Source organism: Hydractinia symbiolongicarpus, chromosome 7 (genome assembly GCF_029227915.1).
Source record: "Hydractinia symbiolongicarpus strain clone_291-10 chromosome 7, HSymV2.1, whole genome shotgun sequence".
Classification (NCBI taxonomy): domain Eukaryota; kingdom Metazoa; phylum Cnidaria; class Hydrozoa; order Anthoathecata; family Hydractiniidae; genus Hydractinia; species Hydractinia symbiolongicarpus.
The window spans coordinates 12,575,307-12,690,371 of NC_079881.1; the positions used below are offsets into that span (position 1 = coordinate 12,575,307).

At 35.4% G+C, this 115,065-nt stretch overlaps 4 protein-coding genes across 8 annotated transcripts; 2 read left to right on the forward strand and 2 right to left on the reverse strand.

Moving 5' to 3' along the window:
• Positions 1-2,153: 2,153 nt before the first annotated feature.
• Positions 2,154-50,563, reverse strand: LOC130649214 (N-acetylglucosamine-1-phosphotransferase subunit gamma-like). 3 transcript variants are annotated; one of them, XM_057455462.1, is made up of 11 exons: positions 50,194-50,563; positions 40,052-40,145; positions 39,192-39,222; positions 38,772-38,808; positions 33,388-33,445; positions 32,566-32,649; positions 20,124-20,220; positions 17,493-17,607; positions 14,226-14,396; positions 14,023-14,150; positions 2,154-2,682 (listed from the first exon to the last, which is right to left on the reverse strand). In XM_057455462.1, exons 1-11 carry the CDS (start codon positions 50,216-50,218, stop codon positions 2,563-2,565), a joined length of 960 nt encoding a protein of 319 aa, XP_057311445.1. In that variant the 5' UTR covers positions 50,219-50,563; the 3' UTR covers positions 2,154-2,562. The 3 variants fall into 3 exon arrangements, with proteins under 3 accessions (XP_057311445.1, XP_057311446.1, XP_057311447.1); XM_057455463.1 differs by having other exon boundaries at positions 14,023-14,135; positions 50,194-50,534; XM_057455464.1 differs by lacking the exon at positions 50,194-50,563 and adding an exon at positions 40,223-40,787.
• LOC130649213 (uncharacterized) lies at positions 42,178-43,943 on the forward strand. Its single transcript, XM_057455461.1, has 3 exons — positions 42,178-42,525; positions 42,617-42,795; positions 42,880-43,943. Exons 1-3 carry the CDS (start codon positions 42,219-42,221, stop codon positions 43,843-43,845), a joined length of 1,452 nt encoding a protein of 483 aa, XP_057311444.1. The 5' UTR covers positions 42,178-42,218; the 3' UTR covers positions 43,846-43,943.
• Positions 50,564-52,437: 1,874 nt separating the features above from the next.
• Positions 52,438-80,743, forward strand: LOC130648372 (uncharacterized). 2 transcript variants are annotated; one of them, XM_057454407.1, is made up of 16 exons: positions 52,438-52,550; positions 59,911-59,957; positions 60,542-60,884; positions 62,595-62,759; positions 63,045-63,118; positions 63,198-63,345; positions 68,962-71,124; positions 71,288-71,471; positions 71,708-71,861; positions 72,182-72,412; positions 72,705-72,801; positions 73,204-73,826; positions 73,962-74,040; positions 74,531-74,804; positions 75,151-75,318; positions 80,498-80,743. In XM_057454407.1, exons 2-16 carry the CDS (start codon positions 59,931-59,933, stop codon positions 80,580-80,582), a joined length of 4,815 nt encoding a protein of 1,604 aa, XP_057310390.1. In that variant the 5' UTR covers positions 52,438-52,550; positions 59,911-59,930; the 3' UTR covers positions 80,583-80,743. The 2 variants fall into 2 exon arrangements, with proteins under 2 accessions (XP_057310390.1, XP_057310391.1); XM_057454408.1 differs by having other exon boundaries at positions 60,542-60,845.
• Positions 80,666-114,831, reverse strand: LOC130648375 (paramyosin-like). 2 transcript variants are annotated; one of them, XM_057454415.1, is made up of 7 exons: positions 114,565-114,831; positions 94,529-94,595; positions 90,821-91,073; positions 82,484-83,667; positions 81,500-81,621; positions 81,213-81,305; positions 80,666-80,846 (listed from the first exon to the last, which is right to left on the reverse strand). In XM_057454415.1, the coding sequence occupies exons 2-7, from the start codon at positions 94,569-94,571 to the stop codon at positions 80,820-80,822; spliced, it is 1,722 nt and encodes a 573-aa protein (XP_057310398.1). In that variant the 5' UTR covers positions 94,572-94,595; positions 114,565-114,831; the 3' UTR covers positions 80,666-80,819. The 2 variants fall into 2 exon arrangements, with proteins under 2 accessions (XP_057310398.1, XP_057310397.1); XM_057454414.1 differs by lacking the exons at positions 94,529-94,595; positions 114,565-114,831 and adding an exon at positions 85,531-89,721 and having other exon boundaries at positions 90,821-90,961.
• Positions 114,832-115,065: the final 234 nt, after the last annotated feature.

Consider the following 115,065-nt stretch of genomic DNA (forward strand, 5'->3'; position numbering starts at 1 on the left):
TTCCTTTGATCTAGCCGAAAATAATCTAATATGGTAAATTTGCTGACGTTACGGCGCGAAGTCAATAACACTACTTTAACGTCAATATCCTATATTTTTTTTTTTTTGGAAATATAACACCTTTTTTGGGAATAATATGAAATAATAATTGTAGTAAAATGTTAAAATCCATTATTAAACTGAAGAAAAACAACGCAAACTGCTGCAGAACAGTTATCCTGTATTAATTTAATGAAGCCATTACAATGCACCTAAAATTTTGAGGGCAAAAAACTTGGAAACGAGGTGGTGACGTCAATGATTTTTCACCGCGTGATAACTAGGGACCACCTAGGACTAATTTGGGTAATTTTTTCAATCCTGGGTCCCCAAATCCGGTTCGGAATGGACGCGTTAATGACGTCATCAAAAACCTTCAAATCCTAATATCTCTGCAACCGTTTATCAAAAGTACACGATCCTATACATTTTCTTGATCAGCATTTCAAGATCTATAAGATGAAGGTAACAGGTATACAAATTTTTGAAAAATTTTTTCGAGGTTTTGACGACCATTGCCGACGTCAACAAAATTTTTAAACCCTCATATCTCATTAACCGCTCATCAAAAGCACATGATCGCCGAAAAACTTATGTCTAATATGTTAAATTTTCTGACGTTACGGCGCGACGTCAATAGCACTACTTTAACGTCAATATCCTATATTAAATTAATGAAGCCATTACAGTGCACCTAAAACTTAGAGGGCAAATAACTTGGAAACGAGGTGGTGACGTCAATGATTTTTCACCGCGTGGGTAACTAGGGACCACCTAGGACCAATTTGGGTGATTTTCCCAAACCTATGTCCCAGAATCCGTTTCGGAATGCACAGGTTGATGACGTCATCAAAAAACCTTCAAACCCTAATATCTCTGCAACCGTTTGTCAAAAGTACATGATCCTATACATTTTCTTGATCAGCGTTTCAAGATCTATACAATGAAGGCAACAGGTATACAAATTTCTAAAAAAAAATTTTAACCGCTCATCAAAAGCACATGATCATAAAAATTTTCTTGATCAGCAGTTTAAGCTCTACGCAATAGAGGCAACGTGAAAACAAGTTTCGGCTGCTGACGTCATCAAAAATGAAATGACGCTTCTTTTTTATTTTTATCCTGCATAAGTGGATTTTTCCACGGGCTTTATCGACTAGTTATCAATAATTCAGCACAGCAATATGTAAACAAAACCGGTATTTTTAACAGACTGTTTTATATTTTGAGTCTATTGCTTGTCGTTCTGCAACATATATGCGGAAAACATTAACTTATATCACTACGAATACGAACTCTATGAATATTTTCAATATCAAAACATTCTTAGTCTTTGTTTTAGGAATTTTTTGTTATGGTGTAACTGCAGAACAATTAATTTTGAAGCAGCAGACTAAGCCAGTCGGTCTGGTCTTTAAAATCAACACTGTCATCATGAACTTTTGTTCAGCAGCCGTGCCGTGCGCAGTTCGCCTCTTCTTTTATCAATAAATATTCATAATTTTTGAAACACTACTACTACTACTACTAACACCCTCCGTATACTTTTATCCACTACGATTCTTCTGATATGGCAATCGAAAATTATAAAAGCAACATTTGTTGATAGCTAACTAAGGTCAGAACAGCAAGTAAGCAACTTGGCGTCCTGAACTTTATCTAAACGAAACTCGTTTTCATGCAATGTTTTGATTTTTCACCCCCACGTTGATCATGAAAGGGCGATATTAAAAAAGGCTTATTGACAAATAAACATTGATAATTTCGGAGTGCGTGTTACTCAGATGGAAACGAAGTTCTCAACTGTATGTGGCTGCGATTTTTGCAAGTTAGTTTTCTTTCCCCAAAAAATATTTCCGAGGTTAAATGTTTCCGACACTTGTGATAATAGTCGGTAATTTTCATATGAGGACACGTACTTTTAAGCCGACGATAGATTACCATTGACGTGCTAACCTCCCTGAGCAAACACGTGACTATACAACAGTCGAGCACGTGAAATACGAAATTTAAGTAACATTGAGTCTCTCACATCTAAAAAAGCGTGTACTTGGCGAAAATTTATTTTGGCGCATGGTTAGAAATTGGCGGATTTAATTTGGTGGACAGTTGAATAAAATTAAGAAATGAACTACCTTATTACAGAAAATTAACAACTCAGAAAACTAACGTAATTAATATTAACAATGATCGAGCCAGCAAAAGCAAGGAGACAGTTAAATTTCAATTTAAAATATTAGAGATTAACCTGATTTAGGCGTGCATGCTAAATAAATTCGTGATCTTGTACTTCAAGCTATGCTTTATATGAATTAGCATTTAGCTATTAATTGTTCGTCAGAATCAAATAATTACTTCATAAATTGGTGAACAAAAAACTGCTTGCCGTGTAATTTATCGGAAACACAACACTCTTGAGACAGTTGCAGTAAACGTGCGACACTTGCAGGAAACGTGCGACAGTTGCAGGAAACGTGCGACTAAACCTCCTTGCGAGAGTTTTTTTAGTCACACGTATCACGGTTACGACCATCCCGTCAGATTTTGATTAGAATCGAGTTGCACGTCTGTATGTTGAATGGTGGTACAGTTAGCAATTTTTGCACGAATCAGTTCTACCTCTGCTAACAATTTTCGATACTCCTAAAATACAATTCATTCTCAGTTACAAAAAGTAAAATAAGTACCGTAATTACAAACGGATAAATATGGATGACTCGATGTTAAAAACTTTCACCGGAAGAAACATTTTTGCATTTTCGCGGTTGACAAGTTCAGTGTGACCACGATCAATGCTACCAAGCTCATTAGCAAAAATTCCTGATATTTTGCGAAAAACCCCGCGAAACCGGAAAATCTACTCCCCACGCAATTGCCCCCTCCCAATTAACCCCCAGACTATTCCCACCTAGGATAACTACCCGTGGATAATTGCCTTCTGAATAACTCCCACCTAGGAAATTCCCCTGTGCGTGTCGTTAAGTGGGAATATGTCCTGTGTCCTATGTAATGTATGTATATCTATGTCCTATGTAAATAACGGAAGAAAAAAACTGTAATTAATTATGCATGTATGATCGCAGCATTGCTTTCAGTGTGAACATAAAGACTTATGAATTAGGTTAGAGGTTATAGAAATTGTGACTGTGTGAACAAAATAATAAACCTAACAAAAACAAAATGGTGATATCAGTCGTCTTTAAATGTCTCTGGCTTTAAGACCACACATTCTGATTGTTATGTTCTTGAAAAAGCTTCTGATAACTCCAGGTAGAAAAGGATTCTCCCGACTGTCGTCATCGTTCAAAAACATATAGCATATCTTCAAGGAAACTCAATGCACGTCCAGCTTTTCGAAACATATAATGCGATGGTTTCCCTCTGTAAAATACGCAGGCAAAGTTTTTTTGCTCACGGCAAGAATTAATTTACGTGATGCTCCAGGTTGGCTAGGTATTTTTTTCCATCATTGTATTTATGTTCATTGCTTCGATCAAACTCAATGTACTTCAAAAGCACGGATAATCGGACCAAGTGTACATTACACGTACACGTTGTGACAAATTTGATATAACATCTACCTCTCGTTTGCTTCCTAAGTAAATAAGAATAGTTTAAAAATAAATTTAAGAAACCATAAAAAGAATTTATCTGCTATGTTGCTTTTTTCTTTTCTGAGCACTATTAGTTTTCTCATCCAAAGTCAGTTTTTCAGTGGTTTTTGTCGATTTTTATCACTTCATCAGAAAATGTGTGGTTTCTATTAAGCAATTCTTTTCTGCAAAAATTAAAATCCATTATACTGCACGCAGTTTATACACGGGCTTCTTGTTATCAGCTCTCGAAACGTTCTTAATCCATCATAATCAACCCAATGAGGCATTGAATCGAAATATACATTATAATAATATTTCGCCTTGTGATAAGTTGCCACCAGCAAAAATACAAACGAGACATCAGAAAGTGTGACAATACTGGAAATTTTGTCGCTCATTGATAAATAGTCTCTCGGAATGAAAAGGCGAGGTGGAAATTCTAATATGGATGTGATGACACCGAAACCCGCACAATTCAAACAATCTCAGGATCGGATCCAGCCATAGGCGAGACAGGCTTAAGCCTATATTGAGAAGTGGCTGTTAAAATCCTGCATATTATAATTCCATGGAGCAGCAGCTCGTGAGAGAATCGACAAGAAATATTTATAATAGCCCTCGGAACACGCGGCTGTCGTATACGTGAGAATGGTATTGCCAGAGGATCTTTGAAACTCGTCTGTTTATGTTTTCTCGATAATCTAACAATTTTTCTCTTACCGATCGAGACACGCAATCTGCCTTAGAAAATCGCTTGTCCTAAAAAAAATGCAAGTAGGCGAAAGTCTGGACAGATGTTCTTAGTAACCAGTTATTTCAACAGGAATTTTAAATTCGCAACACAGTCTAGTTGCTTACTACTTTTCACTCGCAAGTAGGCAAGTTCTACTCGCGAGTAGGCTCAGAGCACTGGTGACAAAACTCGACTTCTGGTCAAAGTTCAGTAAGCCAGAACAGATGATATGCTCGAATCATTGTTTCAAGATGTTGCTTAGATTTGTGTATGGTGTGGTCTGTGTTTTAGGTGAGTTTCATGTTATTGGTTTCAGAGATCTTATTATTTTTAGTAATCAACAAAATCTTGAAGAAACATGGATTTTAAACTTATTTTACAAAAAGAAAAAGAAATCAGAACTTGTTTTGAAGGCAACTGAAGAACTAAAAAAGTTATTTTCACCGTCACCACCATCTATTTCGAAGACAGATGAACTCGCACAGACTATATTCATCTCTACTGTTGAAAAATTCCAAAAAAATGTCAATTCTGCTCTCAAGCCAGTTAGGTAAAGTTCTTTTCAGAATCACGTAGAAAAGCATATACAATTTTTTGTTTATTTTCACATTCTCGAGGATAATAAGCACTTTTAAAGTCCAGCATAGATTCTGTATGGTTTTAAAATAGAAGAAAACATACAAAAAATTAAAAATGTAGCTATACAGCAAAAAGTTTTGTTTTTGTTTCTGTTAAGTGTTTTTCTACTTGTCAGTTGGCACAGTATATTTATGTGAAAACCACAAGTACTTATAATCGAAATATATTGGCAAGATATTCTTAGTGAATGGATACATGTTCTTCTAGAATATTTGGTGGTAATTGTTTGTTGTTGGTAACCAGTCGTTAGCGTATGATTTGAGAGTCTTGACGTCAATTGAGTTATTCGAAAATGCTGAACTTTATGCTAATTACCACACTTTGAAATTATTGCAAATAAGTTGCAGTAAAAAAAATTAAAAAAACTGTTTACACAGGCTTTCTTAGATCATGGTTGTAAGGTTTATACTGAAACGAAGTATCGTACCACTGCTTTAAAAGAGAAAGCTTCATATATACCCCAAAATTATAGTTGGTCAGCATTTATCTGTGTTATGGCATTGTGTAATGTTATTAAGGTAACTAACTTCCTTTACACAGGGTAGACAAAAAGTAACTCTGGAAAATATTTATACTTGGTAGGGAATAGTCATAGTCCTAATGTGTTTCATATTTCCTTAACTTTTTGAAACACACCTGAAATAGTAGAAATAGTTGCTAGTTTTCATAGCCTATGTCAATGAATTAGTTCATCGATACAATATTTTTGTTAATGTTAGTGCCCTATTCTGCTTGTATATCAGAGACCGGGAAATTCAAAGTTGGATTCACTTTTCAATAATGTGTTTTCACCAAAAAAAGATGTTAAAAGTAAATCCCCATTGGTGTTATTATGGTACCATTCATGTGTTGATCGTCCGAAGACAGTAATGCGACCAATTTTGTTGTATAGAGAGACCTATATTACCAAGGATGTGATAGAGTACTGCAAATTGGCTGTTGCTATTCCCTTCCTCGATCATATGTTGTAAGAGCTGGACACTAAATCTGCTATTAACAATCTCGTGTCTACTCTAGCTTTAGCATCATGTCAACTACCATTCTTTCAGATAAGGGTCGTGCTATTGTAGGTGATCAACCAACATTGAAAGGTTAAATTTTCAAAATTTATTCAGAGATAATGTGATGATGAGTAACTTGTACGGACAGTTAGATATATGGAAAGTTAAATTGGGAACAGTCACTGGAGCGTTACCTACAACATTGCAAGGTCTTTTAAAACAAACTGCCAAACTTTTATTTCCATCGATATGTGAAGCTATACAAATTCTTGCTAATATACCTGTCATTACTTGCACCTGTGAGAGGAGTATTGGGTGAGAAATACCATGACGGAGGAAAGATTGAACAGTCTCTGTGCTAAAATGTTCAATCAAGATGTGACTGTTGATTTAGATGAAGTACTAGATAATATGGCATCTGCTAAAAAACGTAGAAAATATTTTCTACTTCTTTGATTTCTTCTTTCGACGAAACTCTTGTATTTCTGGGTTCAAATGCCAGCAGGAGTAATTATTGATTACTGTTTTATTTTAGAAATGTTAGAAGGAAAAAAATGAAAAAATAAATACAAAAAAAGGAAGAAAGTTAGTTAAAACAGTTGTGTATCGAAATAGACAGTTTGCTTTTTTGTTATTCGGAAGACTCACAGGTGTGAAACAATGTTTCTGTCATTAAAAACAATGGTATTGTAGTTATTTTTTGACAAATTTGGAGCCACTTAAGGCATTTAGAAGGCTCTAAAACCGTTAACTTCCCAAACCCCCAGTTGTTCCGTATTGCGCCCTGCAGGACGCAATGCAACATCCCGTTGGGGCGTTGTAAATTTACTTATTAAGAATTTTTTTACTTATGTCTTTTTATAAAAAAACTCTGGATCCGACCCCGACTCTGTTGCGAATACTTTCCCTGCTGACTCTATTCTTTGTTTTCACGTTTGTTGGGATTTTGATGCAGAAAGTGCACTAGATCAACTTGCAGTCTTTTTATTGGTGTTTCTGCATCGACAGGGATCAAGTCGTCTTTGCACGTAAAATTTTGGCTTAAGTTTGAAGTGTTTCTCTTTGTTATTGATCCATGCTTGAATGCGATAACATGATGTTCTAGCATATAGAGAGCGTAACCTTTCAAAAAATTTCACTCTACTTTCACCTTTGAACTTGCTGTGAAAATGTTCAATGATTGAAGAAACCCATGATTGTGCAGGTATGATAACGAGAGAAGAAAACAATTCTAAATAGCGATTTGGAATTTTTAAGTAAGAACACTTTTAAGGAAAAAAGGCATTGAACTTGGCAAGATAAAAAATATTTACAATGTGATAACACTCACAAATTTGGTATCTTCTTGTCCTGAGTTCGGATGTTTCATAGTTTGCAGTTGATATCGGTTGGATTTAAGTAGGCGATAAACACGCTTACTTTTGGTAGAGGTCTAGGTAGTCGTTTCTCGCAACATAGGGGTATACTCGCAACAACTCCAGGAGATGTTAACAAATACCAATATCAAAAATATCAAACTTTCATATTCCATATGCGTTTAATTCTTTCGTGAGACTAGTCTATATTGACGTTTGACTTTAATATCATCATGCTCTTGTTTCTCTCGTTCATTTTCAAAATTGCCATGTTTTAACAAATAAGCATAACTTTATACGCCTGTTTTCTGCCTTGTCTATTTTAATTAAATTAAATCCAGCAAAAGTTCCACACAGCAAGTGAGTTCACGTTAAACGCCGAGTTTAATGTTTTTAAAAGCATGTCTAATGCAATTCTTCAATCTTTCGCTTTTAACATTCCCGTCGTAATGAACGAAAATTTGAGAACCAAATGTGGTAAAATTTTGTTTCTACAGTATTTTAAGCGTAAAAGAGAAGTCATAAATTGCGACTACAAGTCTTACGATATCTGGAAGTACAGTTGAGAAACCAACAGCATCAAATTATGATTTTTCAGGCTCTCATCAAACATTGCATAAATAGTTATCATGAACTGATAAATAGCGAAACAAGAACACGTATACGTTCTTGCAGGAAATATATACGGAATTAAGGTAAATATTTACGGTACATATTTCATATAACGATGAAAGGTTCAAACAAACATTCAGAGTTTCCAGAAAAACATTTAACTATATACTGGACTTATATACTCCGGCCGGCAGTAACCAAGCAAGACACTGGCACGGGCTCGATTTCAGCTGAAGAACGGTTGGCTATCACATTGTATAAACTCGGAAGAGGCGACTAGAACTATACCGTAGGGGAAATGACTGGATATGCAGAATCGACCATCATTTGCATAACTAAAGAAGTATGCCAGGAAATCGTTGAAGTTTTGTGGCAAGATAATGTCACAGCCATGTTTCTGAAAAACGAAGGGGAATTTCGGCAAGCATTAATTGACATGGAAGCGGAAAGATGGGTCACATTTACCCATAAAATGCCGTCCGGGTGGTCTAGAAGCCATGAAACAGTATCATAATTTCAAGAACTTTTACTCAGTTATCTTAATGGCATTGGTTGATGCCAAATATCGTTTTATATGGGCTGCATTAGGCGCACCAGGAAACACCCATGACTCCTCTTATTTCCAATCAACCCGTTTGTGGGAAGACATAACTGGAGGAAAAGTGTTACCAGACAAATTTCAAATTGCATAAGATGTTCATGTCCCTCCGATGATACTTGGGGATGGGGCATTTCCATTGAAATCTTGGATGTGCAAGCCAAATGGTGACGCTGGGTTAACAGAGAAAAAGCGCTATTTTAATAACCGTCTTAGCCGAGCACGAATGGTGTCTGAGGGTGCCTTTGGTAAGTTGAAAAATAGATTCAGAATTTTACACAAAAAATGCGGAAGTTCGAAGGAGTCCGTAAAGGCCATTGGATTAGCTGCAGTCGTATTAAACAATATCTGCATTAACAGAGGAGATATTCTCCCGCGTGGCATGGATTTAACAGTAGACCCAGCAACAAACAAAAAAAGAGGTAGGGATGAAATCGCCTCAATACTAGATCTAACGGACCGACATCAAAAGAACTACATATTAAATAGTTCTGCTAAAAGTATAAGGCAAGCGCTGACAGAGTTATTTTGGGAGGAAAAAGAGAACTGCTTTCAGTAGAAAATGTTTTATTCAACCAAAAGTTACATGACTAAACATTACTTTTATTTTGTTTGTTGTAAGAAATTATCAAGAATATCACCAGAGGTACCCACCAGTGTTATTTGTCCCATTCCCATACACTGAAAAATTGTGATGATAACTTCTTGGGTCAACATAACTATTTCCAACACTGAAAGAGTTTCCAGCATTAGAAGATTGTGGCATTTGTGACGGGTGCAGTTGTTGCATCTGTGGCGGAGGCATAAGGCATCGTTCCATCATTTTCATGAACATTTCATCTCTTTTTTCTTGCCTGGAAGCGTCCTCTTTCAGAAAATCAACCAGTTGTTGCGTACAATTTTCTTTTACAGATTCAGTAAATTCTTCCACCAATTTTGACAGATTGTTTTAGGATTCTTCTAGTACCTGCCTTTTAACATTATTTTTGTTTACCGGAACAAACACTTTTGAACTGCGTCTCCTTTTCTTACTGGTAGAATCTTTTGATGTGGCTTGCTCTGAGTCAGCGTATGTTGTTTGCTCAGAAGAAATTGAAGGAGTCGTCAAATAGGAGTCAGTTTCAGCATCACTATAATGATCTCCATCATTGGTTGCGTCCGCCATTTCATGTGCTGGCTCAATTCTTTGCTCTGGTTGGCAATGATCCATCGTACAGACCGCTGGAAACAGTTTTTCAAACCACGGCCCAAACTCTTTCTCCTCCTGGAACCTTTTGATCCCAGAAGCTGTTTTAATCGTCAATGCAGCTTTTCGACATGCTTACACATCTTTTGAACTTAGATCTAGTTTGTGCCATATCATAGACAAAATCATCATTACGCTCTTTACACCTTTCTTTTAATTCGAGAATAACGTCGTTGTAGTAAATGCTATTTTTTACGTTTTTGATGTTGGTCAAAATAAAGTTTCTTCTTCAGCTTCTCATTTTCTAGCATAATGTCTACCAATTCTGTCACTACATCTTATGGCCACAAACACTTCCGCCCTCTTTTTCTAGCCTTTTTGCTTTTCTTTGTAAATATTCAAGGACTACCGTCTTCCTCGCCACTGCTCTCTTCATGTGGAAAGTAATCCACGCTCACAGTTTCCTAAAAGTGAAATTGAGAAAAGGAATTAAAATATTACACCAAACGGCCTGGTGCTTTCTTATATTTTATATACTTGTCTGTTTGCGTTTGCTTTTAATCACTAAATTTTATTCATGTTAAATTTCATACCTGTGATTCGCTCCCGTGTTCCATTACGATCACAACAATTTTTCTTCTTATAACCTTTCTCTCCCTTTCTATATGCGAAAGCGCATGGAATATAACTCGTTACTATGGTAAAACATTCCGAATTATCAATAATTCGGCACAAATTGGTGTTTTTATTACATGAAAACAACCATGATTTAAATTAATCAAGACAGAAAACAGGTGTTTAAAGTAGCGCCAAATTTGTGTGAATTAAATTAGACAAGATTTCTTGATCTTAATTCAAGTTGCAGCAAATAAAATTTATTCGCAATAAACACCGAATTTTCGCCTTGTCTAATTTAATTCAACGATGAAAAATTAAATTAGCAGAAAACAGGCGTGTAAAGTTACGCTAAGTGCGCATATAGAAAGCGGTTTCAAGTTAGTTACTTAATAATTTATTAAAAGGAAGATATTTCCACTTAAGGACAATTTCGCATTAACGACACTCAGGGCATAAAACTCGTGCCGGCATGAGTTCATATCGGCAATTAAGAGATAAGGGACGGTTTAAATCGTCGACCCAACTTTGTGTTTGGACATGCTGGCACTGGTTGGTTAGAAACTGAAAAAATTATGCTTTAATCTTTAGTTTAAACAATAGCTAATTAATCATTCCGTTAATTTCAATAGAAAACACTTAGCAAAAGTTGAACATGTCCAACTTTTAAAAACACTTATAAAACCGAAAAAAGTTGTACATCTTTCCTGTTTACACGGTAAGTTTTTTTTATCTTACATTTAAACGGTCCGTTTAAACTTACCGTGTATTTATATCTAAGATTGCTAGCAAATAATGTTTTTTGTCAAAATAATAAAAACATCACAATAATATTTCATGATCATCATCTGTAGGGTTTTTAATATTTTTTGCATTTCCGTACAGAAAAAAACATGCTTTCTCTAAATAAAATAATTTTGATCATCACAAAAATGAAAGGGTCAGCGCTTGGTTACCCGGGCTGGTGTGTTCATATAGAAAAATTCCATCCCGCCTTGCCAAGATCTCGGTAGAAACAACTGGGATCTCGGCAAGGCCGGTTTGCTCGCTTCTCATATAAACACGTGCATTTTTTATAAGGTTTTCTGGAACATGGCTAGATCTCACCTAAATAAGGCAGCCTGGTCAACCGGACCAGCTCAGCCCATATGAACAGTGCCCTTAATTTGGCCACTTAAATATATGCAATTTTATCATCTTGTAGTTGTACGAAAGCAAAAGCACCTATCATATGAAGGTGTAAGGCAGACGCATGTCGGTAACGTTTGTTTTTGCAAGCCAGCTCTTTTTGATAGGATCACTGAAAAACATTTGTAATACCTATTTCCATATCCATTTGGTTCCGCAAAATATGCAAGCTAAAATGCAGAATAGCAAGAAAACGAGATTAGTTATTAGCAAATTTCGGGATGCTGGTTGTTTACATGCAAGTTTGAAGAATGTATCAACAAAATGTTGACTTTTACAGCTTTTAACTGCCATTTTCACATAATCGTAGTTAACACAGTTATAAAGAGGGTATTGGTAGTGGTAGTGTAACAAAAAAGTTAAAATTTTGCAAATTTTAAGGGCGTATCTTTTTGTATATGTTAGCTAGCTAAACCTAAAAGCTAGCCACGTTTTTAGAATGATGTTAATACATTTTTATTTTACTGTTTCTAAATAAATTTAGAACTAAAACACACATATTTTACTAACGCTCAGTGACACTTTATAATAACTTGATCAGTTCAAAAAATTAAATTAGCTTGCTGGTAGCTAAGAAAGTAGCCAACACTAAGCTACAACCTTGATAAAACATATTCTGAATTTAATTTTGAGTTCTTCATTCTCCCAAAAGCAATGTTAAATAATAAATATGCTTGGCTGATGCTAACAGAAGTACAACAAAAACCTGAAGTACTAGAGAAAAGTAACATTGACTTTGGGGGAAGTGGATGGGACAATAAAGATATTTCAACATCAAGAATAATGAAACAGCTAGATTTTCTTATAGCTTTTTCACAATTTATTTTTCAGGGTTGTACCTATAGCTTAGTTGCATGAGTAATCAACAAATCATTTTTCAACATTTGTTGTGATATTTAAATGATATTTAAAATTAGTATTTTCAAACTATTGGCTGTTGTGATTATGTAACTGTCGCACTCCCTCTGTCACTACTCCCTCTCTTACTGACTATCAATAGTCATCATTTGTATTAAGCATTGTGATGGTTAACCTTAATACTTGCAGTTTGTAAGTTTACAGTTTGAAGTAATATGAATTGATAGAGCATAGAGCTAATCATAAATCTCCATATGTAGGAAAAGGTCTTTCTTTTTAAAAAATAGAGGTTTTTATCCCAAAAAAGGAAAATAAAATAATACACATACTTTTTCTTATAAGAATGTCTGGATTTCAGCTGTAAACGTGCTAAATTTTTGGCAAAATCTTAGTCTCCATTTAGTTTTCTTACTTACATGAAATCTTGAAAATTAATCTTTGCAGAATTGTTCAAATTGTTTATTAACAGAAAATAATCTTGCAAAGTGTCGATTTGTGAAAATATAAAACCAAAAATTTTGTTTTTAACCCCACAAAAAAAATTTCACATTGTTTTCGCTTATTAAAGTAAAGTTCAACATGACAAGCATTTGGTGGACAAAATTTTACAGAAATTCCTTTTTTTAGGCGCTACGTCAGTAACCATTTTGTGTTTTTTTCCAAACAATTTTTAAATTGTTTTGTGAAGTGCTCCTCTCAAGGAAAAATTTGTTTTTGACCAAGCAAAATCACTGGACAATTTCATTTGCCTGAAAAAATACCAGATTGTAAAACTGAATACAAAATTTAAGAATTAGGATATCATCCCTTTTGTCAACCTTATTTTTTGGAATTTTAAATATTATTTTTTTACCAAATACAATCTATGATAGAGGCTTAAAATGTGACACAAATAAGCAAGAATATTCCAAGGAAAGTTTAAGTTCAACTTTCCTCACCAAGTCAAATTAGTATCAAATGTGTAAAATGTGAGTTATAATTACTTCCAAAACTACCCTCACTTAGAAAAAAAATAAACAAGGTAGGGCACCCATAAGATCAACTCAACTACTATTTTAAAACCACAGCGTCATCAGTAAGCCTTGCTGATGTTATTTTCACAGATGTTGTTTAAAAAATAAGGTATATACACTAAATAACTGAAGACACAGGATATTAGCAACATCACCAATTGTGGTAAACAGCTTGAAATTTCACGTTTGTTTAGAACAAGTCAGCCAGCCAACTAGCTAGTTAGCTAGCTGGCAAGCTACTCATATTATATTCAAAGCTAGCTAATACCTAGCTCATTTAACACAAAGAAAATTTAAGAAAAACATTAAAACGGCCCAATGATACATGCTATTATCCCATATTATCCCCAAATGTTAATAGCAATCTGTGAGACAAATTAATTTTGCAAATATTGCAATTAAACAAACCATATTTGCACTACGTAGCTTTCCAAGGTGGGAAGGAGGAATTATCCAGGGGGTAGCAGAAAGCAATTATCAAGGGGCAACCTTCCAGGGGAGAATTGTCCTGTCACCTTAGATCCCAATATTACAATTATATTGAAGTTTCTTTTTGTAAATAAATTGAAGTTTCAAACACAACCGCTACCTCGACACATTGAGATTTGGTTGCAAACTGATACATCAAATCATGGTAAGACAGGATTCCCGATTTTGAACTACCAGAATATTTAGCTTCAGACTTCGAAATAATAGGGTTTTCTAAAGAAAAATATTCTTATAAAAAAAGATTCAACAATTCGTACAAAAGAAATTCGGGACAAAAACGATGGCTGTTAACTAAAAAAACACCTTTTCTAAAACGATTCTTTCTTTTAGGATTGTCATTTACGTTTAATCCTTCGTCAATGAATACTTTTTTTCGCCGCTTTTGATAACCTTTCTCGGTTATTTCATTCATAACATACGATTCTTCAATCTCCCTCCATCTTTTCTTTCCCTCGTGTGACAGCATTGGGTACACTAAACAAAAAATGAGCACTCGATATTTCGTTTCCATTACTTTCGTGGCGCAGAAATGAAAGCGAAATAAAACTACATGAAAGCAGCAATGGTGACCAACGTAACTATACTTTGCCTTAAATCCGGCCTTCTCGCAGCTACCACCTTTGCAGACAAAAAATCGTTTAATATAGACTAGCTGAGTAAACCGGCAGCTTAAAGGAGCGGCAAACTGCGCACGGCACGGCTGCTGAATAAAAGTTCATGATGACGGTGTTGATTTTAAAAACCAGACTGGCTTAGTCTGCTTAGCCAAAACTTTGCAGAATAACAACACACTAGACCCAAAATATAAAACAGTCTTCTAAAAATTTTGTTTACATCTTCGTGAGTGCTGAATTATTTCTAATTGAGTATTTTTACACATTTGCTAATGGAACACATTTCTCCTTATTGTGATGGTCACAGGTCAATACGCCGAAAATAATGAATCAACAAAAGTTAAAGTTCAAAATAACAAAAAATGTTGAACAACATGTGACAAACATATTTTTATTACTTTATACTAGCTACTGAACGTACTCAAGAAATTGATATTTACTCTGTGAGTGAAAATAAAGAAGGTAAAAAAAGATTCGTAAACTAAGATAACGCCACCATATTGCGCGTTCGATTTGTTGTTAAATGTTTCCGGTATGTATATTTTTTCAAATTCTCATCATAAGAAACTTTATCGCTGTGAAAAGAGACTCAAAACATGAAAAAAAATATTATTGTTGTTCATTACAGATATTTCTAAGGTTAAAAAAAGTTTAAACGAAGGTTATAAAATGCTATTACTACTAGTACGTAAAATATTCTTAGTTATCTCAAGTTGAAGACCTTTTTTAAAAGTTTACGGGTAGGTACATCTAAAACCTACTTATTTTCACCCCATACAGCTATAAAAATACTGTAAAAATGTTCTTAGAAAGATATATAGATGCTTAGTTGTGAATTATAGTTAGTTATTTGTTATCAGAGTAGTTACCATAGAAGATTTTAGGATTTAGAAATCTAAAAAAAATTTTCTCTAGGTTAATATTTGTTTTCTGACTGCCACAAAATAATTTTTCGTTCGCCCCTCCTTTAAATGCCTGTATATTGCGACGCGAATTCGGGTGGAGCGATTAGTACGCTGAATATCAGCAGAATTATAATTACTGAACTTTGTCGCAACCAGAGTTTGGATAATGAGTTAAAATTTCCTGATCACTTCAAATATTTTATAGGTAGCAGCTAGATTAAGATCTTTAGCTATAGCTAAATACGAAACAAACTTCTTTTTTCTGAAACAGCCATTTTAACTCATTGGGACAAATGAAATCATCCTGTAGCTTAATGGAATATATTTTAGCAGAAACACAGTTTCGGGAGAATTAATTATTACGAGAGTTTAATTTTGCGATTTCGCGAAATTTTTTTAGATTTTGCGAGAATTTTAATTCTGCGAATGGATGGTTTCAATAAATTTCGCGAGAACTTTTTTTCGTGAATGATGGAATTAACAAAAAATCACGAGAACATTCTTGTGAATAGAGACAATGGCAATTAAAGCATTTTGCGAAGAGCACAACAGAGCAGCTTTCTCACTTTCATTAGCGATATATCTGTTTTTTCTGTTCAGATTTTTTAGCATTTGGAACATGTTTATTTCTCCTCAGCATTGAAATCACTCCTGGCTTAACATTATTTACTTAATCAAATATACGCGTGATATTTAAAAGGGAAAGTTGAACAGGCGGAGCCGAAATAATTTGATGCTGACGGTGCAGAATTGCCAGCCAACCCCTATTAAACTTGTTCATCGGAGCGCAGTTATATGTAAAAACGTACCAACTTACACCTACATTTAACAGACTGTTTTGTTAAAGCTGCAGACATATTTTGTTTTTAAAGTTGATAAAGATGGAAAACAATTTTCTTTATTCAACTCGGGTAATTTTCTTTTCCTTAGAAAAATTCGAGTTCCACTGCAAAATCTACCGATGGGGAGTAGGGAAGTGATTTTTGTAAAAAACTTAAAAAAGTATGAGTTGTGCTGGATTTTGTCAGAACAAGGAGGTTTAAAAAGAGAACCCAACCGTTGCCGATTTGCAGGTTGCTGTATTGTTTTCAAATTCAGTTTTGTAAACAAATTTTTAGAAATATCGCGCATAAATTATAAAAGTAACCGTTGCTCATTGTTATTTCTCCATTATTATAAATTATTTTTTCTAGCAATAAAAACTCGTTTGCTTTGTATTTTGATCGTTTAAAATCAGTTTTTAAACATTTCTGGTGGTATATACAGAAAATAGGTAAAATCAGTCGAATATGAGGGAAATTATGGTAACATAAAGATAAAAAAACAATATTAGAAAATAAAAACGCGAATTGTCCAACGAAAAACGCATAATTAGAGATAGTAACGAATGATTAATATTTTCTTTTGTTCTATGAAAGAAAGAATAGTCACCGAACACCGATTCTATACCGAAAATTCAATAACCTTGAAGAAAAAAACATGTACTAATATGCAACCCCTCCTGCAGTAATATTTTTTAAAAGTTCTTTCAATCTTTTAACTGACGCTGTGCTAGGAGGGAACATACAGAAACATCTACAAGATATAAAATTACACCATATCTCAGGGCAACAGTTTACACAATATAAGCTCCAAATATCAGCTCAATTGTTTCCAAGTGGGGATAATAAACTTCACCAGCATTAATTCTTATAGCTTAACAGAGCCATGTGTTTTATTTATGCTTGGTATAGTTCTTAATATGTTTTTTGAAAGTTCTGCTTTGTCGTTAAAACACTCGTCTCACTCTCGGCATATAAAAATACAGCAAAAGCGGCGCAACGGATGGATTCAAAGGAGAGTGTAAACAAAAGAAATTTGAATGGAATTTAAATGGACGTTGCTGAGATGTATCTCCTTCTCTCTTTAAACCTCCTTGTTCAGAGACAAATACAGAAGCAACAATTATTGGTTAAAGATTTTTAGTTTTTCTCTCCCGTAACACGTTAATATCTTCAGTTTGATGCTGCCTGACTAACCCTTAGTTATAAACACATCTATTAAAAAAATACCTAGTAACACATCTTGCGGACATGCATACGGAGTCTTGAATAACATGTTATATCGACACATTGTTGGCTCTTCCACGGATACAATTTCGTTTCTCTTGCCACATCTTAGAGTCACCTCCAAAAAAAGTAAACATTCACTTCGCCTATTCACTACATACACTGATTTCAAGATTAGATGTCATTTTGCCAAAAAATTATGTTAATCAATTCACCTTTATGATATCTATGCATTAATAAAGTTTGAATGTACGTCCCTTGACAGGTGTAAAATTACCGATGTTAGAAAATGTCAAAATTTGCTATTACTTAAATACCATAATTTATGCAGCATAATTAAATCTGACAATGTTGAAAATGACTCACAAAAACAAGACCATGAGCTTAACAAGAGAATTAAATGTAAAGAAATTTATGATTTTGTTCACATCTGTTGGGTTTGCTGTAAAGAACAATCGCCTTGAGCTCTACCGAGAGAGTATCATGATCTTCTTTTAAAATGCCTGAAAGATATCAACAAATCGATGAAGTGCGGCTATGATGCGAGAAGAAAGCGTGTTTATCATTACTCATATCCATACGATATCAGCTGCAAAAGATGAAAAAAAATCCCAGGACAATAAGAAACCAAAATTGCGAGTGTTATTACATATGTAAATTTCTTTCTTTTCTCAAAAGTGTACTTAAGGCGGGTTTCCATACGACCGAAAGCATTTTTTTAGAACCTGCGCAATGAAGTAAAATGACTACTAGCTTGACGTAAAAACCTGATTCCGAGTTTCTTTCAAAAAGTAAAATATCAGGAAAAACAATATTTTTTCTTTACTTTTTTATTAACAAGATAACACCTTAACCTGTTTACATTGAGTTAACGAACGTGAATTTGTAAATTCTTTTCAACCACAAAACAACTACTTGTTTGAAACATTGGTAGTTAAATTCATAAACTAACAATAATAGCTATCCCCTCTTTCTTGAAAAAATTGCTCATCAATTTTAGTTGTAGTTCCCTGTTACAAGAAAACTGCTGCAATAAAACAAATTTGTTATTATTTTTAAATATCGTAACAATACGTATTTCCTGTTTGCGGCAGCCATTTTATTTAAACGTCTTTTCTCTAAGAGAAAAATCCTACCGAACTTTGTTTGATTCATTTTAAAGATGTGTTTTAACTTAATAATGCAAGAACCCGACCATCATTTAGATTTTTCATTTAGGTAAGTTTAACGATTCGCAGTAAAGCAAGAATTTCTTCCAAGAAAGCACAAGAAAACATGGTTCTTAGCAACAAAGGCGAGTTTCCAGCCGCTCTTTACATATACTTGCGGGAAAATAAGCAGTGTTTATGCAGGTGTTGTTAAACAAGTAAAAGGTGCTCACTATAAACTGTATGATAACACAATAAAAAGGGTAAGACTAAGATGGTTTTTCTTTATCCAGGTAACATCTAAAACTAAACCTATCGAGAATGACAATCAGCAAAAAAATCCAAAACACACAGTTTTTAAAACTAATTTTAATATGTGGTAAAATATGGAAGTCGAAAACACACAAAAAGACAATGTCTTTGTAAACACAGCGGCAACAAAGGATAATACCATCAAACCTTGTAATGTTGTTAATAATCGTACAATGATCAGTGAGTACGACACATTAGATTCGATCAAAGCAAATACAAAAAGCTGGAAAAGGACATAAAAGAAAAAAAATTGATTTTTGCTGTGAGCAAGAAACTGTGTGCGTATCTCACAGAGAAGAAAACCATCGCATTATATGTTTGGAAAAGCTCAACGTGCATTGAGTTTCCTTGAAGATAGGCTATATGTTTTTGAACGATGACGACAGTCGTGAGAATCCTTTTCTACCTTAAGTTATCAGAAGCTTTTCCAAGAACATAACAACCAGAATGTGTGGTCTTAAAGCCAGAGACATTTAAAGACGACTGATATCACCATTTTGTTTTTGTTAGGTTTATTATTTTGTTCACACAGTCACAATTTCTATAACCTCTAACCTAATTCATAAGTCTTTATGTTCAACTGGAAGCTCGTATGTTAATATTGCAACACATAAAATCAACAGATTTTTAAAATATCATGCAAGGATTGCATTTGTAAGAAAAGAGTGAAAATCTTGTCTACAAATTATTTATACTGTTCTGAAGCAGCCTTATGGAAAAATGATTGTGGTGAGGAAACCCTAGAAATTAGGAAAGAATGAATAACAAGACTTTGACACAACAAAAAATTGAATAATTTAAATGACGCAAAAACTGAGAACTTGATTAATAAGAAGCTCCGTTTTTTAATCTAGAATGCGCGATACAAATGGCTGTAATGGTGACGATGTTTCCAAAAAACTTTTGCCAGACGGTTTTGTGGACTTCTCTAAATTCTCAGGAAGATGTAGTAGCTGTATTCATTTTTTGTCTTATAGTATGTTATGTGAAATAACTATTAGTTTTTCATCTTTTATTAGTTTAATTTATAGTTTTTTTCTTTTCGTTTAAATGAATTTCTAACGAACGGCACTTTTTACGATAGGGGGGGGGGGGGGGGGGGAGGTTAATTCTAAAACGCTTTGTCAAATAAAAGAGCAGACATTTGTATCCCATACTCATTGTATAAGCCAACCTGTATTTCTCGGTCCAGCACTCCTGAGCAAACTTCTCCTTTTACCATGTGCATAGTGGAAAACGTCCCGTTCATTATCTTCCATTCCTTCCAAATGCTGAAAAATGAACAGTGTGTATTAATGAAAACGTGTACATAGCTATGACGGTATACACCACAAATATGCACGTTGGTAATTGTTGTTGAAATTTTAGCGCCATTTTTTCCATACATTTATTCTCAATCTAAATTTTTTATGTGTATATTTTTGGTTAACTTGATTTTTAAAGATCTGATTTGTGTTGTTTAATGTATAATAAATAGTTAGTTGATTCTAAGGTTAGAAATTTATTCTTTTTTCTCTAACAAAATTTATTTTGTTCGCTCTTATTTAAGAAATAAACTTGAAGTCACCCCGCTCTATTTTATAAAAATTGCATAAAAGCAAACTGAATGAAGGATAATCTCAACTTTCATTCTATCATTGATAAGATAAGTAAGTATTGATCAATTAATTCACTTTAAAGCTCTCAAAACGTCCAAGTAATATTGTTCTAAGAATGGGCACTATCCGTACCATCTCCAATCTTGTGATTGTGAAGGGCTGACGTTTGCATCTTCTGGTTAACGAGAGAAAATTAAACAAAACATTTTCTAATTTACAGCGGTTGCCGCACATTATGAACAAGTACAGTTTTTTAAGTTTTTTAAACAAATACATATGAATTTACATAAAAACAAGTGGAACTTATATGACCACACAACATCCTTTCTCTACATACGATACTTTGAATCCTCCATGAAGAGTAGGGACACCCAAACTTACACCAGCATACGAACTTCCTTCAAACCTAATGACTATATGGAATGACATATTACATAACGCATCCACACAACTGAGAGATACTATGCTGAAGTATCACAAAACGCAAACAAACAAATTTAGACAGAAAATAGACACATTGACAAACAGACCTCACCTGACATGACAAAAAAGGTTAAACTGACTGAGCAACAAAATACTAACAATAACTATCCACATACTACACATTATAGCCGCGAGAGATTACATATGCCACACCACAGACCTCTCTCAAGCACCAGACAACAACAGAGCCTTTTCAACAATAGACATAATTCCACTCCAACCCGTCCACCAACACATAACAATATACAACCACAGAACTACAAAAAGACAAAAACCACAACCACTCCTTGACATCCAATTTGACCAAAAAGAACTCAGAAATACTCAGCCATGTGACTAATCACAAATAGAAACAGTAAGAAAAAATCAAAAATTAAAATTAATCAAAATAATTTCCTAAAACGACTAACTACAAATTTATCCTATTACAAATTATCACATTTGGAGAAAAATATCCTTATCAAAGGATTAAAATTTATACCCACTACATCCACTTTTTTAATTGACTATTCAAAACCCTTAAATACATTTATAAGGTCTATGAGCCTGGGATATCACTTTCGCTCATGCAACTCAAGCCTAACAAGGCTTAAAAAACCCTCCAACTGGAGTCCGCCTCCTACCTAACATCCTAATCTTCAGGAATATTTCCGTAGGATAATAAATGAAATTGAAGATACTTTTAATTATTCCCCCAATCGACAACCATTTATGTCCCACAATTTGTCATATAAAGAGAGTACACTGTTACAAAATTTGAAAAACAACTCTGACCTTATATTTAAACCAGCAGACAAAGGTGGCAGTCTTGTTTTTATGAATAAAACTGATCATATTTTTAAAGTCAACAGTCAAGTTGAGAACACAAAATACTACAAAAAGTTACCTTTTGACCCTACTCTTCAGATTGCGAATGATATATCAGCATTTATTCGCTTTTTATATTCCAGAGTTTTTTAGAACCAACCACTCCTCCACGCACATCACGTTTTTATGGATTGCCCAAAATACACAAACCTAATGTACCCCTTAGACCTATAGTATCAGCTAACGACTCTCCAACAGAAAACATGTCAGCATTTTTAGATCATATATGCCAACCTGTCATGAAGCCATTACCTTCTTACATAAAGGATACTAAACATTTTCTCAGAAATATTTTAGAACTTCCTCCCCTTCCTCCAAATGCTATTTTAGTTACTGCTGATGTAGTACCACTCTACACTAACAATCTCATGATGAAGGCATCGAAGTTTTACTAGAAACTCTATCAAAGAATAAAGATATCCTTTTCCCAGAAACTCCTCCTTTAAACATTATTAAAATAATGATGGAATTTGTCCCAAAACATAACTGTTTTAACTTCATGGTTGATTATTACCAAAAAATCCATGGCACAGCCATGGGCTCTAAATGTGGACCCCCTTACTATTTACATGGGCCACCATGAAAGTACTAAAATAGTTCCCCTTACTATAGCTATTATGCTTTATCGATGACGTCTTTCATATACACTGACAAAGAAGAATGTCTACGAAAACTTTTCGAAAAAATTAATTCACTTCACCCCCATATCAAATTTACTTTTACCTATTCTAGGAATGAAATTAATTTTTTGTACACCTACATACATGTAGGAAAAGATCGAAAGCTTTATTCTAGTTTATACACCAAACCCACAGATACCTTTAGCCTCCTCCACTACAACTCCTTCCATCCAACATTTACGAAATCCTCCATTATATACTCCCAATCCCTAAGATACAGAATGCTTATTATCAAGGATGATATGCTCAAAAAAGCATTAAAAAATTTGGAATGGGTCCTTAAAAATCGAGGATACCCCAAAAAACTAATACAAGAAAACATGAAAAAAATAAGACTTATCACAAAAGGATGTACTCTATCACGATACACCTAAAACAGAAAATACTCAAAGATATCTAGTATTCCTCACACACTATTCCAAGGACAATGCTACCATTATTGCAACTATGCGACATAAAAATATCAAGGATTTACTTGTCAAGGCAAGGTTTGTATAAGCTCCCGACTGTAAGATTATCTGGGTCTCACTAGCAATCACAAACTCAAAATTTTCAAGATTATTATTTCCTATAACACGAACCACCTACCAATCCCTCTGTATTTACATAATTAGTTATCATGCTAGAGCAGATGGGTTACCATATCTTCTGTAAGCAACATCCCTCTCTCTTTTTAGACCTCATCCCAACAGGTTGCTTGCCTCGGAGATATGGATCCCTCGACACTGGAACATACATCTTCGTTATCAATCGAATTAAAAATTGTGATGCTAAAAACCTACTATCATGTTGGTAAAAATAAACAATACCGTAACAATAATGGTGAAATAAACAATGACGTAACAATAATGGCGGAATATTGTAAATCCAATCACATACTGTTCGAAATTGTAAGTTAATATGATGCTGGGTTAAACAATAATACGAAACACCCATTACGAAACACCCAGGAAACAGCGATATTGCGATTTTTTGTACTAAAACGACATGGGAACGCAGCTAAGCTAACCGCAACCACTGTTGAAATTTTACCGACGTAACCCACCGCAATACGAAAAAAAAGTTTTAAAACTCCTGGGGAACAGCGATACTGCGATTTTTATACTAAAAGGACATAAGAACGTAGCCTAGCTAACCGCAAGCACTGTGGATGTTTTAACGAAGTAACCTACTGCGATACCGGCTGGTATACTTATTATATAGAATATATCACAAACAATCACCACTACCACGTAGTCTGGATCAAATAAAATGGATATTATTCTATTTGTAACGAAATAACATGTTATGCGTAATACATATTATATCTTGTATTATATAACAAGACTGTCTATACAACTTTTGTTATTTCATCAATTTTTGTTATCAACTCCTTGTGTTTTCAGTCGTATTTACGTCATAAAAGGAACAAAATGGCAGCAATAAATTTTTGCTTGCGTCAGCACATTTTCTGTGACGTCATCAGAAGCTTGAAATTTGTTAAAAATGCCACTATCTGCTTAAAATTTAATTATTGTGTTGCATGTTTAAAGTTTTAAAGATAATCCTAACAGGAGTTATTAAATTTCCCCCATTATAAGGATTTCATAGAGATTTTTAGGGGTACTTTCGAGTAATGGCCATATCAGGGCCTGTAAAAGGTAGGATGCCTAAAAATTTCACATGCAGGTGTCTAATAGATAAATATTGAAACTCAGTAAGTTTCATAGCCATATAGCATAGCAATAAGGAGTTATTAAAAAAACCGTCAAGGGGGGGGGGGGGGGGCGGATTCCCCCGGACGGAATAGGGTTAAAAACCGTAAATTTTAAACATATAGTTTTTATACATTTTTCTTCTGATTGAAATTATCTATTGATTGTTATCAGAAATTTTTTTAATTTGCAGACTGTAAAACCGCTGACATCATCAATTTCCACTTGCGTGGCCAAAAATGCCACCATTCTTTTTTTGCATATTCACCACCTATTCACTCCAAAGTATGCTTTTAACAAGTCTGTGCACACGGGACTATTTTTTTTTGACAAGTTGACCTGCACTACTTGCAATACTAGCCATATTTAATTGTTATACACACAGCAAAAATGGCTAGTATTGGAAGTAGTGCAGGTCAACTTGTCAAAAAAAAATAGTTCCGTGTGCACAGAAATCAAAATGTTTATTTCCTATTAGCAGCCCTCTGAATTAGCGAAAATGTTCGACGGCAAAAATTTGCCGCCGTTAAGTCAGCTTCGACGGCAAAACAAAAATCATGACAGCAAAATTTTGCCATCGTGAAAGATTTCAACGACGGCAAAACTAACTAATAAAATTTATCAGGGAGACTGGACATGTCCGTAGCTCGTTTCGAACTTTCGTCGGACAAAACGTCCGATGGATTTCCGTCTTGGTCGAACACCCCCCCCCCCCCACTTTCAGATTTCAGAAATATTGAATAGTCCTGGTCTTTTAATCCACGAGCAAGCCTATCCATAGCCTACCTGATCATCCTAGCTAATTCACCGACTCCTGACTTAGTTTAAAGAACTACGTAGACATGAATCTCTTTTGCCTGGCCCCTTCGTCGTTGGTAACCAGGTTTTACACAAGAAATCCAGCCATGCGGTTCTTAACTAATGCGGAGGTGAGCGCTGACGGAGCACGGATGAAGCAAGTCCGCAAAACTGCACTTACAGGCGGAACAGACATTTTACATGGATTTAATTGTACATAATTTCTTCATTTGACAAAATTGAAAACCATAGCGGGTGCGGATTTAATGTATTTTTTTCTTTATGTCACAAGTGATATTTAAACAATTTTTAAAAACGAAACCCACGTGCGGTATATTTTTTTTTCTGTATAGATTTTGTTAAAATGTAGCTGAACATTTCGAATGAATTTTGAAGTTTTATTTAAGCCACATGGATAAATTTTTTTTTTAATTTGAAAAGGATATTTTTGCCTATTTGCTTGTGATGGCCTGAAAAATAAACAATAAATTTATGAAAATGACAGTATAATCATGCATACTATTTCGGACATGTAGAAAAGAAAGTTAAGATTGAGAGAGTCGCTATACGTAGACGCTCGATCATCGTGTTTGGGGTTCAGGATTCAAAATGTCCCCCACTTTTCTACCGCAAAATGAATGCGCTACATCGCACGCGCTATTTGGTTCAAATATTTCTGAAAAAGACTGATGCGTGGTATGATCTATCAAAGACTTGTTTGACGAAATAAATAAGTAACTAGCAAGATTAGTAAGTTGGAAAAAGTACTTTTATTTTTGTGCAGTCTATAAACCACTACGGCAAAATTTTGCCGACATGGAGGTCGAACACGACGGCATTTACGACGGCAAAAGCTGAATGCCGTCGTGGATTCAGAGGGCTGTATTAGTCAATATATTTTTATTATGATCACTTTATAACAACTATCAAACCTTTTTCCTCCGTATAAGCTACAAAATATAACTATATAATAAAAAATAAGTATAATTAGTATATCTCTATAATAACGTTGAGTCTACATGGATGACAAAATGACTTAAGGGCTTTTAGAATAAAACAAAATGCATTTCTCTCTTTAAAATGCTCACATAGACGTTAAACGTTGAGACGTTAAAACTTTAATTAATAAAACGTTAATTAATATTGGTTTTGAGTGACAAAACGTTTTAGTACTAAGCCCTTAAAACATTTTTGTCGCCCATGTGAACCTAGCTTAATTTTGTCTGTCCAATCGAAATGGATGCCCCATAGCTTTATTTCGAAGCCCCGTCTGAGTAAATTTTTCGGTTCATGATTATAGGCGAACAAATGCACGAAATACTGATGCGGAAAATATGTACAACAGACAATCTGAGTACTGGCGAACTCGTAGATTTTTCCACGAGCTAAAAACTAGAATAATATACTAATACTAGTTATTAAAACCCGTGGAAGAATCCACTTAAATTAGTGTGCTTCTTATCACAATAAGGTTTGTTGATAATTTCATCAAAACGCTGAAAAAAACGTTTTAAGCGAAATCCCGTTCAGGAATCCACTCAAAAGCATTTAAAATATTTTGTATGCTTCTTATCACATAATGATTTGTTGTCGATTTCATTTAAAAGACACAAAAAATCAATTAAAACTTTTGAACGAAATAACAACAATAATAACAAGGTAAATTGCCTGTGACTTTGTCTGTACAATAAATAAACAAAGCACGGTAAATTTAATTTAGCATGTAATAAAATTCCCAACTAATGAAATTACTTTATTTTAACACATGAGTTGTTCAGCCATTTAAAATCTCAAACAAAATGTTTATAAAATACAGAATATTTTTAGCTGGGTGGTCCCTAGTTACCCACGCGGTGAAAAATCATTGACGTCACCACCTTGTTTCCAAATTATTTAGCCTCAAAATTTGAGGTGCACTGTAATGGCTTCATTAATTTAATATAGGATATTGACGTTAATATTATTTTAACGTTAAAGGTTGGTAAATTAAAGAACAATTTTATGGGCGATGGTGTACAGACTTTATCAAAGAAATTAGTGAAGAATATAATCCACTTTGCAAAAATCAGACAGACAGCACTGGCGTATTATTATAGAGACTAGTCGATAAGGCCCGTGGAGAAATCCACTTAGGCAAAAGGACAATGAAAAAATAGGTTGCTTTAGATGTTTTGCTGACGCCAGCAGTGCATATACAAAAAAAAATGTTCTGAAAATTTTACACCAAATACCAAATGTCAAATCGCATTAAATCCTCCACACAAATCTTACACAAAATAATAAAGAACAGCATGCAAGGTGCAAAATCTAGTTGATAAAAAGTTACAACAACGACACTCACAACATCGACACTCACAACACCAATACTCACAAAACCGACAGTAAGAACACCGACAGTTACAACACTGACAGTCACAACACGGATAATAACAATGTCAGAAAAAACGCGTCTCAAATATGTACATCTTATAAGTGATTATGTTGAAAACCCTCAGTATTTTATTCTGAAATGTCAAAAAGTTGGCCTGCAAGAGTTACACTGGTAAATTTAGAAGAGTCAAATGAAACCTTAAATGCAATCATTTTACAAAGACTCCCTTAGGGAGTCAAAAAGGAGTCAAATTGAGACGCAAGAAGGAGCCAACCCACAATGACTCCCTTTTGAGGTGCTCATTTGACTCCTTTAGGATTTCATTCTTTGCTTGAGTCCTTGAAAGGAGTCATTATTGCGTTCAATGATTGTTGTGCGTTCAATGATTGTTGTGCGTTCAATGATTGTTGTGTAGTGTGCTCACATGATTCCTCAAAAGGTTTCATCGGGAATATCGCATTTAATAATTTCTGCTGTGTTTGAATTTTTTATAAGAAAATACACTCAGATACAATCACTTTGGGTGGAGATTATAGAAATGCACCTTTTAATACTTGGGAAACTGTTTTACGAGAAGTCTGTAATTCCTTCTCGAGTCTGATATGAAGGAAGGTATACATGCCTTGTATATTAAAGATTTTTTAGGGTCAAATAAAGAAAAATTTAAGAAATATTTTGTTATATTATGTTTTTTATTGAGATAGACTGACTAGCTATCTATAAGCCCTGCCTACAGCTGCTAAGCTAGGATTGTTTATCCACCTGTACATAGCTTTATAACCCTATATATTGATTAAACCTGTACATAGTTTTTACTCTTGTTATTGTTATCAAAGATGGCTGACTCAAGCTGAAAAGCTTTACTTGTTCACTCTCTTTACATCCACTCATATCTGCACATAAAATGGTGTCAGGATATTGAATTTGCTACACAATTCAGTCGCAATATTTCACAATACTCATAGTATTTTAATAATAATGGATTGTCTTAAGGCTCCAAAGGCACTAAACTTGGACATTCAAAAAACCTTGCCGAACTCACTCTAAAAATCATGGAAGCAGGCATTTCAAATCTTCAAAGCCACCGAATCTGCTGATAAGCCAGATATTGTCAAATCATCAATCCTTCTTCACTGCAAAGGTAAGCAATGCAAAAAATTTACGACACCTTTGAATTCCATGAAGGAGATGAAATGAAATTGAACATTATTCTCCAGAAATTGATGATCACTTTAAACCGAGAAAAAAATTGACTTTTATGAGATTTACATTCTTCACTGTTCATGAGGAAGACTTTAAGAAATTTGACGAATACTACACTAGATTATGTAAATTGAGCAAAGACTGTGAACTCAATCAACTTCGGAAAAATACTATCCAACTGGCAGAGCTAGTGAGGTATCAAAGTTGCAAACTAAGTCTATTCTCACAACAAACCTGACTTAACTCCATCGTCATCAATCAGATGATCCATCATCAAAAAAGCAAATAAATCATAAAATGCAAATTCTGTGAAGGAAGTCATCCTCATAGTTCATGCCCAGAATACGGCAAAATATGCAATACCTGTGAAAGTAAAGGAAACTTTTCTAAATAATGTCGAAAATCTAATCACAACGCCCATTAAAACCTGTTGACTCAGTTGAACAAGAACATCAATTTAATTCAGACTCAGATAGTTCAGACAATGAATTCTTCCTGAGATCCATCGAACTTGAACCAACCTCCGAAAGCGAACAACATCAACGAAATATCCGATTCAACTGCATCAGACCATCCAGGCTGCCTAATTGATCTCTCAACTAATGATACAATGGTTACGTATAAAATAGACATTGGTGCTCGTGTAAACGTTCTATCGATCTCTTTCTTTCAACGCCTCAGCAAAAAAGCAATGAGTGTGACATCCTACTTGTATATTTTATATACATACCACACAAAAACCTGCTTGAAAAGTTTCACTCTGAAATTACTCTTGAATTAATGGATACAAAAAAGTTGCGTAGTCCTATTTTTATCTTTAATATATTATAAAAAAATATTTACACCTGTAAAAAACATGTCAATTTTCTATGTGCTCATGCAAGTTTTTGAAATTTAATATCTTAAGAACTGCCCTAGATTTTTTAGGAGATTCCTCTATGCTGCTTTTAAAAAAAATTCACAGGAAAAAAGAAAAAAAAATATTTATGTAGCATATTTTTAAGATTGTAGTAACTATTTTACTTATGTGTTTAGTATTTTTACTTGTATATGTATATTATAAATTCCCGAAAAACATTTCTAAAAATGGTCACCCAAAAACGTCCTTCCTCAAATCTTTAGAGTGTTGGCTTTGTAATTGAAATTTGCTTGTGCGAATTTAGGTTCTCTGAGTTAGTATTTGTCCACGCACGACCATAGGTGTAATACAATTTGAATATTTTTCGGTCCTAGTATTTATTTTTCGTTATTGATAATAATTAATATTTTTTGTTCCCAATATATTAATAAATATATGTACATTTTTAAGCCTAAATTAACAAGGCAATAAAATCTCCAATGATATATCTGATGTTTTTTCTGCACAATGGACACGTAACGGTAACTATATTACTCATTGAAACCCTTTAGGGACTCATTGATGGGGCCTGTGGGGAGTACATAAAAGAGTCATAGAAAAATTGAAATTTAAAGGAGTCGTTTTGAATATAGGTCGAAATGAGTAACAAGAAGGAGACATTAATCATGACAACTTAAAAGGACTCATTTGAGCACTTATTTTGACTCCTTTAATGTGCTCTTAATGACTCCCTAAAGGAGGTCCCCATAGGCACTGTAAAAAAAACTTTTTTAAGTTTCATTTGACTCTTCTAAATTTATCAGTGTACACATTTTAAATATTGTCTTTCCCTTAAAAGCTCATACAAAAATATGAAAAAGCCATAGTTTGGAAAACATCAAATTTAAATCTACAAAAATCAGTCATTTCAGTTGCATACCATCCTCTCCCACGAAAAATTTACACAAAATGTAAAAATCAACCAGTTAAGAAGATAAAAAATTTTCTTTTTTAGTATGATGATCCGTACTGCCCTTTACCAACAATTTTGAACCTAAATGTCAAAAAATCAATAAGCAAAGAATAAACTTGAATAACAAAAGCTCATTATTTTGGAAACATTGTATACGGTCCGTAAACAAAAGTTTACACAAAATGTAAAACAGATTGGTTTTTGAGAAACACATCTAAATCAACAAAAATAATTTCATTCAGCATATTGTATATTGCCAATACCCATTAATCTACCACAAAAAGGTTATAAAACACACACAAAACACACATCAAAATTTAGAAAAATCAGTCATTTCAGTGTATACAGTCCTCGCCCGTTAGATTACAAAATATAAAAAACAAAAACAGTGTCAGTCAGAACATTAAGCATTTTTTATCATCAGAAAACATTTATATATCCCTACAAAATTTTGTAAAATTCTCAAGAAAAACAAATTTTCTTCCACCAAAAATGACATCACATAAAGTTAGTTCTCCCTAACAATAGTTTTACGAAATATAAAGACATCAGCTTATACAACAGCTTACAGTGCAGTCTGATTCTACAAAAATTTGTTCTTTCAGTTTATATTGCATGTGGTTTATTTCCACAAAAATTTACACAAAATTTTAAAAAACAGCATTTTGCAACACAAACAATTATAAACTGACTAATCATACCATCCTCTCATAATTTTTTTTAACCCAAAGTCATCATAAACACACGTAAATTTCCAATCAAATGTAAAAAAACCCTGTAAAAAACCCTGGCATATTACATGTAGGCTGACAAAAGTTTAACGGGATGTCAGAAACAAAACAATAAAAATAACTTAACACACACACTTTAAATTCTATAAAATTCGTTCCACTTGTCACATTGTGGTCCCCTTTGTAAAGTTCACAGGTAATGTGATAAATATTATTCTCTATGGGCATAACAATGAGTCACATCATCCTAAAAGTTCAAGAAAGATTTTGTAGCTAGCTTGTTTCATCATAATTCGTGTTCGAAGAAGACAAGATAGGTTAGAGCTAGCTAAGCTTGGGATGGGAGCCTTAAAGCTAACATTAGCTATCAGATAACAGTAGCTAAGACACCCAGTTAAATATACTTAAACTGGGGAGACTTAACTGAGTCTATAGCTAGCTATTCATGCTTAGTGAAAGACATTATAAAGAGAAACAATAGTAATGTAAAAACAAACCAAAGTTTTCTGTTTGTCCAGCAAATTAGTTTGTTAGCCAGCTAACAGCTTTATCTAGCATTTTGAATTTTAGTTCAAATACATTAGTTACGCACCAGGGGACACATTAATTATGCAAAAAAAATGTAAACAAATATGGCTAGCTTTTTTATTCTTAAAAAAACGTGGTAAAAACTTTAAGAATTTGGAGCTTTAATAAATTTTTTTTGAGAATGCAATTTTGCTTGATAATTTTAAGTGTATTACATAAAAAAAGTAACACGCAGCTTCAGCGACATAAAAATGGAACGTCTAAATATATCAAAGTTCTTACTTTTTCTGAATTTCAATCCACTTGAAACTCTAGCATGCATTTTCTACTTCTAACTTTACTTTACTACTTCCTAGCTCCACTCTTCACTTCCGAAGTAACTTCTTGTGGCTTTCAACTTTATTTTTCTACTTCTACTTCTTTACTTAAGGTTTTCATTCTCTGAATCACTTTTTGCACTTTCTTCAAGACGAAGGGACCTTTCTTTTGTGTTTCTTTCGGTGTCGAGGGACACCATTTTTGGAAAGTTAGCCGTTAAATTTATTTCAGCTAATCAAATTGAGTCGTTTTCATCACGTGACGTAAACAAAGTAAACCCGCTAACAAAATAGACATATTTTTTTTCGGTAACATAAGATTTTTATGGCAACATCAAAGGAAAATAACGATATCAACTTTGCCTGTCACAGACACACGGAACTGGCTATTATTATATAGATAAAATATATATAGACTATATATAGATATAAAAATATTTTTAAACAAGTAATTTACGGGCATCAGGACGGGCGTAAAATACTTGCGTACCATGAAAATACAGCTACAGACGGGCGTAAAATATAACGTCCTTACCCTAATACTCCATGAAAAGCATTCCATCGGTACGTTTGTTCCCGCTGAGTAACATTGTGATAAGGACAGAATTCATACTTGTAACTAAAATAAATAGTTCTTAATTTAAGATTTATAGCTTCTATCACTTTGGAATTTCGTAAACGAATCCAGTAACTTTAAATCCAGTACACTACATTTTAAGCGACATAAAATTAACATTAAACTGATAATTATCAGTGTCGACTTGCGTAAATCAAGATTGATGCAAGTTTTAATCAGTCATGCAAAACAATTCAATTGAGGTGTACAGCCCATAAAGATAGAGCGAATATTAAATGTATGCTAAACCCAACACCTCCGTTTAATTACGGTACCTTTTTCGTCACTCTTTTAATTTCGGTACCTTTGTCTGTTCCTTCTTCTTGAAACATTTATTACGGTTCCTTCTTCTGGAAATATTTATCACATTTCCTTCTTCTTGAAACAAATATTATTGTACCTTTTTCTTGAATAATTTAATTATGGTACCTTCTTTTTAAATCACTTAATATATGTAGGATTTCATACAACTTATCTACGACTTCTTATTACTTCCAGGAAAGAAAATAATAGTTTTTTAGGAACTTGTCTAAGATATGCTATGTTTTTCTCAGACCTACTTGAGCTCTAACAAACAATGAGCACAGAAGTATTTAAATATGAAGGGACTTCACTGTTTATTAATAACAGTATTGGACTTAAATGTTGGGGCTTTCTTTGACTTTGCGGACTGTGTGAATCCTGAATAAAATTGCAAAAAATACAACTTTAATTTTACCAATGGCTAAAAAATATACTCACGTATTGAGCAATTGCGTAAAACATTTGCCATGTAAGTTACTGATTAAAAACTGTGGGCCTAAAAGTAAAGAAAACTTGATTATGTATTTATATCTTGCTGTATGTTAACAGGGGACATAAACACAATAAATTCTACTTGCCACTTATGAATAATAATACAATTTATAAAAAACATCAAACAAAACGTTTTTGCTGTTTCGCAAGCTGTATATAAGACAAACATTCATAGAATGTTGTCTTGCTTGTTTAATTAGCTATAAACTTTATGCATCAGCCATATTGCACTATCGAAATCGGGAGAGAAAACAAATCAAGTTAGCAATTAGTATAGCTTAGAACAGTTTATCTAATAGCTAATTAATTCGTATTTAGTGATACTTTTTTTTAATTATTATCGCTAAATAGCTATCGATAATTATAGTTTCTTAAACTCCCCAGAATCTTCACATATATATTTATATGTTTTAGTATCAAATTTATTACTTGTAATTCTGCTATTGCTAGAAAGATTACGAATAACATTGAAACTACAAGCGTATTTAGAATCTATTAATTAAGTTTTTTCCTCCAGCAAAAATCTCTACAGTTTTACATTCACTGCTGTTATAGGCAGGGCGGAATTACGCATGGGCGCACTCTGCACTGGCCTGAGGAGAAACTTGGACGCCAAACGCTCTCTTAAATCTTCTCAATACAAGAAATAAATTTCCACTCCGCTATTAAAGTTTTGTTGTGGTCTCTCCTTCTAAAAGTTTTAATGATTTTGCATGATTTGCAAATTGTTACGGAACAAATAACGTTTAGCCGGTTTGAAATTTAGTCCTGCATGTAACAGCTTCCATCTAGTTCAGTATAATTTAGAAACTGAAAAGTACATATCGCTCAATTTCACTCCATTTGGCAATTTTCTATGATTCCAATATCAATCAAATGTATAGAACGACCATTGTTTATTACAACAGAACTAACTATAGCTAACTATTGTACTTAAATTTTTAAGTCAATATTTTTTAGAAGTTATAAAATAATTGTTTATCTATTACTGTTTCGGAATTAATTTCGCCCCATTTTAAAATGCCTAAATTCTGAAACCTGAAAAGTATAGTTAATGCAACAATTGCTTGTTATGCTGATTCCATATCTTTCTGTTTACCAGAGTTATTTCACTTTAATGGGCCTGAGCAAGTACATTTATGGCAAAATTGCTACTATAGTTAAAGCAACTCACTGTTTTTTTTTTCATTGTTTAATATGTCAACTGTAAATGAGATATTAAAAGTCATTAAACATAGGATAATAGCATTCAAAGTACAAAATATGGCAATTCGCCTGTCAATTCAATCACACAACACTTTCGGTTACCACTGAATTGTTTCTTTTGCTCTGTGTAATAAAGTAATTATGTATAGTTTCCAAGATCCAGCGTTGCACGCCAAATTTAGCACTAAAGTTTGGTTTGTTATTTCCTTTTTTATGATACTATTTCTCACAGACATAAGTCAAGCAGTTGACACATATAAACCGTAGTGAGCATCTTTGGGCCCATTTGGTGAATATTAAAAATGCAATAATTTCAATACAAAGAGGACTATTGGCTTGAAAGTTTTTATGGGTTGCTTTTAGACCAATTTAAATAGCTATTCTTCCCGAGTTCAAGAATTTGACATTTTAGGGGTGTAATAAAGAACATATTGGATTTTGACGAAATAACATTTTGGACATTTTTATTTATTATTTCATCATCATCATCATTCTCGGCTTAACGTCCGTTTTCCATGCTAGCATGGGTTGGACGGGGTATATTAATGACCCTCTTCCAATCTGATCTAGACTGTGTTAGATCTAAACTCAACTTTCTCTGTATCAAGTCCGTCCTTATAACCTCCTGCCAATTCTTTCTCGGTCTGCCTCTGGGCTTTGCCCCAGGAACTATCAAGTCTCTACACTTTCTTACCCAATTATCCTCCTCCATTCTTTCCAAGTGCCCCAGCCAATTCAGTCTTCTTATCTGGATAACATCTTTAATTCTACAGAGACTTAGCCTGCTTCTTAGCTCATCTGAACTCGTTCTTTCTCTCAGACTGCGTTACACATCCACCTAACCATTCTCATATCATTCCTTTCTAAACGATCAAGATCTTCCTGCTTCACTGCCCATGTCTCACTACCGTACAACATAACACTTCTTACACAGGCCTCATACAACCTACCTTTTACCTCAATTAACAGGACTCCGCTAGTCAACAAAGGAAGTAACTCTCTGAACTTTTTCCAAGCAGAACCTATCCTCCAAGTAACACTTCTTCCAACACCCCCTTCACTGCCCAACATATCACCTAAGTAACAGAAGTTCTCAACTATCTCTAACGAGCCACTGTTGTACATCATTAAAGCTGGAAATACTTCATTCTCTATAATCTCACCTTTGCAACACTTGCATACAAACTGAATGTCAGCTCTTAACCTTCCACTTATACTACTACACTTCTTATGTACCAAATGCTTGCAAGTCTGACAAAAAATTGAGTTACTACCAAACCCTTTCCTGCAAACTCCACAAGGCCACTTTCCAACTACAAGGTCACACTTGGCTGCAATGCTACTAATCATGACTTAAGACTTTGCTGTGTTTACCTTTAGCCCTTTCTCTTCTAGTCCTTTCTTCCACTTCTCAAACTTTTCAACTAATTCTTCCATCGACTCTGAATGAACTCTGCTATGAGAACCAAATCATCTGCATACAATAACTCCCATGGACAACCTGTTCTGAACTCCATCGACAGCGCTTCTAAGACTAGAATAAACAACAAAGGACTAAGTACAGAACCCTGATGTACACCAACATTTACACTAAATTCATCACTAAGTGAATTGATAATCCTGACACGACTTCTAGCATTGCTGTACATAGTTACTAGCCACTCATCCACACCTAATTTTCTCATAGCCCACCAAATAACTTTACGTGGCACTCTATCAAAAGCTTTCTCTAAATGTACAAAGGCAAAATAGAGATTCTTTCTCTTTCCTAAATACTTTTCCTGAAGCTGTCTGAGTAAAAATATTGCATCTGTAGTGCCACGCCCTGGAACAAAACCAAATTGCATCTTATCTATATCAATTCTTTCTCTAAGTAACTTATCAATCACTCTTTCAATAACTTTCATTAATCAACCAACTTCAAACCTCTATAGTTACCCCTTTCTAATGCATCACCCTTGCCCTTGAAACAATTCACTAACTCGACTGCCACTCACTCGGAATAGCACCATCCTTTATAATCTGGTTAGCAAGACTTGTAATAAGCTCAACTCCGATATATCCAGATGCTTTTACCATCTCTGCAACAATACCTGATACTCCTGCAGCCTTGCCAATCTTCAATTTCCTAATAGCCTCCACTACCCATTCTGTCTTGATCTACATAGCTGGCCTTTCTACAACATCATCATCAGACTTATCCTCGTCACAATCAAACTCAGTGTTAAGCAACCTCTGATAATGATTCTTCCAAGCTACCCTTTTCTCCTCCTCTGTGCTAACCAAAACACCTTCATCATTACGTATACACTTCTCACCTACAACATCTTGATTAGTCTTTTTCATTTGCTTTGCTATCTTGAATACCTCATTGCGTTGGTCTTCCCTTCTTAACACATCTGCAAATTTGTTTCTCTCTGCTTCTGATTCTGCCTTATACACTGCTGTACGAGCGCGACGCTTAGCTTCTAAGTAAATATTTTTACTACCACCTGACTTCCACTCTTTCCAAAGTTTCCTCTTTTCCTTTATACACTGGTCAACCTCATTATTCCACCACCAGGTCTGTCTATGTCTAGCTGGTTCTTTCGTCCACCCACAGGTATCATCAGAAGCTTCTAGAAGACAATTCTTCAAAGTAGTCCAAGTACTTTCAACATTGTCACTATCACATTGACCATTGTGGGCTAACTGCTGAACTTTTGCACTAAATTGTCTTGCTACAATCTCTTCCTTCAGCTTCCAGACTTTTCGACGGAGCCTGTACTTTCCCTTGGCTTCTTTAACACTCTTCAAGATAATCTCACAAACCAGCAACCTATGCTGGGAAACACACTCTTCCCCCGATATAACTATCACGTCCTTCACCACTTTCCTGTCTGACTTTCTAACCAGGAAGTAATCTATCTGTGTCTTACAACCACCTGACTCATATGTTATCAGCCTACTCTGTCTCTTGCTGAATGATGTGTTGCAAACCACCATGTCCGTTGCCATTCCAAACTCAAGCAATCTCTCCCCTTCCTTATTTCTGCTCCCAAATCCATAGTCTCCATGCACACCTCTATAACCTTCAGATGACTTCCCAACATGACCATTAAAGTCGCCGCCCACCATGACAAGTTCAGTGTCTTCAAACTTTGATGTGACTGCTATTAACTCATCATAAAACTTATCTTTATCTTCCTCACTGAGTCCACACTGTGGAGCATAAACTGACAGAAAAGTGACAATCCTATTACCTATCAAAAACTTTATCACTATGATACGACTATTAACATGCATAACATCTATTACTTTTTCTACCCACTTCTCTGCAACGAATATGCCAACTCCTCCATATCCATCACTATTACCAATCCAAAAAAGCTTATACCTTGCCCTCCTTATTATTTGAATTGTGGATAGAATTTGCATCAATTTACAAGACAAAATTCGTATCAAGGAATTCAGAATGCTAATGTAAATGTGTAATTTAGCTATTGTTTAAAAATACAGGTTATTAATAATAATTGTAAATTTAATTTTGAAATTCAGGACATTTAAAAATTTGCTCATGTTTTTTGACTTTAAGACCCATACTTTAAATAGTGGACTGAAATTGATTTTATAAATAGCTGTCTGTTTTGATTATTCATTTTTTATTATAATTGATTAGCTTTGACAATTTGACCAAATTGGCCTCGAGGTTCAATTTATCCGTAAGTGCCTATAAGATAGATCATTTAAAAAATATAACGAGAAAGAAAAATTCGTCTCGATTTAAGAAAAATATATATACTTTTTTGGTATAATTCTGGATGTTGATTTCAACCTGATTTGACAAAAAAAGACATGTTTACACTGATGTTTTCACTGAATAACTTGCAAAAAACAGACCTGCAAAAGGTCCGTGCTAAAACATTTTACAGTGCTGAAATACGTAAATTAGCGAATGCTTCTGGGACTCCAATCGTATGTCAAGCTTCGTTCACCTATTTATCCAAGGAGGTAAATATTCTGTATGGCAACTAATAAGAATGCTTTGCAGAGAGTTTTTGTGAAATAAACTTTTATTTGACCTACAAGATTGTGCTAGGATAACAACACATGCTTGTTCACATTCGTGTTTGCCAATAATTTACCTGAAGGCTTCTGAGCAGATATCCGAGCAATTAGAGGCTATAATGAAAAAAAGATAAATTTAGATGTAAAGTACATATACAGCTTAATGTTTTAAAGGTAGGAAGCTTTACAGAAGATTCTTAAGTTATTAACTTAATGATAACTTAATAATAAGTTTATTGTGTTAAATAATAATATATATTTCTTGTTCAGAAAAATTTAATGCATCTCAGTTGTGTAAGACTGGGCAGAAAAAGCATGAACTTTATCAATGTGCATAAATGGTTTTGTTCTTGACTTGACTGTTTTTTGTTAGTACATTTGGTGAAACACGACGTGTGATTACAAACCAACTGGTGTTACTTGTGATTGTTTGCAAATGTTGTCTTTTCTTAATACAGGTAAGTTTATAATTGAAAAGTAAAAGGATGAATACGCACAATCTCGCCACTATCACCGTGTCTTGTACCACTGAAACAAAAATGCGAACATTTAAAATACATATTGCAAATGTTTACGTAAAGTATCAAAAATTTAATAACAACATTATGGAGATTTAGAATCATTAGGGTTAAATTCCCAGGCTACTTGTCCAAACACTCATTCATATTTGAAATAAAAAAGATAAGTCCAGATTAAATAAGGAAGAAATACAAAGTTCACACTGAAAATATGTAACACATTAATAAGGAAATTTAAGGGAACTTAAAACTGTGTCTGTCCCTTCCATAATTAACTGGCAGGCATAAAAATAAGGAGTCCCAAAAACATTCAGAGTTTACCAGTAATAGTCTTATATACCTTGGACATAAATTGAGTAGCTTGATAAACTACCTGACCGTATAATATGCACTCATTCCCTGCCGTTTTTAGGCCATAAACAACTTAAAAGAAAAGGATAAATCACAGAAACTGAAACAAATATTCTTGCCTTCAATTTCTGTAAGTAGAAAAAGTTATTACCCATAACAAGAAGAAGACTTGCTCAAGCATTTTTAAATGTCACTCAGGTTTTTAAATGATACAGGAAGCAAAGAAATTTGACTAATTTTTAACATCTGCAATTGAGATTGAATCTATTTTATAAATACCCATATACGTCTGTCTGTCTGTATGTCAGTCACGCAAAATGGTAATGACAGTACAGAAACACACAAAATGCTGTAAAATTTATCCACAAACCACCGACTAGTTCTGAAATATTATACTTTAAAAAACTTAACATATTGCAAGTTTTGCAAATTACTTTCTAGAATAATGCACAAAATGGCCATCTTAATAAAATATAAATATTTTTTACCTTGCAGCATTATTAAATGAAAATGGGGCTTCTACCATTTTAATCTTTCCAGTGTCTGCCTCACTAACCATTGGAAGTAGCATGTAAAAGAGCACTAAAATATAACTAGTGAGGTTTTATCTTACTTAAAGTTAATTGAATAAAGATGTAAAAAAGGGTATTTAAACCTACATTTTTAAAACAAAAATTTATTTCAGATCATATTACAGTGCCGATCGCGAGTAAAGCTACACATTTTCGAGAGTAAGAGTACAAAAATAAAACAGTGAGAGTGCGAGTAATTCACTCCCGAGTACAACGCGAGTACAACTAAAATGATATTACTCGCATTTTTGTTAATCATACTCTCAATGATTAATTATATTTTTACTCGCAAGTGTACTCACATAAGTACAGTTTTTAAAGTCAAAGTAATACGCGCGTGAACACATTTAATTTTTTTGCGAGAGATATTAAATTGTAAACGTTAAAAAAATCAAGTTAAAAAAATTAAACTTTTTTTGCGAGAGATAATAAATTGTAAACTTTAAAAAAATTAGGTTAAAAAAATTAAACTTTTTTTGCGAGAGATATTAAATTGTAAACTTTAAAAAAAATTAAGTTAAAAAAATTAAACTTTTCTTGCGAGAGATATTATATTGTAAACTTTAAAAAAATTAAGTTAAAAAAATTAAACTTTAATTTTAAATAGTGAAAAAGACTGTGTTGTTTAGAAAGTAAAACAAATTTATTGTGGCATAAAAAAACTGAGAGTAAGAGATTACATGTTTTTTTTTAATTTTTTTTTTGCCTATTAATAAAAAGTCTGTGCCCAGAACTACGTTTCAATATCATCAAAAACATTGAGGATAAAAAGAGAAAAAACAAACAACAACAAAAGTATAGTAAAAAATGTATTAGTTGTTAAAATGAAAGTATATATACAAATAACTTTTACCGTTCAGTTTGAATGTTCAGTTTTATTACATAAAGTAGTTTTTTAAAAACCAGATGCCTTTCCGTTTCTTTCAATGACTTTCGGAATTACCTTGCGTAAGTGTGAAATATACTTTCGGCATTTTTCTGGCGTCACAGCCGACCATATTTCCGAAATTGCATTTACCAATTCTTCTTTCGTGTGCGGTTTATAATCATTTCGAATTTTTTCCTTCATTTCATGCCAAAAGTTTTCTATAGGGTTCATGTCTGGTGATTCAGGCGGGGTTTTCCACCAGTTTATTTGATTTTCCTGCATCACTTGCGACGCTTTCAAACTGCTGTGTTTGGGGTCGTTATCTTGCATAAACCTATGCCCATCTGGAAATACATCGGAAATAAACGGTTTCAACGTATTTTTTAAAATTTCTTCAGAGTAGAACTCTTTGTCCATTATGCCGTGAAAAATTAAAATTGGAGATGCGCCACGTTTTGATATGCATCCCCAAACGTTAAGTTTAAAAGGATGTTTTGGTTTTCCTTTTAATTTTGCTGGCTCCCACCAGCGATGAAAAGATACCTTTCCGTTCCAGTCCATTTGAATGCAACTCTCGTCTGTCCATAAAACATTGCCGAAATCATCTTCCATTGCTTGTACTTTTTTAGCGAAGATAAGCCTTTTTTGACGATTTACTTCCCTTACAAGTTGACAGTACTTTGTCCCAGTGGAGTACCAACCGAGACCACGTCTTAATCTTTTGATTTTACTTGTAGAAAAGCTAACATTAAATTGCTGAAGCAAAAGTTGTCCAAGCTTGTTAGCAGTGAGTTCGTCGTTTTTCTCCATGCAGGTGTCGATAAAATCGAGAATGGGGTTTGTAACATTTATTGGTGACTTCGGTTTCCTTGGAAGATTTGCGATAGAATGATGCTTGGCCCACTTTTGAAAAAGACGATATATCGCTGACCTTCCAACATTATAACATTTCATTCATCATTTAATAACCTTTGTTTTTGTACTCCCGAGTATAGTAAGAGTATAAAACAAAGCAGGTAATTAAATTTCTATTATAATGACTTGTTTTTGCACTCCCGAGTACAATGAGAGTAGGAAATAAAAAAAAGCCGAACATTTCATTCATCATTTAATAACCTTTGTTTTTGTACTCCCGAGTATAGTTAGAGTGAGAAATAAAAAAGCTGAAAATCAAATTCCTTATTTAATGACTCTGTTTTTGCACTCCCGAGTACAATGAGAGTAAGAAATGAAAAAAGCCGAAAACTAGCTATAAAAGAGTTTGCTTCTTTAGGAATTCATTTTAAGTGTCTTCATTTATCTGAGTTCACTATGGCATCATCATTTTTCAGTCAAACAAGAGTTAAAACATACAAATATGCATGCGTCTTCTTCGATGAAGATAAATGTATTGGTTCTGTCAAAACTAAAGATATTGTAAATAGGGAAGAAAAGTTACTGAGCGTTGACGACAATGTATTTGTGCGATGGGGTAGCGGAAAGAATGTACAAAATCACAAAGCTACAATTTTATTTCTAAACAGTAAGTATAGTTTTGTAAACGACCTAAAGAAAAACAGAGGCTAAGTTAAATTTTTACTGTTAGTAATAATGATTTTTTTCTTTCTTTTTAGATGAATGGTCAAATTGCACACAGTTTGAAAGAGATTGGTTGAACAACGAGAAAACATTTATCATCGAAGAGGTCGGAGAAAAAAAAAAAGAAGAAAAAATAAAAAACATTAAAAACAATAAAAAACGGACAACAGGCGAAACATTAGTAAAACCTCAGAAGAAGTTCGTCAAAAAGGATGTTAGTTTATAAAAAATTTGTCGTAAGAATCAGCACAGAAATTTTATTCTTTATCTAATTTATGTATTATAAACTTCTTTTTAGAGTGCAGCTGTTGATAAAAGACAACCTTCATTAGTAGAAATAAATTACAAAGTCCCACAACTAAATTACCAAGTTGATTTTAGTGATGTTTTACGAGAACCGCGGAAGGCACAAAATGGTAAAGTAGAAAACACCGCCGAAGAACCGCCAAAGGATAAAGTGGAAAACACCGCCGAAGAAACGCCGAAGACGCAAAACGATGAAGTTGAAAACACATTCTCCTTTCTAAAGTTATTGGTTTCACCTGGAAAACCACTGCCATCATTTTCGCCACCTACTTCGACACTATCCACTTCTATTCTTCCCGACCTACCTTTTTCTCCGCCTTCACCAGCCAGACCTCTGCAATCAACACCTGCCGTTAGAACAACACTTTTTCCGAATTATCCCGAGCAAACAAAGCAGTGCACGTGCGATTGTGCTGCTATGCGACAAATCATTGAAAGACTAGAAAAGCGACTAGCTGCGTTGGAAGGGAATGCAATTGCCTTATCCGCAAACTTTATCGACGACAGTGACGAAGCATTACCTTCAGTCCAGGGGTTGTCTCCACTAAAGGCGATGCAGAGGACGAATATTGATGATGACGATTTTCAAATAAATGAAAGATTAAATAGAAAAAAATACAAGGTGGACACAGCTCCTACTATAGAAATTCCGACCGAATTCTGGCCGATAGCCAATGAAGTGAGACAAGGGGCGACATCTTTCAAAAACTTTAGCTATCTGTTGCTGGCTAAATTATTTGACCACAAGGAGCTTGTAGGAAGAAATTGTCGAGGAGTTAAAAAACCTGCGATTGATGGCTACAAACAAGATATTGTTAAAGCTTTTTGTTGGAAGTTTTATCCAACCAACATGGCTGCACCGGGTGCATGGAGGGACTGTCAACGTGCAATTGATGAATTTATACGACGTAGCAACAGAACAAAGAAAAATTATAAATCATGCATGTTGCAGTCATAAAACTCTTTCAGTTAATAACTTTTTTGTAAATATTTTTTTAGATGTAAATATTTTTTATTTTTAGATTTTTTTAAAAAAATATATCATTAAACATTAAACTGTTTTTTTTTATAAAAAAAATCCCTCACGTTATTTTGTTGCTTCGATCTTTAAACATCCCAACAAAAACAAAAAGATAACAAGCTTAGTGACGTCCTGTTTCTACGGCGATATTTTAAAATTATACAGATTGTTGTCTGAGTTATAAAGCAATGTTTGTTGAAAAATATTCAGAAAGCAAAGTCTGCATGTGGCAATTGATCACCATAACTATAATTAGATATCATTCTGACTCTGTGTTTGCGAAAGAACATGCTGGAAGTGATTTCACATAACGAAAGTAGCGAAAGCATTTAAAGAAGAGACACAAAAGTTGAACTTAAAAATTTATTTTTTAATTATAAACTAAATTAAAAAAAAATTAAATGGTGAATTAAAATTAATGTCTTATGTTTTTCTTTAATATAACTCGCGAGTAACATGATATATTTTTTTAAAGATTTACTCGCGGGTAGTTTAATTATTGCGTACTCGCGTTATTAAAAAGATTACTCTCGTTTATTTTACTCGCACTCGCATTGTACTCTCACTCTGAACTATTTTACTCGCATTTATTTGCACTCGTACTCTCAAAGATGTGTAGCTTTACTCGCGATCGGCACTGTATATTCGACTAAAATATAAAAATATATAAAAATAAGCTTTTCGTAGCATATCACTACACATCATCAGGTAAAATGAATTACCAAAAAACTGTATATTATGATAATATGCACTAAAAGTTAAAAACGTGTCCAAAAAACTAATTAAGTCTTTTTTTTCATAAATTATGTATAACCTTTTAAACACAATCTGTTCATTCAGAACTGGTTTCAAAGATCTAATAGAAAATGCTTTAAGTATCTTTCGTTTAAAGCAATTAATAGGAGCGTTAGTTAACACTTTCCAAACAAAGGAGTGTCCATCATTAATTGTGATGTGCTGAGCAGGCTCAGACATTTTATCGTGTTCAGACCATCTTATATTTGCATTTTGTATTGTCACACCGATGTAATTTGCACCACATGAACAGGTGCCTTTGTAAATCACACATGATCTGTGTTGAACTTTATCCTTTAAAGGTTACCTCCCGTGAAAAATCAAGTTGAGCTCATATGAAAGAGCTTGAAAGGTTTTCTAGGAATTTGAATAATTTTTTTAAAATTCTTGATTGGTTCTTTAGAATTTGGACTAAGAAGATTCACTAATTATGCATGATATCATGAGTATGCTCTGCAAGGGTGTTAATTTAATATTTTTGAAAAGCCATATAGAGTTAAAAATGTTTTCTGACGGGTTTTGAACATTTTACATAATTTTTTTTTATTTAATTACCATAATTATGCTCAATGCATACTCATGACGTCACAATTTTGCATAATTATTGCTACTTTTAAGACAAATTTCTCGAGAACGGATAAAGATTTTTCAAAAAAATAAAAAGATTTCTAGACAACTTTCAAAGATCTTTTATATGAGCTCAACACGATTTTTAGCGGGAGGTAACCTTTAAAGAAAAATCGATTAAATTTTCTCTGTGGACCACATAAAATTATGTTTCGTCCCCTGATTCAGGCTCACAACAAACCGTTTTAATTCTTCCTCCTTTCTTCAACAATATGGTATATAAAATGAAGAAAATATTCTTCTTATCTTCGAAAAGTTGCATAGGGATGATGACTACATCGAATTCTTTATTACATCTCTTATAACACTATTTATAAAAGAATTGAATAACCAGCTTTTTTGTACTTATTTCTTATGTATATAATCTCATCATTACAACAGTTGGATATTCTGCACGCTCAGTGCAAGTCTCCAAGCACACAGTATCATTTATACCTTTTCGGTACTGAGGACTTAGGAAGAAAGCTTGTTTTCCTTTTTATGTACTTTCATTTGAAGACGATTACCTATGCTAATTATTTCAGTGTCTAAAAATCGTGATGGATTGTTTTCCATAGTTAATTTAATTCTTGGATGGTAGCTGTTGAGAGCATTAAACAAATCATCAGGGTTTTTTTTATGATTCCCACAAGTGCCATCATCATAATGGTTATAAAGGTCAGGTTTAATTGGATCAACTACATCTCTTTCCATTCTGTTCATAGATATGTTTGCATGGACTACGGATATAGAACCTCCAATAACCATTTGTTTCACTAAACACAATCTGGTGAAAGCTTTCGGAATTTTCAGAATATGCCTTGTTTGCGCAAGGGCTGTAAAATCTGGTTGCAATAAATGAAATTGATTGTATCGCCAATTGGTATACTTGTGAATAAAGATTCAATATCATAAGATACTAACTCTTCCTCATAATCTAGAGTTACATTTCTTATATGTCTAGAAAATTCATACAGTCTTAAATAGCATATTCATTTTTCGTTAGCAGCTGAAGATGTTTTGATATAACCTTAAAGGCTTCGTAAGTGGCTGTGGCCGTTTCATTGATTATATAGGTGTAAGTTTTAGTGATTCTACGTCAAAGTCTTGATACTAAAAAAATTATGCGCCTTTGCAGTAGCAAAGAAATGTGCAGGTTGGTTAGATTGAGGTCTCATTTCAGAATAATCAGGATAATCTTTAAAAATGTCTGTAACTATAGTAGGGTATAGGGTAACTATAGAGGTTTGAAGTTGGTTGATCAAGTAATGAAAGTTATTGAAAGAGTGATTGATAAGTTACTTAGAGAAAGAATTGATATAGATAAGATGCAATTTGGTTTTGTTCCAGGGCGTGGCACTACAGATGCAATATTTTTACTCAGACAGCTTCAGGAAAAGTATTTAGGAAAGAGAAAGAATCTCTATTTTGCCTTTGTAGATTTAGAGAAAGCTTTTGATAGAGTGCCACGTAAAGTTATTTGGTGGGCTATGAGAAAATTAGGTGTGGATGAGTGGCTAGTTACGATGGTTCAGTCTATGTACAGCAATGCTAGAAGTCGTGTCAGGATTAACGATTCACTTAGTGATGAATTTAGTGTAAATGTTGGTGTACATCAGGGTTCTGTACTTAGTCCTTTGTTGTTTATTCTAGTCTTAGAAGCGCTGTCGATGGAGTTCAGAACAGGTTGCCCATGGGAGTTATTGTATGCAGATGATTTGGTTCTCATAGCAGAGTCGATGGAAGAATTAGTTGAAAAGTTTGAGAAGTGGAAGAAAGGACTAGAAGAGAAAGGGCTGAAGGTAAACACAGCAAAGTCTAAAGTCATGATAAGTAGCATTGCAGCCAAGTGTGACCTTGTAGTTGGAAAGTGGCCTTGTGGAGTTTGCAGGAAAGGGGTTGGTAGTAACTCAATTTTTTGTCAGACTTGCAAGCATTGGGTACATAAGAAGTGCAGTAGTATTAGTGGAAGGTTAAGAGCTGGCATACAGTTTGTATGCAAGCGTTGCAAAGGTGAGATTATAGAGAATGAAGTATTTCCAGCTTTAATGATGTACAACAGTGGCTCGTTAGAGATAGTTAAGAACTTCTGTTACTTAGGTGATATGTTGGGCAGTGAAGGGGGTGTTGGAAGAAGTGTTACTTGCAGGATAGGTTCTGCTTGGAAAAAGTTTAGAGAGTTACTTCCTTTATTGACTAGCAGAGTCCTGTCAATTGAGGTAAAAGGTAGCTTGTATGAGGCCTGTGTAAGAAGTGTTATGTTGTACGGTAGTGAGACATGGGCAGTGAAGCAGGAAGATCTTGACCGTTTAGAAAGGAATGATATGAGAATGGTTAGGTGGATGTGTAATGCCAGTCTGAGAGACAGAAAGAGTTCAGATGAGCTAAGAAGCAGGCTAAGTCTCTGTAGAATTAAAGATGTTATCCAGATAAGAAGGTTAAATTGGCTGGGGCACTTGTAAAGAATGGAGGAGAAAAATTGGGTAAGAAAGTGTAGAGACTTGATAGTTCCTGGGGCAAAGCCCAGAGGCAGACCGAGAAAGACTTGGCAGGAGGTTATAAGGACAGACTTGATAGAGAGGAAGTTGAGTTTAGATCTAACACAGTCTAGATCAGATTGGAAGAGGGTCATTAATATACCCCGTCCAACCCATGCTAGCATGGAAAACGGACGTTAAGCCGAGAATGATGATGATGATGATGTAGAAAAAGCCTGTAAAACTTATTAAGTCCTTGTGAGTTGTGTCCAAGGCTGGTTCATACCCTTTTTTCAAAGTTTCTTTCATCAACTCTTTCTTGATAAAATAATATAAAATGGTCTAAACACTGTAAAATTTTTACAAAGTCTGAGCCTGCTCAGCACATCACAATTAATGATAGACACTCCTTCGTTTGGAAAGTGTTAACTAACGCTCCTATTAATTGCTTTAAGTGAAAGATAATTGAAGCATTTTGTATTAGATCCTTGAAACCAGTTCTGAATAAACAGGCAGAGTCTATAAGGTTATTGTTAAATCATAACAAAGTCACATAATTTATGACAAAAACTTTTTACGTTTCTTTCACTCAATTAGTTTTTACGTCTTTTGGGACGTATACAGTTTTACCTGATGATGTAGTAATATGCTACAAAAAGCTTCATATTTTAGTCGCATATATATAATATAATTGTTCTTAAATAAATTTTTGTTTTACTTACAATGGCGAACAAATCAAATAATTTATTACTACATTTTTAATAATAATAATAAAAAAAATAATAACAGATCTTTTAAGCAACTCCACTTTTATTTCAAGGTCAGCCAAAATTTTGATTATTCCTTAAACTTCCTAAGAAGCTGCTAATTTTATATAAATTCAAATCAACACTTCTTATTCTGGCATTTTAATGTTATTATCCATTAGTAGCAAAGACTATAAAGAATTGTTTATTAATTTGTTTGTCTGGTTATTGAGGCCTTTAGTTCATTAACTTTCCAAATTGTCAGCCTGGCAATTCAGTAGCGTATCAAAAAATATATATAGCTCTGGTGATTATTAGTTTTGTATTAAATTACTAATGCTGGAACATGTACATGTAAGGTATACTAGGAATGGAAAGGTGGTTTGGTTAATTAAGTCATAAAGGAAAGGAAAAGGATTTCAATATTTAGGACAGGGAGAACGGGAGGGTAAATCTAAACATGTGATTGACATTTAGCTTACACTTTTCGATTTGTAAGTTACACCAGTGACGTATCCAGAGTTTTTTGGCGACTCTGTTTTCTTATACCCAACTTTTGGTTAGGTTAGTATCACCTTGAGGCACAACCATGGTTGATGTTGAAGTGGAAATTTTGGGTTTTAAGGTCCCTTATATCGCAGCACTCAAAACATCAAAATTTTGTACAATCAATACCTGCATTTTATTACATAATTTTATATTTTTTTCGTTTTTAGTATTTGTTGCTGATAAATATGTTAAAACTTTCTTCACAGGATTAATACTGACAATATAAATATATAGGCCACCTGTTAGTTTCTTGTTTTTTATATAATGGCGACACGAAGTCTGTTCGTTGTAGATTTATTTGAGAACCTGTTCAAAGTCATATTCCATATTTTTCTTCACTGTCTTACAGTAGCGATGGTTTATTAAACTCGTGAAGGGAAAAAGAAAACTTGCACATGATTCATAACCTGTAAAGGGTTCAGCAAACTTGCGAAAGGGAAAGAGAAAATTTGGACGCGTTTCGAAAAGATTTTTAACCATTTACCATGTGTACGAGGCCTCAAAATAGTGGTCAATATAAAGTGTTATTAAATCTGCTAAATTTGCCAAACTTGTTTCCAGGACTTTTCTTTCTTAATGTTTAACTGGGAAAGAAAGGAGACGTAAACGTCAAAAAAGAATGAAGCTGCAAAATTTTTATTTGACAAATTTTGAACATCGTGTACTAAATAGAAAATAAAAATCCTGTTTACTTCTGTATAATCCTGTTTTATTCCCAGGGCTGTATTGATTTCGATGGGAAACCGTTCACTAGCCTACCTTCACAGATGTAGCGTTGGGTCTATAACATAGGCTGAAGCTATCGTTAACTCGATTTATTTTGAAATGGCCGAGTGAGTAAACATAGTGGTAGGCTCGTGAATTCAAAACATTCAAATGTTACGAATGTGATCGCATGTACGTCAAATCCAAGCAGTTTAATTGTTTTGAAGGATCGCAAATTTGCTGAAGAAAAACATACTACTTAGAGCTTATATTTACTTAATTTAGTTTTTTTCTTTGCATTTTTTTATTTTTTTGGGATAAGAATTTTGGATCCCATACTGGTAAACCGGTAGCAAAACCTCTCTGGATACATCAGTGTACACCTATTGAAAAAAAAAGTTACTTACAAATCCATTTCAACACAAACATCATAGTGACATTTATTCTAGATGCAACATAAATTAGCAGGATACACTACGCCATAATTTCTCAGCTCATGGTGCCAGTCAGTATATAAGGGGCAAAAAAACTATGCAATCATCTTGATTCTCTAATGTTTCAGCAAAACAAAAATAGTTAAACATAATAGAACTTTGAACAAGTAAGCACAACAAAATTAAGAAATACTATATACATAAATATAGATAGATAGCTATAAATTCTGTGGCAAGTTACCATGCTTATTATTATATTTGCTTCTGATAAAAAGTTTGTATGTTCTACAATATTCGCATATACATGTTTTTTATAGCAAGTGAAAAATGGGATATGCTTATGCAACAAACACAATCAGGCTTAAGGCGATCAGGCGATCTGATTTGTCGAATTCGACAAATTAAATCGTGTATCATGTAAAAATCGTATGCTTTCGGCATGTTCAGACTTGTCGAATTCGATTTTTAAAAAGTCAGTCGGTTTAACTTTTTCGATTAATCGAAAGGTTTTTAAACAATCAAAATGCTTAATATCTGTACATCAAATGTGCGTTCAGAAAAATGTGGGTTTCTATATGAAAAATATCATTAATAGAGGACGTTTAAAAATATCATGTCTTCAAAAATAGATAAGAGACTTTAACAAGATTTTAAAATAATGAATAGATGTTGGAAGAAGCGCTCTAGAGCTTATTCGCAGAAGACATCCAAAGAAAATTAAAATAATCTTCTTGCTCTAACCGATATTTGTTTAATAACATATCACACACCTCCAAATTAGGCCTTTTCTGCAACATTTTTTCGTCCACATACGACATTTCTAATATTTTCTTAAATAATTAGTTGCTGAAATAATAGCTGCAACAACAGCGAGTTCAATTTTGCTTTCTGAAGACATTTTATTAAAAGATCACCTGTCAAGTTTCGATTTTATTTTGATGCTCATTATAATTTACACAAATCAAATTCAATTAATTGGATTGTGTATCATCGCCTTTATCACCTGTCAAGTTTCGACTTTATTTTAACGCTCAACATAATTTTGACAAATCGAGTTCGATTAATCGCTTGTGAACAAAACCTCATGGGACAAGATTATGGTACAAGGAATCAGTTGTGAAAAACAACTGTGTGTTGAGAATAAAGAAGAAAGATGTCAAAGCACATCCGCAGTCTTGGCTTTAAAAAGTAAAACCTGTATAAGATGAAGATGCCGCGTAATGTTACAACAATTGTCTTCGGAAGATGGTTCTTCCTAACATAATAAACTGTATATTAACAACGTATAAGGTAATAATTTTGGTGGTTGTGAAGGCAAGGGCAGGTACAGAAAATATAAGCTGATTCTCACTTATAGTCGTAAACGTTATGACTAAGGTCATATGCCTCACAGTCTGAACCTAAAAAGTTGTAACTTCGTCAAAAATTTTAAAACAGAGGTTTTAAAATAATAGTGAAAAAATAGCGCGCAAATTATAATTCGTCAATATGCCTTGTTCCTAGAGCATTTTGCCTCTGATTAACATGATAAAGGCTAAGGATAAGGGCTACAAGACTCAGGGGACGAGGTTGAAATTATGTGCTTTAGCTGGTTTAAATGATGAACAACATAAAACTGAAACAACTGGTACAAAATGTTAGGGAAAAAACTTGTTCCAAAACTTGTTTTTTTTTCCTCAACGATTCGAGCATTTACTTTCATTGCTCTACTGTTATTTTCATCGCAAGACAACGGGAATATGAGAACGAATTTTCGCTGCTAAGATCTGGTTTTGACATTAAGGTGTCTTGCTTCGGGAGAATCCGCAACGCTCATTGTGGTTTAAGGAGCAATCAATGCTAGGAGCATCCACAAGGTCAAAACCAATCTCTATTGGCCTTGTAGTGTTGGCTTTTCATGCTTTACTTTGCTATCCTTACACGTTAAGATGTCTTTGTTTTATGTGTTAATTGTTTGTACTTGTAAGTATGAGACTTACTATTTCAGGCCATACCTTAAGTTGGTAACATTTTTAAAGGTTTAACGATGCTTTGTCGAAAACGTCACCGAAGTACATTAGGTGGAATTGCTTTCTACAAATTATTGTCATAAAAAGTTTTTGAAAGCCTAACTGATAGGAAGCATTATCGTCAATCGTGTTCCGTTCTTTCAAGAAAGTTGGGCGCGTGTCGCGCGAGTCGCGAGCCGCCAAAATAACAGCCATATCTTCTTTGTTCTGGATAAACTACATAAACAATGAATGCGTTAACGATATGTAGCGCGGGAAAAAAATGTAAACAGTGAGGGTAGGTAGAAGCAAAAATGATGCTAATCATGTCAAATACATTTTGTAAGTAATTTATTTGTAAATTTTCAATACTTACAATGTGCAGTGTAATTACAACTATTATTATTATTATTATTATTATTATTATTATTATTATTATTATTATTATTATTATTATTATTATTATTATTATTATTATTATTATTATTATTATTATTATTATTATTATTATTATTATTATTATTACTAGTCTAGCTATAAGGGCCGTGGAAAAATCCACTTAGGCAGGATAACAGAGAAAAACAACCGTCATTTAAATTATTAGGGTTTAAAGGTTTTTTGATGACGTCATTAACCCGTCCATTCCAAAACGGATTCGGTGACCCAGGTTTGGAAAGCCTACCCAAATTGGTCCCAGGTAATCCCTAGTTACCCACGCAGGAGATGACGTCAGTTATTTCCACCCGTTTCCAAGTTATTAAGCCTTAAATTTAAAAGTGCAATGCAATGGCTTCACTAATCTTAATATACTTTCCTTTGACGTCAATATTGCTTTAGCGTCAAAGTTTGTTAATTTGCAGAACAAATTTATAGGCGATGTTTTATAAACTTTATCAAAGAAAATTTCTCCACTTTGCAAAAGTGACAGACAGACAGAACTGGCGTATTATTATAGAGATTATTATTATTATTACGACTTTTTAACTAAGACAAAAAAAGATTGTATCATCATCATCATTCTCGGCTTAAGGTCCGTTTTCCATGCTAGCATGGGTTGGACGGGGTATATTACAGGTTATAGACCCTTTTCCAATCTGATCTAGACTGTGTTAGATCTAAACTCAACTTCCTCTGTATCAAGTCTGTCCTTATAAGCTCCTGTCAAGTCTTTCTCGGTCTGCCTCTGGGCTTTGCACTAAATTGTCTTGCTACAATCTCTTCCTTCAGCTTCCAGACTTTAAGACAGGGCCTGTACTTTCCCTTCTTCAAGATAATATCACAAACCAGCAACCTATGCTGGGAAACACACTCTTCCCCCGATATAACTATCACGTCCTTCACCACTTTCTTGTCTGACTTTCTAACCAGGAAGTAATCTATCTGTGTCTTACAGCCACCTGACTCATATGTTATCAGCTTACTCTGTCTCTTACTGAATGATGTGTTGCAAACCACCATGTCCATTGCCATTCCAAACTCAAACAATCTCTCCCCTTCTTTATTTCTGCTCCCAAATCCATAGCCTCCATGCACACCTCTATAACCTTCAGATGACTTCCCAACATGACCATTAAAGTCGCTGCCCACCATGACAAGTTCAGTGTCTCCAAAATTTGATGTGACTGCTATTAACTCATCATAAAACTTATCTTTATCTCCCTCACTGAGTCCACACTGTGGAGCATAAGCTGACAGAAAAGTGACAATCCTATTACCTATCAAAAACTTTATCACTATGATACGACTATTAACATGCATAACATCTATTACTTTTTCTACCCACTTCTCTGCAACGAATATGCCAACTCCTCCATATCCATCACTATTACCAATCTAAAAAAGCTTATACCTTGTCTTTGGTCATGAATATTTGCACCTGTGTGCGGTGGTATGTTGGCCTACACTAATACGGGCGTGCGATCAGTATCGCACGCCTAACTTATGATTTTGGCATGCAATTATTACATTCAGGCGAGCGGCAGCACGGAGTTTTTGAAGCATAGTAGTTTGCAAAAATATTGCCGATATAATTTTTTTAAATTTCCGCGCCTGAAGGCGTAGGAAATTCTTTAAAACCATCGTTTTTTCTTTTGGAGCATTTTTTGAGAAAAAATCAACCCTTGGATTTCACGTTCCTCTGATTTTTTGTTACCTAAATGTCATTTTACGCCAAAATTGGTTCAAAAATTAAAACTACTTTATTTTCCACAATATTTGGCACAGTTAACAAAAAAAGTATGCTGAACATAATGGTGACATCAAAATTTCTATTTTTGGACACCCTAAATGTCATTTTAGGCCAAAATTGGTCCAAAAATTAAAACTACTTTATTTTCCACAAAATTTGGCAGTTAACAAAGAAAGTATGCTGAACATGATGGTGACATCAAAATTTTGATTTTTTGCCACCTGAAATGTCATTTTAGGCCAAAATTGGTCCAAATATTTAAACTACTTTATTTTCGACAAAATTTGGCACAGTTAATAAAAAAAGTATGCTGAACATGATGGTGGCATCAAAATTTTGATTTTTTGCCACCTGAAATGTCATTTTAGGCCAAAATTGGTCCAAAAATTTAAACTACTTTATTTTCGACAAAATTTGAATACTGCGAGAAGAGTGCGCATCCATGCAAATTAAATATAACCAGAACATGGGAGAGGTTAGGTGCCCTGTACGTTAATACAGCTTTCGGACGAATGTTCTCCTGATGTAATAATGCCAAAGAAAAAACATGTTCAATAAAGTTTAAAAAAATATTTTGAAAAGGGGAAAGAGAAATCAAATATGTTTAGTAATAATATTCAAAAAAATTGTATATCGTATTAAAAAGAAGTTTTGTCTCCCACACAACACAGCAGGCAATAAACCAGCTCTGCCCTCGGTTTTGTGAGAAGAGATGTTCTGTGAAGACTCTAACAGTTGAGTCTCCTGTACAGTTTTGCTTTGCATTGAACTGTGCCTGTAACAAGCATTTTCAAAGCATGTCACCAGCGACTTCTGCGATGTTTAACTTAATAATGCCCTGACCTTCAGTTCGTAAATAGTACGTGTATAACTTACTTCCTAATCAGTTTATCTTAAAACATAGAGAGCTATTTGGGAGAGAACTATTACCTTAAGGAGTACACCATCGGGAAGGTAGGTCAATAGGGCTTAAGGAGATCAATACAAGGTTAATGACGAATTTTTTGCCGGCTGAAAAACAAAAAAAATATTGTCGACGCAATACCAACGCAAAACATTTGAAATGTATCTCAGGTCAACAATTTTAATGAAGATGGGTATTTAATAGAAATACATTTTAGAGATACATTTTAACACAGAAGAACAATTATGTATTGGGTAAAGTTTGGGTAAGGGATTACTCTAAAATAGCTCAGTTCTGCTTGGCGCGTGTACGAAGTAGAACAAGGCGTGTGATAAAGAGCATGCCCGAATTTCACATGGTTGTGCGGAGGCGTACGCATGCGATCGCACACCATTCATGACCAAGACTGCCTTGCCCTCCTACCTTCCACAAATCTCACTGAAGCTCCTCTCCACCTGACTTCCTGAACACAACACATATCTACGTTCTAACATTTCAACTACTTCACCTGCTCTGTACCTCTCAGAGTACCAACATTTACACTAGCCATCCTCAACCTAGTGTTATCTACCTTGTATATTATTATTATTTTCAAAGTTGGAAATATATAGCTATCTATACATCTCTAATCTAAAAAATTAGCAGCTACTAGCTAGCTAACTAAAGCTAGCTAAAAAGAGGTCATTTTGCAATCAAAGCAGGTAAACATCACACTTTTATAAGAGTTTATTAAGGAGAAAACACGTTCTTTCATGATAACTTTTCTTGTCGCGTTTTTTCTTAATAAAAAGTACACCTTATAAGTTGTATCTTATTTTTATTAACATTTCCTGAAAATTTGAAAGAAATTGATACAAAGGAAGTTAAAAAACTGAAGAAAACACACTTTCGTCTCTAACAAACTCTTATAAAAACATGTTGTTTACTTCCTTTTTTCGGATATTGTAAAATGATAAAAAGCCGTAGGAATGCATGTATAATTAATTTATTGTAAAAGGTGTATTCAGTTTTTTAATGTCATAACAATATTTTGGGACGTGAAAAGTTTCCGTGTTTTGGTGAAGAGAGTTCAAAGCTAGACACATTTTCCCAGTTTCCAAAACAATGTTTGGAAGCAGAAACTCTTTCGGCTCAGGTGTTTACGCGGCAGGGAGGAAGGATGTGGGTGTTTGGTTAGGCAAAGTTATTTTCACTCCATTTCGTCATACAAAGGCATTGTAAGGACTTTAAATAAATTCAAATAAATCAAAAGGCATTCAATCTAGCAATCTACACTCGGTAGTAGTTCAAAACCTCAAACAATTTTTTCGTTAGAAGAAATCTACGGAAAAAGACCTCTCTTACCAAATCCTATCATCTTTTTTCCTTTCACGCCAATGCCAGAGCAAATGAGTTTACCACTGAAAATTAAACAAATAATATCCCACTGGAATTCATCTATGTGTTTTTTTATTTTTGTATTACCTGTTGATACATCATGAAAAAACAGAAGCCTTTTTCTACTGATTTTTTTTTTTTTTTTTTTTTTTTTTGAGATAAGGTGACTTTAACTTAATTTGTTGTTCTACAGGCTCAACCGACCATAATTTTCACGAAAACGCAAAAATAAAAATATATAGAAAAAAAATTTTGAGAAAATTTTTTTGAAAAAAACAATACATTTGCCGTGCCTTGGAACTTGCACTACGTACTTTCCCCATGCCAAAACAGTAGCCTTTGTGTGGTGTACTGGGGTAAAGGAAAATTGAAAACACTTCCCAAAATTGTATTGCAATCGCACGCCTTCTGCAAGCGTAACGAAAAGAAAAGAAATGCTGAAAAAATTCTGGTAATTTTCATGGATCACTCTCAATTTTAAATTCGAGCGCTGGTTTTGTATATAAAGACAGTAGTGGAGCCATATTTTCTATTTAAGATGTTTGTGCTTTAACTGTTTAATGACAAATGGTTGTTATTATGTGAAAAAGCAGGTACATCAAAACATTTTACTTCCCTATTATACCAATATTTTTATTCTTTTTTATTAAAGCACTGTACTTTTTTGCAAAAATAAAAACCTTTGTTATTTATGCAATTCTAATCCTAGCTAAAAAAACACTATCAAACTCATCCCCAGGTTACAATCGATAGCAATACCTTTCTACTTGAAACGCTTTACAAATTAGTTCTATTTGCAAGCGGAAAACTTGGAAAAAACAGGGGAAACATGTTTTTAAAATCGTAAGTTGAGTAATTTTGTTAATTTATTTAGCAACAAAAAAAATATTTACTGTTGGAAAAATGATTCGTATATATCAGTAGGATCAGATAACTTTATAAAAAAAGCATTGGCATGTGAAAAATTTTTTTTCTATTTCTTATTATCACCTACTATCGCAACACTTCTAGACGGATTTTGTCACATTAACAGATCCTTAATAGATCGCAAAAATTAATGTTTGTTGTGTCTTATTAAATATGCACATGATACATCAAGTATCAGGAAGTTCATTCTCATTACACGATCAATACGTTAAACAACCTTTTTGCAGTACTGTACATCCCCTGTTTTTTTACACATCTTAGGGTGGTGAAATTTGCATCCTTTACCTTTTACATCATGTTTACAAGTACCATTTTTGTAGAATTTACAAATTTGTATTTGGTGTAATTCTTATCATCTTTAAGATGAGCGTGTTCCTTCAAATTAACAACACTCTCTTGTAAAGATATATCATCAAGCTTTTCTTGTTATGCTATTCATTTCATTAAGTTGGTTCTGTGGATAGCTTGCTGATTTTCTTGAACAATTATCTCAAGATAAAAATTGGTTTGGACTTGGCAGTATTCTGGGCCCCTACATAAAAGTGTTTTACTGTCCTCAGATTTGAGAATTGTATGGAAAGTTGTATTTTGGGTTGCAGTGACAGTTACAGTGTTGGTAGGTAGAACACTAATGTTTGTGACAAAATCCAATTCACAAGTTCCACAAAGGTAGTGAAAACCAGGAATTCTAGAATGGTTGATGTTTACATTACCATCATCTGCAACCATGTTCAATTCTTCAAGCTTCTTTTTAAAACCTGATTTGTGAAATTCTTGTGAAGATGCTCATGACAAAAAAGGTTTATCGGAGAGTTCAAAACAATATTCTTTATGACATATTTGGCACTTGTTACTTGAAAAAGTTCTTAACTTTTTGTAGGAGTAGATCTATGAGATTTCCCTTTGTTTCCTTTTCTGTGATTGAGATGCCAAGGTGATTCAGTGTTTTCAAGATGTTTCCTTGTTGCATTTGCATCTAAAAACTGTTTTTAGGGATCATATAAAAAAGACAATCTTGGGTTAACGTGTCTAGTACTTTGGAGAAAAGATCTTATACAATGATTGTCCATATATTAATCTTGTTTAAAATGTCTTGTTGACTAGAATTGCTGGCAGGAACTGAGCTGGGGTTTTCAGGCTTGTGGATAACCAATACTGACATTGCAATTGATATGAAAGTGAAAATTAGATGCAAGGTAGATAAAAGGTGACATGCACTTGTTCTGCACATAGAAATTCTAAATTAATATGTGCAGTTGGTCCAAGGCTTTCCACATTAATGACAAAACCAGGTGAGACAACCATAAATTATGAACAATACACTTTCACAGCAAGTGAATAGCTGGTGAGACTGTGTTGATTGGATTAAACAATCTAAAACATTTTAATTGTTTACATTCATTATATACCCTTAAACTTAGGGACTGGAGACCAGGTTCAATTTCCCTTGGCGACAATTTAATATGGCCTTGGTGAATGTTACCATAGCCTTGGGTAAACACCAACTATGTAAGGGAAATGGGGGAGATGGCACACTGTGTGGGCAAGTTATACAACATCTTTTCCTACAAGTTAAAAGCTCTTTTATTTTTTGTGTATTGGAATTACTTTGCCAGAGCTGTGTTGCAAGTGATTTAATAAAAGCTTTGCGATAAATCAAAAATTAAAAAGAATTAAAACAGCGTTAATTTTACTTGCAATGGAAATGTCCTTGTGCTAAATACTCAATAAGATTAACTCTAAGGACAAAAAATTTGACAAGAGTTAATATCAGATGGAAACCAAGCAAATGTAATGTAATACGCCTAAAAACATCAACAAAGACATTTTATTAGGGATTTTCATGAGGCAAATTAAAAGCAGGCAAATTTAAAAAAAGTGGTCAGGATTTTAGGTTTGCAAATTTTTTGTAAACGAGGGAAATGAAGAATATTACCATCTTCTGGGAAGAACTAATGCATTATAATAAAAAAAATTTTTTGTTTGTTTGCTGCTGAAAGAAAAATGCTTATAGAAATGGCTTTTGCACACATAATATGCTGAATTTGTTTGCAATAACACTCTAATTCTAGTTAAAAACAGTTGCGCTAATCATTCATCAACGTTTCCACTAGGCAAACCAAGCTTTAAGAATGGAAACCAAGCTGTAAGAATGAAAAAAAAAAGAAAAGAAATTCTTGCTTGATAAGCAAGTTTTTATCCTTAAAAATATCATTTCTCATGTTAGGATGGATTTCATTGCATACATATCGAATTGCATTATGTCAACACCAAACCTAAATAATCTTGTTATTTTGTTGTTCTAGAATATAAGAAGAAGTTAAAAATGGGGGATGCAAGCGACAGTGAACAGGTTTGTTGTTACATATAATATTTCATTTTCATTAATATTTCTTTAGTTTTAAAAAAACGCAATGTTATGTTAGCAACATGAAAAGTTAGATTGACAATGTGAAGCATTGAAAAATAAGGCTACTAGCGATGTGAGCTAGTAGCCTTATTTTTAGGCAAATAGTTGCCAACTGAAAGAAATAGTTGGCCTTCCTAATTAAGCATCTATTTTCTATAATGACTTTTTAATTTTCCGTGTTATCTAGCTGATTTTTTAAAACCTATCTGACACTTTTATCCAAAACTTATTTGCTTATTATTTGTGGAAGCTTGCATCAATGAAGTGATTTGAATTTAATGATGTAGAATCTTGATCAATTTAAAAGGAATTAGTGTCAGTAGAGCTGCTTCAGGCATCTGGAATCATAGTATTTCAAGATTTTTCCTCTGAACGCCATCATCATCTGGAAACACACAAGAAAAATCCCACTTAGGACCTAGCAGCCCTAATTATGAATTTCTAGCCAAGACCCTGGTACAGTTCTTGCATCCTGTTGCCTTTTTTATCAAAAAAATAATATGCATTTTTCTCTTTGCAATTCACAGGAAATTCCTCTTCCACCGCTTCCTACAAAACCACAGAAGACATTGTTTTCTTTTTTCTTTACACCAAAGAAAAAAAACAGCAAAGCTATAGAGTCTAGTATGGAGAACAATACTCAATGCCGAAGTAAGAATGTTGGTAGTCCTGTAAAACAGACAAAAAAAAAAAGAAGCAATTTTTTTACAAAAGATAAAAGTGACGATGATGGTGATAGTGACGGTGATAATAATACCTCTCAAAAAGCTGTTGGTATATTATTTATCAGTGAAGATAATCAACCCATTCCACAAAAGCACACAGTTAAAGGTAAAATACAATCTTCACAAGGAAACATAAATAATGAAGGTATAATTGTTTCACTATATTTTTTATGCTTTTTAAAAACAGCACTATAATTTAACAAAACCCAGGATCACTTCTACTGAATCTTTATTACATACTTTCTGTTTTATAAGAATAATTTTATAAGAACACGAGCTCATATTTCAGCCTTCATTGGTTTCAAAATTAAGTTAACCCGATTTTAAATGTTGCCATATAAGATCAATCTAGGATATCATTTCTCTTGTAATTCTCTCTAAAGCTACCGTAACTGGTGTAAATGACATTGATATTGATGCGATTGTTCATGACAAGTATTTAAAATTACAGAGAACTTGGGTAAAGGGTCCATAAATAAGAACAAAATGAGGCTAAAGAAGGCTCAAAAATAAAAACACCAAGCCTAGGTTCGACACGTAGTTTTATAAAAGCGTATATCTTACAGACAGATACAGAATAGTACAGAATAATTTTTCATAATTTTACAAAAGAATTCAAGCCTATGTTTTTACAAGTAATAGTGTTTTTGAAATTAAATTAGTCTCACCTGTCTCTAGACAGAAAGAAAACATTTTTGAACTCTGAAAACCCTCTGTATGGTTGAGTACAAAAGACTTAGCATTATCTTTATTATTTTTACATTGATTGATAAACTGTTGTCTGTTTTTTGCAAAAAAAAAACAAGATGCAGGGTCTTCAGTAGGATTATTCTTAGAATTTGAAAGTCACAACACAACTTTATTTCGTTGAGATTTGCATTTTACAAATGATTAATATAACAGCTGTCTAATTAAATATTATTACTCAAAGCGTAATTGCTCAGTTGGCTAAAGTCATCATAATGTGAACCCAGAGGTGGTGGGTTCGAATCCACCTAAAGGCAATTTTCTACAAAAAGAAATTGCATAAAAAAAGCTCATTGATGACGTAGAAATCACCTATTTCGGACGTATAGTTAGATAGATAGGAATTGGAAAGCAATACTATCCTTACAAGCGAGATTAAGAATGCAGTTGAGAATAAGAGCATGCTTTATAATATAATGCTTTTATAATATATTTCTTTTGGTTAACCCTATTCAATATAGCCTTTTTGAGGCCTTGGTATTTTTTTTGAATTTAACAAGTCATGCGATATGTTTGAAATAATATCAACACTTTTTAAAATTTTCATACTTGTGTGTTTAAATAGTTTTTACTATGATGGGTTTAAGCAATCTCTAATAACTTGTGATGTCATCAACAGGTGGGGTCAATATTATTGGAAAAGATGCAATTCATAAATATACTTATTGATAATCGAAAATTTGATAACAATAAAGCAAGTATTTTAGAAGATTCTAAAATTTAAATTTGCCACAGGCATAAAGTATGACCCCTTTCCATGCTAAATATGTTAAATAAAAAAATTCCAGTATTATATCTGTGTTTATGTTGTGTTTGAATAAATACCCTACTATAATGCCTCGTCCTTAATGCTCACATAATGCAAACAACAAAACAACTGAATTAACTCTAGCTTGTTGTCATTATATCGTCACATTTCATCAAAAAATTATATATTTTAAAATATAGTCTTCTTTAAACTTTTTCATAAATATTACACATAGCTTCTAACTTATCACCTCAATTAAAATCACTTAAAAAAATTGTGTACACAAAAACATGGAATTAACTGTGATACGAACAAGATAAACTGTGTATTATGCTTTAATTCGTACCTAATCTTTTTCAGATTTTTCAAAAAATTCTAACCAAGAATCAAGCGACTCTGCATTAGAATTTGTAGCATGCGCTCTACCCACTCCATTTCCTTGTGTTAATCATATTCAACAACTATCTGAGAAAAAAAGGCTATTGGAGAAGCACCATTTGTTGAGATACCATAGTGAGGAACAAGGTAAAGATGCATTTGATAGCTATGATTTAATACTGTTGCTTGCCCACTTTCCTGGAAAACCCTGAAAAAATAAATTTATCCTGGAAATGTTGTGGGAAAGGCTGGGATTTCGGGAGAAATCTGAAGATATTCTGAAAAAATAATACCTCGTAAATTAACAAATATGTTCTAGAATTGCCCAAAATTATCAGTGAAGATAATCAACCCATTCTTTTAGATTTAAGATTTTTTATCAAAATACAGTGTTCTTCTTTTTCCTTTTCATTGTTTGTTTGTTTGTTTTAGAGTCTGGGAAAAATGTTTTAGAACAGTTAAATGGAAATAGTTTATTAAATTATAAGAGCTTGCTAAATTTATCAGTAAGTAAAATTGTGTTACTTTGCAGAAAGCTTTTTAGAAATTTGCAGATTAATATTAACATTTTAACACTTTTTTTAGGTTATGATATCAAACCTTACCGCTAAAGAATCTCCTCCGCAAAGACTTGAAGAGTGTTTGAATCTGTTAATGTTAGAATATCCGGATTTCCCTGTCAAGAAAGTCTTCACACAATATTTAGTATGCCAGAAAAATGTAATCACAAAAAGTATGCATATCATTTTACCTAAATTTAAAGCGATTAAAGTGAGAGTGCCTGCGGTTGTTTTGTACTGCTTGAAACCGCTTGAGTGCCCTTTTTTCTCATTAAATATTACTGTTCCAAGAACTTCAAATAGAGTAAATTTACTTATTCAATTTCTGCGCGCTCTGCGAGGGAAAATTGTTTGGTTTTCAAATCCCATTCGTCAAGCATTTTTTTGAAATTCTTGATAAAAAAAAATTATTTAAATAATTTTTATTTTTTAACAAGGTCTTATATTTGTGTTAAATTTTTAAAACAATTTTAAAAGAATTTCTAAATTCTTTTAAAATTGTTTTACAAATTTATATGAAGCGATTTGTATAGAGAGCTAAAGCTCCTTTATACAAATCGCTCTATATAAATAAGTTTGTTTCACTATTAATGTTTTGAAAAATGCTTTCAAACGCAAATAGTATTAGCTGTTGTCGCTCTTAAAGTTTGTGGTTTATAATACTAAAAAAAAATTCAAAATCATGCGATATCATTTAACTTTATTTTCAGCTTCGTACGCAGTCATTTTTAATGTTTATATCAGCGTAATGGACAGCGATAGTTTTTATTTATTTATCCTTTTTTTAAATTGTAAATGAAGGAAGACTACCGAAGCTTCACTTTAAAATTAATTTTATTCCAAAACGCTGTGTTAGATTTTTTCTGAGAAATGTCTCATGACGTTTTCTCACTTGTGTTATGTTATATTCCCTTGAAGGATACGGTAACCCCCTGAGACACATACTCAGTACATTAACTCCATATTTCCTCACTTTCTGCGTTAAAAAAAGCAAAGTTTTGTAGCCAAAGATATAATTGTCGCAACAAACTTGTTTTCGTACAAATTCGACAAGATGGAGGGGAGTGTTCGACAAAAATATATACCGTTACGACTGAAAATTTTATTTCGAGAAAAAGCAAATCAAAGACCTTTGCTTTTACATGCAAGAATCGTGGTTTCACCCACTTAAACGTTATGAATAATTAATAACTCATGAATATTTTATTTGAAATTAAAAGTAAAGTATTTTCCCAGAACTATGGGTCTAGTTATTGTTAAACAGACAACAGGATAACATAACATAACAGGATAAAAACGAAAATAATAAAGAAATAAATTAAAAAGGTATAGATGATAAATAATAATATATTCGTATTATCAAAGTTTAAATGTTTCCTATGTTTTATGTAGGGATGCAATATTTTATTCGTTTTGCATAACTCTCTTTAATTATTATACAGATTAAATATATTTAATGAATTTTATACTTTGAACACACTATTGAAAACACTAAAAGATAAAGAAGATTTTTCTTCATTTTATCACTCTTAACAATAAATATTTTTGATTCTTTTTTAAAAAATATCAGGAAATTATGCCAAAGAATCAAAATTAAAAAAAATATTTTTTTAAAAAAAAAATGACCCTGAAAATGACCGTATCCTTAAACGCGGAAACCCTTGGGTTGCTTGTTTATTTATTTATTTCTGAATAATTATACAGGGTGTTAAAAACTTTAGTTTTGAAAAAGTACATAAAAAGCACTATCGATGTTGTTCTGTGTATCATCATGCTTATATAATATTAGTAAACAAGCATATCGAACAGTTAGAAAAGAAAGGATATTTAACAATTAAATGACAATCTTCGTCTTTTAACTGGTAAATTATTGAAGAGTACTGACACACCAAGATAAAATCGTTTCTTTGCGATTTCTGGCTTTACAGGTGAAAGCTTTAGTGAGATGTTGTTATTTCTCATGTTTTTTTTATGACCCATTATTTCGAAGTAGTTGTCAAATATCGGGTGATCAATCTTTTTCTGGAGGCAGCTTTCGACAAGAAGGCAGATCTGTATCTCGCACATTCACATCTTTCCGGTGACGCATATAAATTGAAGCAAGTGCCATTAAGCTTGATGATAAGAACTCTTCCATGAAGTTTGAGTCGTTTTTAATAGCCAAATGACATGATTTCCGTTTTTTTCCTTTTTTAAGGTTCAGGAGAATTCGTTTTCAATACAATATTGACCAATCAAAGCTAAATCCTCATTTAAGACATATTCAATATCTTCCACATTTTTGTGAGGATTATAAATAACGGTATTGTCGGCATAGGTTATAATATCTGAGTTTTTGGACCTAAAATTGATTCTTTAGAAACTCAACTACTAATGGAATTTGGAGTGGAACAAATGTTCTGCATTTCTTTTAAATTGTGTTCGATCAAACATAAATATTCCGTGAACCATGCAAGTTTTGCACCAGTTACACCATATGCCGGTAACAAAATACTATGACTAATCGTGTCAAACATCTTGGACAAAATCTAGATATACACAACAAGGTAGATAACACTAGGTTGAGGATGGCTAGTGTAAATGTTGGTACTCTGAGAGGTAGAGCAGGTGAATTAGTTGAAATGTTAGAACGTAGATCTGTTAATATGTTTTGTGTTCAGGAAGTCAGGTGAAGAGGAGCTTCAGTGAGATTTGTGAAAGGTAGGAGGGCAAGGTATAAGCTTTTTTGGATTGGTAATAGTGATGGATATGGAGGAGTTGGCATATTAGTTGCAGAGAAGTGGGTAGAAAAAGTAATAGATGTTATGCATGTTAATAGTCGTATCATAGTGATAAAGTTTTTGATAGGTAATAGGATTGTCAATTTTCTGTCAGCTTATAAAGATAAGTTTATGATGAGTTAATAGCAGTCACATCCAAGTTTGGAGACACTAAACTTGTCATGGTGGCGGCGACTTTAATGGTCATGTTGAGTAGTCATCCGAAGGTTATAGAGGTGTGCATGGAGGCTATGGATTTGGGAGCAGAAATAAGGAAGAGGAGAGATTGCTTGAGTTTGGAATGGCAACGGACATGGTGGTTTGCAACCCATCATTCAGTAAGAGACAGAGTAGGCTGATAACATATGAATCAGGCGGTTGTAAGACACAGATAGTTTACTTCCTGGTTAGAAAGTGAGACAAGAAAGTGGTGAAGGACGTGAAAGTTAAATCGAGGGAAGAGTGTGTTTCCCAGCATAGGTTGCTGGTTTGTTATATTATCTTGAAGAGTGTTAAAGAAGCCAAGGAAAAGTACAGGCCCCGTCTTAAAGTCTGGAAGCTGAAGGAAGAGATTGTAGCAAGACAATTTAGTGCAAAAGTTCAGCAGTTAGCCCACAATGGTCAATGTGATAGTGACAATGTTAAAAGTACTTGAACTACTTTGAAGAATTGTCTTCTAGAAGCTTCTGATGATACCTTTGGGTGGACGAAAGGACCAGCTAGACATAGACAGACCTGGTGGTGGAATAATGAGGTTGACCAGTGTATAAAGAAAAAGAGGAAACTTTGGAAAGAGTGGAAGTCAGGTGGTAGTAAAAATATTTACTTAGAAGCTAAGCGTCGTGCTCGTACAGCAGTGTATAAGGCAAAATCAGAAGCAAAGAGAAACAGATTTGCATTTGTGTTAAGAAGGGAAGACCAGCGCAATGAGATATTCAAGATAGTGAAGCAGGAAGATCTTGACCGTTTAGAAAGGAATGCTATGAGAATGGTTAGGTGGATGTGTAACGCCAGTCTGAGAGACAGAAAGAGTTCAGATGAGCTAAGAAGCAGGCTAAGTATCCGTAGAATTAAAGATGTTATTCAGATAAGAAGATTGAATTGGCTGCGGCACTTGGAAAGAATGGAGGGAAATAATTGGGTAAGAAAGTTTTGGAGACTTGATAGTTCCTGGGGCAAAGCCCAGAGGCAGACCGAGAAAGACTTGGCAGGAGGTTATAAGGACGGACTTGATACAGAGGAAGTTGAGTTTAGATCTAACACATTCTAGATCAGATTGGAAGAGGGTCATTAATATACCCCGTCCAACCCATGCTAGCCTGGAAAACGGACGTTAAGCCGAGAATGATGATGATGATACACATCCCAATGAACTTTCCATTGTTCATTTATTTTTTGATTTTGTCGTACTTGCTAATGAACTGCTAATATTTTGGATAATTTTCAGTAATTTTCTATCAGCTTAGTGTCACCAGGCTTAAATATTGGGAATACCTTTGATGATGTCATAGTCCTGATTAAAAGTTTTATTATGTGTCAGTGGTTTACTAATCACGGAAGTATAATTCTGCAGTAAATTTGGAGAAAGATCGTCAGTACCTGTGGCTTTTTTTCGCTGAAGCGAACGAAGCTCTTTCTCAACAAATAGTACAAAGACTTTTGAAAATTTAAAAACTTTCTTTGTGCGTAGCTTTATCTTTCGAATTAAACGCCAAGTTAAATAAATGGCATTTGATTTCATGGACCTTTTATGTCGCTTAATGTGTTTTTTAGACTTACTTTCACTTAGGAAAATTAATTTAATGGCATTGCAAAATTTTCGAGGAATTGATTAAGTGTCATTTAAAATACGATGATGCTGAGAAGATTTTGCTTTTTTACCTTGACTCGCTTAAGGATTGGCGCATGTGAGTCGAAGAGTTTTGTTACTAAATAGTTGTTTCGGTATTATTATCGTAAACTGGTTGTCTGTCTATTTCGCAAACAGAATTTATTAAATTATCTGAATTGTAATTACCAAAATTAACAAATTTCCGGCATTTTTATGAATCGCACAGCGAGGCTTCTTCTGACATTCTTGTTGATGATTTTATAAGTTGTTTGAAACCATTCAATGTAGCAATTGATTTAAACTCTTTACATTTTTCTTGCTGTAATGAACGTTAAAACTGTCCGAAAATCACCTCTTTTTGTTCACTGATAATTTTGTTGGTGTGTTCATCAAACGAAAAGGTGAATTCTTTGGGCATACATTGTGATGTCTCTGGTGAGCGGTAAAAACATATAAATAGACTTTGTTGATAAAAATCTCAATCCAGAGGCGTTTAAGTGTATTATTTTTTGAAATCCCAATACCTCCTTCTACTTCTTCTCCTCTTGTTTATCAATGTGTATGTTTAAATAAGTGTGGAGAAAACTTATTTAAGGCGTGTGTATACAAAAAGATTTGATATTTTATTTCGATACAATAATTTATTTTTAAAAAGCTTATATGATTTCCTAAATAATGGTATAAAAGTTATTAAGAAAAATAAATTTTAAAGGTTTAAAAAAAGGACCTCTCTTGTACAAATGGGATCTCTTTTAAAAAACTACTGGGTTCTCGTGTTACCGTTTGCTTTTTTGTGGTTACAAAACATTTATCAAAACACGATTTTTAATATTTTTTTTCTTAATATTTTTACTTTTTGAGATATTTAAGTTTTTTCGACAATTTTAACCAATGATCGTTACAAAGCTCATCATAACTCGCATTCTGCTTAAACTCATGAAATAAAAAACAATTATTTTTAGGTCGAACACTCCTTTCTACGCTAAGCGTGCTCTTTATCCCAAAGTTTAAAAACTTTTTTCCTATACTACTTTGCTTATTTCAGCCTAAGGTGCTTAAATATTGTCTTCTAATTTAATTTTATATTTGATATTTGGTGTCTTTGTGTAATTTGCAAAAAATCTGCCTGTCTTCTGTAGGTTACACTAAATTGTTGGACTTCTATATCTAATGTTAACATAGAGAACGTTTTCGTTTAGATTTAGAAAGAATACGGTTGTCGAGAGCAGCCGTAGAATCACTTTGGCAACAAAACTCGACACTTGCATTATCTGACAAATGTCTTTCAGAAGCGAATAAGGTACCAGTTATTGATGCTCCTGCAGTTCATATAAAAAAAGAAGGTAAAGACATTCGATCGATGTTTCGAAATAATAAGAAAAAGAGAAAGAAAACACCGGATATCGGCGACGAAGAAAAAGGCACACAGTGTGTAGAACAAAGGTCTGAATGGAAGTCTGAAAGAAAAAATGAAGTGAGATACTTGAATGCAAACAAACCAAAGGAAGAAAGTGCAACAATAGAGTGTGCTGAAAATGATGTTTCTTGCAACTCAAATGCGAAACCGGGTGGGATAAGCATAACTGGTTTGTTTGGTAAGGCGCGTAAACGGTTGGAAGAAAGGAAAAGAAAACGTAAAGATGACTTTAATGACGATAATAGTAAAGAGTTTATAGATACTTGTGATGAAAATGTATCCGCGTATGATGCTGGAACTAATGAAAGTGAGTTAAAGAAAAGAAAGAAAAACAGTATAGAAGAAGAAGATTACACTAAAATTCCTGAAAAAAACTTAGTTTTAAAAAAAAATGGAATCAGCGGACATAATATCTCTTCAGTAACTTGTAGCTCTGCGTCTACGGAAGAAGCTATTATTGTGAGGAAGGCATCTCTTGAAGGAAGAGACTTGAGGGATATTTTTTCTAAAGTAGACAAACAAAAAAACATTACAAACTCATTTCAAAAAGACAGAGTGAAAAAAAAAGTGGAACGGTTTGCAGTAGAATTTAAAAAAGACCAGGGCGAGTTAACTATAAAAGATGTTTCCACAGTTAAAACAGGTAATAAAGCTGGTGTAAATGACACTGAAGGGGTTGAATTGAAGCAAGAAAGGACAAGGGAAAATGACTGCGGAAATCCTTCAGATATACGAGTGTTAATGAAACAAAATGATGAAGACACATTTAAAGATCAGACTAAACAAGGCAAACTTCAACCCGATGAGCTAAAAATGCCTGCTGCTGTTGTACCCACATCACCATCAACAGCAGCAGCAACAAAAACAAAACGAAATGAGGTTGGCAATGATCAAAATGCTGTTGAAGTCGTTTTAAATTGCTTCATAAAGACTGACAGCGAAACAAAACAAATCCCAAGTTTCAATGATGAAACCATAATAAAAAATGCCACAGATGGACACAATGATGCTATAGATTGTGATAAAAACTCATCTAAGACTAATACACAGAGAAAGGATGTCAAAAGGATTGCAACAAGTTGTAAGAAAAGCTTGGACGAGATTACCCATCCAATACAGACAGAAGAAATGGAATGCGAAATGACCAATTCACCTGCTCAGACAGGACATGATGCCGATAAAGCATTGTTAACAAAAGCAGAACCTGAATCCACTATTGATTCCAAATACCTGTTGTGCAAAGATGAAAGAGTGACGCCTTGCAAAATAAAGTTGAAGCGTATTAGTTCCCCAACACCATGTGAAATAGTAGCTGAAGATATCTCGCCGCGATTGGACGAAATTAAGAGGAATTTAAAAAGCCCTGGTGAAACAGAAAATAAAATTAAGACTTTAAACCAATCAGGAAAGAGAAGGATCCAGAAAGAAATTGATATACCATCAAAAAGACAAAGAACTGGCGTAAAAGAGGACTTGTTTCCAAGACGAAGATCGTTAAGAAATCGTGACAAGAACCACTTGACTGACCCTCTTCTTGGCAAACAAAAAGACAAAGCCGATATATTGCTAGATGTAACAATAAAACAAGAGAATGAATATTGTGAGAAAAAAACAAACAAAAAAGGAAATGTAGAAATCCACACAAAACCAAATATCGGTACAAACAGCCAACTAAACACAGAAGAGTCTTCTGGTTATTGTAGGCGCTCAAGTAGAACGCGAAAGCCATTTATAAATTACTGCCACACTGAATTTGAAGAAGTCACGCCCACTAAGCCACAAACGAATTATAAGTGTGGAAAGAAACAGAAGTGGGCAAAAGTTGAAAGCCCCGTTATCCCACAAGAAAAAAAAAAGCTTCGCCCTGCCAGCGTGGAAGAGATTGCTGTTGTTGCACCAGCCCAAGAAATAATGTTTTCACCTAAAAAATCAAAATCTCACATTGGTGAGTAGATTTAATTACGGTACAGCATTAAAAGGAATTATCTTGTTGCTGTTCCAGATAATGTATTTTAATTGCGAACTATCTTAGATGTTCATAAAATATCTCTGCAAAATAATGTAGTGTGATTATAAATATAATTTTGATGCATCTTATTTATCTTTAGAAGTGATACTAAACGAGGATGTTATGAACTCGTTTCTTTCGTGGACCGAAAAATATCAACCATCAAAAGCACGCTTTATGATAGGTGATCGAGTCAAAATCAAGAAACTGTTTACCTGGCTAAACTCGTGGAAAGAAAGACACGAGGCTATTGTGAAAAAGATGGCTGTCAGAGCTTTGAAAAAGTTGGTATTTTCTCTGACAATGATAAAAAAAAATATTTTAAAGTTTTGTTTAAAAAAAACAAAGAAATAAACGACTCATTCAATCTGAAGCTAGCCATAATGGGATTTTTTGTATTTGGTAACGTATCAAATAATGCAAAATAAACGCAAGGGCGTTATTCAACTTACTACTCATGTGAAGTACCTAGCACTATTTAGCCTGCAAACTGTTTAAAAGCCGTGCGTTTTTTGTTTAGGCAAAAAAAAAATTACGAGAGTGACAGTGATTTTGAAAGTGAAGACGATTCTGATGATGAGAATGTTTTATCAAACACTTTTCTACTTACTGGTCCTTGTGGTTGTGGCACGACGGCAGCAGTATATGCATGTGCGAAGCAAATGGATTTCAAGGTAAATATATATTCTTATTTGTCATTATGAAAAAGCTTGTTTTTTCCTTTTCGCGCCCGGGAATAAATAGAGACTAATGAACATCGTGCACCATCAAAAAATAGCTTTTATTTCAAGTGATGTCTTATTCTATTAGTTAAACTAGAATTGAATTTAGTTCATTCAAAAGAGGTATTCTTATTGTTTCACACATAAATACAGTGTGATTTCATTTGATCAGCTTGTAGCTAATGATTCTTAATTAGTCTGAGTTCTTCCTGTTTCATGTTTCTGCTTCTATAAATTATGTTTCTTGACCTCGTTGTGATTATTTCTCCTAGGTATTGGAATTAAATCCTTCTATGTATCGAACGGGTAAAAAAGTTTATGATCAAGTTATCGAAGCTGTCGTATCTCATCAAGTTGGTAAAGGAATCCAGAAAAAAGCTGTGCAGGAAGATGATGTGAAGGGATCTCAAAGTATGACAAAATTTTTTGGCAAAGGTAAACAAGAAGAGAAGAAAGCACCAGTAAACGACGCAGATGTTATGTCTCTTGTGTTGTTTGAACAGGTATGGCTTACGTTTATAGTTTCTGGAGTAATTATAAAAATATAAAGCATGTTTAGTTTACCATATAGATTAAAATATTTAAAAAGTTCACATTGAACTTCAGTTTTAAATTTTGGTTTCGTCAACCTTCAATATCCAGAACATGAAAGATATTTCTTTAACTTTATGTTTTGAGTGAGGTTTTAAATGGTAACCAACTTAAACAAATGTAGTTTGTGTCCACCAGGATAAGCATGTTTTTTTGTCCACAAGTCTATTCGTTGTATTAATTGCAAGTTGTTTCTTTGCTCAGGTTGATGTTATACATGAAGAATTAGATAGAGGCTTTTGGTCTGGTCTGACAGATTTACGAAGGTTGGCGAAAAGACCAATTATTCTAACATGTAATGGTAAGTGTACTGAAATGTGGTTATATTGTAGCTGACCGTGTATTGCATTCCTGTAATCTGGATCATCATGCTCTTTTTATCATATATGTTGTTTTTGCTTTCTGCAGCAGTTTCTCTGCATCTTTTTGTCCTCTTTAAGTTAGTACCTTTTAGACGCTATACATTGGAAATTAAATGTCAGAGGACTTCCAGCCAGCGTATTCATCTTTCCGCAAAGGAACTGTTTTTTTTTTATGGCGACTTTGGATATTTTTGTAAAGAATGATATATATAACTCTAAAAGATTTTAACAGGTTTTAGGTTTCGAAGGCAAAGTTAAATCTTTCGAAAACCTGCACATTTTAAAGTATATTTCGTACACGTGCTCATTTGCCATCAATTTAAAGCATGTTTTTTTTTAAGATTCAAACGTGAATAAAGAATGTCATATCGATGGACATGATTGGGTGGAACACGTTTGTTTGCAACGTCCTTCTGTAGATCAAATATTACCCATGATGCAAGTCATGTGTTTAGTAGAACAGGTGTTTGTACCTAGCGATTTGTTACGTTACATCATTAATTTTTGTGAGAGAGACGTTCGAAAAACTATGCTGCAATTGCAGTTTTGGTTTGAAAGAGGCCAGCAACCTTTATTTCAAACTTTGAAAAACAAAAACAAAATTACATTTGTTCCTCGGAAAAAACCTGCAGAAAAAAATATGGAAAATGCTTTGAACAGAGATACGGCGCACACTACCAACGTTCAAGCTATCAATGTCGGTATTAATAACAACTACAGCCAGGATATCGAGACGAATGGAAATGGAATGATACTGTCTGTGGAAATGAATGTAGTTTTTGAGAGTTGTGATAACGAAAGCAATAAGAAACAAGAACATGAACAATGTCATGAGATTGGGTGTATAATGGATGCTAACGAAAAATACGACGACGAAGAGAATTGCGGAGATGTTGCAATTAAAATTCCAGAGGTTTCTTTAATTCCGATTTTCCAAGAAGAAGTATTTTTTGATAAGGAAGAGGTATGAGAATATTATGTTATGCTCTTTTTGTTCGTTCGTTCGTTGTTTTTTCGAAGAGAAAAACATGTAAATAACAACAAAAAAGATATTGATTTTGTTTCTTAGCTGAAAAGTATATCTAGTTTCCCTCTTTAGATTCTCAGAAAAGAAAACTTTTACAGGCTCAAATGTACACATTTTTCGTTTTTAAAAAATATGAGGGGACTGAAGACAGGTTAGTTTTTTTTCTAATTATGCGTTTTCCATGCGACCTTCTAGTATGCATTACAAATGTTATTGTGAAATATGTCAGAAGGTTTCAAACGAGTGGTATAGTGTCATACCTCGGTCATATTTACTAGTGTCAATCAAAACCATTTTGAACATCTCTATAAAATACAATAAACGTACTAATTATCGCGGTGACGAACTTTCGTGAATAACTTTTACAACATTTCCATAAACGCGAAAAACATAATTATTGCACACACAGTTGAAAATTGGTCAATTCACCCAGTGCTTTTTTTTTATAAATAGCAAAATATTGGTTGAGGCTCATGTTGCTTAATAAAAATCCTGTATACTACACGTGGAAAAAAAAGCATTTCTGGAAAATTCACACGCATAACAAAAAATTTTGCGCAAATTTGTACGTTTAGGGTGTGTCACTTGACTTCTCGCAACAACAAGGTTACTTTCATCTACGTTGTATTCATTTCATGTAGATAATTCAAGTATTGGTAAACTTTCCAATACATCTGATCTTATATCAAGTATGGATGCATATGTACGAAACGGTCGCACGAACTCAAATACTGACCAGCATATGTGGACTGTAAAAGAACAGGATAGTCTAACTGACAGTTTGACCAAGGAGAAAGACATAGACGTACCGTACCCTATTGGAGATATGTGTCAATCTATGAAAAATACGACTGAAGAGTGTCACCGATATTTTACAGAACAGAATGGACCTACGCTGTTTTACATTCAAGATAGGTATCAATCTTGTTTGTCATTCTAAAGTTACCTTTCATAGTTTTTTGCATTTAACAACTAGGCTACCATTTTGTTCACAAGACAAAGTGTGAAGATAATCTCTGTAAGTTGCATACATTGCCATTTATTTCATTACCTATGTTTTTTTCTCTTCACATTGCGCATGACTAAATTATATCACTTCGCGATGTGATTTTGATTTTTAATTAATCCGAAATATAAATTTTAAGTCCCATCACCAAATCGAAAAAACTGTTTAGTGGTAAAGTGATGTTTTCTTTCGGTGGGGTTCATTAAGTAAATTGTGTGGAAACACAAGATTTCAATATATATATTTCCCTTCTAGACCGCGCGAGAAATACGTGAATTTATACAAATCCGTTGAGCAAAGGTTATCTACCTCGTATTTGATAGACAGGAAAACAATTTCACTGGATATCTTACCGTGTTTGCATAATATCTGTGAGTCAGAAGAATTGAAAAAACTGACCCAACAAAGACGAAAGAACAGAAGGTGAGTATATAACAGGCTTGTAAGGTTGGTTTTCATCTGGAGTTTAATCGCGTTAATTTTTTCGTGCTAATTTCTGACCTCAGATTTAATCATATTGAGTATTTATCGCAAGGACGTTTCTATAAAAAGTGAAATTAACGCTGATTTAAGTTAATGAAATACGTCCAACAACATCGAAGAGGACATTACATTATGGATTTTCACAAGGCGAATTAAAAAGAGAAGGAAAAACCAAAAAAGAAAACGTTCGAGAGTTTTAGTACCGTGAATTTTTTGCAAAACGAGGTAAATTTGGAGAATATAACCATCTGAAGAATTAATGTATAATCTTTTAAATATAAACTGTTTTTGTCCGACGTTGTAAAAAAATGTTTGTAGAAATGGCTTTTGCACACATAATATGCTGAATTTCTAATTTGCGTTGAACTTTTTAAAAAAATTGATATTTAGCCCGCGCAATAATCGAAGTTAAAACAGGTGCGCTAATTAGTCATCGACGTTACCATTAGGCGTTAAACTAGAAATTAAAAAAGACTGCGAAAACATTTTGCAAGTTTCAAGCAAAATTAAACTATCCAATACTTTGTCCCCAACATCTTGTGGAAATACATCAAAACTTAATCTCATAAGCGTAGAAGAACCCTGGGACGAGGTAGTGAAATGAACGCTCTGCAGAACAATTTGTTGCGCAAAATCAGTTTCTTTTGCGAATTTGGCTGCGCGAATATTTGAGAAAATTAAATTACGCGAAACTAACAAAAAGGAATAACGCGTGTTAAAATTTTGTAACACTTTTTCCACAGAATGATAATAACAAAAGAGCGCCAATATACTTTTAGTAGTATTCTGAAAGATATGCAATACATTGAGTTCTACAACTCGCAGAGAGTGTGCGAAAATTTCACGAATTAAGGGGCGCGCGTTGTAAGGTACGGTCTTTCAAGATAATACACGACACTTTCGCGTTAACGATTTTGGAGATGACCTTATGACATTTCGTTTTACGAAACAGAAAACCAACAAAGCAGTATTTTTTTTCACGTAAAAATACCGGGACTAGACGCCACAGAATCTGCTGCAATGAATTTCAAAAATTCACGGGAAACAATTAAAACAAAAACAAACAAATCAAAAGAATTTTTAACTTTTTCAAGCTATATAAAATAGCTTCAATTTTTTACAGAAAAAACGATAACAGTTTCGCTTTCTTCTTTTTATCACACCCATTGAAAGATTACACGACTCACTCCCATTTTACGCATTTTAAAAGAAAAAGAGCAGTTTCCAGTGCCTTTGAGGAATGATATTTAGAGCTAACTTTCCAAACTACAAATGTATAAATATATATAATTTTGCCGTTAACGAAGATATAGCTGATACTTTTGTATTTCGGCATAAACAAGTATACAGTCACATTTCCACTCATGTTGTTGCATGTGTACCAAGTAATATGAACTAATTAATGCGTATAATTTTGACTCAAAAACTGCCTTAGATCCTTTTTCGGCAGCTTATGTTGATTTTCAGGATTACTAATTATAAAAATTCCAAAGAAATTTTAGGATTTGAGATGTATGCGGCCTAAGAATTTGGGAGGCAGCCTATAAAAGCTGAGTGCGTATCGTATCAATCAATCTTAGCCTGGGTAGCCTATAAAAAAGATATGTATACTAGCATCATTGTGCAACAGCTTAATAACTAGTAAGTGGCCCGTGGATAAATCCATGGCTTTGCCTATTTGTTGTGCCTCGCTACTGCGGTTACTACTTTGCGTGACAGACATACGTTTACGGGTATTATAACATAAATGCTACAAGCAACAGCATCTAGAGGGATATAATATATAGAAACAATAATTAATAAAGTCACATAACTCTGTTTATTGCGAAGGTTGTGTTTTTTTTACGATCGGTAGCTCAGCTGTTAGAGCGTTCAATTCATATCCAAGAGGTTGTGGGTTTAATCCCACATAATGGTTGTTGCTTACTGAACGGAATTTTAAAAGGTTTCTATAGCTTAAATACTGAATAAGCTTTTAACACTCTAGAACTGTCTTTGTTCTCCCATCTGGGAAAACATTCGCAGGGTATATCCATCAAAATTGTAAGGTTAACCAAATAAAAATATAAATCACTAGTTTTTGCGGCCAAGTCAATGGAATAAAAAGCGCTGTTTTTATTTCGGGAATAAATGAGGCAAGTTTAGAAAAGTATAAGAGTTATCAGAAGAGACGCGTAAATCTCTTAAATATCTATTTAATAATAGCCGTATTTTGTCTGTCCGTCGGTCTGCGACGCCTGATTCTTTAAAAAACAATCAAACATTTTAGCGACCAAAAAGAATCCAAGATTTTCGCCTAAAAAACAAATCAATATATTTTCGCGGCTGAATGAACGTAGGCTATTTTGATTCTTAAAAATACAAACCAAGATTTTTGCGGCTGAATGAAAGAAGGCCATTTTGATTTTGAAAATGGTCATGTGCAATGTGTGGGAGGTTTTAAGGTCTGTTTGCCTTTTTTATCTTTCGAAAGCTTTATATTTGTTTTCTGCTTGTTTTTAATGTTGAGATAAATATATTGTCACGTATTTTAGCTACGTACAGACCTTAAAGACCTTAGATTTTGAAGGCTTGCTAGCTAGGTAGCTCTTTACTATTCTGTTTGATTTAAGAGCTTTTTATCCTACCCAACATTTACTTTTATGTTGAGGATGTAGCCATTTAGCTAGCTATTTGGCTAAAAAGTGGAAGTATAAAAATTCATTTTGGCTGCAACAATATTCTTAAGCAAGCAAATGCAGTTAGTTAGGTAGCTACATCTGTTATTATTTTCTGCAAATAAAATGGCTGAGCAATTGCTTTAGCTGGATGGGTAACAGCAGACTGTTCCCTGTGTTGCCATTTAAACCGTAGTTGCGATTAGGTTTTTTGGAAAAAAGTATTACGCCTGTTCAACTCTATTTAACTGCACTAAACGGTTAGCCCAGTGTTAACAGCAAGAAAGTTTTTTTAAAAGGGTATTATCCCTATACGCCTGACAGCACTGTTTAACTGTATTTATGCGATCAACCCAGTGTCACGATTAATTTTTTAACTTTCACAAAATCTTATTCCGCAAAATAAAATAATATTGACCGATTGTTTTTGCTATGATGGACTAACAACGGTTTGTAAACGTTTTTATTTCAGCTATCGGTGCGAGAAAGTTTTGTTTTTAAAATATGTTACAGTCGCAACACTATAATGCTGTATGCGCTTCACTTGATTTACGACACGAACCCGTGGGTTTTTCCACGGATCATCGACTAGTTAATTTAAAAATGTGCCAGAGCTTGCCCTGATCTTTTTTTCCTATTAGGTAGGTGGACATCACAAATATCTAGTGTTAGAGTCATTTGCGTATCAAAAATAGGTTTTGATGCAAGGCCAAGGGGAATTAAATCACAGTTTATTGTTCTATACACATTCAAAAACACATGCGCGAAAATTCCATCACTCGTTTTCTTTCAACAAACACTATTGCAATCAACCAGAGGATATTATACATGTTTGTTGCCTGTGCTTCATCCAGTTTGCTTCAATCAATGCGCAACAAAACGTTTAAGAAGTTAAGTACACCAGTACAAAAAATATTACAAGTGCTGAACTTAGTTTGTAGGCTTAATTCAGTTCTTTGCTAAGGTCAGGTTGTGCATATTTTGCAATTGGACCGTTTTGAAAACTATGCTTAATCATGTCTTTTATTAAGTTCATAGCTATAGAATAGCACCTTGGATAGGAAGAGGATTCTGCTTTGGATGAAGAAAATAACTGACGAATGGTTTATCGTAAATAAAATGGTAATTTTTACACATAATGTTGAAAATAATGAACTTTTTTATGTAGGTGCTCAAACACATTGGGCAGTGGATCAGAAACTGTAATTTCCCTTGTCTAACATTCCTGAGAATATTCTAAAATGACAAGCAGTTTCAAGAACGCTCACACCTTTTAGAGGACTTGTGCGGCTTGGGCATTCTTGAAGTTCTGTTTAAATGACGGTTTCCAAGTCGTTTTAAACCTTGTTCTCAGGGAGGGCCTATGGGCAACTCATTCGTATTGCCAAATACATTGGTGTTGGTTTGATAGCATAAGTGAATATTTTTTTTTTAAATTACTGTAGCTAACAGGTTACCGACTTAATGAAAAAAAATCTGTGAAGAAAAATGGTGTGTCGGCTGACTCTAACACGCTATTTGTTTTGTCTGCGCCCTAGCTTCAGGTTTTCCATGTCTGGCTATCAGTCAGGTAATAATATAACTACTCCATTGTTATTATACAAATTACTTTACAAATTCTTTTATACAAGACAGAGCTAACTAGCTACTTGTTTAAGCCTCACCTTGATCTAGATGAAACCAATTTAAATTGATAATATTGTATTCTTACATCTTCAATAAAATAAAACACAACTCGGCGCGTTATAATTGTACAAATTACTTCAATCTTTTCCTTCATAAAAGGGTAGCTACAGGAGCTTTCCAATCTCGAGGAAAACCAAAGCAACAAAAAAGCTTTAAATACACAAGTAAAGTCGATTAGAAACAGGACTACCAATTTCAGAAGACGTAAACAGTTTCAATACTATGATTTTCAATTAATATACAACTAACATTGTATTAAAAGCAAAACCGCAAATTAATTGATCAACTAGGCTTATACTTTAACCCCTTGGTTCAAACTAATTTGTTCTATTATGATTTTTTTCTATCGAAATTTTAAGAATCTTAATAATTCTACAATATAATTATACTGTTTATAATTCGCGTAGCAAAATTGCTTCGCAAATAGTTCAATTAGCGCACCTACTTAACGCGAATTAACGCCAGATGGAAACCAAGGTTTAGGATTACATGAAACACCTATTACCCATGTTGGAAATTCTGTCTATATTTCTGAACTGCGAAATAAAAGTATATAAAAATATAAATTGTTTAAAAGTCAGATAAATTCGCATAAAAATCACACCATTCAAATCTGCTTCGCTGGAATACTAAAACGGTGTTTCGGAAGTAAGAATTTTTAAGATTGCGCACCTAAATTCTCCTGAGTGATAAACATTCACCAAAAATTGCATATTGTGTAAGCCGCTAATCGTGCTAAAGTGTTATCCTTTAAAATATTATAATTTTCATTTCAGATTTCTACATTATTTGGATTCCATCTTCATGTGTTTCGATGAACCTGTCGTGAACGAACTAAGTAAGACGGCGTTTCCAAGGTAACCCGTGTTGTCATTTAACATCACACTTTATATTTGAGAATTTATATTTTGCGGATTTTATAAATAATTTTAAATCTTTAGTCGTATTGTAATTTACTTTATTTGACTGCAAAGTTGAATATTTTTATTTCATAAATTATAAATAATAAAAGTTACAGCAAACAGCACGTGTATTCCATTTCACCTCCCATTGACCTCCCATGAAATGTATTCTTTATATTTCATTCCATAGTATTCTTTATAGTTCATTCCATAGTGATGAAGTCTAAAAAATAGTAAATCTGTTATCGCTAAGCAAATAATTTAAAAAGTTACATCTGAAGTCATCAGTATAAATTAGATTAGGCTTCTTAGATTGTGAATATACATATCTTGGATACGACCCTATCATCGCGCTTTTGTTTTTTGGAAAAATTATTAGCATACGACTATATCTTGACATTTTGTAGCATTTTGCCGCCTCAATATTTTCAACTCAATATTCAAAAAACAAGAGCTAAATGATATTTAATGCAGCTGAAGGAGTTCAATTCATCAAAGAAGCGTACTGTGGTAAAAACAATTCTTGGCCGAGTATATATAACAGTTTTGGCCTCATAAACTATACTTTGTTCTTCAAAACCGTCCTTACGTCTTGGATACTGTGATCTCTGTTTAATTCTTCTTGCAATTCTTTGATAGCTTGCATTTGATCTTCCTTGCATAACCTTTCCAACAATTCCACCTGAAAAACAAGGATAAAAACCAACTTGTTTTCCGTGACAAATTGTAAACTACTTAAATGTTTTGTTGGGAGTTGCTCAAGGTTCATGGTTTTTTGTTGTTTTTAATTTTCCTCTAGCTAACCGGGGACGAGGATAGACATGGAAGATGTCTTACAACGGATCAGAAGCAATAAGGTCTTTTCTTAATACCTACCTCTTCTCTATAAAGTGCCATTGTCTTGTCTCGTTCATCCAGCATCTTTTCCAGTTTTCCAATTCTACTTAAATTTGACGTTGCATCATTTTGCCACGCAGATTCGCAATGTCGAAACGTTTCTGTTAAAAGAAGAAGACAACTCATATATTTACATGAGATCTTTAGAAAAAGAAATTGATTTGTGAGAACTGCAAAATGTTTTCTTCATTTGATGACAATATTGGACAAAGATATATTAGCAATCGCTTTCAATTACTGGACATATTATTAGCATCAGACTAGTAGGTTAATACTCTGCTTTTGGTCTATCTATCTATCTATCTATCTATCTATCTATCTATCTATCCAGTGCCGTAACCACAATTTTAATATTGGCGGAAGCCTATATAGAAAAATTACATATATGAATTTTGCCTTAACCCTAACCCTAAACCCTAACCCTAACTGCTATCTATCTGGCGCCTTGCCAGATAGACCAGGAAAACATCGTATTCTCACTAGCGCGCATTACTGAACAACAAAGATACGAGCCTTAACATTAGGAAAGGAGTGGTGCTGATATCAGCAAGTTACTAAAGTTTACGAATTCAAGTCTAACCACATAACATTAGTCCAATGAAAACATTGACAAATATAAATTACGGGTGTGTTTTTTCAAAAGTGTGTTCGTAACTACTTGATATGGAGGACGGTCACTGGACGGTCACATATCAAGTTTTATTCTGCAAAGTTTCTCAAAGAAGGATGTCATAAAAAATTTTTTGCTTTGAAAAGTTTACAATATGAGGATCCACCAGTGCCGAATTCCTTATAAATACGAAGTTTTTTTATCTTCGAATCCAGATCCTACAGCTTTGCATTCACCGGACGAGAGAAATAAGTTACGCATAGTGTTAGCCAATGACAACTGCATTTTTTGTTTGATTTTGTGGTAGATTAAACACAACAGTTGCTTTTTTTTTCGGTATAATATTTCCTTACCTATTTGTTGTACAAGTTGCTCTTGTTCTTGTTTTAACTTTAAAATTTCGGCTGTGAGACATTCCACTTTTGCAGATAACAAATTAACACGTTCATTTGAGTTGAACATCTGAGTTTTGTTTGCTTCAATTATTTCTTCACACTCCTTCACTTTTCTAGATAAGTGTTCTATTTTCACGTCTTTTTTTTTGTATTCATCTCTTAACCTTGATTCTTCCTCCTCCATGGTGAGTGTTATCTTTCTCAAACTCTCCGTCAGCTTTGCTCGAATTTCTTCATTTTCATCAAAAGATTTTTCTAACCTTTGCGTTGTCTGGATTAATTCGCTACGTAGTTTTTCCTCATTGTATACATGTTCCTGACAGTTATGCTTTAACTCGTTGATTTGCTCATTCATTTGTTTAATAGTTTTTTCATATGTTATGTTTTGTTTCATTAAAGTGTTAACCCTCTCCATAATAGCTGCATATTTTTCGTCATTCTCTATAAAAAGAAACTGACATTGACTCAACTTCTCCTCTAACCCCTGATTGCCTTTCTCAGCATTTTCTTTAGATTTTGATAAAATCTCGATGTCCTTTTTTAGCTTATCTCGCTCTTTTTCCACTTCATTTTTAGCTACTTCCAACTTGGCGTAATATACTTGTAGTGACGTAAATGCCGTGTATCTTTCTTTCAAATAAATTTCAATGTTATTTTCATCTTCAACAAACGCGCGTACTTCCTCTTCACGCTTTTTCAACTCTTCTTTCAGATCAGCGTTTTCATTGCTTAGCTTTGCAAGATTTATTTCCATGAATTTACATTGAGCTACTAATTTTATGTTTCCATTTTGCAGTGATTCATTCATTTCGTGAATCTCTTTTCTTTGCGCTTCAACTGTTCCATACCTCATTTCCAACGTTTTTAGACTCTCGCATAGTTTTTTATTTTTTATTTTTAAACTTTCTTTTTTGACCTGTTCCTTCTCCAGCTGACTTTTTATTTCTTTGATGCAGTGCTGTTCAAAAACAAGCTTGGATTTTAGTCCACTGTTTTCGGTTGTCCATGTAACGTCCCTTTCGCGGAGTTCGTCCACCAAACTTTGAAGATTTTTATTCTTGTTATTAACTTCATTTCGTACTGAAACCATGCTGTTTAAAGATTCTTCGAGTTTTTCCAGTTTACTTTTCAGCTCGACTTCCCTACAGAAAGAGTCATTAGATCGGAATGATGTCAAATTTTTTTAAATATTGGGAAGAAAATTAAGGGTTAAAAACATTTCTGTGTAAAAATTCAAATACCTTTTCGGGGAGTTAATAAGTCCTTTGTTAGTTCTATCGATTTTTTATGTTCTTTTTTTGATTTCCGCCGACCGCTACCCGAGGCGGAATCTTTAAAATCGCCTTGAGGGATACAGGGAGAGACAGCGCAGCTAGGCTGGATGCACGGGGTTGTGATATTTAGGCTTTAGGCTAAAATATTTGCTCGGACCCTGTCATTGTTATTACCTGAGAAGCCAATAGGAATGTTTCGATTCTTTTACAACTAATAAGAGTACAGATTGTAAATAATCTGATCTTCACGATCTTCTAGTATTCTACATTCCTTGGCAAAAGCTTTGGGCTATGAATTCTTGTTGTACGAATCTTGTCCTTCGGCTGTGCCTGTGGGCAATTTCTTTTAAGGTTGGCTTGCTGGTGGGAACTCCAGAGTATTTATATTATAGTATACTTGATATAAGGTGAGAATTATTGTATTTTGATTAGCTAGCTGGTGTTTTTTAGCTGACCTGCACATGTCTTTGTCTAGTCACCAAGAAGCTAGCTAAGCTATAGTTAGAATATGTAAAGCTAGCTAGCTACCAGAAAAGCAAAGTTTTTAGTTGTGTTAATAGTTAGCCAACTGGACGTAGGTAGCTACCCCGTTTTTCTTTAGTTTCACAAGGGCTTTAATTATCCATTTCGTTCCCCAACCAACCAGACGTATTTTAGATACAAAATATTTAAAATATTTTATTTTTTTTATTTATATATAGACATTCTTTTTTTATAAGAACATGAATATGGAAGAAAGCCCTTTCAATGTTTTTAACGTTTGAAATGCGTTTATAAATATTCTTGAGATGTTCTTAATTTACCGTAAATGATGAATAAGCACGTGGAGCTTATTTAATTTCCCTCATTACAGGGGTCGCTTAATTGGCAGGGCAGTTAATTAAGTAGTAGTGCTTACTCAGGAGGGGGTAATTCTGTAATTTACGGTGTTACCATAATTTGATGATAATTTCTACAGAGTGTAGCACTTGGAATTTTTATATTTTTTAATATCTTTATTAAAAAAATTTGTAGTCAAGCTTCACAAAGCCTTAGAATAATCTTAACATGTTCTTAGATTTTAATACTTATGTTCTTATATACTTTGTTTCGTCCTCAGAACAAAAGATATTTACGTTGGGCTTACTTTGTTTTTTCTGTTTTTAGTTGCAGATAACATGGATCGCGTTTCTGTTCTCTGAGAATAATCTCACACTATATGACATATTTTAATACCATACTTATTATCTTTGCTGATGGCGGAAATCTTCAAGCCATCGGGCTTCTTGTTCTTCCTTGGCTTCCCTTTTCGTTTTGTCCCTAATTTTTTTTCTTGTTGTGCCCCGTTTTCAGGACTTTACGCCTTGTTACAACTTCTTCTAAGTATTAATTTCACAATGCGGTTACTTATTATTTGTTATTATTTGGGATGAAGAACCATGTAATGTGGATATCCAAAAATAATTATTATTATTATTATTTTTATTACTATTATTATTATTGTTATTATTATTAAAAAATTGGAGTAAGAAGTGTCAGAAAAAATTAAATTATTCAGATTAAACAACAAGAATTTTTAAACCAACAAGTCTGAGACAGTTATGTAAAAAAAGGCTAAGAATTCTTCGCAGAAGTGTTGCTGTTTGTTTTCATTATATGACTCGTTTTTTCCTGCAATGTGGAAAATCGTTTAGAATTGAGTGTCCAATTGATACTAATTGAAAAATGTTTTTTTGAAGTAAAAAACTGTACCTAATTGTTGCTGTTTCTTTCACATTTCCAATTTCTTTTAATCTTTCTTCAGCTTCGTTTTTCTTTTGACTTTCTTGTGAGCACTTTTCAACGATGTCGTTATGAACTTCCTCTAGTCTTTTCTGTTGTAGCACAAAATGATTTTTCATATCGTTGAAGTGAATAGTTACTTCTTTAAATTTACTCAAAGTGTCATTTATGTAGCTGTCCTGTTTTTTCGTTTCCAGTTTTAAAAGATCTAACTCATTGAGTGAATCTCGAAAGGAATGATCGAGGGAGTCATATTCGGACTTCATCAAATAGAGATCATCACTTATTTTTGATTTTTCTTCTTGCAAGCTCGACAATGTTGTTTTGAAAGTTGTTATTATCTCTTCCAGTTCTTCAATCTGTTCTTTCATAACATCGCGTTGGTGACAACTTTCAACAGCCAATGTATAAAGCTCCTTACTTGCTGTTTCCGAGCTCGACAGATTTAGTGACGTTTCTTCAAGTTTTTCTTGCAAAATCTTATTTTGAAGCTTTGAATCTTTAAGTTCTTTTTCAATTCCGGTTATTTCGTCTTGCAGGGTTAACCTTTGACGAGTTTCCGTGTCATTTCTTTGCTCAGCAGTAAGATGTTTCGTTCGTAAATTTTGCAGTTCGATGCGCAATGCCATGATTTGATTTCTCCCATCCTGATTTTCTCTTCCCAGTTGATCAAGTTGACTTGTCAGATTTTGTTCTCGTTGCTCAAACTTTGTAATGGTTGAGTTCGCTTCTGACAGTTTGTGTCGCAAGAAATTGAAAGTCTCATCTGATAACTTAGTATCACCAACCACTGCATGAAAAATATCGGGATTTGTATATAATTCAGTAAAAAGCGTCTCGTCACTAGAATTCTCCATCTTTCGTTGTTGACAGTCTCAACACTATGATACCTATACACAGCATGTTGACGCGCTTCACAAAAAAACACTGCAACGACTTTATTCGCTCGCCTAAAAACTTTTTATGCATAAAAATTTCGTGATTTAAAGGTACCCTAGCGCGTAAAAAGGATTCTTTCGAAATATAGGAACTTGTGATGTCATAGGATAGCTTTGAAAAATGCTGACATAAACTGTACATATGTCAAAATATCATCATGGGTGTGAGTCCACAGTGTAAAGATTTTTAATTTTGTGCAACTGTACAAACAAGATGTTTTAAGTAATAATTTATGCTGACTACCTTATTACACAATAATGATTTTATGAGGTCAGATTGTAATCTTTCAAGCTTAAATATGGAGCGAAATAAGAAATTATCTTAACTTTTTATCCTCTATAATATCTAAAAATAAAAAAAATTGAGGAAATCTGCCTAAGCGTTGTCATGGTAACTATTGTTTGAGTTGAGAAAGCCTAAATATTTAGTTACAGGGGCGGATCCAGTGTACGTGAGCGCCGTCACGCGACTGACATAATTTTTACTAAGAATCGTAAAAAATAATAGGGTACTGTGATCCTGCAGTCCCTGCGACCGTTGACCTTTATTTTACGGACCTTTCTCTTGTGTGACTGAGTTGATGGATACGGCAAAAAAAGCGACTGACATCCGAAGAATTTTCATGCAATGTGATTGGCTTGCCGCCGAAATAAGGTTTTCTGATTGGTTTACAAAAAACTGACGACTTTGACCCATATTTACGGCATTCGAAATGTGACACAGCATGTATTTTTCAAAAATCATTGAATTCTTTTGTAACCGATGCCGTGTAATTTGAATTTCGGACCAAACGAAAGCAATTAGGAGGGTTTTTTCAGACCAAACGAAAGCAATCAATGACTTTTCGGACCAAATGAAAGCAATCAAGAGCTTTTCGGACCAAACGAAAGCATGCAAGGCTAATAAGTAACCGGGCAAGATGACTCACCATGTGTGCTGGAATGAGATGCAATAATTTTTTAAATGTGCAAGAAAGAGACGTAAAGTTATTACATTAAATCAAGTCTTTGTGTCAAAAATATAATTACAGTTGCGTAGCTATAGATATAGGAACATATGTAGCCTGCATAGCTAGCTAGAAATTTCAATGCAGAGTGGGTTATTTTTTAAAGTTGTAGTTGTTGACCAAAAACTTAGAGAGTTCTACAATTGCTTTATGTTAAGAGGATAATGCTTTATTATTCTTGTTATCTTAAACACTTGTAATATATAGCTAATAAAAGCCTGCAGGATCTAACTTTCATATGAAAAATCCTTTTTATACTTAATTTTTAATTTTCACAAAATAGGCCCAGAAGAGTACACGTAGACTGATAATAACTTCCTGCAGATGTTAATAGCTTACTACTAGGATATATCATCTGAGGAATTTTGATATTAGTACAAGTCTGTGAATTTTTTAACAAAAATAATAATTCCTAACCAATTAGTCAAAGTGGCAATTTTATGAGTGGGTAGTATAAAAAAGCATACTTTTCGCTAATGGTAAAAGTCCAATAACTTGTGCAAATATTAAAACAATGGCTTAAAACTTGATATGGTATAGTTTTAGACCAGATCAATGAAAGAGAGCCCAATATACATTGACCTAACATTGTAGTTCTTAAGTTTTTTAATTTAGGCATTTTTGTTCCATCTTACATATGATGATGACGCTTTGTACAATTAAACTGGTGTAACACAATATAATTTGTGAGGAATGAAGCTGTTTTTACTTGTACTATCAGGCTTGGTTTAGTTTGTTTTGGTAGACTAGTTGCGATAGCATGGTAAGTACTCTGAACACAGAAAATTTTTGCCACCTTTCGCCAAATACTTTAATTTCCCAGTGGTAAGAAACATTATGCTGTGTCTCCAGACTGTACAGATACATCAAAAACCAAATTTCCTATTTTCTTAACTGTGGTGCAAAGTTGAACCTGTATTTACATTATTAAATGCTAAAAATACTTATGCTCAAGCTCATATTCTGTTTTGTCTGAAAGGTTTTGATGAAGGATGTGATGATAATTTTAAAGCCAACCATTTTTGTAATTCTGGTTGAAACAATTCAGCTTCCCCTAGTTAAGCCTACTTTAGCATATAGCAGACTGTCCATGTCTGGAATAGCTAACATTACGTTATTAGGCATTTCCTAGACATGCTGAAGAGCCCTGATATTGGGCGAAACAGTCTTAAAATATTTAAATTTAAACTGTTGTTTTTAATTTTCATACACTTTTTTGAAACCATTTAAAAGATGGTTTATTTTCTTTTCCATTCAAAACTTTAGAGCAAAAAACGTTTCTAACAAAGCTAATAATTTGGACATTATTTAGGCCGTTTATAATGCGTAGAGGCTTAAAATAGCGAAAGTTTCCGGACCCGCCATGAAGGGCTCACAGCGCCCCCCATGACCCCAGCTGTTTTGGGCTCAGCAAATTGCTGCGCTTTTTTTTGCTTCGCAAAAATGTGACTGACATGTTAAAAATGTCGGATCCGCCCCTGAGTTACATTATTTCTTGTCGTATTTGTGTAACTAAATTCCAACCCAATTACACAAGTTCTTTTTCGAATCTCAAATTTAAGGTAATTTTTCGCATTTCCACAAATTAAGTAATGGCAAAGATGGGAACATTGGCATTTTTAGACCAAATTGTTAGTTATGGTTTAGTCAACACTTGTGGCAAATTTTATACACAATGAATAACACCTGTAGAAAATACAGAGGGTGGGAGGGGTGCGAACTGGAATTCATTTTCCCACCCCCTAGCATTGAAGAATCCATCCCAAAGAGTCCAGCAAAAGTAGGGTTGAACATTATTTATTCCATGAAGAATTAAAAAAGAAACATCATAATCCATGAATATTTTCTTTTCTCCATAACCAAATTGTATTTTATCGTTTTTAATAGTTCAAATACAAGTACATGTATCACAAATGAGAGTCCAGTTGGGTTTAACATCACTTTCTTTTTCTACTTGCATTCATCAAGATACATGATAAAATCACTAATCCTCCCTTTTCCTCTTCTTTTTTTTCTTTAACTAAATAAAGATTTCCCGACCAGTTGACTCCTGTACGTAACATTTTCCAACTCGCACAAAGCAATAAATTGCAAGGAGCGTAACAACGAAAAGCTCGAATACCAGGAAACCTGTTATAACGTCATAATAAAAGTCGAAGTCTTTGTCCTCAGTGTTTTTAGAATCAGTCTTGTTTGAATATGAGCTTATCGAAAGCCTGAAAGAGTTTTCAGAAAAAGAATTTGAAGGTCGAAAAAATTTTGATAGATTATATTAAAAACTACGAAAAAGGTTAAGGGATATACAAGAGATACAATAACATAATAATAACACAATAACATAATATATATAATTTTATAGTAACTTAGTAAATTTTAAAATCACCACTATATGTTAATTTTAAATGGATCTGGATCTTGATTAAATTGATCAATTGAAAAATATTCCCTCAGGTATTACGTATAAGGGTTAGGGTGAGGACTATTGTTATTATGTATAATAACAGGTTAATATTTATAATTCGTGAATTTATTACAATCACCGTAACGTATAGATGCAGCAGATACCTGTTGCTGGTGTTCTACTACAAGCTTTCTATTTTTGAAAGCTACGCTTATTTTTGGTCGAGCCTTGCTGTTGCTTAAATATCTCAAATGAAGTAACCAATTATTTCCAACCTTGTTTCCAGGATTTTTTTTACAATTCTATAGGAGTTTTTTTCTGCTGTTGAGAGTCTGGTATAAGTTTAAAGGTAAAAAGAAGCCCAGGAATTAAGTTTGAACTATTCTTACTTTATGTAAAACCTTAAGATGCTACAAAAGCCCATCGTTAATTTTTTGTTATTGTTGTTGTTTAAAATTTAATTTAACTTATCAATTTGAGGCTAACTTATTGCTTGTTAGTTGCTTAAAATTTAATGGAATATTAGCCTAATGTTAATTCTTTGTCGTTCAGCATATGTATTTTTATGGTAATATTTCGACCTCCGTATTGGAGGTCTTCATCAAACTGTATAAAATTATTTAACGGTTGTCATTACATTGACATCAAATCGACGTCACTGTAACGACTTCCGTTTAAGGTACGCGAACATTGGCTTCCAGAATTTCGTCGTCACATACTGACCATCGTCTAGATTAAGGCCATGTTCACTACGCGGTGACGTGTCCTGGAGCTGTATTTCCAATGCTTTTTCTTTAAAGTAGCCTAATGTTATTTATAAAGTGTTTCTTATAAAAAAAAACATGTAATCTTCTAAAATGTGGAACCTAAAACTTCTGTTTTTCAAAATAAAAAAAAGAAAGAAAGAAACTCACTTTAATCCGACTCCAAAAAAAATAAGGTTCATAATTCCAAAGCAACTAGAAGCTAGGTTTAATACTGAATATATTTTAGCAAGTGCCGCGTTGTCCAACAATTCTCGTGACGAAATCACTCCGACTACTCCCGTAACTAAAATCCAAACCCCTGCCCACATACCACCACACAGTAGATAGTAGTCTCGTAGGACAATTAACGCGCCAACTCCAATAGTCAATAACATAACACCAATTGTAATTTGAGATATCCCTAAAAGGTACAATAAAAAGCCACTGGAAATAAGAGTTTGAAACGCCATTAGAAGAAAAAACAATAAAAACTGCTACAATTTTACACGCATTTAGCAACATCTATAAAAAACATGGGGCTCAGGTTAAAAGAAAAGTATGAAATAAGCCAGCTTCAACTAAATTCAATGAAAATTTAAGACACGTTTAACATAGGTAGCGAAGACCTCTAATAAATTTTTCACACACTTTTAATTTACGATTCTTCGCTACCCTAGTCTAGTTAAATTAGCATGCGTATAACATTTTAACTTAATTCGGCTTAAGAATAACATGTGCTTAAGTGCATAGAAATAATCTTTAAATACGTAAAGAAAATCTGTCTCATCAGAAAACTTTGAGTATTTTTCCTTGCAAGTAGCTTGGGTAACATTTATTTCGGCTACCGGTATTGTGAACCTTCCAAGCGGAAAGAAGAAAAAAGATGGCAGAAGACATCCAGCATGGTTCTAGCTAGAAAGGATACCTGTGTCTCTCTCCTGCAATTGCTTTCGCCCTGTATTTTTTTTATTACGCTCTCGCAGAAAAGAGAGACAGGTCCAACTCGTAGTCAGAAGTTGACTGCCTCCCTCTGATTGGTTTACATTCATTCGGAATAATTACGTAAAGTGTTATAGTCCGTGGCTACGCTTCCTAAAGAAGTAATTAACTTACGTACAATTTTTTAAATCGAGCTGATAAATTATAATTTTCAACATGGCGACGTTTAGCAGACGTATCGAAAGTTCTTCTCCGTGAACAAAAAAAAAAAACAATTCAGTTTCTCTATTTCTTTGGGCCACAATAGTTGCCTATTTTCTTTGGAGTTTTTATACTTTTTCGAATAGAGTCTACAAAAAGAAGGCATACTGGCATAGCAACTACGGTGTTTGTTTACATTTTTGGATGCACGTGTTTTCTCAAATTTACTGCTTTAAACTTGATCAGGATTAGCGCTCTCTTCCCTTTACCGGGCTGATATTATTCCAGACAACATACATATACGTAGAATTTCAAGAACAGGAAATCCGTTCACCCAGGGCGCGTTTATGTATCTACACATTGTATCTGTCGACATCATACCATTGTTATAATGAACTTGCTGAAGAATTCAGCAACATTCTAAAAAATCGTGAGACATTTGTATTTTCTTTTGCATAAAAAAGTGTTAGTGTGCTTCCTTACCTGTTGCTTCTCTATTTTGGTGACTATTTTTATGTGCATCTTACCAGAAAATGTACATATGTTGCATAACATGTTTTTTTCTAAGCATTTATTGACATTTCTAAATTTTTTTAATTTTTAAAAAAGAATACCTTATAAGAATATTTTTAAGCCTAAAAATGTAAGTTTATTAAGCATACCCGAGCCTGTTCTCAAATTTTCATATGCTTATAAAAAACATGTAGTGTATTTCTATTTTGTTTACATACATTGTTTCATATTTATTGTCTTCAGGCTATGCATTTTGTTTATAAAAAAATTCAAACATATTTGTGCTTTGTTTTTAATTCCCTTTGTGCTCAATTTTAGTTATCAAAATAAATAAAGAGAATATTTACTCTCAACAGTCATATGGTTCATGTGGTTCTAAGCAGCCCGAAAACGCCTTATCAATGGTTACAGCTACAACTAAATTTTACAACTCTTAAAACAACATCACAATCTTCAGTTCTGCTTACGTACGTTAAAAAAAATGTTTAAAGATCTTGGTCTTCGGCGTAGTGGAAGCTGTTCTGCTGAACATGCCAATAAGGTAGTAAAAGTAAATGTTATTGTGACAGAACTGCGTGGTTCATCGTCCACTATGGGATACAGATCAATGTGGCAGCATTTAAAAAGGAATCGGGAAGTAATAGCAACGCCAGATTCTGTTATGACTACCTTAAGAGTCTTGGATCCTGACGGCGTATCACTTCGTGCACCAAAAATCTGAACGGAGGAAGTATACCAACGGTGAACCAAATGGATGCTGGCATGTTGGTGGGTACGATAAACTCAAGCCGTTTGGCTTTTCCATCCATAATTGTATGAAGATCAAATGGTTTCAGTTGGTTAAGTCGAATAATAAACAAAATGTTGTTGTTTTTAGATGCCATTAAAACCTTTTCTATAATTCCAAGAGTTGTGCAAAGTAAATGTGGTACGGAGAATGGTATTTTTGCGCTGCGCAATTTTTGTTCCGAAGAAGTCATTTGGACGCACAGGCAGATGAAAAGTCCCACCTCTGTGGATCCTCGCATTCCAACCAGAGAATCGAGGCCTGGTGGTCCCGTGCAAAAGGGGATTACATGATACGGTTTTTTAAAAATATGATTAATGAGAGATTATACAATCCAGATGACCTTATTAAAAAGAGTGTGTATGTTCTGTTTCTCGGATATTATCAGGAAAGAGCTTCTCAAATTTCAAAAACCAATGGAACTGCCACTACTTACGAAAGTCAAAGAGCAGCAATGCCCATGGAAGGCCAGTTACTCTTTTCTATTTTCCGACAATTGGATTTTCTGATCAATCCTTCCCAATAGACCTTGCCGATATCACCCTTACAAAATACAAAAATGAAAGCCCGTGTGAAGAAGTTGATAACGAATACACCAACTATTTCGAATACGTTTGTCACCAGTTATCATTACCTCGTAAACATGATAACTTCGAGTCTGCGAAAAACTCATTTTCAATTTTGCTTCGTTATGCAAACCAGTAAGAGAGAATGTAACATTTTTGAATTACTTACACTAAATAGATGCGCTCTGTTATCGTATGGGCACATAAAAAATGCACGCCATGGCCCTAATAGACTTTCGTAAAATATGGATCATAGTGTCAGTAATAATTTCTTTTTTTTCTTGAACGGTAGTCCATGTACAATGTCAAATAGACTCCGTTAGTCTGTCTTTTTAATCACAGCCTCGTGTATTTAATAATTTAACAAAATAAAGCTTTAAGCAAAAAATGTGTTTTCGTGAAGAACAAAAAAATGTGTAAGCAACACGCACCGAATAAGGTAGTTCAACATATGAGCGAAATGCAGAGTACACACGCTTTTTTATAACATACGAGCCTGAGATTATAAGCACTTTTGAGTCGCGAAGTCTTAACAATTGAAAAAATAAATTCAAAAATTGTCAGGAAATTTTTGCTGCGATTCATTTTTTAAAGGTAAGGTAAGGTAAGGTAAGGTAAGGTAAGGTAAGGTAAGGTAAGGTAAGGTAAGGTAAGATAAGGTAAGATAAGGTAAGGTAAGTTAAGGTAAGATAAGGTAAGGTAAGGTAAGGTAAGGTAAGTAACCTCCAAAAAATCTTTAGAAAAATCTAAGAGGCACGAAAATACGTTTCTTTAAAAGATAATTTAAGATCCATTTAACTATTCGTCTTGATGAAAAACATGTATTTAAAAAAATGCTTTGAATGATACCTATCATTATAAAATAATTACCTAAACTGCACGTTGCGTTTGAACTTTGTCTTGGTAAGCACATCTTGGAATTTGCAGACGATATTAACTAAAATAGCGCATAATAATAAATTTTAAGGTGGCAGCAACCCTTTTAAAAATCGGAATTTTTTTTTTACATAATTAGTTACGAAAGGTTATTTTCAGACTATATATCCATATCTTTTCTGTTATAACACACTTGTCACGATTTTACAGCTGAAATACTATTATCTTTCACCAAAGATATCCAGCCTCAACAATTCCACTTTAAAATAAAATTCATGAATAATTAATTAATTAATAAGTTCTGCTGAATATAGAATAGTCTGCGCTTGCGAAATTGTACAGAAAGAAATGACGTAGTTATTAAAGACAAACGTTAATAACAACAAAGATGGCGCATTATGTAGAAATTTAAGACGATCTTCATTATGCTACACTGCACGAGCTTTAACTTTCGATAGCATCTTCGTTTTACTTTAAAACTTTCAGGCATGCTTGGTGAACCATGCATCCATAGTACGGTGTGCGGAAATCTTTTTATTCGGATTATTTTTTATTTTAACAGCGCTCGATGCAGCAGGGGATGCCAACAAAGAATCTTTTGAAAAACAAAAGGCTATTGTTAAAAAAAAAATGAACAAAAAAACTTCGCACACCGTTTTAACAGATTTAACCCAAAGGTTCATTTAAAAACAGAAGCTGATGAAAAATAACGAGATTTTAAAAAGTTGGAGCACGTAGAAGTCGATTTTTTTCTAGTTTATGATACATTTCACAATAGAAGTTTCTGCTGACTCAGCAATTTTGGTGTTAAGTTAAAATCATGTCATTATGTATTAAGGCCTATATTTTTAGGAAATAGTAAAGAAAAGTGGTATAAATAAAACAGTGAGTAAATAATTCAGCTATTTCGGCAGCTAAAAAAGGCTTACTGCCACCTTAAGGCTGAAAGTATTTAATTTGGAGGAGAATATGTGAGGTTAGAATTGTTGATGACAAAAAAGTCCAAACTTTGATTTGTATGCTTATATATGTATGTATAAAAAAACTAAACCTGAATCTAACTTTAAAATTCTAGCCAGAACTCAATTCTTAAGGTTTCTTCATCTTATCTTTGAAGTTGACCCAAGAAAGTTAAAAATTTAGTCTTGAAGTCTCGACTCTTTGAAATTAAAAAAACAGCTTGATCAAGTGCGGCTTATAATGTCAATCTGTTCAGGAGACACTTTCATAATCAGAAAGTTAGTGGGGGCGGAATCTGTCCCCCCCTCCCCCGGAACGAATAGGGTTAAGGTGGGAAAAATTATGCTGGGTTGCAAACGAATTTTCTGCGATCAGAATTGACTGCGCTTTTTGATTGATTACTTCTATTGTTTTTTAATCACGTTATCAATATGGAGAAATCCTTTGTTCTGAGCGCGAATGGCCTCACCGACCCGAAGAAATATAATTAATTCTTGTATTATTTAAGAGGGTAAGATGTGACCACGCCAGTTTTTTGCTCATTGATTGATTTTAATTCCGGGTTTGCTCCCAGGTGGATTTGAATATTAGGAATTTACTTTGACACACTCGTTTGCGTGTAAGCTTTCGTTTGAGAGGAGCTCATTTTATGTACCTCGAAGAAAGAATAGTTAACTAGGCTAGGCGCAAGGTTAACACATGCAGAAACGAAATATGGTAAATTGTGCTTTAAACTACAATATTTAAAAGTTTCTGCCGCCTTGGTCGTAACAAAAGATTCGACAAAGAAAGATCGGAGCTACACAGCTGATGGTTGATTTAGCTTGAACGATAACGATCTTGAAAAGAGATAACTTTGTGTTGAAGCGTACAGCCTCGGCGCGCTTTATTCTATAAGACATTCTCCGTTTGTAACTTGCCGATCACCTGTACATTTTCCTTTAAAACATTTTTTTTAAAAATTTGTATACCGGTTGCCTTTACTGTAAAGAACTTGAAACGCTGATCACGAAAATGTATAGTTTAAGATATTTTGAAGACGTCACACATAGAAAGTGGAGCTCTTTAGCGCACTTTCGACTTATCGCCGTTTTTTGAGTCAAACCCTAATTTCAAGGGTCTAGCGCAGCACTGTTTCCTCGTTATATTGATCCTCTGCGCAAAGGATCAATACCGCGGACAATTACCGCTGTGCTGCAGCACTCTCGTACGAACGCAATATTGTGACCCTGGTTGGGGTCACAACATAAAAAATAAAATGTCCAGTGCGTTAGAAAATTTTCCAACATATAATAAAATGACTTCTTACTTGAGAAGCATGATTATGCGTTGGTTCAAGAATGCAATCAGGGAACTTCCAGCTGAAAATGGTCACATCGAGATGGTTAAGATGTTCAAAGAGTGGGGTGTGACAGACTTTAATAGGCCCATGAAACGTGCAGCTGAAAATGGTCACATCGAGATTGTTAAGCTGTGCAAAGAGTGGGGTGCGACAGACTTTAATTGGGCTCTACGAAATGCAGCTGAAAATGGTCACATCGAGATTGTTAAACTGTACAAAGAGTGGGGTGCGACAGACTTTAATGGGGCCATTCTTAATGCAGCTGAAAATGGTCACATCGAGATTGTTAAGCTGTGCAAAGAATGGGGTGCGACAGAGTTTAATGGGGCCATGGGACTTGCAGCTGAAAATGGTCACATGGAGATTGTTAAGCTGTGCAAAGAGTGGGGTGCGACAGACTTTAATTGGGCTCTACGAAATGCAGCTGAAAATGGTCACATCGAGATTGTTAAGCTGTGCAAAGAATGGGGTGCGACAGAGTTTAATGGGGCCATGGGACTTGCAGCTGAAAATGGTCACATCGAGATTGTTAAGCTGTGCAAAGAGTGGGGTGCGACAGACTTTAATTGGGCTCTACGAAATACAGCTGAAAATGGTCACATCGAGATTGTTAAGCTGTGCAAAGAATGGGGTGCGACAGAGTTTAATTTGGCTCTAGAAAGTGCAGCTGAAAATGGTCACATCGAGATTGTTAAGCTGTGCAAAGAGTGGGGTGCGACGAACTTTAATTGGGCCATGAAACTTGCAGCTTTCAATGGTCACATCGAGATTGTTGTATTGCTGCGTGGTTTTGATGTAATTCATGATGAATTGCTGCGACATCATCACAAGCGCAATTTTTATGTAAAACTATGGAATGAGGTAATGCCAGTGGCGTGGCATCCGGATCGATATTGGAATTGGTGTTTAGATGAGGAAGAAAAGCGCGAGATCTCTAAATTATGGAAGTAATGTCCAGTATTTTGATCCTGGTTGAGGTTTAAAAAAATCTATAATAAAGAGATGCCTTTCCTATCTGCAGAACAATTTGATGCCTTGAAATCAGAACACGAGAGCATTATGAAGTGGCGTGATGTTCCCACTGGAATCATATTCAAAATTGAGTATGTCGAAGAGATCAAGACCAAAAAAGGTGATGCAACTGTCATCACATTGATCGATTGCGATGGTGAACGATTTCAAGCATGGGCAACGAGTGTACTGAGAGAAGCTTTGATAGGTCGAACAGGTCAGATGTTCATCAAATCACTGGGAAAGAAACAATCTACGAAGAATCCTGGTCAATTTTACTATGATTACGACCTTGTGGAAGTGGAAGACTAAAAAGACAAAAAAAGTAATCTTTTGTTACTGGAGACAGTCACAAAAATAACGAAAGCCCGGCTGAGCACAGCCACATAAACAAATGGACAAACTGCGACAAGAAGCTAAAGCCTTAGGTCTCAAAGGGTACTCTACGTTAAAGCGAATAGACCTTGTCGAAGCCATACGCAAAGTCAAGTATAAGGATGCGTCGACACAAACGGACGGACCGTACTGCGAGCCTTGCGTAGAAATGGCGTCCCAACGAAATCTCGAATTGTACATGGAAGCACTTGCCGAGAAATCACGACGTATCGCGCACGACGGAGATCTCCTCATCGACGCAAAAACAGGCGAGGTGTTAGGATGTAGCAAAGGAACTTGGTGATTTTTGTAAACCTTGAATAGTTACAAAACCGTGAAGGGAAAGCCATCTAAGCCTCGTATGAAGGCGGTGGGTCTATATATTGTCGCTGGCAGTACCAACATCGTTTTTTAGCTTGGCAATCAATTCATTTTTACCCCGCTGTCTTCCTTGGTTGATGAGCTCCACACGTTCATTCTCGTTGATGGATTTCACAGCTTTTTTCGTTCGTTGTCGGATCTGCTCCTTGAGTATCATGTAGCGCTGTTTTTCCTGGATGATCCATGTAAACTCGTAGTCTGAAATTGTACCATCTTGGATCGCTCTGGAGATCTTATCGTAAACAGTGTCTAGCTTCGACTCTGCCAGGAGTTTGATGCACTCATGTTTGTGCACTTTATACTGTATCCTTTTGGAAGCATTCTTCAAACCTACTTGGCCTATGCCCACTGCAAGAGCCGCGGCTTCAAGACCAATTGCTATAGGGGCTCCGAATCCGGTTGCAAGCGTGGCAATACCTGGTGCGGAGGTGATGACAGTAACAGCAATCATGCCATGATCAGCATAGCGAAGCCCCATCCCCCTAAGCTTGAACTTTTTGTAGAGTTTTTCTCTCTCTTTGATCTCAGACCGCAGGTACTGCTCAATTTCTTCGATCTTTTTTAGTCTGTAGACCTGACTTTCTTGCTCCTGCGGAGCCGCCAGGCGATCAGGCTCATGCTCAGGCGCACTTGGCGGCAAAGTTGGGTAAAGCTTCATTGTATCAGCCATTTATTCTATGAGTAAATGCATCGTAATTCCGACGAACGAAACATTTTTTTCATGATGATGCTCGTCCGTCAGCATGAACTCCAGTCTGTCTGTTGAGCCCTTCAAGGGAAGGTAGATTGGAGTGTCAAAACTCCATGTAAGCATGTTTCCCCATGCGTTTAACTCTTTGGTGGGAAGCAAAGCAAGAATTTTTGATTTCTTCCCATCCAGTAGGCAATCGTCTTCATCCAGCTGAGGGCAAACGAGTCTCAATCTTTGGTACACGTCAGTTTTGTAGAAGCTGTCATGGTCGCCCTCGGTAAACATTGCTTCGGTATGAAGATTATAACCCATAAGGTCCAGTAGTGATTTATCGACTATCGCAATGTACCCCTTGTTAACCCTAACCCTGCACGCTCCATTCCTGAGTACGAAGAGCTTGATCCTGTTCCCTGCTTGATTGTTGACTATTGCAGCGAGATCCTCGATCCTATATAGACCCTTCTCGATCGTGATGAGGGTTTCAAAAACTCCAACATTAAAGTTCCCATCATCGGTCGATCCGGCACCGCTTTATGAATCTTGATATCATTCTTTTTTTCGAAAAAATTCAGCCATACAGGCCTGATACTTATCGATTTCAGGGCAATTCTCGTGTCCTGCCCTAGGTAATCGTCAAAAATCGTAGGCTTCTCTATATCCGTGACATACAGCTGTCTCATGTTTCTTTAAAGAAACATGAACATTTATAGCTATAACCACAAGGCAAAATACAAGTCCAATAGAGGCGAATGGCCTCTCGGTGTAATTAATCCAGAACATCAAGACCTCTACGTTTCTACAGAATCGCACATTCCCGTGACCTTCTCGATGTTCACGGAATACCCAATAAAAGTCCCCACTAACCTGTTGAACGACCCCGTAAGTGTAAATTGGACCAGTCAAGCCCTTGGCTACTGGAATATACAAGTTAATTTCGCTTGTCATTGCGCTAGCACCGCCCTGGGTATATCCGCCAAACACTTGAATGGCTCCGTGCCTCTCATCAACAGTATCTTTAAATTCCACGTCTATTACCACATGCGGCGTATTCTAGCAAGAATGAAGGTACCCATGCCATACGATGACGGCTTTTCTCAATACGAGAACCCCTACTCTACATCTGGATATGCCCAGATTTGTCGTGAATATGGTGCCGACCCCAATGCCCAATACAAGTTTAAGGCTCTCATGTCCTCGCTCACAAATGGTAGATGGTGGCCGCAAGTAGATAGTGATTGGGCTAAGTTTATCATGCCTACGAGCCAAGGCCTGACATCGGAAGGTCTGTCGAAGCTTAGCGAGAGTATTCGTGTTTACGTGATTTTACTACTAGGGTCCCAAGCTGATGCCAAGGCATCCCTTATAGGTTCGGATGCTGACAATTTTACAGCGAGACAAATACTACTACAGAAATTCGAAGCCATGGTACAACGTGAGGAGAACGTAGGCCACGATATCACCGAGTTTCAAAAGGTGCTTCAATATGCCAGGACCCCAGTGAATTTTGCCGTGATGCACCACGTGTACATGCTACCATCCGATATGAACCTGCGTATTGGTAAAATTGTGGGGTATAACAACAACATCTTGATTGCGCCGGCGAGTGCGATGATTGGCATAAGGCTAGACCTAAACAACAAGCCCATTACCACACAGCCTCGGGGTTTAAAACGAGTCAGGTCACCACCTGGGCAAGAAATATCGAGGGGTGGTGCCACCCTAACCGGGGGGTCTGAAAAGATGTCGATGCCACCGATACCTCAGTCAGGTCTAGGAGATGGAAACCCTCACGAGGACACCAAGACCACCTTGGTTAGTGTGGGGGTAGGTCTCATATTAGCATATCTATGGCTTAAAAAATAGGTGCTCATGCTGAGACGGGCTTGCTCTTGCTGAGCCGCTAGGCGATCGCCTATCCGCTGACATCGCCTGGCGGCTCCGCAGGAGCATGGCCGCAAGGCGATATAATATGTTTTTTTGTCAACATACTAGATCATCTACGACTTCTTGCCACCCTTCCCAACGTAGGCCACAACAAGAGCAGCAGCGGCAGCGATTGCCATGTAGAGGTGCTTCGCTACATATTCGACAACTTTTGCAGCCACTCTGAAAAAGAACGAGACAACCGTGCCAATAATCCCTGGTAGCGCCGCACCTGCCTTACCTGCCAGGTATTTCAAATATTTTCCAAGCCTTTCCAGCTGTTTTTGTATAAAACCCTTCCCTGCGGCACTTCCTCCAGCACCTGCTCCTCCACCACCTGTAACTGCGAGTACGATGGTGGAAATCAGTAGACCAACAGCCGCCACGATGCTCGCTATAGTAATTCCTTGCTCCTTGAACAAGATTCTAAGCTTTTCAGTCAGAGATTTATCGTCTTTTGCGATTTTCATCAGCGTCTCTTTAATAGCTTTCAGTTGGCTCTGGGTATCCGAGGAAAGTAAACCGTGTGCTTCTCGTACTGCTTCCTTTTGATCCTGGAGTCGTTCTAGCTCTTCATTGGCCCTCGCGATATCTTCGTTCCATATAGCTAGCTGCTCTTTGGATGCCCCAGGTGTAGCTTCTTCGTCTCAAGCCTTTTCACCTTGGCTTCTGCTTTAGCGATCTCGCTGTCGTAGAAGATCATCTTGTTTTTCAAGTGCTTTAGGTTACCATTTAGCGTTTGAAGCTCGAGGTTGAGCCCTCTTCTTTCACGCTCTGTGAAGCTGGAGCCAAAAGGAGTCTCTTGCTCCTGCGGAGACGGGCTTCGCCCTTCCGCTGACATGGCCGGTAGGCGATCGATCAGGCTCTCCGTTTCATCAAGGACGTTCTCGAGCAGCGGCATCATTTCAATATCATCGGCCTTCTCTTGCTGAGCCGCTAGGCGATCACCGTAAACAATCTCGTTAAGGAGTTTCTGAGCCATTACCTTACTGCCTTTGTTTGGTGTAGTATAGTCGGTAAACCCCATGTCTCGCAAGCGATTTGTACCTAACCTCCTCCGTATCTCGGCAACGCTCCTTAATTCACCATGCCTTTTCGTGATCTCTATGCCATCGAAAAGAAGCTGGTTTCCCCGTGCCTCGAACTCGTTGTAATATCTCGCGATTGGCTGCCCCAGCTCCTCACCAAGGTGTTCGTAAAGATCGTCGACTTTTGATTTTAGTAGCTCTTCCCTCTGTCTTGTCGTGGTGTCTCTTGCGGAGCCGGATTGACCCTGATGCTCCTGCAGAGCCGCCAGGCGATCTGGCGTTAAATTGGCATCAGGCCTACTGAAATCCTCGTCTGAAATTTTTTCCTCTGGCGTAAAGTCGTCTCCTTCGTATATTGGATTAATCGGCATTTATTTGAAACGAAAATCAGCTAATAATAAAGCATGAGTAACATATTCGGAACTAAGCTCGATCCCTACGCGGAGATTAAAACAATGATGGCTATTAAAGACAAGAAGCAGCGTGTAAAAGTAAGTCATGTCCCTAGTACGATTAATCAGAACGAGGACTTGTATGTTGACATCACCAACATGGAGCAGAACGATGTAATTTTTCCACCTAGTATCAAACTACTTTTCGATCTGGAACTTACGGGAACAAACACGAAGCGCACTATCGTTAGCAATATAGGTAAATCCTTGGTGCAAAATCTTCGTATCACTTTGAATAGCAACGAGGTGCAAAATATTAGCGACTACAGGGTGCTCGCTACCTACAAGGACCTATGGTTGCCCAAGTTTGATCAGGAAAACAACTTGATCCTAGAGGGGATCAATCCCAACGATGGTACAATCCGCGCCCTACAGGTAAAAGCGACTGATCATGTAGGCACGGATGAGGAAAGAGCGATCGTCGCAGCTTACGGCAACACCTTTTGCATCCGTATCGGTAAAATGTTTGAATTGACACGAGACTTGCCGTTCTACCAGCCAGGGCTACACGATAGGCTGCAATTCGTTATACATTTTGCATCATATGGTGACGTTATCAAAGATGGTGGTACGGTGTCTTCAGGAAGCACGGCAGCTAAACCTGCAGACAGTGCGTACAAGATCACTAATATCGCACTAGAGTTTGACAAGGTTAATAACGAGGGTCTCGCGAGCGCTATGATGTCACGGTATAGTCGTTTGGCGCTACCCTATGAAAGGGTTCTCCGTAGCAAATTTGTCACGATAAAAAAGGCTGATACCAGCTACAATTTGCAAATTGATACTCCAGCAAAAAGTTTAAAAGGCGTCTTATTATTGTTCGTAGATCCAGGGAAAGTGAAGGCTTACTCGGGTGCTAACGAGGTCTTCTACAACCCAAAGATCGAAAAAATCTCGATCACTGTCGAGGGTAAACCTAATGAGCTCTACACGCACGCGATGCTCCCGAAAGATCACCTCGAGCAGATCGTAAACTTATTCGGTAGCCACGATTCAAAGGTGACGATTGGGCAGTTCATGACTGAGCGTTATGCGCTGTTTGTTGATTTCCGAGCATCACCTGATCATAGTCTACACGGTTCCGGAAGGCCATTACAGAGATTGTCAGACGGTATAACCTTGCATATGACCAAGAAAGCAGACGGAACAACGGGGGATATTAAATGCTACGTTTTCCTACTTCAAGATGCTCAGCTGAACATCTTAGATGGGCGTTTTCACAGTGTCGAATATTAAAATAAAGATGGCAAGCATATTAGTAGTCGCGGGTGGGGCTATAATCAATGCCCTCGCGTTCTCGGGGAGCAACTATTTGTTCAGTAAGCTGTCAGGCCATGGTGAGGCCGAGCGTAAAAGGCACGACAAGGCGATTGAACAACTTCAAGCAGCTCAGCAACAGTGGGTAAGAGATCGGCAGGCAAAGATCGATTGGTATAACCATCAACGAGAGCTGAAAAAGCAAGCTGGAGAGAGCTTGAAGGAGCTCGATGAAGGTATGAGAGACTATTACATCGCAACGATCGAGAAGGCTCCTAAGTTATCCGACTTCTACACGCCCAGCAAGCAGCAACAAGACGGCGAACTGACGTTCATCGTAGGATCACTAGCCCTCCTTGGTTTTGCAGTGTACAAGTTCGCCTAGCGTCTCCACAGGAGTTATATGTAAAATGTTTTCGACATGTAATAAACATGTCGAAAACACCCACAGAGAAGGAAAAATTGAGCAGTATTTACTATCAGCCCACACATCTCTGGATCGGAAACGAAGCCATTGAAAAACTTGTTGAACTTAGTGGTTTGTCTATGAAAAAGGTCAAAATCTACCTTGCCCACCAGGCATTCTGGCAGGTTCACATTCCAGGGCCAAAGGTGGTAAAACATCCTCATTACACCGTTACAGTTCCAAATGCAGTACATCAATTTGATTTGCTTAGCATGCCTCATGATCGCCTGTATGGCTCGAAATACAAATACATTCTTACTGGAATTGACATTGCCAGCAGGTTCAAAGTGGCGAGACCCCTGCGAACGAAAAAGGCTGCAGAAGTGGCCAAAATGATCGAGGACATTTACGCGAAGCCCGGAGGCAAGGCCAGACCCTTGACGTGGCCCGAGACTGTCATGATAGATGCAGGAACCGAGTTCCTTGCAGACGTTACAAAGACCTTTCAAAAACATGACGTCAAGATCGACAGGACGGTGACAAAGTACCATCATAGACACACTGCCTTTGTGGAAAACTTCAACAAGCAGCTCGCGAGGCGTCTCTTCAAGGCTCAAGATGCTCAAGAGCTCAACGAAGAGGGAAAAGTCTCGACGATATGGGTCAAGCAACTCTACAAAATTGTGGATCAGATGAACAACACCAAAACCGCTGGAATCAAGATGAAACCTATCGATGCAGTTAAACTCGACGAGGTTCCACAAAAAGCAAGCTACAAGCCTGACAAGAAGCCTCTTTCAGAAGATGGTCTCTACCGATATTTTTTGCAACCCGGTGAAGAGCATGGAGATCAGAAAAGACGTGCAACAGATATGATTTGGTCGAAAAAAACGTTCCGTTTGGACCGCATCGTCAACGAACCAGACAACCGAACGATGTACTACCTTGCAGATGGTCTAGAGCGTGTGTTTGTGAAAGAAGAGCTTTTGCGGGTTCCTGAAGACACGAAGCTGCCTCCTGACTCGGTTAAAAAGTGGTAAATTTCACGAGCCATTAGTTCCCCGCTACGGGGGACTTGCTCAGTTGGCACTTGTGGGTTTTTGTGGCAGTTAACGTGAACCACAGGTTCACGTTAATACCTACCCGAGCAACATCCCTTTAATCATCGTCGGAGTCATCGCTGGAGTCAATCGGATGAAGGCGGGTATAATCATCAGGAGCTAGGGTATAGAATGGATAGCCATAGACGATTCCCTTGATAACATTTGGCTCGCTATCAAGATCTTTGATATCAACTAGGCGCCTATCCTCGATTTGAATGTTGAGTATGTCGCCAATTTTCTTTAGGTCTGCTAGATCCGAGAGCCTTAGGTCCTTATCCTTGATAATCTCGTAGCAGAGCATGCCCCACTTGTTCACCTCAGCGGAAACAATATGCAAATCCCGGTCCTCAATATCAACCTGGAGATCCTCATCTATATATTCCGTCGGGATTGTCGCCCATGGTTTTTCGCCCGAGGCTATTCTGTCTAAAAGCTCGTCATCATCCGGATATACAAACCCCTCGTAGTATGGTCCATTTCTAAATTTAAAATTTTCCAAACACTGTGAACAATAACCTGTAGTAGATCCTGCCTTGATGCAGCATCTCAGCACAGGTAACGTCACATCGTAAGACTTTGTAAATTGCTGACTCTGTACGTACTTTTGCATTTTTCTTTGACATTTATCTTTTAACATACAGCCGAAGTGGTCAAGCAGCGTCTATCAGGTTTTTTTTGTGGTTTTTGTAATCTATCAAGGTTACAAAAAAAAATCCTAGATCTCGGCAAGCTCCATCAATCTCTGATGTGTATAATTACGACCTATTCGAAAGTGTCTTGGACGTTCGGGATTTACTTCAATGCATCCACGCTCTCGGAGCCAGTTGTAATGTACAATGGCATTTGGAGTTTCTGCAAGAACGACGAGTTGACCGTTGGGATGATCTGTTAACTTGTTGCGAATCTTTTGCGCTACATAGCCTTGTTGCCCACATATAGCGACATACGGATATTCATCATCGTTATTCTTTTGGATTATAACCATTCCGTTATCCTTTCTAGGGTCCTCAAGGCGAGGAACGGCTCGCTTATGTAGTTCTTCAATTTCTTGCGCTTGTACGGCTATCGTTCGATCTCTGTCGTCAACATCTTTCTCTAGGGTAAAAATTTGACGATCTTTATTCTCCAAATCGTCGGTGAGCAGAGCCAGCGCCGCTTGATTTTCTTCTACAATTCCAGCAAGCTTGCGGACCTCTCGAGGTAAAACCTCTCCAACAACCCAATCCAAAAAGGGTTCTGCCTCAGGTCTACCACACCTCAAGAGGAAGCAATAAAGGCCTGGTTCCGTCAGTAAAACTGTATCTTGCTGGGGGTGGACAGATCTGTCCACCCTCTGGAGGTCAACAACAGCGTCACCTTTCCGTATTTTGTACTTGTTGGGAACAAGTCTCTGAATAGCTTTTACTCCCGCTTCCCGCTTATAGCCCGCGGCTCTCCAAACATCGGAGGCTACGATGCATTGGCCTTTATCCTGAACAAAGAATGATCGGACTTGCTTTCCTTTAAAGTAATCAACCACAAGAGACATTTTGCTTGTGAGTTTTTGGAATTTCGGGGATCATGTTGCATGGACGGTGCTCTATGAAACGTGCTAGTTAATGTGAACCTGTGGCTCACATTAATACTTACCTCAGGGCAACATCTAATAGGACGAAGCCGTCGTGCTATATGCATCTATAAGTGCTCGCAGTCTACCTCGAATATCGGGGTCTCTTGTATTGCTTTCCATCCACTTTAATCCCTCGAGAGAGATGAAGATATCGTGGGGATTGCCGTTGTTATTCCTGAGCTGCTTGCGGGTTTGTTTAAAACGGGCTGGAAGGGATCTGAAAAGACGATTTATCTCAATATCTTGTAGTTTTTGGAATAATTTCAACAATCTTGCTTGGGACAGAACTCAAAAAATTTTCCAAGTCCTGGGGTGCTCAAGTCTGATCCAAAGGCAAGCGTGCTTGGACTTTTTCAGCTGAGCTTTGATAGTCTCCCAGTCGCTTATCATGTTTGTTTCCTCGTCGATCAATTTCAAATCCGATCGTTCGTGGGGGTACCACATGAACAACTGCTTCTTCTGTCGTCTGAGGTTCTTCAGCAAGGCGGTATACGACTGCGTTAGTAGCCAGAGACTGTGTTTGCGATGTCTACCACTGATGGCAAGCTCAAGCAAGGGCTGTCGCTTTTTATCAAGGCTATCGTCGGCTATCATATCGTCAACGATAAACAACGTCTCTTCGCCCGCCAGCAACGACGACAGTTTTTGGATCCACTCGAACAGCTGCTCCTTGGGATCTATCAGAAACACGTAGTCATCCCTCCATAGCGAGGATCTCTCTTGATAGGTCTTGTTCCAGCGTAGTGTAGGGCAGAGAATGACAATGTTGTCGAAATGCTGCCTATACTCGTTTTCAAGCAAATCCAGGACACGCTGCGTTTTGCCACAGCTTGTCGGTCCAGTAAAGATTGCCGTATGCGGGTCTTTGACAATGTCCATTTTATTCTGTATCGCTTTGTGTTTGCCTAGCGGCAGACACAAAACTTAAAAGGATGTGGGGTGGCACAGGATTCCTGTGCCACCCCACTTCCTTACCACAACGGTAGAGCTGTGTACATTTCGGAGCCTGGTTTGTACCAGCTGGAACTGTGTTTACCCTCGGGGTAAATGTGGTCAACTATTTTGGAGGCATCATGGAACGCTTATACCACCCTTGTTTTATCGCGTAATCGTCGAATAATATCGCTCCTGTCATATAGCCAGCGAGCTTCAAGCCGTCCTCCATATCCATCTTGGCCCCCGGTCTAGAAACTCCCAGAGCCTTTTTCGCGCCTAGCGCCAAGACAATAGTATAGGATACTAATCTGACAGATTCCCACAAGGAATCGACGACTTCTTTCTGATACTCTTTGCTGCTCATTTATTAAGGTTATCGCATCTTGAAAATGTCAATATCAGGCTGACGCTCGGGCTCTTGCTTTCGCGTGGGTTGAGGCGCACGTACTCCTGTAGAGCCGCTAGGCCATGGCTCTGGGGTTTCAGCAGGCTTCTTACGTATGTAATAGACTGCCACGCAAACAGCAAGTACGGCAGCTAGACCTCCAGCGACATAGAGACTGTCTGGGAACTTGTGAGGACTTGCGACAGGTTCCTGACCCTCTTGCGAAGTACTTTTGCCCAAGTTCTTCTGTAAGTCAGCCTTGTTCTTGCGATTCCATTCAGCAAGTCTCTTGCCAGCAGCAACACGACCCTCATTCTTCTTGGTTATGACTTGGTTAGATTGTTCTTCACTCATTTATTTGTAAGTCGTGAAGCATATAAAGCGGGCCTGGGAGGTTAAAAGTACCGCAGAAGACAAGGGGGTCGATATCAACCCCCTTCATCCAGACACGATGTTACTGACAGAACCCGGACTCTATTGCTTCCTTTTAAGGTGTAAGAAATCCAAGGAACTTGTGAGGACTTGCGACAGGTTCCTGACCCTCTTGCGAAGTACTTTTGCCCAAGTTCTTCTGTAAGTCAGCCTTGTTCTTGCGATTCCATTCAGCAAGTCTCTTGCCAGCAGCAACACGACCCTCATTCTTTAGATTGTTCTTCACTCATTTATTTGTAAGTCGTGAGACGTACAAAAAATCTTTTTTTACATCAAGACGGCTTCTGCTCTGCGAAACTTGGTTCTCCTGTTGATCCATTTATTTCATCCGGAAAATCTTTTCGCAGTTTGATTTGCGCTTGACGCTCCTCGGCAATTTCGCTGAATTTTTTCCAGTTCAGATGGTTGAAAACTGTGCAAAACAGAGAGACGGGAGCGAGCCACAGCCCGCACTTTTCATACATGTATGACCCTGCAACTTCCATCGGAGAGTTCCTTGTGAACAATTTCTCCGTTACATTACCAATCAACTCTGAAGTCGAGTTTTGAATCAGAAAGTTTGCGTTTATGTCGCTCATCATGGTCTGAAAATTGTCAACACCTGACATTTTCGACAGCAAGTCTTTTGCTGCTGATTTTTGCGCTTGTGCCTCGAGCTTCTTCAAGAGGTTGTCAAGTTGTTTCTCTGTCGCTTTATCCAGCAACTCAGGCGTCCACTGCTTTTTTCCCAGAGAGTTGACGAGACTCAAGTTTTGCTTGACTTTTTCCCGCTTTCTCATTGCTGGTGACGGTGTGTCTAAGACGTCTAAAATTTCATTCAGTTCTGACATAACTTTTATTAGAGAGGAAAACTTGCAGTAGACGTACAAAAAACTTACGTACAACATTACCAACAAGAGTTCAAGTATCATTTTTATTAATGCATTTTCGTGATCAAGACCATGCTGAATGCAAACAGACTGTTTGAAACAGAAAATTTTGACATTTTGAAAACACTGAGACTATGTGTGTGAGATGCAAATAAATTTTTGAAGCATCCCGCGAGACTCAAAACATCCATGGTTTAACATGGTCGGGATGCCACACCCTGGTGAGCAATTCTTGCTTGCAAACCAATCCAGGACTGCTTCCATGTGCAAAGGTGAACCCACCTTGAGCTTGAAGTCGCTTGTCATCATCAACACTCAGCGCAATTTTGTTCAGCTTTTCGGTGAAAATCTCGTGTTTTCGACTGGTAAATCTCAGTTGCGTGCGATACAAATTTTGACAGGTCTGCAGGCTGTTCAAATAGTCTGCGAACGTGATCTGTTTCTTGACGACACACTTTTTTGTACCTTTTGCCTTCTTTTCCACGTATCCTTCGAGTGTCTTGTACGCATACATTTTTGACCTCAATGCAACAAATTCGATCATGATTTTGCCACCAAGTTCATCCTTCATTAAGCACAATTTTTTCTTGTTTTTGCCAATAGGCAAGGGACGTTTGTCTTTGGGACTGTAATTCGATGTGTCAAACCTTGATTCAACGTCACCTGCGATATCTTTATAGACATCGTCTGTTTTGATGTGGTAGACGAAACTATCTGTGTTCATGTAGCAAAGCTCTGCGCCTGCACCAAACTTCGGCTTGATGTAGTCATAGTGAAACTCATACATCGTGAGTTTGCTCAAGTCCAAGATGGAGAGGCCGAGGTAGACAGGTTTGTTCATGACGACCTTCACTTTGTTCATTTCCATTGCCACAAATTTCTTGTCAAATCTTGATGTGCTGTGATAGTTTGAAGCTGATGCGAGCTTCTTGCGCCTCCATTCCGTTGTCACCGGTTTGATGTCACGGTGCTTGCGAATGTTCTCCATGGTCTTGCCAAACACGCTATTATTCATCAGCTTAAAAAAGTCTTTCTCAAAGTCATTTTTGGCATCCTTTCGCAGCTTTGTGTTCATGTCAATGTAGGGCTTCAGCCAAGCACTTTGCTTGAACTCAATGACTCGGTGCACCTTGGTGAGAACCAATCCATGCTGCAGTGCCTGCTGCAATTTGCGAATGTGCAGCACGTATTTTTTCTTGTCAAACACATTGCACGTCAACTTTTCACAGTCGTTGTTCAGACGCATCTTTTCAGGCAAGAATGGAAGGTCGTTGTGGAGTTTGTGCAGCTTTTTCGGGTAGTGGACATCCACTTCAAGAAAATAGCCATCATCTCCATTTTTATAATTTTCTATAAAACCTTGAGCAAAATTTTCGAGGTCTTCACGCCACTTAAAGCCGTGTGTTGGCAGCTTTTGTGACATGGCACCTCCGTACAGATTGTTGGCATCGATGTACAGCAGATACGAGATCAACAGGTTGACATCAAACAATTCCCCCATGTACGGATTGTTCGCCTTAGCATGGCGCTTGATTGCTTGGCAAATACCACCTCTGAGCCCCTTTTCAACCATCAGTAGCATGTCGATGTCTGTGAGAAGCTCGAGCACTTGACCAGTCACTTTTACAGCTGCTTGCCATGCGAGGCCTGGAGCAGTGTAAAAATACGCTGGATCAAGCTCGTAGATGTGTTGAAAAGTGTCTCGAAAATTTTCAAAAACGTCTGCTAAAAGAAGCGTGTCGCTCATCACGTAGAGATCATGGTACTCTCCAAGGTTTTTGATGTTGAAAGCCTTTCACACCTTTTGAGCATGCTTGTAGTCGTTTTCGGTGATGTTTTCAAGGTTCAAGCTGCTGTAAAATTGTGCTTTTGGAGGAAGTGCTGTCTCTTCAAAACGCTCCCACGCATCCATGTATTCGTAGGGGTAAACACCCTTACGCAGCAAAAGTCTAAAGTGCTCGTCATTGCCCTTTGCATGCTTGAATGTGTTGGTAAATTTCTTCTTCATGGAATGCTCATTCAGTTCCACCGTCTTGTAAGAGCAGTAGCAGGTTTGGCACTTGAATTGCGCCTTGTACTCTGAGTCAATCTCGATGAGTTCCATGTTTGATTTGCAGTCGTTGCAGCTGACACTTTCACTGTTGGTTCCAGCTAAATTATCCACAAGGCTTGACAGTGAGCTTTGCATGAACCTGCAGCTGTCGATGAACTTGATTTTGCAGGTCGTGTTGATTTCCACTTCTTTCATTTGGTTGGTTTTCTTGTTCTTCTTCATCTGCTTCAGCGGTTCGCCGTCTTTTCCTTGAAATGTGACGGATTGCTTGATGCAGAAGCTGATGTATTTTTCGCTGTTTTCACCCAGACATTCAAACTCGTGGCTTTTGAATTCCCTGGCCAGCTGCTTGATGATGATGTGATCGTCATACCGTGAGCGATTGTGCATGACCACCGGAATCTCGTTGGGGATGCGATATTTTAGGTTGCACGAACTGTGTGCAGCTCCTCGATACTGACCAGTGTAGTGACAGTGATCTCGAACTTTGCGCATTGTCATGTCTTCGTTGTTATTCTTGAACACTCCTTCGCAAATGAAGCATCTTTTTGCAGACTTGTGGGCTTCTTTCTCTTCGTGGGTCAGCGGGATCATCTTTTTCTGTGGATGTCTGATAGCTCTGTTGACTTGATCTCTCAGTCCCTTACAAAACCTTTCCACGATAGTAGTCGGATGATTCTTCAACTTCTCCATGTGCAAATTTGGTCATGAAGGCATATCCTGAAGCCACATGCTTGCTGACGTCTCTGGTGTGTGATTTTTCAGGGTCTCCATCACAACCTTGAACAGGTTCCAAGATACATTCTGTGTCTGCATAGATGACAAATGGCATTCTGAGCGACTTTTGCCCATCTTCATGTTTGAGGACTGTTCCTTCTTTGGGCATGACAATCTCGCAAAAATCATGGTCCATGCACACTTTCATGTGATTGTCTCTTGTCTCTTGACTGCGGAATCCGTGCATGCAGTTTCGACAATAATGATCACCTCGATGTCTAGATGATAAACCGCGCATGAGCGCAGAGTATCTTTTAATGGCAATGTGCTTTTTCCCTCCTTCTTGAATGATTAGCACATCTGCCACCTTTTTACGTGTCGTGTTGTGTTTCGAAACATATGCCTGCCTGACCTGAAAATCTTCTTCAGAAAAGTAGACAATCAGCGCCACGTTGGGGTTTTGCCTTTCAAACTTTTTCCAGTGTGTGTTGGGAGTTGGGAACTCGATGCCACTCCAATTGTACTGTTCAACAAACGGTTCGAGCTTCGAGATGCGTTGAGGATCGTTTTTGATTTCGTTGTGGTGCAGTGCTGCAATGACGGCCCATTTGAAGCACTGCTCGTCTTCATTTTTGGGATTGATGATGCAGTGCTTTTTTCGCAGCCATTCGGGTGTCTTGAACCATGATCTACCTCTCATAAGGTCAATCATGTGGCAGTGATACGTCATTTCCGTGATTCGCTTGAAGATGTAGTCGCTTTTTTTGAGTTTCTCCGATGTCATTTCAAAGCGTTTTAGCAGGCTTTTATACATCTCTTCGATCAATTCTTCGATGTCACTTCCTTCCATAATTGTGACAGCTTCACTCCATATTGGTTTTGTGAACTTGTCGGAAGGATTTTCCCTGTGCACAAACTCCACCACGAGATTCAGTTGAAACTTCCAATTCTGTCTAGTGTTTTGCAAGTCTGTGATGACTTTCTCCACATGTTGTTTCTGTTGATCCAGGTACTGTTCAATACTCACCACTTGACCTTCTGGTGTTCCTTCACTTCGGAAATGTCGATAATTACTATCAAATCCACCTTCCGTTTCAACAGCACTGTGATCCACTTCTTCCACTTGTTCTTCTTCCACAGCAGCGTCTTCAACGGTGGCTTTCAAGGCTTGACCGTAACCAAGCCTCTCCTTAGCCTTGTGGTATAATAAAGAAACAGTGTCTCGTACACTCTGCAGTCTCTCTGCGAGTGCATCACGTGTTGCTGCCACTGGTGCAGATACAGCCTCATAGAGACTGCTAATCATGCTTCTCAAGTAAGAAGTCATTGTTTTATTATATGTTGGAAGAGATGAATTTTCTAACGCACTGGACATTTTATTTTATGTTGTGACCCCAACCAGGGTGACAACATTGCGGTCGTACGAGAGTGCTGCAGGACAGCTGTAATTGTCCGCGGTATTGACCCTTTGCGCAGAGGATCAATATAGCGAGGAAACAGTGCTGCGCTAGACCCTTGAAATTAGGGTTTGACTCAAAAAACGGCGATAAGTCGAAAGTGCGCTAGAGAGCTCCACTTTCTATGTGTACGTCAGCAATCCCTCGTTCCGAAAGGGAGGAGTTGACCCAGCTTTAGTAAATAAGTCCCATTTTTGGTCCCGGGTTGTCCCTTGCTATCCACGCAGAAGTCGAGTTAATTATTTGCACTCGTTTCAAAGGTATTTAGCCCTTACCAACGTTAATAATACCATTGACAAAGTTTAAATAACCGATAAACAAAGTAGACTACTTTTTTTAAATTTTTACATTCTTTGGGAGGAAAAAACATCTTCCGAATTTTGAGCTGGTTCGGCATTTTCAATCAAAAACAAACTTTTCTATTATTATAATTTTATTATTATAAATTATTTATTATTTTTATTTCAAAAAGGTATATAAAACATTTCACGGAAAAAGATTTTGAATATTTTTTATAAAGAAAAAATTGATTAAAGGGATTATCTTCTTTCGCACCTTTTTCAAAAATTTTTTTTCAAAACTAAACAGAAAAAGAACTAGATCGAGACAAAATAATTAAGAGAGATAAAGATAAAAAGCTAACCTTTTTATGTGAATTACTTGTTATCCTCTCTTTAGCTCAGCATAGATATTATAAACTCAAACATCACAAGAACACATTTTAACTACCCAAACAAACCTTTTATTATTCTTATTAATTAATACATTGTTTATATGTAATATTAACCTTTCGTTTTTCTATTTTTGTTTTTTATATTTCGTTGTTATTTGTTACAATGTTTGTTTTAAAGGTGACGTCACAAAAGTGTTGTTTTCAAATAATTCCCTCTGTTTTTTTCATCTTTAGTAGTTTTCCATCCGGCTTCCATCCAAAAGCAAGTCAAGCCAATCAAACATGGGAATATTTGATGTAGCAAATATAACATTTTTTAGAAATATAAGTGTACTTAACAACACTCGACGCCGTGAAGTTCTGTAGAGTTCTGTAAAATACAAGACTTTCGGGACTTCTCCAAAATTGCTCAATAATGTGTCCAAGGCCTTGAAAGTGACATTACATATGATCTGCAAAATTTCAACTCCT

Excerpts from the sequence above, each read along its gene's own strand:
- LOC130648375 (XM_057454414.1), bottom strand. The coding sequence starts at position 86,417 with ATGGAGAATTCTAGTGACGAGACGCTTTTTACTGAATTATATACAAAT. Across the intron at positions 81,622-82,483 it reads GCAACTTGTACAACAAATAG|AAACGTTTCGACATTGCGAA; the intron begins GTAAGGAAATAT and ends TTCTTTTAACAG. Across the intron at positions 80,847-81,212 it reads GAGATCACAGTATCCAAGAC|ACTTCATCACTATGGAATGA; the intron begins GTAAGGACGGTT and ends ACTATTTTTTAG.
- LOC130649213 (XM_057455461.1), top strand. The coding sequence starts at position 42,219 with ATGAGAGTAAGAAATGAAAAAAGCCGAAAACTAGCTATAAAAGAGTTT. Across the intron at positions 42,526-42,616 it reads TACAATTTTATTTCTAAACA|ATGAATGGTCAAATTGCACA; the intron begins GTAAGTATAGTT and ends CTTTCTTTTTAG. Across the intron at positions 42,796-42,879 it reads AGAAGTTCGTCAAAAAGGAT|AGTGCAGCTGTTGATAAAAG; the intron begins GTTAGTTTATAA and ends ACTTCTTTTTAG.
- LOC130649214 (XM_057455462.1), bottom strand. The coding sequence starts at position 50,218 with ATGATGTTTGTGTTGAAATGGATTT. Across the intron at positions 40,146-50,193 it reads GTTTGTGTTGAAATGGATTT|TGCTCTTTTACATGCTACTT; the intron begins GTAAGTAACTTT and ends GTTATATTTTAG. Across the intron at positions 20,221-32,565 it reads GCTTTTCATGGAGTATTAGG|CATTTGGAAGGAATGGAAGA; the intron begins GTAAGGACGTTA and ends TTCATTTTTCAG.
- LOC130648372 (XM_057454407.1), top strand. The coding sequence starts at position 59,931 with ATGGGGGATGCAAGCGACAGTGAACAG. Across the intron at positions 74,041-74,530 it reads TATGAGGGGACTGAAGACAG|ATAATTCAAGTATTGGTAAA; the intron begins GTTAGTTTTTTT and ends CATTTCATGTAG. Across the intron at positions 75,319-80,497 it reads CAAAGACGAAAGAACAGAAG|ATTTCTACATTATTTGGATT; the intron begins GTGAGTATATAA and ends TTTTCATTTCAG.